At 41.2% G+C, this 119,004-nt stretch overlaps 2 protein-coding genes across 5 annotated transcripts; both read right to left on the bottom strand.

Annotated features, from left to right (window-relative positions):
- Nucleotides 1-20,495: 20,495 nt before the first annotated feature.
- mks1 (MKS transition zone complex subunit 1) lies at nt 20,496-75,774 on the bottom strand. Of its 2 annotated transcripts, XM_063031219.1 has the most exons (18): nt 75,413-75,773; nt 73,841-73,968; nt 70,990-71,054; nt 69,228-69,383; nt 67,833-67,930; nt 66,558-66,686; nt 66,364-66,468; nt 56,725-56,833; nt 52,992-53,048; nt 49,952-49,994; nt 46,988-47,050; nt 42,734-42,804; nt 39,871-39,940; nt 36,238-36,342; nt 32,368-32,501; nt 23,295-23,377; nt 22,445-22,542; nt 20,496-21,646 (listed from the first exon to the last, which is right to left on the bottom strand). In XM_063031219.1, the coding sequence occupies exons 1-18, from the start codon at nt 75,490-75,492 to the stop codon at nt 21,543-21,545; spliced, it is 1,698 nt and encodes a 565-aa protein (XP_062887289.1). In that variant the 5' UTR covers nt 75,493-75,773; the 3' UTR covers nt 20,496-21,542. The 2 variants fall into 2 exon arrangements, with proteins under 2 accessions (XP_062887289.1, XP_062887290.1); XM_063031220.1 differs by lacking the exon at nt 23,295-23,377 and having other exon boundaries at nt 75,413-75,774.
- A 1,571-nt stretch (nt 75,775-77,345) lies between these two features.
- LOC134336760 (B-cell CLL/lymphoma 7 protein family member B-like) lies at nt 77,346-116,149 on the bottom strand. Of its 3 annotated transcripts, none has more exons than XM_063031205.1 (8): nt 115,967-116,149; nt 93,943-94,018; nt 93,563-93,592; nt 88,034-88,148; nt 84,762-84,932; nt 82,765-82,844; nt 81,102-81,212; nt 77,346-80,981 (listed from the first exon to the last, which is right to left on the bottom strand). In XM_063031205.1, the coding sequence occupies exons 1-7, from the start codon at nt 116,056-116,058 to the stop codon at nt 81,114-81,116; spliced, it is 663 nt and encodes a 220-aa protein (XP_062887275.1). In that variant the 5' UTR covers nt 116,059-116,149; the 3' UTR covers nt 77,346-80,981; nt 81,102-81,113. The 3 variants fall into 3 exon arrangements, with proteins under 3 accessions (XP_062887275.1, XP_062887276.1, XP_062887277.1); XM_063031206.1 differs by having other exon boundaries at nt 82,765-82,823; XM_063031207.1 differs by lacking the exon at nt 93,563-93,592.
- Nucleotides 116,150-119,004: the final 2,855 nt, after the last annotated feature.

Raw genomic sequence — 119,004 nt, 5'->3', positions numbered from 1 at the left:
TTAAAATTTCCTCATGACATACAGTAAAATTAAAATATTTTTCAAATTGTGGTTAAATATGAGAGAATGCAAGAACTGTCCCAAATTTTACAATAACTGGAGCTGTGTCTGGTGGAGTAGATCCTTCACAGATCCACTGTTCAATGAAAAAGCAACTGGAATAAACTAAATATGATAAGGGAATATTGTGTGTTGCAAAGCTCAACATTATAGTATTAATACAATGAAAAGAGTATAATCCAGGCATACAGACATTCACTAGGCTATCATAGGAAATATGGGTGTCAGATCTCTATTTTTGTAAGTTTGGGAAAATAATTCACTAGCCCTTGTACTGTATGTTGAGTTTGCAATTGGACAAACTTCAGTGAAAAAGCAGAATCATAATGTTTGCAGCATAGGAGTTCATTCACCCATTGGCTTCACACTGGTTTATCACAGAAATAATTCAGTTCACAACCTCTTCTTAACGCTGATTATTCTTTCCTTTCAGATATCTGTTCAGCTTCCTTTGAAGATTACAATAAAATCACTACTACTACCATAAAAATTCATAATGCAAAATATGGTTTCTAAGTCACTCTTGATTCTTTTGCAATTTACCTTCATAATACATCTACTATTTCTCGACCCTTCTGTTAATGAAACTAGTTTCTCTTTATACCATTTAAAATTTTAAATAGCGCTGTCAGATCTTCTCACGTCCTTCTGTTTCAAGGACAACCCCAGCATTTCTAGTCTGTCCACATAACTGAAGTTTCTCATACCTGGAATAATTTTGGTAAACTTTCTCCAAAACATTCACATCTTTCCTAACATGCAGCACTTGGAACTGAATACAATACTCTAATTATGGCCAAACAAGTGTTTTAAAGAGACTGTAATGATCTCTTTGCCTTTGTGTTCCATGGCTATTTATAAACACAGGAAACTATCATTTTTAATTTCTTTTTCAACCTGGCCTCCCTCTTTCAATAAACCATGTACGTACTCTCCCAGCTGACTGTCTTTGGATTCCTTTTAGAATGTGCCTCTTCTCACCTGATATTACCTATTCCCATTCTTCCTACCAGAATCTAGCACTTCACTTTTCTCACATTAATTTCCATCTGTCACCCTCCCCACCTCCCTTATTCTGCCAGCCTGTCTGTATTTCCTGGAAGTTTACTTCTATTTATCTCACAGTTCCCCGTCTCATCAAGATTTGCATCATCTGTGGATTTGACAGTTGTAGCTTGCATGCTCAAGTCTAAGTCATTAGTCAGTATCCTAGAATCAACCCCTGCCAAGAATAACTGACCACATTTTAGCAAAGAACGTCCATTGATATCTTTAATACAATCCACTATATGCTTCCTTACAGTCTAAAATATTACTCCCCACTATACTTTTTCATGTTGCTATTATTGTACAAATCAAATGCAGCAAGCACTTATTTTAGTGAGAGAACTTCAAATGGAAAGAACGTATTTTTTATTTTTAAGGAGTTTCTTTATTTTATTAAGTTTACATTTCACTTATGCAATGATAAGATAGCTGTGCAATTTATCTTATTACAATCATTCTGCAAACCTATATATTCAATATTGCAATACCTGCAAGCAAAATATAAGAAGATACCTGAATTGTATTTTTATAAAAGAACTTTTTCTCATGATGAACTGGTGTGAAGAGATAAGTTTTAAAGGAAAAAGTTCCTTTACCAAAAATATTCAGATTCTAAGTTAACAATGCATGCATCTTTGGTACAGATAGGTCTCTACTTTTACTGATTTATGCTTCAATTTATATTTTACTTTTTCAACTCACAAAATATTGAAATAACTTCTGATACCTTAAAGTGTTATGAAAATGAAAAAATCTAAATTAAATTCAATGAAATATTGCTGAAAAATAAACATTAAAATCAAAAAGGATTTAGTAAAAAAAGATCACATTTGGTCATACTTCTGCACTGAGAGCGTTTACAAGTAGTTAACACCATCAGCATTGCTGGAATCCTACTGGAAATATCCATACGCAAGTATAATTTGAGACAAAAAGCACACATGGGATTCATTTTCAAGATCTTTCAATTACAGAGTGCCCACAGAAGTTAAGAGCAATGGCCTTCATCTTGCCTAATTAGTGATGAGCCAAAACTATCTGACCGCATTCTTGCAAAGAATGCTCATTGACATCCTTAATCCAATATCTGAGCCAGCGTCTCATGCAGCCTGGTTCTTCATTCCAATCAGGCATCTATCTTGGAAAAACATGTCGTAAATTATGTTTCCATGAATACAATCATAGTGAATTATCACTTTATTTATTATCCCACTGTAATCAGAACACTTAAATGGCGGGCTGGAGATAAAGTCTCTACAAAGGAGGTGAAAGGTGCTCCTTCCCTCCACTAGCCTGCAAGTCACCCTCGGGCAAGAGGTAGCACCTGCTTAGCCCCCGATCAGGGTCATGTGAAGCCATGGGGACAGGTGGTGGATGGTTGTATGAGCAGCTGGTGCATATCACTGATTTATGCTTCAAATTATATTTTAGTCACCTCTGAAGAATATTGATGATGACTGGAGTCACCCGTCTCATCAAGATACTGCCTAGAAGAAGGCAATGGTAAACCACTTCTGTAGGAAATTTGCCAAGAACAATCACGGTCATGAAACCATGTTTGCCTACATCATACGACATGGCACATAATGACGATGATGATGAATCAGAACATTATCAGTAATAAGTCCTGCAGATCTAACAATAAGCCATCTTAAGCTTCCTTTAAATCCTTACCTTGTCTTGTTGCATTAGACATGGAGTCGATTTCCTAATGTACACTGATGATTTTCAAATCGATCTCTCTTTTATCCCTTGTGATACTTCTTTTGGCTTACAATAACAAAACACATCCTATTGCCGTTGTTAGGTGAGCCGCACATGTTTACAACAAGATTTTGTATTGTCTGTAACCAATATCTACTGCTTCCACAATAACATTTATATAGATGCCACAACTTGGCCATGTACTGGCTTCATTAGTATAACAAACATTATAAGAAAATTCCCAAATAAAATTTGATCCATACCACTAAGGAAGTACTGGAACAGAAAATTTTAATGGGAGGATACTGGTATGAAGAGTTTTAGGGAAAGCAATTTAAAACTCAAATTTGGTGAAGAAAGGTTTTTAGAGAGTTTACTAACTTAATAATTATGGCCCTCATCATCCATCTCGAGGGACCATTAATACTGTAGAGTAGCGGTTAGTTGTAAGATCAGAGTTCGATTCCCACCGCTGTGAGGAATTTGTATGTTCTCCCCGTGACCATCTGGGTTTCCTCGGGGTGTGCCGGTTTCCTCCCTCATTCCGAAAGACATAGTATTAGGGTTAATGAGCTGTAGGAGTACTATGTTGGTGTCAGAAACATGACAACACTTGTGGGCTCGCTGATTTGATTTGACACGGTGACATATTTCACAGTATGTTTCGATGTACTGTACCAGCGACAAGTAAAGCTCATCTTTTTTTTATTCATCTTCTTGCCAGCTACCAGAAGAAAAGTCCCATCAGTCCCATTACCCCTCTCCTTTGCAGCCCTGCAGCGCATTTGCGCAAAGTCGAAGGAGGCTGGTGACATGCAAGGCAGGGTCTTGAACAAAAGGACGATGATTTTAAATCTGAATTGTTCTGGCTCAGGAAGAATGGGCGATGACTGAAGGGGATGAAGTAAGTCACAGTATTGAAATCCATGTTTTGGATGAGCTTAAGTTTACAGAGATCTTTATTTTGTTACAAGCTTAATACCCAGCAGAAGCTGCAGCCCTTACTAATGAGTGAATGCTATAAGGAAGCAACAATGGATTGCTAAACACTATTGTTAATATCCTGGGAGCTCTGCCAACAGATACCCATCTGTCTCTCTTCCCTTCCACCCCCTTTCTAGTTATTACAGTTGGTTCCAATATAATCTCCCTCCACATATTGCTATTATTGTTCCAAAACAGACATGATACTTCTTCAGTAATCTTACTGCATTAAACATATGCCCATATAGTTCTCTGCTGCTGAATTAACTTTAAATTTGTATTAGGACTACTTACATATCACATGGCATTCCTCCTCCAGGGAAATCCTGTTTAATTACATGAAGTTGTTAATCACATCTAATTTATCCTGGCAACATTTCTCATCTTTTGCACCAATCCTTTATTGCAAAGACAGAACTATTCTTTTGGTTGCATTCACAACCCACAGCTTCTACAAAGGATGGTGATTCCTTTTACATTTTCCCACTCAAATATACCCTTAACCTATAACAATTTCTTTGCTTAACTTCTTAAAAGCATCAATAAAAATAATTAAGTATTATAGAACGCTTCAGCAAATTTGACTGGAATTGTTGGATCCCTCCATTAGCATTTCAGTAACTGATAGATTGGTATATTGATTTATTATTTTCAAATGTACCAAGCTATAGTGAAAACCTCTGTTTTCATGCCATCCTTACAAATCATCCCATCACATCAGTACATCAAGGTAGCACAAGGGAACGTAGAATACTGTACACTGTTACAGTTATAGAGAAAGATCAGTGCAGGCAGATAATGAGGGGTAAAGCCATAGCAAAGTAGATTGTGAAGTCAAAAGTCCATCTAATCTTACAATGGGGCTGTTCAAGAGTCTTAAGGAGCAGAATGGAAACTGTCCTTGAGCATGCTCATACATGCTTTCAGGCTTTGGTATCTTCCAAGCATTAGAAGAGAGAGGAAACGATGTCTGGGGTGCGGCAAGAATTGTAGACAGAATCCATGGAGGGAAGGCTGATTTTCATAATGCGTCTGCAGTTTCTTGCAGCCTAAGGCAATGTTCGCTCCAATTTGTAATGACCAGTCTGTGCAAAAATCTTGTGCTATGCAGTTTTTTGCCCAGTGACAACAACATATGTGCACTGCATTTTATATATAGAGGTATTCATTTTAACAGCTAGCAAAATACTGTCAATAAGGACTTCCATCTTCTCTGGGTTTGATTGTTTTCGCTCTTGTTCATCTGCACTCTCACAAAACATACATAACAGGCCTGTAGCAGGTAATGAAGGATTTTCTTGTCCGAGCTTTTGCACGTCTTCCTTATGTGATTTGCTTGCTAAATGATGCTTTAAAAAATCAAGTTTCCAAATATCACTCCACTTCTTCCCACTTTCAAATTCTCCAGCAACTTTTGCATCGCAACAATACATGTAGGTAACACCAGTTTCTGTATTTAAATAAATATTTCTCACAGCTGCACATTCCTGTCCTCATGAGCTTTCAGTGTAGCACTTTCTACTGTTTTATTAGGGAATTCCACTTTAAATGAACTAGCAGTTCTTTTGCGCCCCACGCCCTTTGCTTCTTTGGAATTCAACAGAGTGAATCAATAATTTCTTCAATAAAAACTGTATAAATAAGCCAGTTCTAAAATCTGCAGATAAATCATCACAAACTGCAAGCCGTCAGCACTGTCCGCATCAGAAACCGGAAATGGAAATGTGATTGTGTACGATCATGAAATATACTTAACAAGCCAACGAGGTAGAGGGTGACAAACTGTTGTGTGCAGTTTAAATTCCTTTCTGCACTAGTAGCAAAAGATGTGTGTGCGCGCATACACACACCCCTCAGAGGGAACGTTGGTAATGGGCAGAGTAGTTTCAATATCAAGCCCTGATATAGCTGGGTAGAATGTGCTTCTATAAAAATTTACGAAGTTCAGTGCAAACATGCCACATTTCTTTAGCCTCCTGAAGTAGTAGAGACACTGATGCACTTTCTTGGCCACGTTCTTCATGTGGTTGAACAAGGACTAGACTATTGAATATGCTCAATCTTAGGAACTTGAATCACCCATCCCTTTTATTCAATATTGGTAAAAGGTTATTTCATTTAATAAACTTGTCTTGCTGCCTTTGATTCAGAATCAGAGTTTAAACATCAGGGTTTTAATTTAAATGGCAGCCTGTGATGTGGAACAATGTACAACAAACTGATTTTGAGGAAGCAGGGCTTCTAACTAACCAGAGCCCTCTCTAACCGACCATGAAATGAATAGCTATTATACCCTGCAGATTTATATTGGTTATTTTCAACCAGTTTATGCACACAAAAGAAGTCAAGTGTTTTTAAAATTGCATTCAGCAGCAGGAAGACTGATGGTTAAGTACATACTTTTCAGCTGTATAATGCTAACAAGAACAAAAACAGATGGACCACCCAGCATTGAAGTAAACCATTCTTACATGATCAAAATCTTGAAAGTTCCCTATTCACTCACAATTCAGAAAGACTATTATCACTGGCATGTGGCCAAGTGGTTAAGGCATCGGTCTAGTGATCTGAAGGTCGCTAGTTCGAGTCTCAGCTGAGGCAGCGTGTTGTGTCCTTGAGCAAGGCACTTAACCACACATTGCTCTGCGATGGCACTGGTGCCAAGCTGTATCGGCCCTAGTGCCCTTCCCTTTGACAACATCGGTGGCGTGGAGAGGGGAGACCTGCAGCATGGGCAACTGCCGGTCTTCCATACGACCTTGCCCAGGCCTGTGCCCTGGAAACCTTCCAAGGCACAAATCCATGGTCTCATGAGACTAACGGATGCCTATAAAAAAAAATGCTTCAAAAGTTTCTTGAGAGTAACTGGGGATGGAACCTGGAATTTGTAATTGATCTGTTTGGAAGTAAACTGGTTGGATTTTACAGATCATTATTCAGATAGACTTATTTTCAAATTAATTTCAATTTCAATTTACTTAATTAACAATTTAAAATTCCACAGTTTCTGTGATATGATTTGAACTCATATCTAGCTTTTGATTTCCTTGCATTTGATTGAACACCAACGTTTTGGAATAGAGGTCTGTCTAGCTACTTCACGGAGACATCATCTTAGATTGTGGGACTTGAACACACAAGTTTTTGAACCCAGAACTATTATCAAGCTAAGTATTTCACAAAAATATCAGTGTTTGCTGATCATATGGGAACAAAATATAGTTCCTATGTAGTTAATATTGGACAGCTGAACAATTAAGTATTTTATAACACACACAAAAAATGCTGGTAATCGCAGCAGGCCAGGCAGCATCTATAGAAAGAGGTACAGTCAGACCTGATGAAGGGTCTCGGCCCGAAACGTCGACTGTACATCTTCCTGTAGATGCTGCCTGGCCTGCTGCGTTCACCAGCGTATTTTGTGTGTGTTGCTTGAAATTCCAGCATCTGCAGATTTCCTCGTGTTTAAGTATTTTGTAGTTTATTTTTGTTCTGTATAAAATAGCAAAAGCTAATAGGGCAAAAGCTCAAAATAAACACATTTATTATGCTGAAAGTGCTACTGGGGCTTTAGATTCCCTATCAACTTAATTGTTGATTTAAATTGCTGATCATTTTCATCAATATGGGGACTGCAATCTGAGCTGGAAGAACAAGAGGGGCAGATGGAAGATCAAGAGGAGTAGCTACGGAAAAGGAAGAAACAGCTACACAAGAGGAAGGAGCAGCTTAAGTTTCAGGAAGAAATTGCCACGTATATAGCTAAAGTTAATGTGCTAAGGGCTTCAAGGATAGTGAGAGCTTAAAGTGATCCAGGACAGTCCTATAGTGTGAGTTTCTATATTGGAAAGGCACAAAGGAAAACAAATACACCCAATATCAATATTGATTCATTTATTCCTCGTGTTTGGGATGCATGAACAAGATCTGCAAGAGGTAGTTCAGGTTGTTTACTCTTTGCACTAATGAAGCACTCTGAACCTAGGTCATATCCACAGCTCAAAGAACACATGGGGACGTTCAGTTACACCATGGAAACTCTCTTGTTTCAGATGATGGAGGTCAAAACAGTATTATTGATATTATGAAGAAGCAAAATAAAATAACAACCTTATTTGAAAAAAACAACACATTTCATTTTGCCTAAAAACAAGATTCAAATCTTCAATGGTGATCCATTGCAGTATTATGCATTCATGAAGGCTTTTGAAAATATTATTGAAGGCAAGACTAACTGCCTCTATTTCCTTGAACAGTACACACTAAGGGTTGCCCTAGAAAACATGTCAGAAGTTGTCAGCATGTCAATCTTAAGAAAGGATATGTCAAGGCTAGGGCTTTACAACAGGAACACTTCGGTAATAAACAGAAAATGGCATTCACCCACATGTAAAAGGCTCTTTCTTGGGTACCTATCAAATCTGAAGATGTGAAAGCTCTTCAAGACCACTGTCTTTACCTTAGAGGCTGTTGCAGTGCCATGAAGAACAGTACATGTGCGAGCTGGATATGCCTGCCAGCATGTCGATTGCCGTAAAGAAATTGTCCTATATGCTTAAGGATAAATGGAGAATGGTGGCCTGTAAACTGCAAGAAAGGCACAACCAGAAAACTGGTTTTGCTGACATAGTTGATTTTATTGAAAGGCAAGCAAAGATTGCTACAGGCACGGCATTTAGGAATATACAGGATGCTACATCACTGGCAATTAGCAAAGGTGTGAACAAAATTAAGTCACAACTCCATTCCAAGGATAAAAGAAGCAGCTTTGCCACTACTGTGGCCACGGTGAGAAGTAAAGCTAAAACTGAAACTGGAACTAATAGAAGGGAAATAGTCTTGTTAGCCCAAGGGTTGGTTTGTTCTTCCAGGATGAACGCACATCAGATTTGCGCCCTCAGCTGGAGAAAATGGCTCTTGCTGAGAAGATTGACTTCCTAAAGGAAAATGGTGACTGCTTTGGCTGTTTCTGTACAGGACATATCAACAAGGGTTGCAGGTATTGTTTTTCATGCAAGGTATGCGGTGGCAGCATCCCAGCATACTTCATATTCACTCTAATGAAAAAAGTGAAGAATCAAAACAAGCTGTGAAGGAATTAGACAAAGCAGAGAGCAGTGCCCTGGTATCCAATGGCCTTACATGAGCTGGCGATCATGATTGTAAACTTCACATAATTCCAATACAAGTGACGTCTAAGAAGGGTAACAAGACAGCAGTTACTTATGCTTTCCTAGATCAAAGGAGTACAGCAGTTCTCTACACATTGGGCCTCATGAACAAGCTCAACCTCAAGGGAAAAAGGACATGCATGGGTTAAGGTAGAGGGTTAAAGAAGGTAGTGTGTAGCTACATTGTTTCAGGATTGGAATTGACTGGCTTAGATGGTGAAAACTAATGTGAACTACCTAACGTCTATACACAGGACAGTATGCCTGTTCACAGAGAGAACATTCCATGTCAGAGAGATCTCCAGGGATGGTCTCAACTCAGATACATTCATTTACCAGGGACTGATTCGGAAATTGAGCTGCTGACAAGGATGACTGTGTGTAAAGCATTGGAGCCATTGCAAGTGATTCATGGTGAAAATAATGGATTTTATGCAATTAAAACGATGTTGAGTTGGACTGTGAATGGGCCACTGAAAGGAGACGATGGTGATGGGAGAGACTGTGCACAGCCTGAGCTGACAGATAAGAGGATCTCAGTTTTGAACTTGGATGGGCTTTGGCAGCAGCAGTTCAAGGCAGACTTACCAGAATGTAGTCAAGATGAACAACCTGCTTTGTCAAGAGAGGACCACAAGTTCATGGAACTGGTTATGAATTCTGTAAAACTGGAGGATGGCCATTACCAGATTAGTTTGCCTTTGAGAAAGAAGGTTAACATGCCAAATAACAGGAAGATTGCAGAACACCATGCTCTAAATCAAAGGAAGAGGTTTAAGAGGGATTTGTCATTTCATACTGACTACAAAGCTTTCATGAAGGATGTCATCTCCAAAGCTTATGCTAAAAGAGTGTCAGCAGAGGATCTGGAATGCAGTGATGGGAAAGTCTGGTATATTCCACTTCACGGTGCTTATCACCCCAGAAAAGGGAAACCATGTTGTGTTTGTCTGCAGAGCGATTTTCAGGGAATCTCACTCAATGCTCATCTCTTATAGGCACCGAATCTTACCAGCTCACTGATTAGAGTCATAACCAGATTCAACAAAGAACTAGCAGTGATCACAGCAGATATTGAATCAATGTTTCATCAGGTTAAAGTACCAGCAGAAGATGCAGACCTATTCAGATTGCTCCGGTGACTTGATGACCTCAGCCAAGATATGGCGGACTTTGAATGGTGGTACATCTCTTTGGAGCAACTTTTATCACTGAGTTGTGCCAGCTTCACTCTTAGGAAATGTACAGAAGACAATGAAGAACAGTTCACCTGCGAGACAGTGGATAAGGTTTTGTATTGCTTCTCTGTTGATGACTGCCTTGTGTCAGTGTCCTCTGAGGAAGAAGAGGTGTCTCTCTATCCTGACCCCGTATCCATTTACGATAAAGGCAGCTTTTGACTCACAAAGTGGAGAATCAACAGACATTGTGTGCTAGCTGTGATATCAGAAGAGATGAAGGATTTGGATCAAGACATTTATCTTTTTAATGGATAGAGTACTGGGTGTGCAATGGTGCATTTGGTCTGATACTTTCAAGTTTAAGATCACGTTCCAAGATAGACCACTTACCAGAAGGGGGATCCTCTCTACAGTTAGTTCCATCTATGGTCCTTTAGGAATCTTGGGTCTGGTGAGGCTGTCTGCTTGACTATATCAGTTGCTCATGAGTGGACAAATTGGCTGGAAGAATTCAAGATTGGTAGATGTATGAAACCCTGGATTTTGGAGAAGTTACTGCTGCACAGTTACACCACTTTACAGATGCAGACAAAAATGGCTATGGATCGGTGACCTACAGTGGCATGCAAAGGTTTGGGCACCCCAGTCAAAATTTCTGTTACTGTGAATAGCTAAGCGAGTAAAGGATGACCCGATTTTCAAAAGGCATGAGGTTAAAGATGACACATTTCTTTAATATTTTAAGCAAAATTACTTTTTTTTATTTCCATCTTTTACAGTTTCAAAATAACAAAAAAGGAAAAGGACCCAAAGCAGAAGTTTGAGCACCCTGCATGGTCAGTACTTAGTAACACCCCCTTTGACAAGTATCACAGCTTGTAAACGCTTTTTCTAGCCAGCTAAGAGTCTTTCAATTCTTGTTTGGGGGATTTTCGCCCATTCTTCCTTGCAAAAGGCTTCTAGTTCTGTGAGATTCTTGGGCCGTCTTGCATGCACTGCTCTTTTGAGGTCTATCCACAGATTTTCAATGATATTTAGGTCGGGGGACTGTGAGGGCCAAGGCAAAACCTTCACACCTTGAGGTAGTCCATTGTAGATTTTGAGGTGTGTTTAGGATCATTATCCTGTTGTAGAAGCCATCCTCTTTTTGTCTTCAGCATTTTTTTTTTAACAGACGGTGTGATGTTTGCTTCCAGAACTTGCTGGTATTTAATTGAATTCATTCTTCCCTCTACCAGTGAAATATTCCCTGTGCCACTGGCTGCAACACAAGCCCAAAGCATGATCGATCCACCCCCATGCTTAACAGTTGGAAAGGCGTTCTTTTCATGAAATTCTGCACTCTTTTTTCTCCAAACATACCTTAGCTCATTGCAGCCAAAAAGTTCTATTTTAACTTCAACAGTCCATAGGATGTGTTTCCAAAATGCATCAGGCTTGTTTAGATATTCCTTTGCATATTTCTGACACTGAATTTTGTAGTGAGGACGCAGGAAAGGTTTTCTTCTGATGACTCTTCCATGAAGGTCATATTTGTGCAAGTGTCGCTGCACAGTAGAACAGTGCACCACCACGCCAGAGTCTGCTAAATCTTCCTGAAGGTCTTTTGCAGTCAAACGGAGGTTTTGATTTGCCTTTCCAGCAATCCTACGAGCAGTTCCGTCGGAAAGTTTTCTTGGTCTTCCAGACCTCAACTTGATCTCCACCGTTCCTGTTAACTGACATTTCTTAGTTACATTACGAACTGAGGAAACAGCTACCTGAAAATGCTTTGCTATCTTCCTATAGCCTTATTCTGCTTTGTGGGCATCAATTATTTTAATTTTCAGAGTGCTAGGCAGCTGCTTAGAGGAGCCCATGGCAGCTGATTGTTGGGACAAGTTTTGAGCAGTCAGGATATTTATAAAGCTTTGAAATTTGCATAACCTGGCTTTTCCTAACGATGATTGTGAACAAGCCATAGCCCTAACAAGCTAATTAGGGTCTGAGACCTTGGTAAAAGTTATCTGAGAGCTCAAATCTTTTGGGGTGCGCACATTTTTGCATGGTGCTCCTTTCCTTTTTTCCCCACTCTAAAACTGTACAAAACAAAAATAATACACTAATCTTGCTTAAAATATTGAAAAAATGTTTCATCTTTAACTTTATGACTTTTGGAGATCAGTTTATCTTCTACTCGCTTAACTATTCACAGTAACAGAAATTTTGACCAGGGTGCTCAAACTTTTGCATGCCACTGTACCTGTTGTTGCACAATACATACTCTCAGGTGCACAGTGCTTTTATCATGGGGAAATCTAGGATAGTTCCTTTGAAGTCAGTTTCCATCTCTCGTATAGAGCTCTCCACTGCCTTATGGACACATTGTGGAGGAAGGAGATGCATTTACAACTTAATGACTCAGTTTTTTTTGACTAATAGTACTTCTGTGCTGAAGTATATCAAGAATGAAATGACCACATTCCAAACCTTTGTTGCAGACAGAGTTTCAGAAATTCTTTAAGCTCTCACAGGCATTGCAATGGAGATATGTAAACACTTCAAGCAATCTGGCAGATGTGGCTTCTGGAGGGTTGAAGATGAAAGCATTCCTTGAGAATGAGACATTGGTGTCAGGGCCTCAATATCTTCTTCAGCCTGAAAGGAAATGGCCTGTGAGTCCCGATTGTTCTGGAAAACTCCCGCTTGATGATCTGGAAGTCAAGAGAAATATTATAATGCCATGCAGATTGAAGAGGAGGTGGATGCGGTAATGTAGGATCCATCACTTCTTGTCTTGGACCTGTTTGAGAAAGACAGTGAACCGGATTCTTAGATTTAAGAACCTAGTCGTTTCTTCTTCAGAAGAGGAAGCAATTGAACATCACTCTTGCTCAGTCTGGCTTGGCCTTGGATGAAGAACAAGGGAATTCTTTTGAGAGAGAGAGAGAGATTGAGAAAGCCAAAGGTCAAAGATCATCTCTCAGTGCGAGAGCTCAGAAATGCTGAAAATGAGATCACTGGGTTTTGCCAAAGAAAGAGATTTCCAGATGAATTCTCACATCATAGAGGACCAAGGAAGAGATTGATTAGGTCTGTGCAAAAGGTCCTCGGTTCCACCATGAAGGCAAAGGATCTTGACAAAGAGGGTTTCCACACAGGCTTTTGCGAAGTAGAAGGCTATATCAATGGTCATCCAATTACGAAGGCATCCTCTGATCCCAATGATTGGAAGCACTAACACCCAACAATCTGTTGCTTCTGAAGACCTCACCATACTTACCACCAGGAGAGTTCCAAAAAGAAGACATTTATACTCGTCATAAACGTAAGCAGATCCAATGCACAAACTTGTTTTGGAAACAGTGGGTCTAGGAGTACTTACTACAGTTACAGGAAAGTCAGAAGCAGTCAGATATAAAACGTAATTTCCTTCCAGGAGACATTGTGCTTATAGTTGATGACATAACACCTTGCAACTCATGGGAAGAGTCATTCAAGTCTTTCCAGACAGAAGGGGATTTGTGTGGCAACATCAGGACCAAGACCAGCTGAGCATACAGGCCTATAACTATGATCTGTCTTCAGCAGGAGACAGGGGTTTTAGGAGCTACAGCTCTAGAAGCTTCATGATTGTGACTTAATGTGAGTGGTGTAAAAGATGACCCTGTACTGGGCTAAGTGCTGGTAATCTCTGGCCTAGATGACTGTTGCACGATTTGACTTGAAGGGACATTTTGCATAAATGTTAAAATGGTTATCCTTGAAGATTTCATGTGTCCTATTTTTGTAGTATGCTGTTGTAATTATTTTAGTGCATTTATTAGGGGCTGGGATGTAGGAGCCATGTATCTGCTTTCTGTCTGTCTGTGTTGTATTTTGTGTTCTGTGTTTTTATTATTGGTAATTTGTAATGTGGGTTGGGGCGTGGTACAAGCATATGAGTACAGCTGCATATTCATGCTTTATCTTAGTTTTAGTTAGAGGCAGCTAACATGGATGATTTTTTTTGTTGACTGTTAATTACTCTTATTTTGCTTATTCTTTATTTTGCTAATCATGATTATACTAATTTCTAATATCACTTTAAGATCATTCGTCTTTGCTGGTTTTGTAATAAAGGATTGATCATACTTTTTTAAAACTTGGAACTCAGTTATTTGGGAGCGCATCATACAGTGTCGAGTCCGATGTTCAGTCTCTGAGCAGTTTTGGTTTGTTTTCAAGTAAACCACTGACCTCTGGTTTTCAAATGCCATCTCATGCTGGAAATTCATTTTTTTTAACCAGAAGTTCACAAATGGGGCAATCCTCACAGACATGTCAACCCAATTTTGGATTGCATGCAAGTTTTGATGAGCTATAAATGTAGACTTCTATATAAGCAAATTCTTTTATGAACATAGTTGTGAAATCGTTTCCAAGCTTGAACCACAAAGAATTAAAATGTTACGACACAGCTTCAATCTTCCAATAAGTAATTGAATAGAAGGCCCACATTTAAAAACATGGTTATTAAATTGCAAATCATCACTGTTGCCCCCATCTTGATCAACAAATGTAAAACGAGAAACCTGACAGATTTGGTTTATGGTGGGATACAGTACAGAACTCTCATGGAATTTATTCAGAAAATACTAAACACGGATTTTTTTCATCCTGATGCACAGGCATGTGATGTGGCTTCACGCTAAGTAAAATCACCATGTGGGTTGATTTCTAGGAACACAACCCCACTAAAATATGGAGTTTACTTGTGTGGGAGTTGTGGTAAGGCAAGGTTTAAAGCCTTAAACACACCTATTGAAATGAGAATGATCCTATGCTCTATTAAAAAAGGGAAAAATGTTGAACACATAAGATTTATGCAGAGAAGAATTAAACATTTTAAATTTATTTTACTTTACTGGAAAAATTAAAAATCAAAATAAATCTAAAGATGCAAAGAAAGGAAGGAGAAAGCAAGAGTAAATGAGGGATAACGTACAACACAGGAGACTGTTAATGGAACAAATAAAGAAAAACAGATCTATAGGAAATGCAATCACTACAAAATCATTTAAAATCATTGAACCTGTGGAATTTGGAAGGTAAACTCTAAATTGACCTACTTCGAAATGCTGTCAAAGGCTGAGGACAGGAGAGCACAATGTTTGTGTGATGGAGATTTACAGCGAAGGCAACCAGGTCTGTTGAAGGTGTTTGGCAACGCACTCACGTATATTTTAGCTTTTATAGATATGTAAAAAGGAAAAGACTGGTAAAGACAAATGTAGGTCCCCTACAGACAGAAACAGGTGAATTGATTATGGGGAGCAAGGACATGGCAGACCAATTGAATAATTACTTTGGTTCTGTCTTCACTAAGGAGGACATAAATAATCTTCCAGAAATAGTAGGGGACAGAGGGTCCAGTGAGATGGAGGAACCGAGCGAAATACATGTTAGTAGGGAAGTGGTGTTAGGTAAATTGAAGGGATTGAAGGCAGATAAATCCCCAGGGCCAGATGGTCTGCATCCTAGAGGCTTAAGGAAGTAGACCAAGAAATAGTGGATGCATTAGTGATAATTTTTCAAAACTCGTTAGATTCTGGACTAGTTCCTGAGGATTGGAGGGTGGCTAATGTAACCCCACTTTTTAAAAAAGGAGGGAGAGAAACCGGGGAATTATAGACCGGTTAGCCTAACGTCGGTGGTGGGGAAACTGCTGGAGTCAGTTATCAAAGATGTGATAACAGCACATTTGGAAAGCGGTGAAATCATCGGACAAAGTCAGCATGCATTTGTGAAAGGAAAATCATGTCTGACGAATCTCATAGAATTTTTTGAGGATGTAACCAATAGAGTGGATAGGGGAGAACCAGTGGATGTGGTATATTTGGATTTTCAAAAGGCTTTTGACAAGGTCCCACACAGGAGATTAGTGTGCAAACTTAAAGCACACTGTATTGGGGGTAAGGTATTGATGTGGATGGAGAATTGGTTAGCAGACAGGAAGCAAAGAGTGGGAATAAACGGGACCTTTTCAGAATGGCAGGCGGTGACTAGTGGGGTACCGCAAGGCTCAGTGCTGGGACCCCAGTTGTTTACAATATATATTAATGACTTGGATGAGGGAATTAAATGCAGCATCTCCAAGTTTGCGGATGACACGAAGCTGGGTGGCAGTGTTAGCTGTGAGGAGGATGCTAAGAGGATGCAGAATGACTTGGATAGGTTGAGTGAGTGGGCAAATTCATGGCAGATGCAATTTAATGTGGATAAATGTGAAGTTATCCACTTTGGTGGCAAAAATAGGAAAACAGATTATTATCTGAATGGTGGCCGATTAGGAAAAGGGGAGGTGCAACGAGACCTGGGTGTCATTGTACACCAGTCATTGAAAGTGGGCATGCAGGTACAGCAGGCGGTGAAAAAGGCGAATGGTATGCTGGCATTTATAGCGAGAGGATTCGAGTACAGGAGCAGGGAGGTACTACTGCAGTTGTACAAGGCCTTGGTGAGACCACACCTGGAGTATTGTGTGCAGTTTTGGTCCCCTAATCTGAGGAAAGACATCCTTGCCATAGAGGGAGTACAAAGGAGGTTCACCAGATTGATTCCTGGGATGGCAGGACTTTCATATGAAGAAAGACTGGATGAACTGGGCTTGTACTCGTTGGAATTTAGAAGATTGAGGGGGGATCTGATTGAAACGTATAAAATCCTAAAGGGATTGGACAGGCTAGATGCAGGAAGATTGTTCCCGATGTTGGGGAAGTCCAGAACAAGGGGTCACAGTTTGAGGATAAAGGGGAAGCCTTTTAGGACCGAGATTAGGAAAAACTTCTTCACACAGAGAGTGGTGAATCTGTGGAATTCTCTGCCACAGGAAACAGTTGAGGCCAGTTCATTGGCTATATTTAAGAGGGAGTTAGATATGGCCCTTGTGGCTACGGGGATCAGGGGGTATGGAGGGAAGGCTGGGGCGGGGTTCTGAGTTGGATGATCAGCCATGATAATAAATGGCGGTGCAGGCTCGAAGGGCTGAATGGCCTACTCCTGCACCTATTTTCTATGTTTCTATATTGCCTGTACCATTTCCAATTAGGAGGAAACAATTGCGAGCAATCATAATGAACACGTTGAAATAAATGTTTTACTATTTCACCTAGAAAATATGATTTGACCCAAATATTGAAGATTAGGGATAGTCAGCATTGCTTTGAGGGGCAGATCGTGCCTCAGGAGCCAGATTGAATTCCTCGAGAAAGTGACAAAACACAGGTTGAGTAGTGGATGTGGTGTACATGGATTTTAGTTGGGTGTTTGACAAGGTTTCCCATGGTAAGCTCATTCAGAAAGTCAGGAGGCATGGGATCCAGAGAAACTTGGCTATATGAATTCATAATTGGCTTGTCCATTGAAGGCAAAGGTGGTATTGATGGAGCATATTTTGCCTGGAACTCTGTGACCAGTGGTGTTCAACAGGGATCTGTTCTGGGAGCTCTGCTCTTTGAGATTTTGTTTTATAAGTGACTTGGATGAGGAACTGGAACTGTAGGTTAGTAAGTTTTTGAATGACACGATGGTTGGTGGTGATTGGTAATAGGTTACAAAGGGACATTGATATTATGCAGAACTGGCTGAGAAGTGGCAGATGGAGTTCAAACCAGAAAATTGTGAATTTGGAAGATTGAACCTGAATGCAATGTACAGAGTTAAGGGCACGATTCTTTGCAGTGTGGAGGAACAGATGGATCTTGGGGTCTGTGATCAGATCCCTCAAAGTTGCTGCACAAGTTGATAGCTGTTAAGGCATATGGTATGTTGGCCTTCATTAGTCGGGGGATTGAGTTCTAAACTGTAATGTTGCAGCTCTAAAAGACTCTGGTTACACCACACTTGAAGTATTGTGTTCAGTCTAGTCCCCTCATTAAAGGAAGGCTGTGAACACTTTAGAGAGGGTGCCTGGATTAGAGAGCGTATCTTATGACAGAAGGTTGAGTGATCTAAGGATTTTCTGTTAGGAGCGAAGGAGGATGAGAGGAGGTGACTTTGATATAGGTGTATAACATGGCAAGAAGCATGCACAGAGTGGACAGCCAGTGATTTTTTCCCAGGGCGGAAATGGCTAATACAAGAGACCCCCTAAGTATGTGAGTTGGCGAGTCAGGAGCTCAGGGTCTTGTCATCTGTTAGTCCTGGGGGGTCAATACTGAAGATTGAAGCCTGAAGTTTGATCTGTAATCGGGAAGTCGAAGCTCAAAGTCAGAAGGCAAATTGGATGCATATTGTCTGTGAGTCCACTGGAGGCTGGAGGCCCAGAAGCATTTTCTGGGATCGGATACGCGTGTGTGTGTGTGTGTGTGTGTGTGTGTGTGTGTGTGTGTGTGTGTGTGTGTGTGTGTGTGTGTGTGTGTGTGTGTGTGTGTGTATATTTTGCTGTGTTCTACATTGTTCTGCTGAGCACTGTGGACGTGCTACATTGGCATTGGAATGTGTAGCAACACTCGCAGGCTGCCCCAGGACATCCTTAGATTGTGTTAGTTGTTAATGCAAATGATGCATTCATTGTCTATTTCAAAGTACATGTGATAAATAAATGAATCTGAATCCGAGTCTGAGAAGGCATAATTTTAAGGTGATTAGAGGGTCGATATCAAGGGCAGGTTTTCTTACACAGTGAGTGATTGGTTTTAGACTGCTACCTGGGGTAGTGGTAGAAGGTACATTAGGGGGATTTAAGAGACCCTTTGATAGACACATGGATGAAGTAAAATGCAGGGCTGTGTGGGAGAGAAGGATTAGACTGATCTTGGAGTAGGTTAAAAGTTCAGCATCATGGGTCAAAGGGCCCTTACGGTGCTGTACTATACTATGTTTTATGTAAATAAAGGACAGGTGTAATATCTCTGCTTGCATGGTAAGGTGACATGGAGTAGAAAGAGAGTTTCTTGGTGATTGAGGAGTGGACGTGGATAGCAGAGAGAGAGGAGTCTCTTCAGAATGCTGAAAAGGAATGAGGAAAATTAATGGTCATGTCGCATCAGTGATCCCAAATCTGACAGAGAATGAGCCATTAGATGTAGCTAATGAGATAAAAAGTGAAAACAATGGATGCTATTTGTTAAGATGGCACTTTTAAATTGCAAATACATTAGGTAAAGTCAAGATGGTTCAATAAAAGGACTGGTGTGTGCTCCCTTGTCTTATTCTTTCTGAAGTCCACAATCAGTTCTTTGGTCTTAATGACGTTGAGTGCAAGCTTGTTGCTGTGACACCACTCAACTAGCTGATATATCTCGCTCCTGTATGCCCTCTCGTCACCATCTGAAATTCTGCTAACAATAGTCGTGTCGTCAGCAAATTTAGAGATGGCAGTTGAGTGTGCCTGGCCACACAGTCGTGGGTGTAGAGAGAACAGAGCAGTGGACTAAGCACACAGCCTTGAAGTGTGCCAGTGTTGATCGTCAGTGAGGTGGAGATGTTATTTCTGATCTGCACAGATCGTGGAATTCTGGTTAGGAAGTCGAGGATCCTCTTGCAGACGGAGGTACAGAGGCCCAGGTTTTGGAGCTTTTCAATCAGAACTGTATGAATGATTGTGTTAAATGCTGAGCTGTAGTCAATAAACAGGACCCTGACACAGGTATTTGTATTGTCCAGGTGATCCAAGGCCATGTGATAAGCCAATGAGATCGCATCTGCTGTAAATCTATTGTAGCAAAAGGCAAATTACAGAGGATCCAGGTCCTTGCTGAGACAGGAGTTTGAAATTTGAAGAAAAACAGAAATTCCTATAAATTCTCAGCAAGACAGACAATTTTTGTAATGGGGAAAAAGAAGCTCTCTTTTAGGTGAAGAACTTTTCATCAGAATTAAAGTGCTCATTTTGTTCTGTTTCTCACTGATGGTGCCTGACCCACTGCACATTCCCAGATTGCACAATAATTTGTTTTTGTTTCTTGGTCCTCATCACCTTTCAGCTCAGTCATTATAAGATTTCTTCATTGTCAATAAGATGAAGGAACCCCTTCATCATCCAGCTTGGGTACATATTTACAGAAAAAGTTGGCGATCATAGATTATTGCAGTTTTACACAGCTTCAAACGAGTGACTGCTTTTCAAAACCTATAACAACTTAAACTGATGTTAGTTGCTTATTCCTCTCACCTACACTTTCTAACGTAATAGTGTTTGTCTTTAGTACCTGTAATACAGTCTTATACATCTGCAAAACTGTACTAGAAAAGCAATAATTGCTGGGTCATTCAGTATTTTATAGTTCAAAGTGCCGTCTCCAACCCCAAATCTCATGAAAATCTATAAAGCAATCAGATTAAGAGGTAAAATCACCAAAACAGTGTGAATATATCAAATTCTATTTTATTTAAAAGAGAGATTTATGCTGGTGTTTTTCAGATTACATTTCTGATTTAGTGCATTTTCTCTTGAAAACTACAAATCAGTTACTCTGTGGAGAGTCAGAAAGTCCAAGGTACCTTTTGGCAAATTAAATACTTGAGAGGTTTTCAGCAAACAGAAAATAATGATATCTTATGTTGAATATTTCAAGTTTCATTGTACTGTTTACATTTGTCAGTTGCTAACTATATAGCCAACAATTGAGTGTTCCAGCTTCAAATTACATTTGAAAGCAATTCCTCCATGAGTTTCTGAGCCATGATTTCTCAAGGCAGTTCATATGTCAGAAAAAAGTCCCGTACAATCATTGTGACTCCTTGCAATCTAAGTGAATGTAAGGCAAGCACTGAACCCGAATGGAAAACCTTTCGCAAATTATCCTCCCCATCAAATGATTTTTGCCGGGATCAACTGCCAATTTTTTCCCAACTTTCCATCCTTCAGGTGTGAACCTGGATGGTAAACAGTGATAGAAGGTAAAACCAATTCAAATGTGTAATGCCTATAAACAGTGTTCTTGGGCCAGCAATCAGGAGTGAAAAACCGGTGGTTGTGAATCACTCAAACTTTATTTTCCTCCCACTTGCTTTTATCATTTGTCATGCTTTTGAGATCATCTTGTCTAGCAATGACTTGAAATCAAACTCAATACTTTCAGCTCTGTCTTCTACAGGATGTTTTTCCATTCAAAGCTATACACAAAGTATCTTCTTCAGTGGATATTTTACCATGTTGCCTGGGATTAATGAAGATACTGCAGATTGGCATAATCATGTTTGTATATGCTTTGTCATTACTTACCACAGCTCATACATATGACCCTTCATGGTTAAGCTGTTGGCCAGTTGAGAACTATTGACAGTTTCTCAATAGCGTTGCCTGCATCAGCTTTAACTGGAAACAAACCAAACTACTGCATGATCCACCTTTAAATAACATGGAAAGCAGTTCCTCCACTTCAGTTTTAGAGTCATGGTGCCTCAAGCCAGTGCAGCCAATATTGATCTGTTACGCTCTTGGGTCAGACTCTGGAACCGCGGACGTACGCAGCAGGTCCTTTGGAAGGTTCTCTCGTGCTTCATGCATACGGTGCTGAGCTTGTCCAAACGCCGCTGAGCAGAGGAGAGACAAAACAAGCTCTTAAAAAAACTGTAAGAGACTTCCATCCATCCAACTAGGGGAGCAATAGTAATGAGCCCATGTGGCCTGTGGAACTACCACAACATACCGTACCTCCGCTTCAAGGAAGTATTGCAGTTGTCACACCAACCTTCCTGAAGACTTACAAATATTGTCAATTTAGTGCAAATGAATGAAGCTTACGCTGCAAGTGACTGACTACAACACAAAAGTTTGGGATGACCAAATTATGTTCAGTGAGGAATTTCAATCTAAATCCAGCCAGAATTTAACCTTAATCCTTAGGACAGAGCAGACAGTTATCAATACATCTGTCCTGGCTGGGTTCAGAAGGCTTGATGCTTTTTATTGTGAGAAAACAACTAACAAACAGCAAGCATAGAAAATAGGACAGTATGGTACTGGACAAGCCATTCAGCTCATCATGGGCCCATTTTTACGCCACTTTATATTAAATGTCTGCTTCCTTCCATTCCCTTCATATTCACGTTCAAACTGTTTGGTTCCATAACTACCCCCAGCACCTAAGCCTCTCTGTGTAAAAAAATTGGCCCTTACAGTGCCTTTAAACTTCCCTCCTCTAACTTTATAAGTACGTCATCTAGTGTTTGACATTTTAGGCACAGAATGGTCTCACAATCTAAAGATAATGAAGAAACTAACAGAAATCACAACAATAATACTTTTTAGCAATGTACAAGGCAGTTTGATAAAACAGTTTGATGAACTCCAGCCTAACCAATGTGCAGTACAAATTAACCACTACCTACCCAGTACAGAATGGAATGTAGCCTGGTGAGTAAGTCTTCCCATGCGGTCCAGAACATTCTGTGATCTTTTTTTTGCCATGGTTGAATCCAGAAAAGTCCTACCAAAACACCACAGCATTAATTTCAACTCAAAAACAAACTGTCATGTTTAGTATCATCTGCCTTAATAGACTACCTCCAGTGGCGACACAAGAGCCTGCAGATGTTAGAATCTGCAGCAACGCACAAAAAAGCTGGGGGAACTCAATAGGTTAGGCAGCACAAATGCAGAGAAATGGACAGTCACCATTTTGGGTCAAGACCCTTCAACTGAGTTGATTACCGCGACCAATTAACCTCCCAACCACGCGGTGTGCAAACTCCCTACATACAATACCAAAGGTCAGGCTTGAACCTGGGTTTCTTACAGTGGCTCCACTAGTCTTGCCACTGTGCTGCCCAAATACATGGCTCAGTTTCACAAAGGAACAACTAGGAAATTTTAAACATAAATTTTTGTTGGAGTAAAAACCTCAGTTCCAATTTGGTCTCAATTTTATACAGTTAATTTATATACACTAGACGCCAGCACCAATCCCACACTTATTACCACGTCCCACCACCATCTCCAAACAACTACTGCCTCCAACACACTCACCTCCTCAACAATTATACTCTACTGGAATAACGACTCTGATCACTCACAGGGGCTGGTAAGCGGTCACCTAAGGTCACAGGCTCTGCACTTAGATCAGCAATTTCCAAGGTCATTCCTGATCTGGTGACAAGGAATATCACCTCCCCTTCCACAAGCATCACTTACCTAGTTTAGCATTGCTAAGTCATTGACTTCACCACCTTGTTTACACACCTGCACTGCTGCATGCAATGAAACTTGAAGGTTACTGTTCCTGTCGTTTTTGTTCTGAAACCAAATCGACTCAGTCTCTCTCCCTGAATGCAAAGGAAATAAGTTAGTTGCTTTACCTATTCTTTGGTCATAAGCTATATTCTGCTACCATACAATCAGATTAATCCATCATATTCTCCATCATTTAGGTATAACTTTAGTTCACAATCTATTCTCTTGCTTTCCTCTCTTAAGCAAAATTTATACAGTTCTTTTTGAACAAAACAAAAAGCAAAACACTTCAAAGGTGAACAAACAACAAAAAAGGGATTAAGCCAAAGAAATGTGTCACAAGATCAGTGGCAGAGGATTGCACAAATTGAAGGTTAAATAAATGGACAGTACATGGATAGAGAGGAGGAGAATATGAAGGGAGTTAAAGTGCAGATGAGAATTATAAAATTAGAGAATAGAGATAAAACTAAGGGACTCGAGGTGATGTCGATGAGCATTAGGCTGGAAGTTTCAGCTGAAGCTTTAGATAAGGTGGTAGAGAACAGATGAATTGGAACCATGATTGTTGGCCAGGACAACGTTGAGATGATCAAGTCTGGAAACTAAAATATAATGGATTTATAACAAAGATCTACGTAGGAATGGAAACAGGCACCAGGCAGAACTTGCTGCCAAAAATAAGCCACTCAAGCTCAGATTTGATTACGTACCAGCAATGAAGTTAGTCTTTCTGGATATGCCAGTACAATTTGGTCCACATCATCTCCTAGATGAGAAACAGTGCGACCCTTCACAACACACTGTTGACAGGTGGAGTGGTCAGAACAAGTCTCCACCCTGAACAAAACAGCTAAAAAAAACCTGCTAGTCAGTGAAGCCATGCTCCTATGCCCCAATATTCAGCAGAAAATCAAAACCTTGAAAAATTAAACAAATAAAGTATTTTGAAAACCTGTATCACATTGATGGTTTTAATTAATTAAAATGTTAAAGTAAACTCAACTTAAATAAATTAGAAATTACCTCTTTCTTACCCTCCTTTCCCCCAGCTATTCCTGTGAAGGATCTTGCTGTTACTGCACTAGTGACAGGCAGATTCCGCCGCTAATTGATGAGGAATTGCAGCTAGTTGACACTCTGCCACAGGACTTAAGAGTCCAACAGCTGACCTTGGCCAGCAAATTCAAGACTTCTGCATTTGTACAGGAATCTTCTGGCATTTGTGGTGGGTGTGTAATGCCCAATGTTATATAGCTTTAACAGGTTATCCTTATAATGGAGAGAGTACAGAGATCAGCTCATAATTAAATACACTTTTCAGATAGAAAAGCAATGGATCCAGCCTGAGACAGCGAACAGGAGCAGATACTGAGTTTGTGGCAAACATGAACTGAATAATTTCAATTTTTCAATTATTTTAACAAAGGGAATGGTAGCCTCAACTATTCCCAGCTTAATTTCAGGCAATTGGTGAAGAAATATATGTGCAGTGGTCAAGAGAAGGGTCACAGTTATTAGAAGAGAGATAAGGTGGCTTTAAAGTGCAGCAACTTCAGGAGGTTGATTTGTGAAGGGATAGCAACAACGACGAATCAGAAAATAAAGAGTAACTGAAGAGGAGCGGTCAATGTGTGAATGGCTCAGGATAAGAGTGGAGCTTTGAGGCTTTGGCTCGAGAGGCTTCGGTGAGCAGAGGCTAAGGACGAGCCTGGTCCCAGTGAGGCAAGGCCGGGTATGTTACTTTAATTAATTTAATTAACTTAGGAGTAGGTAATGAAGGCAGCAGTTAGGGCAGTCGAATGCTCCGTATGCAGTATGTGGGAAGTCTGGGACAGCACAATTGTCCCTGATGACTACACCCGTAAAAGGGGCATCCAGCTGCAGCTCCTGACAAACCAAGTTAGGGAACTGGAACTGGAGCTGGGTGAACTTCAGATCATTCGTGAGGCAGAGGCAGAAATCAACAGGAGTTTCAGGGAGATAGTCACCCCTAAAAGTCAGGAGGCAGGAAGCTGAGTGACTGTCAGGAGAGCGAAGGGGAGTAGACAGAATGAGCAGAGCACCCCTGTGGCCGCTCCCATCAATAATAAGTATACCGTTTTGGATACCGTTGGTGGGGACGACCTCCCAGGGCCAAGTTGTAGTGGTCACACCTCTGGCACCGAGACTGGACTGGGGTTCCGTTGTTTCAGACATGACAAAGGGGAAGGGATGAAAGGGGGAGGAGTGGCACTACTAGTCAGGGAGAATAGAATATCACAGCTGTGTGTACACAGGACAGCCCAGAGGGCTTGTCTACAGAGGCCATATGGGTGGAGCTGAGGAACAGGAAAGGTGTGACCACACTAATAGGGCTGTATTATAGACCGCCCAATAGTCAGAGAGAATTGGAGGAGCAAATCCGTAGAGAGATAGCAGACCGATGTAAGAAACAGAAAGTTGTAATAGTAGGGGATTTTAACTTTCCACATATTGACTGGGACTCCCACACTGTGAAAGGGTTAGATGGCATGGAGGTGACAGAAGTATGTGTAGGCGAACATTTTGGGTCCAGTGACCATAATGTCATTAGTTTCAAGCTAATTATGGATAAGGACAGGTCTGGTGTTCGAGTTAAGGTTCTAAATTGGAGAACGGCCAATTTTGAGGAAATGAGAAAGGATCTAGGAAGAGTGGATTGAGATAAGTTGTTTTCTGGCAAGAATGTGTTCAGTGTGTGGAAAGCATTCAAAGGTGAAATTTTGAGAGTACAGAGTTTGCATGTTCCTGCCAGGATTAAAGGCAAAGTTAACAGGCATAGGGAACCTTGGTTTTCAAGGGATATTGGCGATCTGGTTAACAAAAAGAGAGAGGTGTATAGCAGGTATTGGCAACAAGGAACAAATGAGGTACTTGAAGAGTATAGAAAATGTAAGAGAATACTGAAGAAGGATATCAGGAAAGCAAAAAGGAGACATGAGGTTGCTTTGGCAGATAATGTGAAGGTAAACCCAAAGGTTTCTGCAAGTATATTAAGAGTAAAAGGGTAGTAAGGGACAAAATTGGTCCCCTAGAGGATCAAAGTGGTTGTCTATGTGTGGAGACTCACGAGATGGGGGAGATCTTAAACAATTTTTTTTGCATCAGTATTTACTCAGGAAACTGGCATAGCATATATGGAAGGAAGGGAAACGAGCAGCAGTGTCATGGAACATATAGAGATTAAAGAGGAGGAGGTGGTTGCTGCCTTACAGTGAATAAAGGCAGATAAATCCCCCGGGCCTGACATGATATTTCATAGGACCTTGAGCGAGACTAGTGTAGAAATTGCAGGGGCCCTGGCAGAAATCTTTAAGATGTCCTTAGGCACGGGTATGGTGCCAGAGGATTGGAGGGTAGCTCATGTTGTTCCGTTGTTTAAAAAAGGCTCCAAAAGTAAACCAGGTAACTACAGGCTGGTGAGCCCGACATCAGTAGTAGGTAAATTATTGGAAGGTGTTCTGAGAGATCGGATATACAAATATTTGGACAGCCAAGGGCTGATTAAGGATAGTCAGCATGGCTTTGTGCGTGGTAGATCATGTTTAACAAATCTTGTAGAATTTTTCGAGGAGATTACCAAGAAAGTAGACAAAGGAAAGGCTGTGTATGTTGTCTACATGGACTTTAGTAAGGCCTTTGACAAGGTCCCACATGGGAGGTTATTTCAGAAGGTTCAGACACTAGGTATCCATGAAGAGGTTGTAAACTGGATTCGAAATTGGCTGTGTGGGAGAAGCCACAGTGGTAGCGGATGATTGCTTCTCAGATTGGAGGCCTGTGACTAGCGGTGTGCCTCAAGGATCTGTGCTGGGACCATTGTTGTTTGTTGTCTATATCAATGATCTAGATAATAATGTGGTAAATTGGATCAGCAAGTTTGCTGATAACAGTAAGATTGGAAGCATTGTGGACAGCAAGGAAGGCTTTCAAAGCTTGCAGAGGGATCTGGACCAACTGGAGGGATGGGTCAGAAAGTGGCAGATGGAATTTAATGCAGACAAGTCTGAGGTGTGGCATTTTGGAAGGACAAATCAAGGTAGGATATACACAGTAAGTGGTAGGGCACTGAGGAGTGCGGAGAAACAAAGAGATCTGAGAGTCCAGATACATAATTCCCTGAAAGTGGCGTCACAGGTAGACAGGGTTGTAAAGAAGGCTTTTGGCATCCTGGCATTCATAAATCAAAGTATTGAGTGTAGGAGTTGGGATGTTATGGGGAGGTTGTATAAGACATTGATGAGGCCAAATTTGGAGTATTGTGTACAGTTCTGGTCACCTAACTATAGGAAGGATACCAGTAAGATTGAAAGAGTGCAGAGAAGATTTACTAGGATGTTGCTGGGTCTTCAGGAGTTGAGTTACAGGGAAAGATTGAACAGGTTAGGACGTTATTCCTTGGAGCGTAGAAGAATGAGGGGAGATTTGATAGAGGTTTACAAAATTATGAGGGGTATAGACAGAGTAAATGTGAATAAGCTCTTTCCACTTAGATTAGGAGAGATAAGTATGAGAGGACATGGCTTTAGGGTGAAAGGGGAAAGGTTTAGGGGGAACTTCTTCACTCAGAGTGGTGGGAGTGTGGAACGAGCTACCATCTGACATGGTAAATGTGGGCTCACTCTTAAATTTTAAGAATGAATTGAATAGGTACATGGATGAGATAGGTCTGGAGGGTTACGGACTGGATGCAGGTCAATGGGACTAGTAGAATAATGTTTTGGCACAGACTAGAAGGGCTGAATGACCTGTTTTCTGTGCTGTAGTGTTCTATGGTTCTATGGAACAGGGTGAAATGTTTGAAAGCGATATTGATCAGATGTTGAAAGAATACATTTGCAAATTCTACTTCTTCAGCTGTTTGGATAGGTGGAACATATAGCTAGGTAGAATCACAGCTATATTATTGCTACCTGAAAATCAATTTTTTAGTCAATGTGAATGTAAACACTCATAGTAAGCTACCTCAACTTTGCTAGTCACATACGTACTCTCTTCCCTCTCTACACCAACACTTGCTTCATATCCCTCTGTTACTTTGTCTATTAGTGTGTGAAGGGAGAAATTCATTATCCTAGGTGCTTGTAAAAGTTTATCTCAAGATGCAAGGAAGGATCGCTAACCCTGAGAAATGCTATTTGAAAATTTAGCTCCACACACTTGACATAGTTAGTGTGGAATACACAACATCAATATTCGGGTATAAGGTCTAGCATACTTTTTTCCTCAGGATAATTTCCCCATTGTCCCCTCCACAACAAACTCAAATGTCCTACACCATTTAAAATGGCCTGGCAAATCCACTCTGCTTGATATTGGCAGCAGCCACAATCCTGCTAGAAGCCAGATCCCTACAACAGTGAGTATATGCTGATCAGTTTAAATAAGGTTGTACTATGTGCATGTCATCGATAGCTAGGTTGTTGATACAGAACAGCACCAGCCCAATACAACAACCAATCACAATTTCTTCTCTGCTTAACTCATTTTCTAGACAACATGCTACAGTCTTGGCCAATTTACAACCCAGGATGACATGTATCCAAAATACAGAATAGAAATGCCAGACATAATCTGCCAAAGAATGAACCACGTTAAAGTTTTACAATCCTGCAAAATCCAGCCATTAATGACAGTGGACAATTAAAGAGAGATTTAAGTTTGCACACAAAAAACCAAGTAGTTACAGCCATCTTCAGTTTAGGATCTGACAATCCTAGCCTCATCCTGCTGACATCACTGAAGCCAGCTAATTGATTATCTCCACTCAATGCTCAGAAATTGCTAGCTACACTGAATACAGCAAACTCTGACAACTAAGTGGTGCTGACAACTGGTACTCTAGAACTAGTCATGACTCTATGGTATCATTCCAGTATAGCTACATTGCTGGCATCTATTGAACACTGCCTTAACCAATAAGTCCTCAGTAGACAACAGGAATTCTGCAGATGCTGGAAATTCAAGCAACACACATAAAAGTTGCTGGTGAACGCAGCAGGCCAGGCAGCATCTCTAGGAAGAGGTGCAGTCCACGTTTCAGGCCGAGACCCTTCGTCAGGACTAACTGATGGAAGAGTGAGTAAGGGATTTGAAAGTTGGAGGGGGAGGGGGAGATCCAAAATGATAGGAGAAGACAGGAGGGGGAGGGATGGAGCCAAGAGCTGGACAGGTGATAGGCAAAAGGGATAAGAGAGGATCATGGGACAGGAGGTCCGGGAAGAAAGACGGGGGGGGGGGTCCCAGAGGATGGGCAAGGGGTATATTCAGAAGGACAGAGGGAGAAAAAGGAGAGTGAGAGAAAGAATGTGTGTATAAAAATAAGTAACAGATGGGGTACGAGGGGGAGGTGGGGCATTAGCGGAAGTTAGAGAAGTCAATGTTCATGCCATCAGGTTGGAGGCTACCCAGACGGAATATAAGGTATTGTTCCTCCAACCTGAGTGTGATTTCATCTTCACAGTAGAGGAGGCCGTGGATAGACATGTCAGAATGGGAATGGGATGTGGAATTAAAATGTGTGGCCACTGGGAGATCCTGCTTTCTCTGGCGGACAGAGCGTAGATGTTCAGCAAAGCGGTCTCCCAGTCTGCGTCGGGTCTCGCCAATATATAAAAGGCCAGATCCGGAGCACTGGACGCAGTACATCACCCCAGCCGACACACAGGTGAAGTGTTGCCTCACCTGGAAGGACTGTTTGGGGCCCTGAATGGTGGTAAGGGAGGAAGTGTAAGGGCATGTGTAGCACTTGTTCCGCTTACACGGATAAGTGCCAGGAGGGAGATCAGTGGGGAGGGATGCAGAATCAAGGTCAAAGCAAGTTTAATGCTGCAGTACACACACAACGTCGGCACATACACTCATTCAGAGGCCATGTTCCCAGTCATCTGCAAGGCAATCCATGTCCTCATCCAGCAAGAACTCAGCAATATTCAGGCAGGGCTGAATAGTGCAGAGAAATAATAAGCAACACTACTCTCAACACTGGGTCAACAATGACACCCAACAGAATTTCAATGATTTGGGGGTTCACCTTTCACAAGAAACTTAACTGGAGATCACATTAATGTTATAATGTGCATTACGCAGCATACTCCTCATCTGCTGATCCTCCAGTCCTTCAATTAGCTACAATTGCATTCAGTGAATAATAAAATGCTCTCCATCTTCTTGCACACATTCAGCTCCAATAAACCCAAGAAACACATGACTTAATAGGCACTCGATCTTGAAGACTTACACTCAACTGCCTCTGGTGCATCATGGCTGTAATGCTTGCATCTGCAAACCAATATCTTGTCAAAGTTTTTTTGAACAACATCTGTGGAACATTCTCCTCTATTGTTATCACACAAAAGGAAACGCAGGGTTGCCCTGGAGATGATGGAGAGGAAATTTACAAAGAAACTATATAGATTGAGGCCCCATGTGCCACCTAGGCACTAAGGGTTCAGACGACGACGACGCTGTATAGATTGGAAAATTAAGCTATGTGGTATGATTTGATAAGCTAGGCCTGTTTACTGAGGCTGAGTGGACATGAGTGCAAAATGATAATGAACCTAGAAAGAATAAATAGGAAGAAAAAAACTTCCCTTAAGCAGAGTTTTCAAAAACCAGGGCCATAGACCTTCAGCGTACTTGTACCGTATGTGTACCTGCCTATAGTATACGGACCTGGTACAGGAAGCAGGATTAAACTTCTCTCCTTCCTTTCTAGTCCTGACAAAGGGTCTCAGCTCAAAGCATCAACTGTTTGCTCCTTTCCATAAGATGCTGCCTGGCCCACTGAGCTCCTCCAGCATTGTGTGAGTGTTGCTTAGGCTGGGTTGTTGTTCATCCACTGGACAGATATAATAGGCTGGAAGGGTCCCCTGTGTCATAAAATTACAATGATGTGTATGCATTCATCACCTTCTGTAAAGTTCTCCTCCAAGTCTAATCATTGTGATTACCTTCAATATGTAGCTATTTATGCTGACAGTGGCAGCCTTTCACAAGCCTAATTAAACAAAGGCATTAAATGTTGGCCTGCCAGTGAGATAAATATCATTGGTACATTTCTGGCATTTTTAAAAAAAAATCACAGAATCTCTCTCCAAATATCTTACGTTTTATGAAAAAGTAGATACACCCTGTATTCCTCTTTTCCTTGTCCTTTTCAACTCTCTACTTTTTATATATCACGTTTTCCTGCTGACACAGAATCACAGATTTGTGTCCATCAAATCAGTGCTCTCTCTTTAAAAAAAAATCTGAATTTCCACTTCATATTGCTCAAGTTCTTGTTCTAAACTTTCACAATTTCAGTTCCCTTTCCAAAGCAGAGTTAAATTTTCATCAACACTTTCAAGAAGAACATTCCAAATCATATTTGTTATATAAAACAGTTCTTCCTGCATCACTCTGCGATCTTTGGGGCCTGACTCCTACACTAATCGGAACAACTTCTATGTCTAAATCCATCAAAATATTTTGTGCACCTCTATGAAATCTCATGGGTCATTGATAATTGGCACAGACTCAGTGGGCCACAGGATCCATTTCCATATTGAACTCACCAAGTCTCTCAACTTCTCAATTACAAGTAGAACATTCCCTGAATCTCTAGGCTATTCTTTGATCAAAGATTTTCTGGAACAAAATCCTTCATTCCTAAACTATGCATTTCTCCCTGCTGCTACTCATTGTTTCTCATTTCCTCTCACCAAGTTCTACTCCTAAAGTCCTAATGTCTTTTTGTGATTTTCAACCTCCCCTCCACTGTTCTGTTGACTGTTTTCAACCAGAGGGCTGTGCAGACTGTTTTTTGGCAGGAAAATGAACAGCAGAAGCCAAAATAAGGGTAATTCATGCTGAGTTCAGATGTGAACTGCAAAGCAACTGAAAATAAAATAATCAGAATGGACATGACAGAGACAGAATCTGAGAACCATTTGCTAGAAGGGGAATAGATGACTAAATTGACAATTGTGTACTGATTGAATCAGGAGACAGTTGTAATTCTGGTATCCTAATGCCCTGAGGAATTCATATTCCCTCTAATAATTTTCATAACTACCTTAAATGTGCTTGGAATACGGACATAAGTCATATCTTCAAGCTCAAGTGCACCACCAATAAAGAATCTTCGCAGTTCTGCAGATGTTCCAGGCAAGACTGGCCTCCAAGTCTGGCATATCTTTGTATAACTACCTGTCAACAAAAATGTTATACCTTATATTATACATTAGACCTACACAAAAACTTAGCCAGGAAGCAAGTAGTTTAGTTACTAACATGGAATCTGGTTTCAATTGTGGAACAGAAAAATACAATGATAGGATCCGAGCTCAATGAGGCAAGAGAATCAGAATCAGGTTTAATATCAGTGGCATACAGTACTGTCCAAAATCTTAGGTACATACTGTATATATAGCTAGGGTGTCTAAGACTTTTGCACAGAATTGTATTTATCTACATAGAGCAGAGAGTGAGTTTGTAAACCTGACGGGAGCAACAGATATTGGGAATGGTGAGGGTGGAGCACTGCAGAAGGGGTGTGGGCCAGGTGGCAGAGGAGAGCCAGGGGGTGGCATGGGTGCACACACACCCAGAGTTGAGACACCAAGCAAGGTCACTTGATTCCAAACAATTCGTTATTGATCATTACAGAATGCCTCTCTGGTGCTTCCCTCTGCCTTCCCCTTTTCCCAGCCATGATCCCCCCTCCCCCTTTCCCACAAAGAAACCGATATCAGAAATAGGGTTATCATCACTCACGTCATGAAATTTATTCTTTTGTGGCAGCAGTACAGTGCATGGGGTGTCAGGGAGGGGTAGCACCTCTGGTGGGGGACAATGTTGTCTCCTCTTCAGGGCGGTTAGTCCACCTTTGGTCCCCACCTGGCACTCAGCTCTCACCTGTGGCTCTCCGTAGCTGTTTGCATGCGACAGTGGCCACACCCCGGGCAATGGCTTCGACAAGCTGGCTAAACCAGGTGAGGGTAGCCGACGGGTCTCAAACCCTTGGTGAGATAGGGAGTTGTCTATCCCAGCATGTGAGGACAGACTCCGGTGGATTGAGCGGACGAGACCAATGGAAGGTCCAACGGTCAAGAAGGCGGTCTCTGCAAGTGTCGTGGAACGTGTGGAGCAGGACAAGACACAGAAGACGTCCTGGTCATCCAGTGTGCCTAGTCCCATCTCCAGCCGTCTAGACTCTGTCTTGCCACTGGATCCAGATGGGAATTGGGAAGAGAGAGTGAGGCTGACGCTGCGCAACTCTCCCTCACTTAAGTCCAAATCACGTGCTAGTCTCGACACCATCATAATGGTGTCGAGGTCCTCATCGACGTCAGTGATGAACAAGCACAGTGCAATATATAAAATTACTACAGAACTGTGCAAAATCCTAAGGCACCCTAGCTATATGCACCTAAGACTTTTCCACAGTACTTTATATATTGAAATTTGTTGTGAATGTGGATTTTAGCTGTTGTACTGGATGATTCTCTTTGGAGCTACTCACCACTTTCCAGCGCCATCTTCAAAGTTCAAAGTAAATTTAACATCGAAGTGCATATATGCCACCATACATTTTCTTGCAGGCATTTACAGTAACTACAAAAAGTACTGTCTTGGCCTCTACAGGAGCAGTTCATTTTGTATCAACATCACTCCCTGTATGTAAGCTGTGTTTTTATATCTTGTCCTGCGTGGGTTAATTCGGATTTCAACTTGAAGCACATGGTGAGGAAAGACATCTGTCTCCATCCTCTCCTTACTTGCCCCTGAAACAGCATTATCTGAGATTCTTAAAGCTTTCTTAATATTGGTTACATTCAGTAGATATATTCTGTAAGAAGTATTGTTTATCGTCTGTCACTATTAAGCTATTGTGCACTATGAGTCCACTCTAATCCACACAGCACAGATATGGGATGTTGCATGTGTATATTACCTTGGTTAACACCGATCATAAGAATAATCAATAGTATTAGTCTATTCAGGTGTGTGGCGATTCTGTATTGAACTTAATACATATTTTACTTAAATTTCAGCAGTTTCAAGTTCTCATTAAAAACCCTGATGAAAGCTTCTAGCTCAGGTGATTTTTGACAAGGTGTTTAACTCCCTGCCTAGCTTTGGGCAGTAGAATCAATGAAAGACTACAGCCACAAGATGGACAAACAACCAATGTGCAAAAGACAACAAATTGCAAGTTTAAAAAAAAGGAAGAAAATAAATAAATAAACAAACAATAAATATTGAGAACATGAGATGAAACGTCCTTGAAAGTAAGTCCATAGGCTGTGGGAACAGTTCAGTGATGGGGCAAGTGAAGTTATCCTCTCTGGTTCAAAAGCCTGATGGTTGAGGGGTAATAACTATTCCTGAATCTGGTGGTGTGGGTCCTGAAGAAGTGACATGAAGTCCAAAGTAAAACACCATGCAAGTGCTCTAACCAACAGTACGAGGTTTAAATCCAAAGCATTCTGATTTGTTTTCATATAATGACAGACCAGTGGCATAAAATGATGTTGGCCAGTCTCTATCCAATTCACCAACAATATCAAACTCAAAGCTCAGGAGCATTAATTGATAACCTTTTCTCTTTAATCACTAAGACCACAATCACACTAATGCAGTAAAACATACTTATACTCAGCATTATAAGAGTGTAAGTCTGTACCGAGATGCGCTGACTCATTCTTAGAGTGCTAAATGCAGACACAAAAAAGAAAGAAAATCATTTGCCAATTAAAAAAATTGTTGCACAAAATAAAGCATAATTTTGAATATTTTCCTAACTATTGCCTGAACCATACTGAGGTATGGAGGACCATGAACCTCGTGCAGGTAAATGGGACTAGACACAAAGCCAGGAAGGCATGGACTGGATAGGTCGAATAGCCCGTTCCTGTGCTGTAGTATTCTATGACTGAATTGTACATTATGATTGCAAGATTGTTTGAGTTTATTATCACATTGTTGCTATAACTATGATGGGTAATGCCGAGTTTGAAACAACAGTTTTTAAGCATATTAAGATCATGTTCTGAATTGTATTGTTGTAGGGAATCACAGAACGTGGACGCAAGCGACTCTATGAATTTAAGAGTTGGAAACATAGTACTTCCTAACAGAATGCCTCTGCTAAATTTCTGGCAGGCAAACAGCAGTATTATTATCATATAGGTGGGGATGATAATAGTGAAGTGCAGAGTCATGAGGACAGCAATAATATGAATCAGCAAGATTCAATTTACAGTGTGGCAATCCCATCTAGAACAAAAAAGAAAGACCTTTAATCACATTGCTAATGGATTATATGCAAATTGTTACAGTACAGGCTCACATTGTAGATGACTATGTAAGCCCTATAACAGGAAATACTGAGTATATATGGAATTGGAAGACTCTGGCAGTCAGTCTATTTGAGGAGGAGCTCACAGGTGAATAAAAACAGTAAATGCTTCTAATGAAACAACGGATAAAATGCTCGGGGTATTCAGCAGCAGTAAAGTCGGCAAGTGGCCAAGTGGTTAAGGCGTTCGTCTAGTGATTTGAAGGTCGCTAGTTCCAGCCTTGGCTGAGGCAGCGTGTTGTGTCCTTGAGCAAGGCACTTAACCACACATTGCTCTGCGACAACACCAGTGCCAAGCTGTATGGGTTCTAATGCCCTTCCCTTGGACAACATCCGTGGTGTGGAGAGGGGAGACTTGAAGCATGGGCATCTGCTGGTCTTCCATACAACCTTGCCCAGGCCTGCGCCCTGGAAACCTTCCAAGGCACAAATCCATGGTCTCATGAGACTAACGGATGCCTATTAAAGTCGGCAAATGTTAATGCTTTGGTATTAATCCTTTATCAGTGTAGTTGTCTCAGTTTTGTTATTAGTTGGGTACTGTAAAAGTTTTTAATTCTTTTTTGATGAGTTTTTTTTTACCTGGACTGTCAGGAATGTTGATGTAACCATAGCCCTCAATACGGTACCTCTGCCAGAAGTCACGAGAATACACCCCAAAATAAATCATAGGCCAGTGCAGCAAACCTGAAAAGAGAATAAGACGTTGAACAGTTCTTAGTGTCACTGGCATAACATTGATGAGAAATGGATGGCTTTTTTCACAACGGACCAGGAAGCACTGAAATGCAGAAGATCCTTGCCCAAGGGATTGAGGAGCTTGGAGATGTATGTAATTAAAAAAAAAGAAAAAGAACAATATGCCCCCCTTTTTGCTGGTATTATGAATTGGAAGATCAAAGAGACATAGCATCAGGCCAAGAATAAGGTGGTCACCAATGGCACTGCTCCAAATCAATAAATGTTTATCAATTAATTAATCAATCAATTAACAGTTACATAAGGTTAATTCTGAGCACTATTTTACATTAAGTAACCTTACAAAAAGGAATACTAGTAAAAAGGAAAATACAAACTCAGGATTGATATGAAGAAGAAACTGCAATAAAATGACAAAATGTCAAAGAATAATGCACAAATGCTGGAAATCTGAAATATTAAGCAGAGAATCTGTAAATATTCAGTAAGTCTGGCAGTATCTGTGGATATCCGAATATTAAAAACTATGTAGATTGTCAGCTGCTTGGTTTAAATGTATTTGGAATGGTTTCCAGACGACAACTAGCTGACAAAAAAATCCACAATTTAGAACCAAAAGATTACTTTTAACGTGAGTTCTCTGCCCACAAAATTTAATATAACTGATGACTTTTTCCTATTCTTTAATGTTCCATGAAATTTAAATCTAAATCAATAGATTTAACGTTATATTTCTAACAGGAAACAAACTATTTAATTATCCAATGTGTCAGTATTTTGTTAGGACATCTTGCTATCTACTTATATAAAAGTAACACTGTCTACATGAATATTGATCTGCCTTTGGCAATAACTCAAATTCAATTTGCATAGAATTCATGGGAGTAGTAACAGTGCATAGATATATGTTCCTCTCAGCAACTTTTTCCACCATCCTTATTGTCAGGGTTTAAAAGAATAGGCTCGGTAAAAAAAAATTACCAGGCAGTACCAATAGAAGCCCAAGGTAATTCCTCTCCTATTTTCCTATCTGGCCCACTATCATTCCAGACAATGCTGATCCCTGCTTGCCTGAAAGCACACAGAGCAGAAAACACAAATGAACTGAAAATACAGAAAATCAATTACAGATAATACTGTAAATCAATTCAAAGTACAGTTAAAATCTACAACCAATGTTCATGGCTGTCTGTTCCCTATCCTGATCTTAATAATGCTCAAGTGAGGGTGAGATGAAACCCGTTAATCCACGAAAAGCTCCTTTGAAAGAATAATTCTGATAATCACCTCAGGATGCAAAGTCCACAAATTAACTCCCTGGGGATTGTGAGAGAACAACATGCACTGCACTCTCACAGATACAAGTAGTAACCTAAAGCTTCTGTAACTGTCTATAAAGGTTGGTGGCATTAAGGATAGTGTAGAAGGTTTTCATAGGGTACAATGGAATATTGACAGGATGCAGAGCTGGACTGACAAGTGACAGGTGGAACTCATTCTAAAACAGTGTGAAGTGATATATACTGGAAAGTTGAACTTGAAGGCAGAATGCAAGGCTAATGGCAGGTTTCTCAGCAGTGCAGATGAACAGATAGATGTTGGTGAGCAAGTCCATAGATCGCTCAAATTTCCTGTGAAAGATGATAGGCTGATTAAGGCAGTGTATGGTGTGTTGGCCTTCATTAGTCAGGGGATTAAATAATGTTGCAGTTCTATAAAACTCCGGTCAGACCACACCTGAAGCATTGTGTTCATTATAGGAAGCATGTGAAAGCTTTAAAGAGGGTGCAGAGAAGATTTACCAGGATGCTGCCTGGATTAAAGAATATATCTTATGAGGAAAGGTTGAGTGAACTAAGGGTTTTCAAAGCAGGATGAGAGGAGACTTTATAGAGGTGTATAAGATGATAAGAGGCATAGAGTGGACAGCCAGCACCTTTTTTCCTAGAGTGGCAATGGCTAATATGAGATGACATAATTTTAAGGTGATTGAAGGAAAGTATAGGGATGATGTCGAAGGTAAGGTTTTTACACAGAGAGTGGTAAGTGCACGGGGTGCATTCCTGGGGTGAATTGAATTGACTTTTTCCATCGAGATGCAACACTGAGTGTCACAGGAAGTCATTCCTGCCTGTGGCTATCAAACTTTACAACTCCTCCCTTGGAGGGTCAGACACCCTGAGCCAATAGGCTGGCCCTGGACTTATTTCCATTTGGCATAATTTACATATTATTATTTAATTATTTACAGTTTTATATTGCTATATTTATACTCTATTCTTGGTTGGTGCAACTGTAACGAAACCCAATTTCCCTCGGGATCAATGAAGTATGTCTATCTACCTATTTACTTACATCCTTCACATACATGAGGAGTGAAAATCTTTACGTTATGTCTCCATTCAAATGTGCAATGTGCAATTACAGTAATTTATAATACATATTATGTACAACAGGATAGTCAATATATGACATAGAAATACAGTTGTGTCAGCATGAATTAATCAGTCTGATGGCCTGGTGGAAGAAGCTGTCCTGGAGCTTGTTGATTCTGGCTTTTATGCTGCGGTACCATTTCCCGGATGGTAGCAGCTGGAATAGTTTGTGGTTGGGGTGACTCAGGTCTCCAATGATCTTTTGGGCCCTTTTTGCACACCTGTCTTTGTAAATGTCCTGAATAGTGGGAAGTTCACATCTACAGATGCGTTGGGCTGTCTGCACCACTCTCTGTAGAGTCCTGTGATTGAGGGAAGTACAGTTCCCATACCAGGCAGTGATACAGACAGTCGGGATGCTCTCAGTTGTGCCCCTACATAAAGTTCTTAGAATTTGGGGGGCCATACCAAACTTCTTCAACTGTCCAAGATCCTCAGTGATGTTTATGCCGAGGAACTTAAAGCTGTTCACCTTCTCAACCCCAGATCCATTGATGTCTATAGGGGTTAGCCTGTCTCCATTCCTCCCGTAGTACACAATCAGCTCCTTTGTTTTTGCAACGTTGAGGGAGAAGTTATTTTCTTCACACTACTGTGTCAGGGTGATGACTTCCTTTCTGTAGGCTGCCTCATTATTATTTGAGATTAGGCCTATCAGTGTGGTGTCGTCAGCAGATTGGAGCTGTGGGTGGCAACACAGTCATGGGTATACAGAGAGTAAAGGGAGGTCTTAGTACATAGCCCTGAGGGGCACCTGTGTTAAGGGTCTGAGGGGCAGAGGTGAGGGAGCCCACTCTTACCACCTGCTGGCAATCTGACAGGAAGTCCAGGATGGTGGTAAAGGCAGATATTTTAGGCACATGGATGAAAGAAAAATGGAGGGTTATGCAGGATGGAAGGATTAGATCGATCTTGGAGTGGTTTAAAAGGTCGGCACAACATTGTAGGCCAAAGGGTCTGCACTGTGCTGTACTGTTCTATGAATAGTGAAGATTGGCTTGCTACAATTCTTAAAAATATATGAAAACCTTTAAAATCAACATGTAGAAGAGGATACTGTTGCTTCCAAAGGGATACTCACCCTCAGGCTGATCTTCGCTTCTTATAGACATTTCAAAGTTGAATGGATAAGAAAAGTAGGCAACATTCTCCTATTTGAAATAATAACAGCAATTACAACAGGGCAAAATACTAAGCACCAATACTTAAAGTTTAAGACAATTTTTTGTTTCTGGCTTAGAATCCCAAGAATATTTTGAAAATTTAGCAATCACTGGTGACCCAGTTAATATAACATGATTCCTGATAGCACTATTGATCCTTCAGTCTGATACCCATAGAATCCCTATCTACCCTTCAAAAGGACACTTGATTGGCATGTTATTTCTGACCCGGGAACTTGGAGGAAACTCCTCTAACTCCTCTCTGCTGGTGCTCTCTCAGCAAAGACCACTACCCTGGTGTGGGGGTTCGTAATGGGATGGGCTAGGGTGATAAATGTGGTGACTGACAGCATCTGTCCCATACGTTGACTTATCTCCCAAATCCCGCAATCTCAGTTGGAGGAGATGGAAGCTGCCATCTCCGCTTCTCTGTTCGGCTGCACAATTTTTCTCAGCATGTGGTAACAAGCTTTATGGTGGTCGTTGGCCTTGGAGCAAGGAGAGGGGAAAAACAGCAACATCCATTATGAGAGAAGCTGGAGGATACAGGCTGTAAGTTCCTATAGTGGAAACCTGGCATCAACCCCAACCCTCCACTGGTACTCCCACAGCAAAAAGATCTGTCTGCACTGGTGTGGAGAACCTGCCTATGGAGCATGTATCTACAGCCAGTCCCCAGTAGTAGCTGCACTCAACATGTTGGTCAGTGTGCAGCTTGGAAGTAGGTACAGAGGAGATGTCAGGGTAAGTTGTTTTTTTTAATATACACAGAGTGGTGAGGGCATGGAATGGGCTGCTTGGCAATGGTGGTGGAGGCGGATACGAAAGGGTCTTTTAAGAGACTCCTAGCTAGGCACATGGAGCTTAGAAAAATAGAGGGCTATGGGTAACCCTAGGTAATTTCTAAGTAAGTACATGTTCAGTACAGCTTTGTGGGCCGAAAGCCCTGTATTGTGTTGTAGGTTTTCTATGTTTCTATACTGCTCACACCAACTTCCTCAACACCACTGAAGCACTGGTGCTGGACAGGGATTCAATGTCAGGTTCCTGGCACCACACAGCTGTGGCTTTAAAGAGTTTACACTAGAGCCCTAAAATACAGTACTGTCAGTAATACATGCACCTTTTAGTGCTGTTGCCATTAACACTCCTGATCCCAGAAATCCACTCTGTGAACTGTACCTGTTAAAGTACAACAGAGTTTTATTACAATTTTGTTCCTTTTCTAATTTTCCTATTTATTTTCATAAATCAATTTCCAGATCAGGCATTTAAGTTGTTAGCTTTGCTCAGTCGAGAGCTTGTGAATTCAAATACTACTCGAATGACTTAAGTGCAGAATCTAGTGTGATATTCCAAGAACATCTTTCTGATGAGATAGCAAACCACATCTATGCTGTATAATAGGTAATACTGTATTTGTTAAAAACAAACCTCAATTATATCATTGAAACAGATTATATGCTAATAATACTGTTTGCTAAAACACCTGGGTGTTAAACTTCCACTTCACAGCATCTCATTAGCAAATTTTGTTTCAAGCTACCTCTGGTCGAGATGGCGCCTGCATATAATGCTCCTTTGGTCAACATCTTCTGGATAGATCATTAAGTCATCCTTTTCCCTTCTTTTATGTATTTTACGTTTGCTTCTTGTCTTGGCTGTGATTCTGGAACTGTTGGAACCCGTGTTTTGCTGTTTGGAGATCGTTTGGATGCTTCAGTACTCCGCAAGCTTCAAGAGGATTCTGGGAGGCAGAGGCAGTGTGAGCAAACCTTGTGGCGAAAAGGCTGCAAGATGGCGTGCGAGCTGATGTTTGATCCTATTTCGCTGATTAAAGTGACAAGGGCGAATGAAACATCAAGCCGAGTGCTGAAGTTTGGAGTTCGTATGGATGTTTCAGCGCTCTGCAGTCTCTGAGGTTCACGCATGCTGCCTCCCAGAATCCTCACATAGTGGGCAGGCTGTTATACGACGTTTGGCTCCATTTCACCGATTAAAGCTTCCACTGTTCGCCGATTAAAGTGATAACGGAGATTGAAGCATGGAAGCGTATGCAGAGGGTGAGCATCGGCTGCCTGTCTTTTGATAGGTTGCTCTGTACTGGAGAGGACAGAGCCTGCTGCTGTGCACGGGCCCGTAGAGTATTCTCCAGGACTTCGGATTATAGAGTCCATTTTTCAGTCTTATAGCTTTTATATTCTGTGTTTTTTCACCCAATCTTCTCTTTTTTTTTGTGTGGGGAGGGGAATTTTGTGGTTGATGTGCCTGATCTGTTTTGTTTGTTTTTTTTTGTACAGGAGGGATTTGGGGGTCGATGTGCTTGATTCATTTTGCTTGTTTCTGTGTGGGGAGGGGAATTTGGGTTTGAGGTGCCCGATTCATTTTGCTTAGTTTTTGTAGGGGCGGAAGGATTTAGGGGTTGATGTGCCTGATTCGTTTGGTCGTTTTTTTTGTGCAGGAGAAAGGATTTGGGGGTTGATGTGCCTGTTCTGTTTTGGGTTTTTTTTGTGGGGAGGGGAGGTGGAATTTGGGGGTTGATGATTGTGCTGCCTTTCTTTCCTTCTTTCATGGTTTCATGGCTACCTGGAGAACTGAAGAATTGCAGAGCTGTACATTTTGATAATAAATGAACTCTGATTGTACAGTCAATGGAGAACAAGACTGATGACTTAAGGGCAAGATTGCCGTATCAGAAAGAAATGAGGAATTGCTAAATTCTCTGTTTCATGGAGATGTGGCTCACTCTGGACATGCTGGTAACATTGGTAAGACCCTTACCAGGTCATCAACCTTAGTAGCACAAGTCTGTGTCACTCCTGACAACTGCTGGCTTGGAGGACAGGTCCAATCTAGGCATTAACAAATGAAGATGTTATTTAGACTCTGCAAGCACTATGTATCTGTGGTGATATTAGACCTCAAGCTCAATGACATGTCACAAAAAATGGCAAACAGTTCAACAATTCAGAGATTTTGTCGTTATTTCCATTAGGAAACTCACCCACTCATTCACTTCAATAGCAACTCATACAAAATGCTGAAGGAACTCAGCTGATGTATGGTCTCAGTCTGAAATGTTGACCTTTCACTTCCCCCACAGATGCTACCTGACCTGCTGAGTTGCTCCAACATTGTAGCATCTCTAGTCTCTCGTGTCTCCATTCATTTCAATATTTTGCTTTAATGAAAAAAGTGTAAAGCAGACCAAACCATTAAAGCATCTATAGCTAAGCATGTTATACCACGTATATATAAAGCATTCAATTCAGCTACCTTATACTCCCTCGCAGTCCAAGGTCTTTCCCAGGAAAGTGCTAGGAACATTTTTGTTAGTTAATTAAAGCACACGCTTCAGGTTTATAATTATAGTTTAAGCACACAAAGTTTTAAACAAAACAAGTCACAGGTCTTCTTTGTGTTGAGAAGTCATTGCTGGAAACTATGCTGTAAACCATTTCAACAGAACTGCAACAAGTTGATGAGTGGTCTGTGATTGTTGCTCATGTTATGCTCAGACACATCGTTCACTTACCTGTAGCTCATAATTTCTTCCCCTACTCTGAAATTTCAGCACCCTGTACTCGCATATGCTTCCTGTCTCCATGGAAATAGTTCATCTTGCCTCCAAATACATTCCAGACCTAACACCCTAATGGGAAACTATTTCAATATTTTAAAATATAAGTTTATTTTGATCCAAATAATGTATTATGTTTTTTCTAATTAAACTTCAATGGCTTATTTTGGTGTTGGAGAAAAGTCCGTCATTTACAAGCAAATTAACCACCCTAGCAACCATCTTCTAAACAATCAATCCTAGTTCATTTGTGGATTTCAGCCAAAAGATCACAAGTTTGTTCCATTCCAAGATATAAGGCCAAGCTCAGTACACATTGTTGTATTACACGCACCAATTTTCAGCTAAGATGTTAACAGAGGCCCATTTCAAAGTTACGAGGGTCCCATGGCACCATTTGAATAAGAGAAGTTTATTTCTGTTCAGTGCAGCAAATATAGTTTGTCATTTATTTCACTTCTCAGTGAACAATGCCACAGGACACAATAGACTCAAAAGTTCAAAGCAAATTTATTTTTGATGCACATGGCAGAGCTTAGGAGGACAATGGCGCCTAACGGCGACTCCTTTGTTTGCATCTTTGGAAACAGCTCTATTTCCACCTTTAATATCTTTATTTTTCCCTTTCAGGGTTCTTTTGAAGACCCTGAATGGAGTTACACGCAGATTTTGTTTCTTTGAGGGAATGGGACCCGTTCTCGGGGTTCCACGACTAGCCGTTATTCAGCATGCCAAGGGTTTGGCCTGAGAGTCTTGATCGTGTTCGGAAGCCTAAGATCTTGAGGCTCTGGAGACGGATGGATCGAGGGTCAGTGTCTTGGCAGGAGGCTCGTGTCATCGGGGAGGCCTGAAAATCTTTCACTGTGGGCCCAAAGACCCGAGGTCTATGCAATCCTTGGACACAGAACTCGAAAAAAGCAGCGAAATGGACTTTTAACATCGTAAACCAGCGGGTTGTTGTTATGTCTCCTGCTTGCTGTGAAAATGGGGGACACGTCCCTCTCCCTTGCCAGGGAGAGAGAGAACCTGTGGTTTGTTGAATGTTCGATGAGAAGCGTTTGGGGTAACTTTGGTCTGTGTCTTTGCTATTGCTTAGCACACGCTTGGGCTCGGTGATGGTACCGATGCACCTTTTTTTTTGCTGGTGGGGTGAGGGGGGTTCGTTGCTTGCTGCCACTTACACACAGGAGGGTGGAACTGGGGGGATCTTGGGGTTGTCACGTTTAACTGTCATTCATTCTTCGGGGTACTTCTATTTTTTGTGGATGCTTGCAAAGAAAAAGCATTTCAAGATGTATATTGTATACATTTCTCTGACATTAAATTCCACCTTTGAACATACTGTATATGTCACTATAAATTACCCAGAGAGTCATTTTCTTAAAGGCGATTCACAGTTAATACAAAGAAACACATTAGAATCAATGAAAAACTGAACACAAGACAGACAAAAAAAAAACAATATGCAGAAGACTACAAACTGCAAATCCAAAAAGAAAAATAGTAGGGAATAAATAAACAACGAATATTATGATTATTATGAATATTATGTCCTGACGAAGGGTCTTGGCCTGAAACGTCGACTGCACCTCTTCCTAGAGATGCTGCCTGGCCTGCTGCGTTCACCAGCAACTTTGATGTGTGTTGGTTGAACGAATATTATGAGATGAAGAGTCCTTGAAAGTGGGTCCATAGGTTGCGGGAACATGTCAGTGTTAGGTCGAGTGAAGTTGTCCCATCTGGTTCAACAGCCTGATGGTTGAGGGGTTATAACTGTTCCTGAACCTGGTGGTGTTGGTCCTGAAGCTCCTGTACCTTCCTCCTGATGGCAGTGGTGAGAAGAGAGCATGGACTGGATAGAGGGGGTCCTCGATAACGGATTCTGCTTTCTTGCAACAGTGCTTTTTGTAGATGTGCTTAATGGTGGGAAAGGCTCTACCCGTGATGGACTGGGCTGTATCCACTACTTTTTATGGGCCTTTCTGTTCAAGGGCATTATTATTTCCATTCCAAGCCGTGATGTAACCACACATCTATAGAAGTTTGCCACAGTTTTAGATGACATGCCAAACTGTTGCAAACATTTAAGAAAGTATCCATGCTTTCTTTGTAATAGCATCTACGTGCTTGACCCAGGACAGATCCTCTGAAATGTTAACACAGAGGAATCTAAAGTTGCTGACCCTTTTCATTTCTGATCACCTGATGAGGTCTGGCTCATGGACCTCTAGTTTCCTCTTGCTGTAGTCAATAATCAGCTCCTTGCTGAGATTGAGTGAGAGGTTGATGTAGTGGCACCATTCAACCAAATTTTCAGCCTCTCTCCTATATGCTGATTTGTCCCCACCTTTGATTCAGCCAACAACAATGCTGTTGTCAGCAAACTTAAATATATAACAATAAACATGACTTTGACTACAGATGCTAAAATCTGGAGTAACAATCAAGATACAAGAGGAGATCAGCGTGTCTGGACTCCCAAAGAAGAGCTCTGACCCAAAACGTCAACAGTCAATTTCCGTCCACAGATGCTGCCTAACCTGAATTCTACCAGCATCTTGTTTGTTATGACACAGGATATCTGCTAATAGGAATAAAAAGGTCAACCAAGTCTGCAGAGAAATAAATCAAGGTGGTCCCTCTTGTAAAATCTGAAATTCTGCAAAACGTAATTATTCTGTAAATGGTAACGTGTTAGAATGTCAATTCTGAGGCAAACAAATTATGATGAGATTATTCAGACTTCGATGGAAATCAAAACGATTGATGCAGCCATGAAAGAAATAGATTGCAAATGAACTATTTTTCTAAACCTTGCCACTCGATTGCTTTTCTGAGCTGCTCATACACTTCTGTACCAGGATCAGGGAGGTGGGTAAAAGATATTGCAGCACTGTGGGGGTAATTTTCAGAATTAGATCATTATCACTGACAGACATCGTGAAATTTGTTGTTTAGTGGCAGCAGTACAGTGCATTACATAAAAATTTGCTGCAAGTCACAATTGAAAATAAATAAAGAAAGAAAGAAAGAAAGTGAAAGAGAAATAATGAGGTCGTGTGCATGGGTTCATGGGCCATTCAGAAATCTGACGGCAGAGCAGAAGAAGCTGTTAGCATCTGTACGGGTCTTCAAGCTCCCATACCTCCTCCTTGGTGGAAGTAATGAGAAGAGGGCATGTCCCTGATGGTGAAGATCTTTAATGACGGATGCCACATTTTTGATGGGAATCTCCCTTTACTCATACTAGTGTATCAGTATGGAAGTGGTGACCTGTGAAAACTCCACTCATGTTGCTGCTGAGAAGCAATGTGTCAGGCATTGCACCCTAAGATGAAAGGTGTGAGGAAAAGAGGAGGATATATAAACAGAAAGACACAATACATAATATAGTAGAAAGTACAGATATATTCATTAACACATGTTCACAAACAAAAATCAAGTGGAATACTCACTCTCTGGAAGTTCAAGGAAGAATTGCACATAAAGGTTGTCATATTCAAACCCATGAGCTGACACTGAAAACAAGAACAGCATCAGTTCAAACACATTATTAGGCTAATCTCTGGAAACAGACCAGATAACTCAAGGACTGTATTCAGATACGCTAAATTTACACACAGGGCAAAGTTCATCCATAAATGTACTTTTTCTAGGTTCCATACACCAATCTCCCAGACATTTCCCAACCCTGATATTCGGAGCAGTGAAACCAGTGGCCATCTCCTGCTATCAAAGTCAGACCTCAACATTCTCATCAAAGTGGAGCAGCATAAGTGAAATTTGAAATTCAGCTTAATGCATGACAATGTAGGCAGACCAGAGTTTGTGGCTGTTTAGTCTGCTCACAGACGTGCAAGCATCTTTTTAGAAATGACAGTCTGCCTTGTAATTATCACTCTTCTCCTAAGATAAACAGGCAGAGAAACTTAATAAGAGGAAATGCATCCCATAATAAAATAAGATTTGAGGAGCATTCAAAGTAATCAAACTTGCGGAATATGTGGAAAAACACCTAGCCTAGTCATAAAACAAAGATTGTGATCATTAATGTTGACCAACTATCTGACTACAGCTCAAGAAAACTGTTGTTGGATTTGTTAAATCCACAAAACATGGAGAAATATTAATTTTCACTTGTATCTGAACTGTAACAGTCAATGCTTTCTATAGTAAAGGAAAAGGGTACAAAAAAAAGCTATCCATCCATTCCGACTTGGCTTAGAACTTGCATGTGTATTCAAATCACAGCCTATTTTGACAATCCTGTTGCATATGGAGAAACGTGAACAGTCCTCTAATCCCTCAGATCTGATCCCCAAGATAACAGTTTACAAAATTGTAATAGATTTAACAACAACTACTCTTCGTGCATGGTATTAGTGCATTTTAGTTAGTTAGTTACTGCCTGTTACACCACTGGCAGCATTAGTGCATTTTTGCAGACTAATTATTATGTTTTACCAATTTAAAGCAAGGAAATCAGTTTTTCTATTCTGATCCATTACATGGCATACAAACATTATCTGGCATTCTGACACAGATATTGGAGTATACTTTGCAAGTTTGCAGACGAGTTAGGAGTCTATGGCAAAGACGGTAGGTGGGAAAAGCACTCCATGGACCTTGATATGATGGAGTGAAGTGGGGGGGGAGGAGGGACAGTCAGAACTGCTTTTGGTAAATGTTAAGGTAAATAATGTAATACACTTCGGTTTGCAAAAACAAGTTTGATGAAAAAGCAACTGATCTCAATATTACTGTTCATAATTCCCTTTGTGTTCATGTCCAGTGCTGGAAATGATATCCAAATCATCGTGTTTACCATCACAATTATTCAGTACAAAGCAAAACCTAGAGAATTGTCTTCTTTAACCCATTAATTGGTTTTACTTGGTGCCTTGTTTTGGTCTCCCTGTCAGGTAGATGAAATGGAAACACTGGACGCAGGTCAAATGAAGATCCCAAGAATAATTCCCAACCTTAACTTTTTCAGAGAAAGTATGAATAGAAAAGGAAACAGTTAGAAACTTGTCATTTTTATTTTAAAATATTGAAGATCTAGTTTATGCTCATGAGTAGATTATTTCAATTAGGTTCAAAGAGATAGAAGTTGAACATTCTAGTTAAGCAAGAGCAGTAATGGCTAAAAGTTTAGACATTTTTCCCTTCCTCCATGGCCAGGAAGCCTATGTTATATCAGTGAGACCTGATGCAGATTAGGGGACTGTTTTGTCAAGCACTTACTCTCTGTCCACCTCAAAAGGATCTCCCAGGGGACCACCAATTTCAATTCAGCACCTATTCTATGTCTGTCCATGGCCTCCTCAACCACCATGATGAGGCCAACATCAGATTGGAGGAACAATAGCTCATATTCCAACTGGGTAGCCTCCAGCCTGATGGAATGAACATCGATTTCCCCAACTTCCAGTACACTCTCCCCCTTCCTCCTCCTCTCTTTTGCTGTTCTCCATTATGGCTATCCCCTCAGCCCTTCTCTTCTGCTCACCTGCCCATCACCTCCCTCTGGTTCCTTACCTCCTTTCCTTTTTTCCATGCTTCACTGTCCTCTCCGATCAGGTTCTTCTTCACCCCTTTATATCTTCCACATATCCCCTCCCTCACCCACCCACCTTTCCCTTTATCTAGTCTCATCTATCAGCTGTCTTCTTCTTCTTCTTCTTCTTCATTCTGCCCCCCTTCCTTTCCAGACCAGATGAATAGTCATAGTCACACTTTATTGATCCCAGGAGGAAATTGGTTGAAAGGGTCAACCAAAGGGTCAATGAAGGGTCTCAGCCTGCAACATCGACTGTTTATTCTCCTGCAAAGATGCTCAAAATTCCCAGCATCCAACATTTACAGAATGTCAAAAGTTTCTATGGTGCAAGCAGCACCTCATCTATGGTACAAGTTTCTGCTTACAGCAGAGTGCAGATTCACTTACCATTCAAATAGAATTAGTCCAGCTCCAAACCTGAAACCAGGAAGTGGCCACATAGGAGGAATAACATCACGGAAATAATGGTCGAGCTAATCTTTCGGACTCCAGGGTATTTTCAGACTTGCTTTTCCCTAAGCTCATACATTTTTAAAAAATATATTTTCCTGTCTCTTCTATTTGATCATGTGGCTGCAGACATTAGTTATAAAATGCACTGCTCAGCGCATGATGGCATATGGGACACACTTCATGGATCAACTGAACTTCTTTCCTTTATCTTACACAGATTTGCAGCCTATGGATCACCCAAGCAACCTTCTAGTTCACACAGCTTATTAAAGAATACAGTGATATATTTATACAGAGTGATCTTGGTCTCTTTCTTGTGAGGCTTGTGGTCATGAACTTATCTAGATTTAAGCTAGTGAGAACATAAAGATTATAAATCAAATCTAATACAGATCCAACTTACCAACTTCACCATTCACAAACACCTGAAGAAAACCCATAGGAGGCTGCAAATTAAGGATGAAATCTGTTTAAAATACTGAAAATCCTATAGCACATTGTGACAGCACATGAGGCCACTGCCTATGGCTGTGATCGTCACGTTATCCATAGGGGGTTGATCACATTAAAGTGATTAATAAATACAGATCATTCTTATTAGAAATGGAGACAGAGATGAAGGCAGGTCTCAGTACCCATGACTTGTAAAGAAGACTGACGAGTGATCTCACTTTATTTAAAAATGCTAAAGGTTTAATAGACTAGGTAATATTCTAATAGGGTGGTGGGGTGGAGATGTCTCTACCAAAGGAGGTACAAGGCTCCGCTAGCCTGCAGGTTACCCTTGGGCAAGGTGTAGCACCTATTTAGCCCCCCAGTCAGGGTCACGTGAAACCATGGGAGCAGGTGGTGGATGGTCCAATGAGCAGCTGTGCATATCACGTCCTGGTTATATAATCAACCATTGCCCAATAGTGATTGAGTAAATTCAACAGGGTGAATAGTCTACTCATGTCCGATTAAAATCAACAATGGCAGTGTCGTTTGGTCTTGGAAGTTGAACGAATTTGAACTCTATTTCATTACTATTGCAATGAAATTACAATTTCTATTTTCTTCCTCCATCTCCAATACTTTGCACAATCTTCTCCAGAAAGGCCTCTTTCTCCTTTATGTATGTACGGACAAGAGCAAAAATGCACCCTGCTCAAGACCATTCTGATATCAGTCACGAGATGCACACAGAAAAGCACTTCTGGATCAATGTCTGTTCTCAAACAGAAGCTAAAGGCAAGGGTATGAGGCACAGTACACAGAAACTTATTTGCCACAAGATGGCACTGTAGACAGTGTTTCAATTCCCCAACACAAGCTTTCAGTCAGGAAACTAGTCTGATCAATTCAAAGCAAACCATCACAGGAGCAGGTGAATAAAAAAAAAGGATAAAAGGAGATTTAGCAAAAGTACTCAAATAGAAGATCATTGAAGAAAAAAAATATCAATGGCAGATAACTCAAGGATCTAGACTTAATCAGGTTTACATATGTGTATGGTTGAATGACAATAAATTTGAACTGAATCAGCGGAAACAAAAAAAATTCTGATAGGATCATGAAAATGATTCAATAATAACTATTAAGAGAAGTTAGATAATCAATTAAAATGGGAGTATTGAAAAATTTGGGGATGGAATATTGGATAAAACCAGCAGAGGGCCTCTATACATTAATAACAACTTGATCTTGATGTAGATTAAATAGAAATTTATTCGTGGTTTTTGTTGGTTGGTATATGAACTACAGTATTCCAGAAAGTAAAGACAACTTCAACATGGGGAATCACAATGTCCACTGAAAAGCAGATTCAGGGACACCAGGAAATGTCATTACCCCAAGATGTGCTGAGGTGGCCACGTTTAGCTGGAACAGGAGCTATAAGCAGAGCCATGGAGAGACTAAACTCAAACTGACTCCTCCTAGCCGTGACTGCCATTCAGTGACTACAGCTGAAAAAAAAACTCAATTTAATATAGTTTAAATAAAGTTCAACTATCTAGTGAGCTTTCTGATGTTGCAATCCTTTTCATCCTGCTTTAGGTGGAATGGAAAAGTGATTTGGGAAGCTCAGTAAGGATTAATGCTATTTTGCAAATGCCATAACCAAAGGATGAGAAGTAGTTACAAAGGGAAATGACTTCACCTACTAAAGAGAACAGCAGCATGGACTGGCCCAACACTGGAGCATCTGGACAATTTAAAAGGCAATTACATTAGACTATTGTTTGTCTATAACTCTGCCTTCAATACTATAATTCTAAGTAGACACATCTCCATACTCCAAACGTAGGACTCTACACCTCCCTTTACAACGGGATCCTCAACATGATTATTTTCAACACTACCACCCTACAGACCTGCATCTTCAGCCCCTTACTCTACTCCCTATAAGCTCACAAATGCGTGAGCATATTCTGCTCTAACTCCATCTACAAGCTTGCAGATGATACCACCGTAGTGAGTCGTATCTCAAATAATGATGTACAGGAAGGAAGCACAGAGCCAAGTGACATGGTGTCCTGACAACAATCTTTTCCTTAATGTCAGCAAAAATTAAGAACTGGTTATTGACTTCAGGAAGGACAAACTACTTTTTACATCAACAGTGCTGAGGTCTAGAGAGCTTCAAGTTCCCAGGAGTGAATATCATCAACAGCCTGTCCTAGTCGAACCACACTGATGCCAGAGCCAAGGAAGCTCACCACCACCTCTACCTCCTCAGGAGGCTAACGAAATTTGACATGTCCCTTTGACACTCAACAAATTTTACCGATGCATTATAGAAATAATTCTATCTGGATGCAATGTGGCTTGGTATGGCAACTGCTCTGCCATGACAAGAAACTGCAGAGACTGTTGTGCACAGCTCAGCACATCACAGAAACTTCTCATGGCCTCAGTAAAGCAGCCAGCGTAATCAAAGATCTCACCCACCCTGGACATTCACTCTTCTCCCCACTCCCATCGGGCACAAGATACATGAAAGCACACTCCACTGGGCTTGAGGGCAGCTTCTACTCCTGTTGAATGCTTCTATAGTATGACTGACTTCACAATCTACCTCGTTGTGACTTTGCACCTTCTGTGTACCTCCACTGCACCTTCTCTGTACTGTAACACTTCACTTTGCAATGTTATAGTTTTACTTTGTATTTCAATGAACCACTGTAATGCACTGAACTGTATGGATGGTATGTGAGACAAGTTTTTCACTGTACCCTGGTACATGTGACAATAATAATAAACCAAAGGAAAGCAAAATGCCATCAACTCCAACCTCAAGTGATGATATCATTATCGAGTCCAATGGTCAGCTTGGTGCTGCCTGCAAAGAATGGGAATTCTTTTCAACACATATTGGTTGGATTCAGGCAACTTGAACATGTATCTTCAAATAATATTGTTCCTTTTTAATAAAGTCTAAACAGGATAAAATATATACTTACAGTTTCAAATTCATCTCCAACCAAAGTACTGAGATATTCTTTGTGTCTGTTGTACAGCTATCATAAAGAGAGAGAAAAAATATCAGGTTATGCAAATTTAAAGACAATACATGCATAACATCATACATTCCCATTGCATAACCAACACAGTATCAATTAGAGCACTGTATATAAACAATACTTTAAGTGCAGTTAAGAGTAATTTTATCGTGCACCAGATGAGGAAAGCGACAGGTAACCGGACTTGGGTAAATGGCAAGAACCTTTTCTCCTTACCTACATGAATGTTGTCCTATTTCACCCATTTAGCTGCACTGCCACAAACGAATTTGCAGCTTTTTATTGACAAACCACATCATCATCAGGCTTTATTTTATCATTATTCTCTTCCAGGAAAGAAAGGGTTCAATAGGGATCAGCCCATGATTGAATGGCGGAGCAGACCCAATGGGCCGAATGGCGCACTTCTGCTCCTATATCTTATGGTCTACTGCCTCTTACTATTATGGATGCTTCTGCAAAGCTCATAGTATTTAATAATATGGGCGTGAAGAAGGAAAAGTAGAGAAAGGGAGCAAGACCAATATATTTTTGGCACCTTAGTCACCTGCTACATACCCACATGTATAGAGACAACGAAAGCCTATCACCAAACACAAACTGCGCTGAAGATTCACGTCAATAACAGTAATATCTATCAGTAGAGGCAAGTGCAGGAGCTACTTCAAACTCTTACAACACAGGTCCTTTCTAGTCAGCAGCAGGGAATCCTGCATGTCAATCAACCTGCAAGGAAGTATTCCATCACGAAGTCACAAATTCTCTTTAAGAGTCCTGTCAATTCCCATATGACCCTTTGGAAAACACACAGAAGACACTTATAATGAACTATCCAAAACCTTCATCAATGCTTGAGATTAAACAGTCTGAGGTGTTGACTCGAAGTGCTCTTCAGAAAAGACTGGCAGTTTGGTAGGACAGAGGAGAGTGGGGAGTCAGGGACTTCAACACTGACAAGTCCATTCAACAACTGTTGAGCAGTCACAGAATCTGCCCCAGTGTTAGTGATTATGACTTGCTATTTAATATTGTACAGCTGAACAACAGTTCAACCCAGTTTGTAATCATTATTGCGACATTATTACCAATCCATTAAATGTTCTGGTGATACCTTATTTGGATCAACTAGGACAGAGAATGATGACCAAACTCAAAACTGAATTAAACTGAGTCTCAGTTAAAATGTAGAATCCTTTTTATTTGTAAATATGGCAGTAAGTACAAGTAAAGAAAAACTATAAACACTAATGAGCTTAAGACATTATTTTAGGACCTAGAACCAAAGATAGCAGGAAAACTCCCTAGTCTTATTTATAACTATGTAATCTTTCTCATATACTCATCATCACACCTGAAAGCAACAGTCCTACCTACCTATCTATTAATTAATTAATTACACGCCGGCGCAGACCCACCGTTGCTCTCAGCAGGAATTTTTTTTTCACAACTGAAACTACATGGCACTTTAATAAAACATTATATAATAAGAAAACTCCAGCTGCGTGGCAACAAAGGCTCTGTGTGCAGAAGCACTTCAGTTACTGCTCAGCCGCACACCCACGCAGCTTAGAGGGAACAGCATCTGAAAGATAATGCTGCCGTCCTTCACCACAAAACTAGAGTGTCTTCTACCTGCAAAGGGATGGGGGTGGTGGAGAAAAAAAATGTATAATGCAACTATTGGACTCAAAAGAGAAGCAATGAGAATAGACTTGTTAGAGCAAAATGCCTTTTGCTGAGTACTGCTGTCTGCCACGTTCCCAGCTACAGGAGTTCATGTTCAGGGAGACACTGGCGCTTGGTGCAGCCACCACAAAGGCTCTGTGAGAAAGGACCACAATCAAAAGTCCCACAGATAGAGCTGAGAGTTGTCAACTATGATGGAGGAAGAAATACAATTACATGAAAAGGAAGATGTTTACAAAGGAGACACAAGAGTCTGCTGATGCTGGAACCTTGAGCAAAAAGAACAAACTGCTGGAAGAACTTCCGCCTGGTTGCAGGGCCTTGTTCTGAAATAATGAACACCTCTTTGTCTCAACAGATGCTGTTCAACCTACAAACTTCCTCCAGGTGTTTTGAAAGCACTGGTATAGTAGATGTTGGCATCAGAACAGTTACAACAAAGCCAGAGAAACTGAGAAAGGAAAGGCATGGTGGAAGTTGCTGTGAGAATCTGTAAGCTTCAAATGGAATTGATTGCTAAACTATCCACAGACAAAGTTTGAAAAAGGTAAGGGAAGAATTAGACATAGGCAAGACGAAAGCCAGCAGGATGAAAGTCAGCACAAAAGTGATGAAACTTTTGACAGTGCTCCAGGTAGATGTGCTCAGTGGTGGGATGGGCTTTACCCGTGATGGACTGGACAGTAGGATTTTCCATTCAAGTGCATTGGTGTTTCTGTACCAAGCTGTGATGCAACAAAACAATATAGTCTCTACCACGCATCTACAGAAGTTTGTGAAAGTTTCAGATGCCATGCTAAATCTTCGGTATCTAAGGTACTGCCGTGCTTCCTTCATAATTGCACTTAAGTGCTAGGCTCAGGACAGATCCACTGAATTACTAACACCAAGGAATTTAAAGTTACTGACCCTTGCCACCTCTGATCCCCAATGAGGACTGCCTCAGGGACCTCCAGTTTCCTCCTCCTGAAATGAATTATCAGCTCCTTGGTCTTGATGACATTGAGGGAGAGGTTGTTGTGGCACCACTCAGTTTGATTTTCAATCTCCCTCCTATGTACTGATTTGTCACCATCTTTGATTCAGCCTATGGCAGTGGTGTTGACAGCAAACTTAAATATGGCATTGGAACTGTGTTAAGCCACAGAATCATAAGTGTAAAGTGAGTAGAGCAGGGGACTAAGATTCAGCCTTGTGATACAGCTGTGTTGACAGATTGTGGAGATGTTGTTGCTAATCTGAACTGACTGAGTCTACAGGTGAGAAAAATCGAGGATCCAATTACAGAAGGAGGTATTGAGGCCAAGGTCTCGAAGCTTATTGATTAGTTTTGAGGGGATAAAAATATTGAATGCCAAGCTGTAGTCGATAAAGAGCATCCTGATATATACATCTTTGCTGTCCATATGTTCCAGGGTTGAGTGAAGAGAGTATGAAATGGCATCTGCCATGGATCAGTCGTGCTAGTAGGCAAACTGGAGCAGTTCCAAGTCATTACTCAGGCAGGAGTTGATGTGCTTCATCACCAACCTCTCAAAACACTTCATCACAGTGTACATACGCGCTACTGGATAATGGTACTTGACGCATGACGTTCTTCTTAGACACCAGTACACTTGAAACCTGCTTGAAGTAGGTGGGTAACTCGACTTAGAGCAGGAAAGGGAACAGATAATGGGAATTTAGCCAGTGCTACTGATTTTCTCGGACAGGTCTGGATCTGGATTGTGCCATTGTTGTTTGCTGTGGATACTTTAACTTAAAGCACACAAGAAAGTCAGATCATGAGAGTAAGATAAATAAGGAGGCTGAAGCTATGGTTCACAGCAATGCTTCTCTGCTGACCTGCTCAGCCACATCTTAAATCTTTTGTGCTGTCTAGAAACATCTTCAACTATATCTTAGAATCCCCATCCAAACATCACTTGTGTAAAAGGTTGGGAGAGGAAAACAAGAATCAACAGTATTAAAAACAGATTACTCTTACATCTTTGAGAAGGTTTTTCTCCCTGTTCTGCTCTTCAGGTTGGGCATCAGCAGATACATTTTGAATGGTGTATAACCACAGATCCCTCTTCTCTCCCTCTGTCTCAATCCTACTCACAGCAAGCATGTAGAAAAACAGAATTAAGCAATGAAAAGTTATGGATCTCAGCTATACAAGATATTGCAGATACTCTATCAGCTCTTCAAAAGAATTTTCAGATAAACATGCAAACTTAGTGTGCCGTGGATTGCAAAAATCTGACAAAAATGCCAAATTATTTTATTCAACTGGAAATAGATAGCATAGCATCTGAAAGAGAAATCCCACTTCACCATATATAAACAGATTCTTGCTTTCATTGAATACATAATCGCACTACCAGATTATGATAGCCGACACGCTAATTTAGGATTTATTAATCATAAGACCATAAGATATAGGAGCAGAAGTATGCCATTTGGCCAATTGAGTCTGCTCCGGCATTCAATCACGGACTAATCCAATTCTTCCAGTCATCCCCACTCCCCTGCCTTCTCCCCATACCCTTTGATGCCTTGGCTAATCAAGAACCCATCTATCCCTGCCTTAAATACACCCAATGACTTGGCCTCCACAGCCACTCATGGCAACAAATTCCACGGATTTACCACCTTCTGATTAAAGTAATTTCTCCACATCTCTGTTCTAAATGGACGTCCTTCAATCCTGAAGTCGTGCCCTCTTGTCCTAGACTCCCCTATCATTGGAAATAACGTTGTCGTATCTAAACTGTTCAGGTCTTTTAACATTTGGAATGTTTCTATGAGATCACCCCTCATTCTCCTGAACTCCAGGGAATACAGCCCAAGAGCTGCCAGATGTTCCTCATACAGTAACCCTTTCATTCCTAGAATCATTGTCATGAATCTTCTCTGAACCCTCTCCAATGTCAGTATATCCTTTCTAAAGTAAGGAGCCCAAAACTGCAAACAATACTCCACGCGTGGTCTCACGAGTGCCTTATAGAGCCTCAACATCACATCCCTGCTCTTACATTCTATACCTCTAGAAATGAATGCCAACATTGCATTCGCCTTCTTTACCACCAATTCAACCTGGAGGTTAACGTTTAGGGTATCCGGCACAAGGACTCCCAAGTTCCTTTGCACCTCTGCATTTTGAATTCTCACCCCATCTAAATAATAGTCTGCCCGTTTATTTCTTTATTTCTTCCACCAAAGTGCATGACCATACACTTTCCAACATTGTATTTCATTTGCCACTTCTTTGCCCATTCCCCTAAACTATCTAAGTCTCTCTGCAGGCTCTGTTTCCTCAACACTACCCGCTCCTCCACCTATCTTTGAATCATCAGCAAATTTAGCCACAAATCCATTAATCCCATAGGCCAAAAAAGCAGTGGTCCCAACATCAACCCCTGTGGAACTCCACTGGTAACCGGCAGCCAGCCAGAATAAGATCCCTTTATTCCCACTCATTGTTTTCTGCCGATCAGCCAATGCTCCACCCATGCTAGTAACACCACTGTAATTCCATGTGCTCGGATCTTACTAAGTAGCTTCATGTGCAGCAGCTTGTCAAAAGCCTTTTGAAAATCCAAGTACACCACATCTACTACATCTCCTTTGTCTACCCTGCTTGTAATTTCCTCAAAAAAATTGCAGTAGGTTAGTCAGGCAGGATTTTCCTTTCAGGAAACCATGCTGGCTTTGGCCTATCTTGTCACATGCCTCCAGGAATTCCGTAATCTCATCCCTAACAATCGACTCCAACAAATTCTCGACCACTGATATCAGGCGAACAGGTCTATAGTTTCCTTTCTGCTGCCTCCCACCCTTCTTAAACAGCAGAGTAACATTTGCAATTTTCCAGCCATCCAGTATAATGCCAGAACCTATTGATTCTTGAAAGATCATTGTTAATGCCTCCGCAATCTCTCCAGCTACTTCCTTCAGAACCCGAGGGTGCATTCCATCAGGTCCAGGAGATTTATCCACCCTCAGACCATTACGCTTCCTGAGCACCTTCTCAGGCATAATTTTCACTGCACATACTTCACTTCCCTGACACTCTTGAATGTCCAGTATACTGCAGATGTCTTCCACTATGAAGACTGATGCAAAATATGCATTCAGTTCCTCTGCCATCTCTGCGGCTCTCATTACAATATCTCCAGCTTCATCTTCTACTGGTCCTATATCTACCATCAACTCTCTTTAACATTTCATAGACTTAAAAAAGCTTTCAGTACCTTGATTTTAGTCGCCAGCTTTCTTTCATAATTCATCTTTTCCTTCCTAATGACCTTCTTAGTTTCCTTCTGCAAGTTTTTAAAAAGCTTCCCAATCCTCTATCTTCCCTCTAGCTTTGGCTTCCTTGTATGCCCTCTCTTTTGTTTTACTTTGGCTCTGACTTCACTTGTCAGCCACAGTAGTATCCTTCTTCCATTCAAAAATTTCTTCTTATTTGGAATATACCTGTCTTGCACTTCCCTCATTTTTCGCAGAAACTCCAGACATTGCTGCTCTGCTGTCCTTCCTGCTGGTGTCCCTTTCCAGTCAACCTTGGCCAGTTCCCCTCTCATGCCATTGTAATTTCCTTTATTCCACTGAAATATCGACACATTGGAATTTAGTTTCCGCTTCTCAAATTTTAAAGTGAACTCGATCAAATTGTGATCACTGTTCCCCAAGGGTTCCTTAACCTTATGCTCTCTTATCACCTCCGGATCGTTGCACAACACCCAATCCAGCACAGCTGAACCCCTAGTGGGCTCAACAACAAGCCATCCCTTAGACATTCTACAAATTCTCTCTCTTGAGGTCCAGTACTGGCCTGGTTTTCCCAATCCACTCGCATGTTAAAATCCCCAACGATTATCATGACATTGCCCTTCTGACACGCCTTTTCTACCTCCTGTTGTAATTTGTAATCCACATCCTAGCTGCTTTTTGGAGGCCTGTATACAACTGCCATTCTCGGCCAGTCTCAGTCAAGGCAGCATGTTGTGTCTTTGAGCAAGGCACTTAATCACACACTGTTTCAGTCCACCCAGCTGAAAAGGGGCACTGGCAAACGTTGGGGGTTAACCTCGCAATAGACTGGCGTCCTATCCGGGGGGGGGGGGGGGCTCTCGTACTCTCACTCGCTTCACACCACAGAAACCAGCATAAGCACCGGCCTGATGGGCCACAAGGCTCAGGACAGACTTTTATACAACTGCCATTAGGGTCCTTTTACCCTTACCATTTCTTAACTCAACCATAGAGACCTTCCGATCTTATGTCGTCCCTTTTTAATGATTTAACATTATTTCTTATACACAGGGCCACACCACCCCCTCGGTCTACTAACCCATCTTTCCGATACACCGTATATCCTTGGGCATTCAACTCCCAATGGCAACCATCCTTTAGCCAAGTTTCAGAAATAGCCACAACATCATACTTTCCAAAACTGTAGCTGAATTTCAAGATTGTCCATTTTATTATGCTGTGTGCATTCAAATACAACACCTCCAGTCCAGTATTTGTTGCTTTCTGTTTTAACTGCACCATGCCTCTATTGCCCTATAACTCATCCTACTGGCTGTCATTATGCCTCATTTCCTGCCTGTCCTTTCTATCATCTCTATTACATGCTATCTTTGATTTATTTCTGTATTCCCCTTCCTCAGCCCTATCACTCCAGTTCCCATCCCCCTGCCAAATTAGTTTAAACCCTCCCTAACAGCTCTATTAAACCTGCCTGCTAGGATATTGGACCCCCTTTGGATTCAGGTGTAACCCGTCCTTTTTGCACAGGTCATACCTCCCCCAGAAGATGCCCCAATGATCCAGGAACCCGAAGCCCTGCCCCCAACACCAGTCTCTCAGCCATGCATTAATATGTCTGATCATGCTATTCTTGCGCTCTTTAGCACGTGGCACAGGCAGCAATCCCGAGATTACTACCCTGGAAGTCCTGATTTTCAGCTTCCTACCCAACTCTCTGTATTCTCTCTTCAGGACCCCTTCCTTTTTCTACCTATGTCATTGGTACCAACGGGTACCAAGACTTCTAGCTGTTCACCCTCTCCCTTCAGAATACTCTGCACCTGATCCGAGACATCCCATACCCTGGCACCTGGGAGGCAACACACCATGTGGGTATCTCCATCAAGCTGACAGAACCTCCTGTCTGTTCCCCTCACTATGGAATCCCATATGACTGCCGCATTCCTCATCTTCTTCTCTCCCTTCTGCATCACAGAACCAGGCTCAGTGCCAGAGACCCGATCGCCGTGGCCGTCCTCTGTCAGGTCACCCTCCTCAACAGCATCCAAAATGAGATAACAATCACTGAGGGTGATGGCCACAGGGGTGCTCTCCACTACCTGAGCTCTTCCCATCCCTTCCCTGACAGTCACCCACTTATCTAACTCCTGCAGACTAACTCCTTATAGCTCCTATCTATCTCCTGCTCACTTTCCCTAATCAGTTAAATAAGTGTACTGTGCAGTGCAAAAAGCAGTCTCTTCCAAACAGGAGCAATCAGATGACTGTGAAGATCAATGAAACTAAATGCACAGAGTCATTGAAAAGTACAGCATAGAAACAGGCCCTTTGGCCCATCTAGTCTGTGCTGAACCATTTAAACTGCCTAGATCGATCACCTGTACCTAAACCATACCCTTCATTCCCCTGCCATCCATGTACCTGTCCAAACTTCTCTTTTAAGCTGAAATCGAGCTGGTATGCCCAACTTTTACTGACAGCACATTCCAAATTCTCACAACCTTCTGAATCGAGCTTCCTCTCATGTTCCCCTTAAAATTTTCACCTTTCACCTTTAACCCATGATCTCTAGCTGTAGTCTCACCAACGTCAGTGGAAAAAGCCTGCTTGCATTTACCCTATCTTTCATCAACTTTCCTGGTAAGTTCCTTAAAAAACTAAGATTGATTAGATACAACTTATCATGCACAAAGCCATGCTGACTATCTCTCATTATCCAAATACTTATATTTGCAGTCCCTGAGAATACCTTCCAATAACCTTCTCACTACTTATGTTAGGCTTACCAGCCTATAATTTCCTGGTTTATTTTTACAGCCTTTCTTAAAAAGCAGAACAAGAGCTAGCTTCCAACCCTCTGGTTCCTCAAATGTCACTAACTTTGATTTAAATGTTTTTGCTAGGGCCCCTGCAAATTCTGCATGCCTCCTACAGGGTGTGAGGGAATACCTTTCGGGACCTGGGGATTTATCCACCCTAATTTGCCTCAAGACAAAAAAAACACCTCTACCTCTGCAATCTGTATGCGGTCCTTGACCTCACTGCTGCTTTTCTTCACTTCTACAGACTCTGTATCCATCTCCCGAGTAAATAAAGATACAAAAAAAATCCATTTAAGATCTTCCCCATTTCTTTTGGCTCCATGCATAGATTACCATTCTGATCTTCCAGAGGACCAATTTTGTCCCTTGCAATCCTTGTGCTCTTAACATATCTGTAAAATCTCTGAGGATTCGCCTTCACTTTGCCTGCTAGATGAGCCTTGTGCCTTCTTTTAGCCTTCCAGATTTCTTTCTTCAGTGTTCTCTTGTATTTCATATACTCCATAAAGTACCTATTTGACCCTACCTGCCTATACCTACTATAAACCATTTTTTTTCTGAACTGGGACCTCAATATCTCTTGAAAACCAATGTTTCCTCAACCTCTCATCTTAATACCTTTTATTCCGACAGGCACATACAATTTTTGTACTCCCAAAATTTCACTCTTAAAAGGCCTCCCTCTTACCAAGTACACCTTTACCAGAAAACAGCTTGTCCCAATCCATACTTGCCGGATCCTTTCTGATACCATCAAAATTGGCCTTTCTCCAATTTAGAATCTCAACTTGTGGACCAGTTACACACTGTCTCGTTGGGACTTCTATGTATTGATTAAGGAAACTTTCCTGAACACTTTTGACAAACTCTATTCCATCTAGTCCTTCTACACTATATGAGTCCCAGTCAATATGTGGAAAATTTAAATAATCTACTATAAGTATCTTCTGTTTCTTGCAACAGTCTGCGTTTTGTTCCTCTAAGTCCCATGGACTGCTGGATGGTCTATAATATAGGCACTTTACAGTGCTAACAAATCCCTTATCACAGCTAGCTCTTCTCCCCAGTTCCCTTCTGAGTCACAGAGTAACAGACCCATACTCAGCACCAGAAACCAGACCACCATGATTTTCCTCTGCTAGGTCATTTCTTCCCCCCTTCATTACCCCCCCCCCCCGCAAACAGCATCCGAAGTGGTATACCTGTTGTTGAGGTGGGTGGCCACAGGGGTACTCTGCACTGGCTGTTTAACGCTCTCCCTTTCTTGACTGTCACCCAGTCTCTTGTATCCTGCACCTTGGGTGTAACTACCTCTCTTTATGTCCTGTCTATCACCCTTTTATTCTGCTTTTTGCAGGTGGGGGGGGAGGTCGATGATCGGGGTGCCGTTCTTTTTTGTACGGGCTGGGGGAGGGTTGATGTTTCTCTTTTAATGACTTTTCATATTTTTTCTATGTTTCATAGCAATCTGGAGAAACACAAACTTCAGAGCTGTCCTCTATATGGATACGTGCTTTGATAATAAATGAACCTTTGAACTTCTTTGAATATCCTCAGCCTCCCGAATGATCCGGAGTTCATCCATTTCCAGCTCCATCTCCTTAACGCAGTGTTAGAACCTAAAACTGGAAGCACTTCCTGTAGGTGAAGTCGTCAGGGACACTGGAGGTCTTGCTGCCTTCCCACATCTCACAAGGGAAGCATTCAACTATCCTGTCAGAAATCTCTACTGTTCTAACTGTGCAAATATTTTTTAAAAAAGAGTTAAATAATATACCTAGAGCTAAATGACAGTGTTTTGGGGCTGCAAATCTAATATCCATTCTACAGGGCCAGCAAAAACAAGCCTATGAATTCTCTCAGTAAAGAAAATTTCTTTATTCTTTTATCTGTGTGCTCCTTCCTAAAAGTACAAAGGAAGGATCTCCAAAAGTGCTATATCAATGAGAGATATGCTCTTGTATTCCTGTTACTAGTTTTTCAAACAACAGGAAGAGTTGCTCACTGCATACAAACTGCTCCACACATATTATAAGTCTGCAATTATCACTGGGAAATCAGATAGGAAGTGAGAAATGATAACTTAACAGCTGCGTGTACAATGAAATGGGCCGGCCTCAGTATAGAATTTAATACCTTACTAGTATTCCATATTCTGAATTGTTTAATAAATGGTTCCATTATCTGTAGCAGCCATGAATATAGCGGGACTCCATCACCAATGAATCCAGTTAAAAGAGATTCCTCAAGGTAACTGAGCCACTTCTCAAGGACATCCAACCAATTCTTAGACTGTCTCTTTCAGATGCTGAATGATATGCATATTTGTAGTGTAAATCTTGAGGTAAGATTTTTACCTCTAGAGATCATTTCTTAACATTGAAAGACTATGAGTTGTGGAGGAGGAAAATTAACCAGGTACAAAAAGTGGTGCCAAAAAGTTTGTGAACCTTGTAGAATTCTGACTATTCCTGCACAAATATGACCTAAAATGGGATCAGATCTTCACACAAGTCCTAAAACTAGATAAAGAGAACCCAATTAAACAAATAACTCACTTGCTCATTTATTTATTGAGAAAAATGATGCAATATTTCATGTATTTGTAGGAAAAAGTATGTGAACCTCTGGGGTAATGCCTTCTACAAAAGCTATTTGGAGTTAGATGTTCCAATCCATGAGACGAAATTGGAGGTGTGGGTGATAGAGGGATCAGAAGTGGAGAGAGTCAGCAGTTTCAAGCTCCTGGGTGTTAAGATCTCTGAGGATCTAACCTGGTCCCAATATATCGATGCAGTTATAAAGAAGGCAAGACAGCGGCTGTACTTCATTAGGAGTCTGAAGAGATTTGGTTTGTCAACAAATGCACTCAAAAACTTCTAAAGATGTACCGTGGAAAGCATTCTGCCAGGCTGGTATGGCGGGGTGGGGGGGGGGGGCTACTGCAGAGGGTTGTAATTTTAAATCGGTTCCATCTTGGGTACTAGCCTACAAAATACCCAGGACATCTTCAAGGAGCGGTGTCTCAGAAAGACAGCGTCCATTACCATTACTAAGGACTTCCAGCACCCAGGGCGTGTGCTTTTCTCACTGTTACCTTCAGGTAGAAGGCACACACTCAGCGATTCAGGAACAGCTTCTTCCCCCCTGCCATCTGATTCCCAAATGGACATTGAACCCTTGGGCACTACCTCACCTTATTAATATATATTATTTCTGTTTTTTGCACAATTTTTAATCTGTTCAGTATACGTATACAGTAATTTATTTTTTATTATTTTATTTTGTGTTTTTTCTTTCTTCTATATTATGTATTGCATTGAACTGCTGCTGCTAAGTGAACAAATTTCGTGACACATGTCGGTGATAATAAACCTGGTTTTGATTCTGATTGTAGAGGTGCCCTGCCCTATAAAAAAGACACACAGTCAGCTTACTGACAGAGCCTGCTCTTCTCAAGAAAGATCTGTTTGTGTGCACCATGTCTCGATCAAAACAACTTTCAGAGGACCTTAGAAGAAGAACTGTAGAGATGCAGCAAGATGGAAAAGGCTACAAAAGCATTCCTAAAGACTAGAGTGTTCATCTGTCCACAGTAAGAGAAAGTGCCTACAAATGGAGGAAACTCAATACTGTTGCTACTCTCCCTAAGAGTGGGCATCCTGCAAAGATCACACCAAGAGCACAATGTGCAATGCTGAAGGAGGTGAAAAAGAACACAAGGGTAACAGCAAAAGACCTGCAGAGATCTTTAGAACCTGCTAAAGTCTCTGTTCATGAGTCCACTATAAGAAAAATACTGAACAGGAATGGTGTTCATGGAAGGACACCATGGAGGAAACCACTGCTCTCTAAAACAAAAACAGTGCTACACATCTCAAGTTTGCAAAAGACCACCTGGATGTTCAACAAGGCTTCTGGGACAATGTTCAAATGAACAAGCATAATGTCTTTTGTGTTATTTATTTAATTGGGTTCTTTTTTAAAAACTAGTTTTAGGACGTGTGAAGATCTGATCAAATTATAGGTCATATTTATGCAGCAACAGAAAATTCTACAGAATTCACAAACTTTCTAGCACCGTGGTATGCTATTAAGAGAGAATGAACAGGTACAAAATGCAATACGATAGACTAATGAAATATTAGTCTATTTGCAAAAGGCTGCAATAGCAAAGGGAAACAATTACACTTCCTTTGCAAAGAATCTTGCTAGAACTCACCCAGACTTCTGGGTTTAGTTTTAGGCATCGGAATCCATTAGCCGTGTAAGTGGTGCAACACAGATTCACAAGACAAAGGGATAGATTCGGAGGACAGGTTCCACATGGCTTGTAAGCCCATGTGTTTAGAAAGTTCTCATGATTCAAACCTATTACAAAATAGAATTCATTAAGATAGAAACTGAGAATGGCATACAGAACAGAAGTATGTCCTGGACATGGAATTTACCTACAGAAACATGTTGAAAATGTGATGGTAAGAAAGATGAATATTGATGACTGGTAGCAGTACACACACTAATCTGAGCACAGTACTTGCCTGTAGGCTGCTTTAGAATCATTGAAGTCTGGTTTAACGGAGAGAACTCCATTGCCGTCCATCTTAATGGTACACAATATATACTCATGCTCACGGTGTCCCAGCCTGAACACATAGAACATAATAAATAACTGAAATAGCAATTAATTTTACCAACTGTAATTTAAAATGGGTTTCTGAGATGAAAGACCCACTTTCCATAAGGCCCCAGATCTCCCACGATGTACATGGTTTGCACTGGAGTATTCAGAACATGATTGCTTCTCACAAACTCTTCAGTCGGCTCCCAGGTTATGATCCGAGATCTTGGAATCTTCCCTTCCCTGCAGAGTTAACATGAAGGTAGATTTGTATGACAATATTGGCCTGCACTGAGTTAGTTATCTCATTACAAGGAGCGGGGGAATGGTTACATTAGGATTCAGTGTCACTTGCATGCAAATCATAAACTGACTTACTGGTCCTCTCCAGGAAGCAAGGTGATAAAATGGGTTATAAACAGATCTCTAGGACTCAGTTCAAAAGTGAAGTTAAGGTCTGAACTATCTTTAGGAGGAAATGGATTGAAACATTTCCATTTCAACCTTTCAAGTAATATGCATCACAAATTTAAACAACGATTTTTATGTTTTAGGATAGGAACTGTGGCATTGTGATGGAATGAGATGGTGAAATGGGGAGGAATAGATTAGGAAAATGAATCCTCTAGATTGGGGTTGAGGATGTCATTTGTGCAAAGTAAAGGAGCTTCATCCCAAGACTAATGACTTCAGGCTAAATCAAGTGCTTCTTGCAAGTGCAGTATTTCCACTGTAAAAACATAATGGAGCCCAGATCAGGCTGCTGTGTCTTAGTCCCAGCCTGGATCAATATGCTCCTATCACAAAGGGGAAACGATTGTAAAGAATAAAATCAGCAGCATTTTTAGAGGAAGAATATGCCAACATAGAAATGGAAGCATGAGCAGGCCAGTCATCCTTCATGCCCACTCCACCAATTAGTCATTTAGCTCAATGTCTCTTTCCCTTGTTTCTTTAATATCTAAAAATCTACCAATTTCTGTGGATGAATATAATTAAAAACGGAGTCTCCACAGCCCTCATAAGCAAATTCCAAAAATTCACTCTGTAAGATCTTTTTTCAATTGTGGTTGTGAATACTGACCCTGCATTCTAAGACTGTGACCCGAGATTCTAAGACTTCCCAGTCAGGAGGAAAATATCAACTCCACATCTGCTCTGTCAAGCTGATTCAAAATTTTACATTTTGGGTCTGAGATCACTTCTCATTCTTCACAATTCAAACACAGCTGGGATGCTCAGCAATAACATATGCACAAAGAAAGATTCAACACAATTTTTGAAAAATATTGCACAATATATAAAGCCAAGGCAAGTCACACCACATTTTATGGAATATCAAATAAACTTTAATAACAGAAAGATCCAATGTGTCTCCCACTCACTTACATAATTCTGCGCTCCTGCCTCCTGCGTCGAACATGTGACATTCTCTCTGTCAGGTAGGATGGAGTCTCCATTGCTGATGTAGTCATCATCTTACAGTGCTGTGATAAGGGCACATTTAATCAAAACTGCACATTATTTGGCAATCAGTTAATTTTAGCCTTCTGTTCAGAGAAGTCTGTTTTTACCCAGAGCCGTTACATATTATGGGAAATGCACTGAGGCTTTTATTTAAAATACAGGGTTACAACATTTAAAACTATGTTACATTTATGGCAAACTAAATTAAATACACCAGTTGTGGTTGCCCTCTATAAAAATGATTAAAATGCACTGGAGAATGTGCAAAAAGACATGGATTAATAAAAGATCTTTGACTAATACCAGAATTGAGAAATTTTCAATAAAGACCAAGTAGGTTGGGGATATTTTCCACCCAAAAGACTGAAGCACTAACACATGTTACAGGGTTTCACAGATTGATGCAGATAATCTGCAGGTGAGAGCAGAAGCAAATCTTAAAGATTTGGTCACTATGAACTCAAATGGAAATTCAGGAGAAACTTCTTTACCCAGAGAGGAGGAGAGGAAAACCTGAACTTAAGCTCTTCAGGGTCCAAGCCAACATCTTTCTTACAACAGCAATTACAATAATAGCTTAATCAATTCAATTTTTTTTGATCATCTTGGATGAAAGATAAACAGCAATTTGGTTACATCCCTAAAATCCATTTGTTATTTACCATGGACATTCCCCAAATTTCCACGTCACTTCTGGCCTTCAGCTTCCGCTGCTCTCACCATTTACTGCTTCCCTATAGGAACACGGGCCTCCCAGGCAAGTTGTACTTTATGCCTGTATGTTCTTCTAATCAGACACTTTCATGTCAGTAAAGAGGCTCTTCATCAGAACTTTTACTATCTGTCCTCCCACCTGCTTCTCTCTACTATTTACCGGCAATATTTTTCTTCCCTTCTTTCTTAAGTATTTCACACAGTAATAGATATACATGTTGCTGGGCAAAAGTGCAGGGAGGGAGAGGCGGAGGAAAACCTAACTGTGGCATTTATAGGAATGAATGTATATACATACATTGGACACTGAATTTAACACTATGGGAGCTCAATCTTATGCACGGATGTCCATAAACAGATGTTCTTAACCTGAGGATAGACGGTACAGGTTGACCCTCACTAATCCGACTACCTGTAATCCAGTTCCTTCAATAATCCAGGCACTGATTTTGCTTAATGTGATCCTTCTGTAATTCGGCATTTTCACTAATCCGGCACTCCTCAGGTCCCAATAGTGCCAGATTAGTGAAGGTCAACCTGTATTATGTTAAAATAAGTTTATTTCTCTCAAGTCTAAGAAAAGGGAGCAATTAGAATCGGTACCTCTTCGGTGCTGGTATAGCGGTCAAAGTCAGTGTAAGTAAAGATTCTGTGATTCTTTCTCTCTCCAGTTTCCTCCAAGCGCAGGATCTCATTTTGGTATTGATGGTCCAGCGGACTCTGGCAGGCATAGTCATTCTTGAATAGGTCAATTTCAAACTAAAATTGAAAACAGTACTTTAGGTTTACTTCCGATCTTCTAACCTTGTCCAGCTAAGGACCGACATGCTGCTTTTTGATCATAATGAATTTGGAAATTATGAGGGATGGAACAGAGAGGGTAGACATGTGCAGGTGGTGAAGGAATTGTAGCAAACTTTACAGCCATTAATTAAGATGCTGAGAAAATCCCATTTCTATTCAGTATCAATGGGGTGGTTACAAAACCAGCTTCACACAGGAAAGGTCATTAGTCTCATCTTCCAAACTTAATGTCCTGCTAAGAGTAGACCATCTTTTCACTGGCAGCTATAACAGGAGAATCTAAGTTGCAGACCCAGTATCACACATAAAACATAAAAATTTACAGCACATTAGCAGTCCTTTGGCCCACAATGTTGTGCCGACCATGTAACTACTCTAGAGACTGCCCAGAATTTCCCTACCGCATAGCTATCTGTTGTTCTAAGCTCCATATACCTATCTAAGAGGTTCTTAAAAATCCCTATTGTATCCACTTCCATCACTGCTGCCGGCAGTACATTCCATGCAACCACCACTCTGTGTGAAAAAATTTTCCCTGACATCCACTCGGCATCTATTTCCAAACACCTTAAAACTATGCCCCATCATGTTAGCCACTTCAGCCCTGCGAAAAAGCCTCTGGCTATTCACACGATCAATGCCCCTCATCATCTTATACACCTCTATCAGGTCACCTCTCATCCTCCATCGCTCCAAGGAGAAAAGGCCAACTGCACTCAACCTATTCTCATAAGGTACACCCTCCAATCCAGGCAACATCCTTGTAAATCTCCTCTGCACTCTCTATAGTATCCACATCCTTCCTGTAGTGAGGTGACCAGAACTGAACACAGTACTCCAAGTGGCTGACCAAGGTCTTATACAGCTGTAACATTACCTCACGGTTCTTGAACTCAATCCCACGGTTGATGAATGCCAACACATCATAGGCGTTCTTAACAACACTGTCAATCTGCGCAGCGGCTTTGAGTGTCCTAATGACACGGACCCCAAGATGTCTCAGATCCTCCACACTGCCAAGAGTCTTACCGTTAATATTACATTCCGTGTTCAAATTAGACCTACCACAATGAACCACTTCATACTTATCTGTGTTGAAGTCCATCTGCCACTTCTCAGCTTATCGATGTCCCACTGTAAACCCTGACAGCCCTCCACACTATCCACGACACCCCCAACCTTTGTGTCATCAGCAAATTTACTAACCCATCCCTCCACTTCCTCATCCAGGTCATTTATAAAAATCACAAAGAGGAGAGATCCGAGAACAGATCCCTGCAGAACACCACTGGTCACCGACCATGTGCTCATTTAATCCAGACAAAAGACTTTAATATGATCAGGTATATGATCAACAAAAAAAAACTTGATCATATTGAAGTCTTTTGATTGAGCTGCTCCTAATATGAAAGCTCTAGTTATTTGTTTCTAAAAATTGCATTGTATGGCACAAGTGTAAACTTAAGTATTTTGCATTTAATGCCTCAAATATATTCTTTCCTTAAAAAGGAGCTTCAGAAATTAGTCACTGTAGTTCACAGTAGTTTTAAAGATAAATCACCTGGCTGAATAGCTTCTCTTGCCAACCAACTACAACTTCTTCTCGGTCATCAGTCCGATAACCATCTGCAAAATTGGGAAGAATTTGCAATTAGTGATGGAGTTGCTCAAGGCAAATAAATAAATATTTTTGCATGGGTGTGTGTTGAATGAAGGACAACAAATACACTTTTCAGATGAGCAGCAATTTTCTATAAAGAGTTTAAAATTCTTTCTAGCTTTTTTAAAAATTGTATACTTGCCGCTTATATTGGAGAAACAAATTTGCCATCTTCTCTGCACCATAGATCCACTCAATATTACAGCATCTAATAATCTGAAATTTTCATCCCACCGTCATTCAGGCCCAAACATTCCAATGAAAGTTTTTTGACACAATATGTAGATAAGCCTACAAGAGGAGAGGCTGTATTGGGAAATGAACCTGGTCGGGTGTCAGGTCTCTCAGTGGGAGAGCATTTTGGAGATAGTGATCACAATTCTATCTCCTTTACCATTGCATTGGAGAGGGATAGGAACAGACAAGTTAGAAAAGCGTTTAATTGGAGTAAGGGGAAATATGAGGCTATCAGGCAAGAACTTGGAAGCACAAATTGGGAACATATGTTCTCAGGGAAATGGACGGAAGAAATGTGGCAAATGTTCAGGGGATATTTGCATGGGGTTCTGCATAGGTATGTTCCAATGAGACAGGGAAAGGATGGTAGGGTACAGGAACCATGGTGTACAAAGGCTGTTGTAAATCTAGTCAAGAAGAAAAGAAGAGCTTACGAAAGGTTCAAAGAAAACTAGGTAATGACAGAGATCTAGAAGATTATAAGGCTAGCAGGAAGGAGCTTAAGAAAGAAATTAGGAGAGCCGGAAGGGGCCATGAGAAGGCCTTGGCAGACAAGATTAAGGAAAACCCCAAGGTATTCTACAAGTATGTGAAGAGCAAGAGGATAAGACGTGAGAGAATAGGACCAATCAAGTGTGACAGTGGAAAAGTGTATGGAACTGGAGGAGATAGCAGAGGTACTTAATGAGTACTTTGCTTCAGTATTCACTACGGAAAAGGATTTTGGTGATTGTAGGGATGACTTACAGCAGATTGAAAAGCTTGAACATGTAGACATTAAGAAAGAGGATGTGCTGGAGCTTTTGGAAAGCATCAAGTTGGATAAGTCACCGGGGCCGGATGAGATGTACCCCAGGCTACTGTGGGAAACGAGGGAGGAGATTGCTGAGCCTCTGGCGATGATCTTTTCATCATCAATGGGGACAGGAGAGGTTCCAGAGGATTGGAGGGCTGCGGATGTTGTTCCCTTATTCAAGAAAGGCAGTAGGGATAGCCCAGGAAATTATAGACCAGTGAATCTTACTTCAGTGGTTGGTAAGTTGATGGAGGAGATCCTGAGAGGCAGGATTTATGAACATTTGGAGAGGCATAAGATGATTAGGAATAGTCAGCATGGCTTTGTCAAAGGCAGGTCATGCCTTACGAGCCTGATTGAATTTTTTGAGGATGTGACTAAACACATAAAAGGTGGAACATACATCAAAGTTGCTGGTGAACGCAGCAGGCCAAGCAGCATCTATAGGAAGAGGTGCAGTCGACGTTTCAGGCCGAGACCCTTCGTCAGGACTAACTGAAGGAAGAGTGAGTAAGGGATAAAAGGTGGTTCATTTTGGTAGGTCAAATATGATGACTGAATATAGCATTAATGATAAGACTCTTGACACTGTGGAGGATCAGAGGGATCTTGAGGTCCGAGTACACAGGACACTCAGAGCTGCTGTGCAGGTTGACTCTGTGGTTAAGAAAGCATACGGTGCATTGGCCTTCATCAATCATGGGATTGAGCGTAGGAGCCGAGAGGTAATGTTGCAGCTATATAGGACCCTGGTCAGACCCACTTGGAGTACTGTGTTCAGTTCTGGTCGCCTCACTATAGGAAGAATGTGGAAACCATAGAAAGGGTGCAGAGGAGATTTACAAGGATGTTGCCTGGATTGGGGAGCATGCCTTATGAGAATAGGTTGAGTGAACTCGGCCTTTTCTCCTTGGAGCGACGGAGGATGAGAGATGACCTGATAGAGGTGTATAAGATGATGAGAGGCATTGATCGTGTGGATAGTCAGTGGCTTTTTCCCAGGGCTGAAATGGCTAGCACGAGAAGGCACAGTTTTAAGGTGCTTGAAAGTAGGTACAGAGGAGGTGTCAGAGGTAAGTTTTTTTTTAATGCAGAGAGTGGTGAGTGCATGGAATGGGCTGCTGGCGACGGTAGTGGAGGGGGATACAATAGGGTCTTCTAAGAGACTCCTGGACAGGTACATGAAGCTCAGAAACGTAGAGGGCTATGGGTAACCCTAAGTAATTTCTAAGGTAAGGACATGTTCAGCACAGCTTTGTGGGCCGAAGGGCCTGTATTGTGCTCTAGGTTTTCTATGTTTCTATGAAAAGCAACAGACTCCAGGAATGCCATCTAACATTTGCATTAAAAACATTACAGCTTTTAAAAATTAACTTCCGTTGCTCCTGCTACACTCATTTACACATTCAGTACACTACGTTTCACTTGCTTACTTGCCCTATTATCCTGCCTTGTACCTCATTCCTTTCTTTATTTAATCCCTCTTGTATTCCACTTGCCGTACTTTTTTCTCCTGCACATTCACCTTTCTCAAATACTGATAAAGGATCATCTTCCCATACGGTAACAGTGATGTTTCTATCTCCCCAGAGATTCTGCATAACCAGCAATTTCCAACATTTTAAAAAAAATTATTTCACGCTGGATAAAGTAGCCTCTTATTTGAAAGTCACTTGTTGAAGCTCATTTTAGGGCAGAACCTATCAGGCTGCAACTTACCAGTGACGCCTCCTGAAGTCATGGTGTCGAATGTAGCCATTTCGATGGCATCTTGCTTGGAGATAGAAGCAGGTTGAAAAACATGTTGAGTGAGGAGTGTTGTTGGGGTGACCCGCTGAAGCCATATACTTTTTAGAAGTAAAATAAAAATACATTTAAATGCCTCCCTTCATAAAGCTCATGATCTTTAAATTAATTCTAATTGATTACATAAATCAACCCTATTCATGCATTTTGTACCATCCCAATCTATCAACTGGCAGGATAGAACTCCAGAGTCCTTTGGAATACTGTATCATTCTACTCTCCACTGTCCATCCAATGTATCTGTATAAATTTAAATGTCAAATGGCCAATTTCCCTTTGTTTTCTGTCACTCCTACCTATATCTTATGCAAGACTAAACCTGCCTCCTTTGTGCTGATGCATCAAAGCAATTTCTCAGATTTGCCATTCTTGCACAGGGTGAGACACAGTAAGGTTTTTGGCTTTGTTCACAAGATGAAGATTTGTTTCTTTGTAAGTTATGATGCAGTTACTAAAGATAGAGCAATTCTAATAGAAGCTTTTCCAACCATGATCAGTCACTGTACCCCATCTGCCCCCACACCCCTCCTGTAACCCAATGCCTCCCCTACCAAACCTTTCACAGTTGACTCAGGAAATAAAATAAAAACACATAGACTTAGATCATTTAAACCCAAGAAATATGGGCCCACATTCTGCACTTCAGACGATTCTAGAATTAAGAACATAGAACACTGTGAGCCATTCCTTCCCAATAACCAGAACCTCCAGCGTGTCTTCCACTGTCCTTCCAACATGGGTTCCACCCATGTTGGAAGGCTGCGTACCCACTTTCATTCCCTCTCAGTCCCCTCTGCTCTGACCCTACCGTTCTCTCACAGAACAACATATTCTCTTTTCATTCCACTAAGGCCCAATTTAATGGATCACTCGCCACTGTTTCCAGCACCTCCACTGAGATGCCATCTAGGTTTCCACTGCCAAGGAGAACAGCACGACTTCAGATTATATAGGAATGTTTTGGATTCCATAAACCGAAACAAAAATCAGTAAATGGCAGAGACAACAGAGATGACGCAGAATTTGTGGTAACAGACTAAACTCTTACGGAAAATGTTTTTATTTTAGGTCTGCTCCTATGATGAAAGGGGCTGGATCAAACTGCCAGCTATTCTGCAATTCCGTGGAGCTCTGGGCTTTCACTCTTCCACATTTAGAGTAGAAGAATGGATGACCCGTAATCAGATGTGGGCACATTTGACCTAACCTGCCTCTGGATGCACCACTGAACCTAGGGATAGTTTGTAATTTACTGTGCTGAGGGGATAGACTTTGCACTTGGTACCTACCTTTACTCCAGCCAGACCTGCTACAGCTGGCGCTACCTTGTTCATTTGAAAGACTTTTTATTGAAGTATGCAACCGTGTTAATCCCACTCCCCGCCCCCACCCCCAACCCCGCGTTGATCCCATTTCCCTTCTCCCGCACAACTGCTGTATTGCACCGCTGCTTCCCCCAAACGGTTCTTTTTCCCGCATTCTCACCGGATACGGAGGTTTTGAACGGGATCCTGAGTCCGGTAAATGGCTGCCGCCCCTCCCTCGCTGCTATCGTCGGCCGCCATTGAATTTGGTCCCGCCCCGCCGTCCCGTTACCGGGGTAACGGAAGGCGGGATCCGACTCGGCGCCTTGCAGCGAATCCCATGGGAATGGAGCCAGCCTCCGCTTAAACCTGGAGTGCCCCTAGCGGCGCCCGCTGTCAGCGCGTCTCCGGGCTCCGGGAGATGGTCTGTCTGGAGATTCCGCCCAGGACGGACCCCTTTGGCAGCAGGACTCTCCCACGACTTCCTCGTATCAGCGGCCCGATTGTGAAGCGAAACAAAGTATACTGTAAACATTTTCAATTTCAAACTTCCATGAGCTCTAGCCATTTTATTTATGGTTACAGTTCAGGGCCTTTTGCCACCACCCAAAAAAACTTTTGCTTTGAATGAAAGAGGCCGACGACTGCTCACGTCAACAGGATTGAAAATAACTTTCAATGAAAATGCTGACTTTGAAAAGTAATTTTAAAAAAAAAGTATACCTTCAAGGAGGCTATTCCTAACCTCCAGAAAATTAAACAGTATAACAGTGCTCAGTCCTCAACATGAAATTAATCCAAACAAATAAAAACACCTGTCCTCACTCAACTGATGAGTCAGGATGAGCAAAACTCAAAATTATCAAGGGCACAGCATGCATTTATAGAGCCACAGCACAGAAGCAGGCCTTTCAGCCCATCCAGTCCATGCCAAAATGCCCACTAGTTCCATCTACCTGCACCCAGACCAAATCCCTCCAGATCCCTCTCATCCATGTAACCATCCTTTCTGATGCAGTATTACAGTTGACTAAATGTAAGCATACATAACTGCAGTGCTCTGAACCTTTATACCTGCCCCAAGAATTTAAAATTCATTAAGAATGGCCAAGTAGCACACCATTACTAATGAAACCAGCCAAGTTATTGTTGACAGATAGGTTCTGCAAGTGAATAATGCAAGGAACAGTGATTTCCATCAATATATATGTGACTGACCATCACCACATGAAACAAAGACAGAGTTCACCAGAGATATCCCCCGTTGTACTGAATGTGGCAAGAACAGATTTGGCAGCTCAAAAGAGAGATGATGTGGGCGACTAGGCAAGGACTTGTATTCTATCACAATTTGCAAGTTGGAATACAAGCTTAACTCGCCATCCATCATCACAATCAAGCCTGGGGAAAACTTAGACATATCCAATGTATGTTTAACTGTCACAATCCTTCAATCAATGCACATCAAAGCTCTGCATTCCTGATATTTATTGGGAATATTGGACAAATGAAGTCAATAGGAAGACAAGTGTCCTCGTCCTCAATGACAACCATCCTCAGTGCTGGGCCCAGTTTACAAGTGCCAAAAGTATCCGTGAAACATTTAGAAATATCTTCAGCCAGAAATAGAATGGCTAATCCATTTTGACTTTCTCACCTGATTGACGTAAAAGACAGTCTTCCACCTTTTCAATTCACTCCATATAACCTTAATATCAGAAGGGATAGAAGAGCAATTAAGAATGCATAATAGACAAGGCTTTACCATCAACACCTAGGAAAATGGAAGTGTTTTGAAACATTGCCACAATCTTCAGTATTATCTTCAGTATTAATTATAATCTTCACAACAATTAGCTGTAAACCTATAAATAAGAAGTTCCTGTGGAATACAAATTGCCACTTCGCAAGTTCAAATACCTCTATCGTTTGTTTTGTAGCTAGCTGTTGTTTGTTCCACAACTCTCTTGATCATTATTCTATTATATTTAAAATGGCAGTACATTATATTAACCTTGTCTATGCCTTCTGACAGTTGGAGGAGGGAAAACAGGGAAGAGGTGCTGCAAATTTGCCACAGTATAAAAAGACAACCTTTTAAAAATTCATTCCACTTTATTTTCACAAGCATTTTGAATAACAATCCTCTAAATAATTGAGTTTTACAATTTGAAAGGCAACACTTAACCTTTGAGATACAAAATATTTTTTGACATTACTGCTTGCATGTTTCATCACTGAGGCAAATACCAGTGATTTTCACTGTTTGCTTCTGTGTATTTTCATGAACAGAAGGCAGATTTTACAATCATTAACATAGTAAAGCCAACAAGAGAGGATCAGCACCCATTCTGCAGTGCCCCTGTAAATAATCAGAATTGAAATTTCATGGTGCTTACCCCAAAACCCAAAGTATGAAAATGGTAATATATTAATATGTAAAAAAATGTGCATATCTGCTTGTACCAATCACCAAGGTTGGTGCTCAGCTTTTCAAAAATTTAAAGAATTAAAAAAAATGAAAACGTTATCTTAAACCAAACAAATGATATCTAGTGTTCAGGTTTTGGGTTGCACAATATAATCAATGCCGTCATTTGTTGAGTGTTCCTCAAGTCATATGTGTGAAGTTCTGCATGCCAAGAGTGCAGCCAAAATGTTCTGATCCACCCAAGAGACATTACACACCCTTCAAATCATACTTCTTTGGAATGTCACACAGCAGAAATGGGATAACTTATTAAAAAGTGTCTTTATTGAATGGTGAAACTTAGTAGGCACTAAACATGAGAAATAATATTTGTATTAAAGCTAACGAAGATCTTTTAAATGAATGCCTTTTAAAAAAAGACTATTTAAACAATTAATGTTTACAGAGTCATGAATTAATCAACAACAATGCATGTGTATAGACTTTAAACAACCTTTACTGTTCCACTGCTCTAATAATGATCAAGGATTTGTACACACACATAAAATTCCTTATTTAGATGTTGTCAGATATTAGTTAAAAGAAATTGCTGAGTTACAAATTGAGAAATTTGTGTCACCAAACAATGAATCATTCATTATGCTCTCTGAAAAACATCAACTGTTGCCCTTCAAATATTTTTATGATCAAGTCTGAATGCTCTGAAATACTGGATTCTGCTCCATTGCATAACATTCTATGCATTTCAGCAAATTAAGTGGAATTACAAAGAAAGAAACTCAACATACAAATTGATTAGTCTATTTAATCTTATATTCAAAAATATATCTATGCATTTTCATCAGAAAATTCAAAATATGAACATTTTTCACATTGTCCTGGCTACACTACCATGAAAAATAAGTAAGGTGTTCATACTGTAACTAGAAGATCTCTCATCTTCATAGATTCTGAAAGATAACCACTTGGTTAAAAGATCTGCTATTTTGAGCAGTAAGTAATATTGAAACTGCACTGGGGCGAACACCAAAAAAAATTAAAAGATCCATATTTTTCATATTAAATATTTAATACTTTAAGTTGAGATGGCATAATTAACTAATGAAGCACACTGTGAACACAAACTTAAAAAAATGGGAAGAAAGAAATAAGAAGCAAAGGCAGGTGAAACATCATCACAAAGCTATGCAAATGTGAAATAAAATACAAGGACAAGATACTGAAGCAGACAATAAAGACCTTAAAAACAAAACAGATGGGCTTCTGGCAATTAAGTGATTTTAACATTCAATCAGTCAAAAAGAAAATGATAATCTCACCTGATTTTATTTTTAATTGAGCAGAAATGGAAATGAACTATTATTCACTTTTCTCAAAGTGATAAATTGTACCCGAGTTGAGTGACAATGTGAGAATCTTTGCGGATGGGTTGAGCAATCAAAATAGAGACTCTGATGCAAAACAAATGGTTTAAAATATAATGAGTACAACAATTCAGAATTAAAATACTGCTACCTGGGTTAGATGAAAGTACCAGATACAGGGCTTGATGCAGAAAATGACAGGAGAAATACCATGAGGGCATGCATTTTTATGTAGTTTCCCAACCGCATTGTTTTGACAAGACCACGACCCAAAGAAGAAGCCTCTATTAGAAAGGCCAGGGATTTGGGAAATCATGATTATGGTATTAAAATAGGCAATACAAAGATGTTATCATGAACATCAGGATGGTCATTGATCTGAAATGTTAACTCTATCTCTCTTCGCAGGACTGCATGACTTGCCAAGTATTTTCTGCATTTCTTGTTTTTAAAAATAACTTTCTTACCCTCATGTTATAAGAATCAATAACTACATAGAAAATCATCTCATGAAGAACTCATAATGAGGTTGAATAAAGTATGAAGTCTTATTTTGCAATTTTCTTGATTCCAGACATCGACTCTCCAGGGATCTGTGATAGGATCAAGAATTCAAATATTCCTCTGCTACACATTCAAGTAATCATCCTACATTTATGAACTTGATGTGCTTCAGCAAAATACTCATGCACTGGCCATACCCCAGCTAATAATGGATAAATAATGAATTTTAAAAATACTTAAACGCCAAGATATGATTACCAGCATAATATACTGTAATCACGGCTATGTCCATGAAATCTCCATAGTTACTAGGTTGCTCATTTTTCCTAAACTGATTGATATAAAACTGAACTAGGATTTAATCTAATTTTGTTTCCATTAGGAACTGTTCTATTTTAAATAAAATCAGCTTCAGAAGCCAGCTCACAAATTGATTCAGGTATTATATTATCTATATTGATGAGGAAGGTTGGGAGATTAAAGATTCCAATATTTTTGTACCAACTCTTTAATTGGTCAACGCTGGCTATGCAAGCCCAGGTGGATCAGTATCAACACATTGGTCAAATTTGGAGAGACTGAATTGCCAACCCAATCCTGTTAAACTATCCACATATATGCACAGTTATCAGCAAGAACTCTAGCTGGTATGCCATACATTATCTGACCCAAATGTACACGTAGCAATAAATGTTGAGAAGAACAAGTAGAAAAGATTAAATTCTCCTTTCATGACAATAAACTAAAATCACCTGTAGGGTCTCTCCAAAGGAAATGTAAGTCCAGCTTAATGGGTACTTAAAATTAGTTCAGAATCATTGAAACTAATCCAAAAGGGTACCCACACCAACTTAAAAGATTTTAAAATGCATTTTCCATCATATAAATTCAGCAAAATCATGAGCCACTGGAATACATTTTTAAAAAATCAATAACAAATTCAATAGCATTTATTTTTGAAACTGCTGCTGTCGTATTTCCTTGAATGCAGATGCAAAAGTCCAATTTTATACCATGGGTAAAATGAGGATGAAGACCACATTTTAATTTATAGTTAACAATCGATCGCACAAATCCATCTTCAGTCATCTCACTTAAACAATGGCAAAGATTTAGAGGCACTTCAGTATCAAGGCACTTCCATATTGATGCTGAGACTCCAGAAAAGCAGCCCCCAAACAGAGAGAGGGATCTTCAATCCATCTTTATGTACTGTACCAGTCTGCAGCTGGTTCCCAGTGAGGGTCAATACAGAGGCCCATCCTTTCTTCCAGTGGGTACTCTTGTCCATGGAAAAGGCTGAGCTGGACCCATTAAAGAGGCGAACAGGACACTTCCTTTATATTAGTGCTACTTTTGACACTATCAATATAAAAGTCTCTTCAACAAGGAAGGCCCAATGGAGCCACAGACCACACCCATTCCTGCTGCATAACAAAAGATACATCACCCTGCAATACAGAAACATTTTAAATTCAGACACATAAATCACAAGCATCACAATTCATCAAAAGTAGAAAATAAATATCACATTCTTTTAAGTCAGTCAGTGATGGCAAGTCAGCAGGTACCATGATTCTGGGTTAGCTCTCAGTTACTGGCTGAGTCACAACATTCTGTCCTGTGCAAACCCTCTTCAGTGGTGGTGCCCCTGAATACTCATCATCCTCCTCTTCCACAACCTAGTATCAAGCACAGAAGATGGAGAAAATTCAACAAGAACTTTTGGAAAGCCTGTCTTAAATTAATTAACAATATTTGGATTTAAATCACAATTCATATTAAAATACAAATAGAATTAACATTTCATCCATAAGCAGCCTCCAACACTCTACCTCTCCATCATCTGGAAGTTACTGGCTCAACCTTCAATTTAAATGATTTTTAAAAATATTAAAACATAACCATATTTTAGCCTTCCTGCATAATTAAAATTGAAAACAACAATTGTAATGAAAAATTGAAAAGCAGCAGACTCTGGAAATCTAAAATGAACACAGAAAGTTCTGGAAACACACTTCGCAAGATAGCATCTGCAGTACGTTTCTAATCTTGGATTCATCAGACATATTCTCATACCATCTCAGCATTTTGAAGGGATTGTTCTTCAAAACTAAATTTGATTTCTGCCTTTCTAATTCCAATGGGGGTTGTAGAACTGAAACTTCCCCTGAGTGGCATAACTGATGATTGATGGTGCTTGGGATATTGTCCTGGAGAACAAGCACACAGCAGTTCTTCATCTCCCGCAGCCACAGAGGAAGGCAATCCAGCTTGTCTTCCAGGGAGCGAACACTGGAGAGCAGCACCACCAATGGAACAGCCAGCCCCCAACCCAGCTTGCTCACCACTCTCTGCTTTCTCCCAAACTGCCTTTGCGCCTCCTCCCTTGAGTGGCTGTAACAGGCAACGCTGCAACATGAGAGCCTGTTCCACACAGCAACCGAGTCCACGCACCCCCTCCGCTTTCAGTCTCACCAATGAACTAATGAACCGGACGTGCAATATTTTGTATTACCAACGTCCACCAGGGTCTTGTGATCATATAAAAAAAAAATTAAAGACAAACATTTGAACCTTTTGTTAGACCCGGAAAGGCCACTGCAACCAAGCACACTGCCATCTTGCAGGGAAAAAAAAAATTATTCTAGGCACAGTACGTACAGGAAAGTCAATGTTTGTTTTTCAGCAGAAGCTGTAGCCAGTTAACTCTGCCTTCCCAAGATGAGGTCAACATTAGCTCCAACTATCCCAGGTGAAGAATGAAGCCAAACATATCTCTGCTCTGAGGCTCGTTATCATCCAGCCATGCCCAAGGAAGTAACTTTGAAGTTAACCATTTTAAAATTACCCTAAAATTTGCTGCTTCTATTAATCAGTGAAAGTATTAATGTTAGCCAAAGCTCTCAGAACAAGTTATATAGGAAATATAATTTCATTGACAAATTCTGTCAATACTTATGTTCCATCCAATTGGGCTTACTAAAACAGGGATAAGCAAGCATAAAGACTGAAGCCCTGCCTTCATTCAATAGTCTGTATTTCTCTAGAGTTCTGTGTATCTTGGCCTTTAATGTGTCCAACTCGAGTCAAATAACCTATCAGACAACTTTCAATCAAAGGTTCAAAATGGAATCTGGTACTCAATTTAAACAAGTATTTTATTTTAAATTAAAAATTGAACATAGAAGCTCAGTCTTCCCTGAATGTGTCCACAGTGTCTTCCTGGCTTACCTGAGGCTGCAATGGAACCAGTTCTTCCTTTGTGAGCATTGGGGGATCATCTCCTACTTCTGAGGAAGGAAGGGAAGGTTCTGTGAGAGAGAATTAAGAAATTATAACTGCTTTAAGCACACTGTCTGCTTGCTGCAGAGCAGAAGTAAATAGTTGAGCCATTAATAGAAGCACGGGAACAGTGCAAGTCTTGATCAACATAACTTGGAAATTAAAACTGCCAATGGCCTTCAAAACAGCATTACACAAAACATTTAAAAACTACTAAAAACTTAAATATTTTAATAAATGGAAGCCTTGCTTAGCTTGAAAATTACCATTATCTTTGTTTGGACAGAATTTGCCAGTTTCAACCGAAGGAATAGATAGAAAGAAGGAAGGATAATCAGCCAAGGCTCTCATCACTAATTGCTAACCAGTAATTAATTCACCATGGAATAACTCAAAACACAGCCTATGCCAGATTAGCTGATCTTCATTGGAACAGAACAAATAACACGTATTCAGAGTGACTGTTAAGATGTTCCTCTCATGGAGACCTGCTTCATTGACGGAAGTTGTACTCCATTGAAAGATAGTATTTTCCAGTGGAAATTAAAACTGCAAACTGTGAAAGAGCTGTAGTTTTAAAATAAGCTCTACAACAATTACCTACATGGAAAATTTGAGAACAATTATTACTCTCTTCTACTAAAATATCAACACCAAATAGAGAATAGTTCCATACACCAAATATGCCCAGCACCTCTCCCAAGAAATCACTACATGGACTCTTAGCTCCAGACATTGTTTAAATGTGAGGAACAGCAAACTACCCACCATTAATGGTACTACACCAGTGCACAAGTGTTTCTCAGGCGAACTATAAGATAACAGACAACGTAATATGAAGCTAAAATGACAAGGCTCTAGTTTGTATGGCACTATGTAACACCTTGCATTGCAGAAGAGGATCACTTGAAATCAGGAGGACAAAGAGTAGGAGACGTATCTGGCATGTAAGGTTATGGAAAGTCCCAAGACATTCTATAGATATACAAGAATAAATAGAGACCTAGGGAGAGAATAGGTCTCCATGGAAAAAAGTAAGGACACTCATGTCTCAGGCTGCAGGAGATGCATGGATACTTAATGAATATTTCTCTCAATGTTTTCTGAGGAGAAAATTACAGCTGTGCAAGAGATAAGGGAACAAGCAGAGATGTTCTGGAGAATATTCATTTTACCAAGGAGGAGGTATTTACTGACATGCAGCACATTAAGGTGGATGAATACTCCAGGGCCAGAAGGATTACATCTTGGAAGGCTTGAAAAGAAACTGCAGAGGACCTTACAGAGATACTTGCTACATCCTTGACAATTGGTGAAGTTCCCAAAGACTCAGGTGGCTACCATTCCTTAGCAATGACAGGCTTAGAAACTGAGGTTCGTTAGCCTGACATCAATGGTGGAGAAGTTACTGGAGGGTATTTTGAGAGACAGGACCTACCAGCATTTAAATAGACAGAGCCTTATTATGAGGAGTCAGAATGGCTTTGCATATGGGAAATTATGTTTGACCATTCTTATAGAGTTCTTTGAAGAGGTAATCAAAAGGATAGATGAGGGTAGGATAGTAGATATTATCTACTAAAGCAAGGTCTCCAAATTAGAATTAAGACTGAACTACACATGATTTCACATTTTAGGCAACCATTGTTACAAACAGCTTGTAAGATAAAAGAAAACTCATTTGTGCCACATGGGTACAGGATTAAATGGTCACCATAGTATTAAGTGACCTACATTTGTTTCTGGCATGGCACTTTTAAACCTTCTTGGAGCCCCTTTCTTGTACATATCTTATATCTACCTAGCTTTTTGACACCATGGCATGATCAATAATGTGGTTGTATAAAGTCTAACATCAAAATGCATCATACAATTTTTAATCAGGCAACTGTCATAGGCTCCTTTCAGACTTATCAGACAAGAACAATTCTTAAAGCTCTTCATACCTTCCATGATTTCCTGCCCAAGCATGGGAGGCTGAGAGTCGTCTGCTTTGAAGTCAGAAAGAAGAGTTGGGCTGACAGGCTCACTTTGCTCTGGGCTGGGGCTCGAGTTTGTACTGCTGTCCACTTTTACCGGGTAAGCATCTGACAGAGAACTCTGATTACTTGTCTCATCTGAAAAAGTAGGAAAAGACATAAAATCAAGTAAATATGATCAGAGGCAGCAAAACAACCCAAAAATACCACATTTCCCTATTAGCGTCATCAACAAATATTTTTATCCTTCCCCAGCTTCTCTCCCTGCTCCATGGAAGCATTAACATCTGTTGTATACGAGTCCAATGTGCTCTACTGATGGCAATGACCACTTAGCATACAAACTTAAATGGCATGTGCCTGCAATTTAATTTATAAGGTATAAACTATTCTCTTTAAGCCGAACTATTTCTCCTTCCATAGTCCAGAAGCTGAAATTTCAGATTAGGTATTGAAGGTACGTTGGGAATTAAACTTGGGACCCGTTGGATTGCTCTGCTAGGTTGAATCTTGTTGATCTTTTTCAAGATGATGCCGATAAATGGTGACTCTTTGAGTGCAGTTCCAATGGGAATCTAATATTCCCATTTCGGACTACTACAGGAGAAATTCACAATCACAGTCGTGGGTACTTCGGTACCCATTGTTTTAAGAAGTTTAAAAAAATTCAGTCAATCCTCAAAATGGGTGGATCCCAGTCAGCAGACTCAAGTCGCTTGTACAATTCCCTTTCAGAAAACAGAAGCATGAATGCCAAGACTGTATGCAGATACGATTGGAACACAGAGGCTTTAGACTACGCCTCACTCTCCCCACATTCCACCCCCCCGCCCCCACCACCACCACCACCACCAACTCCCACTTGACTATCTTGCTGGCAAATGTAGTTTCTGGAAAATAAAACTGAAGGTGTCAGAGCAAGATTGCAATACCAGAGGGACTGCTCTGCACTTTGCTTCATGGAAACATGGCTCAAGCCTGCTATTTCAGATGCACCACTGCAGCCCGAGGGCTTCATCATCAACTGCAAAGACAGGACAGTTGAGTCTATCAAAGATAGAGGAGGCGGAGTATACTTCATGATTCATGATTCGCTCATCATGGTGCACAGACATGGTGATTCTGTCTCAATCCTGCTCACCTGACCTGGAACAGATAGTGGTCAAATGTCGTCCATTTTATCTGTAAGGGAGTTCTCCAGCATCATCCTGATAGCGGTGTACATTCCGCCACTAGCCAACATCAGGCAGGCACTGGAGGAGTTGAGCACCATGTTAGCAGTCACAAAACAGTGCTCCCTGATGCCGTCCCTATCACTGTAGGGAGTTTTCCAGGCCAGCTTGAAGAAGTTTGAACAACCACCACCAACTTATCACCTGTAGAACCAGAGGAGCCAACATATTGTTCGGGAGTGCCCAGTAGCCATCGGGCTCCTGGACAGGTTCATCTCAGCACTGAAGGCACTTCACTGCTGTAGATTCTCTTCTGGGGACTCTGCAGTTCATGCTCCTGGTGTTTTTTGTTTACTTCTGTTTTACTATTTGAGCAATTTGATCACAGCATTTCAGCGTGAACTAACTCTGTAGCTGTGGCCTTTGGCATATTGCTGAGGACTCACTTTTGGGACTCTGTGGAAAATGTTATTGGTTTACTTTTTATTGTTTGCACGATTTGGTTTTTTTTGCATATTCGGCATTTGATGGTCTTGTGTGGGGTTTTTCTTTGAATGGGTTCAATTGTGTTTCTTTGTTTTGTGGCTGCTTGCAAGAAAAGACTAATCTCAAGGTTGTATACTTACTTTAATAAATGCACTTTGAACCTTAATAGAAAATTGGACCTGCAGACAATCATTTTACTCTGTAATCAGGACCTAGTACAGTACCTAATTAAGTCTTCCTGCAGCAGACTTTCTGTTATCCAAGTGTGGTTTTACTGGTAATCTCATCAACCGAGAATGTACAAGCCCGACCAAATTCACGTTCAGGAAGATCAGCTTTGACTGGCCTCTTGGAGCGGACCAGTTTTTAAATAAAATCGCCCATTATTTCAAACACCAACACCATGTGATCTTTCAGTTTGTTCCTACAACAAGGAACCCATGTACACTACACTACTTTTTTTGCTTTTTTGCATGACTTAATGTTATTCTTATATGCATTTCTTATTGTAATTTACAGTTTGTTATTATGTATTGCACTCTATTGCTGCCCCAAAACAAGTTTCACAACATATACCAGTGATATTAAACTGGATTCTGATTCTGTTTTTATCCAACCGGACTAAGGGAGGAGTCCACTACAGGGACTCATTTCTGGAGATGCTTTCACAAACATGGATCACCGTGTAGGCAGCTCAGAGGATGTGACACAGACAACCTTGATTTTCGAAATCATTTTTCTCAAAAGTTGTTGGGAAGGGATAGATAATGGAAATAAGAATAGCACACATGACTCTGGTCAACTGTAGATGACAAAACATCAATTTTATCCCTCCACGTGGCCAAATACAACAGTCCACTTTCACTTTATTTCCACTATCTAAATAGGAGCAAAATAATATACCTTTGGGTTTAATCCAAGGTCAACATCACTGAATTGATTTACTGAGTTTCAAAATATTGCAATTTAATTATAAGTGAATAATAAAGATCATTGCACCAGTTGATTCACAGGTCAGACAGCCTACATTTCTATTTACATAAATAATACATTTCCCAAGCTCTTCTATCATGTTCAAGTTCAATCATTTGTAGAGTGTTGACTTAGGGCTTCCTGTGTAATTTGGTGCTGCCCTACAGAAGGGCTGTAACAATGTAGTTACTATGAATGTGGGATAAGGGCACAAAAATTCCTCAAACACATGGCTACTTGTTTTACAGTTCTCCACCAATCAGCACTAACTATATAAAAGTTGAAGTGACAGACTTAAAAACAAATACGTCTTGTATTCAAACTTCGAACTAATATCGGAGGAAAAACTTGCATGAACTATCTTAGCTGGTGTAATGGTATCTTCACCTGAAAGAAACCCAAAATCAAATCCCAAGTCTAGCCCCACACTCATTCTCAAATCCCCCAGAAATAATTCTGCACGAATTACTATATATATAAAAAATCTGCAACCAATACTAAATCTAAACTTTCAAGTATTATCAATATCCCAAGTAAAGGCAAATAAAACAGATTACCTTCAGATGATACTCAGAGCATCACATCAAAGGAGTTTGAGCATACACTTACCATTTAGCTCCAGGAGAACAGGAGAAGAACTGTTGTCAGACACAGGCAGCAATGGGAAAGCTTTATCCCCCTTTGCACCTTTTGATTCAAGACTGCTCTTCGATTTTGACTTCTCCTAAATAAAACAAAAGAATGTGCAAAGAAGAATAGTACTGCAAAGAACTTTATCATTCCTCTCATCTTTTTCGCATTCAAGTCAAAGTAATTTCACCAGAAAGTTAGTGAGAAATGATTGTTGGACTTTTTTTTAATGCACTCAGTGAAAATAATGTGCCTTTAAGGTTAATAAAAAAAAACTCCTGACTAAAATAATTGAATTGTTTTAATCCATTCATCATCCACAATTCCACGTCTCTGACTTTGATCTGGAGCACAAGTATCATCATATCCGAAGTATGTTTGCTAATGTGTATTAACTGACTCCACTTTGGGCTATCAACTCTCCCTCCACTCAGATAAAATGTAATAAAGACAAAACAATTTGTGCAAAAAGTTAAACAACAGGAATTCTGCAGATGCTGGAAATTCAAGCAACATACATCAAAGTTGCTGGTGAACGCAGCAGGCCAAGCAGCATCTATAGGAAGAGGTACAGTCGACGTTTCAGGCCTAGACCCTTCGTCAGGACTAACTGAAGGAAGAGTGAGTAAGGGATTTGAAAGCTGGAGGGGGAGGGGGAGATGCAAAATGATAGGAGAAGACAGGAGGGGGAGGGATGGAGCCAAGAGCTGGACAGGTGATAGGCAAAAGGGGATACGAGAGGATCATGGGACAGGAGGTCCGGGAAGAAAGACGGGGGGGGGGTGACCCAGAGGATGGGCAAGAGGTATATTCAGAGGGACAGAGGGAGAAAAAGGAGAGTGAGAGAAAGAATGTGTGCATAAAAATGAACAGATGGGGTACGAGGGGGAGGTGGGGCCTTAGCGGAAGTTAGAGAAGTCGATGTTCATGCCATCAGGTTGGAGGCTACCCAGACGGAATATAAGGTGTTGTTCCTCCAACCTGAGTGTGGCTTCATCTTTACAGTAGAGGAGGCCGTGGATAGACATGTCAGAATGGGAATGGGATGTGGAATTAAAATGTGTGGCCATGGGAGATCCTGCTTTCTCTGGCGGACAGAGCGTAGATGTTCAGCAAAGCGGTCTCCCAGTCTGCGTCGGGTCTCACCAATATATAAAAGGCCACATCGGGAGCACCGGACGCAGTATATCACCCCAGTCGACTCACAGGTGAAGTGATGCCTCACCTGGAAGGACTGTTTGGGGCCCTGAATGGTGGTAAGGGAGGAAGTGTAAGGGCAGTTGTTTTCTGGACTTGCTTTAAATAAGGAACAGTTGAGATAAATTCTGTAGTTCCTTCTCAATTAAAAAAAAACTGCAAGCAAGTCACACAATTAAGTGGCTATACACAGATGGAGTAGATGATCTACTGACAGAAGAGAAAGACCAGCCTAATACTGCAGTGGACCACTACTTGTAATTTCCTATAATTGATATTCAAGAACAGCTGAGGAGAAGAGCGTCTTAACTGTACAGGGCAAAAAATAAGGAACAAATTATTGGGGACTCATTAGGAATAGGCAGGCTTTTTTTGTCACTGCAACAGTTTAGCCTTACTAATAATACCCATGTCAGGGAGATATCATTAAGCAACTGCAGAACATTCTGAGCATTCAGATTTTGTGTGATACAAAATACACAAGTCGTAAGAAAAGATTTTTGAATGCTGTGAAAAACATTACCAAGAACCTAAAAGATAGCAATCTTTGGATTACCAGGAGTATCACACCCAAAACTATCGGAATAGTGTACACAAATACATGCTTGGAGATTGGAAGACATATCTCAGGGACATGATATGAGAGTTTGCACTTGAACAGTCTTCTAATATCCTCACATGGAGCTTGTTGGTACTCTTGGCAGGTTTAATCTGGCAAGGTATAAAGAATTAGGATGTGGAACAAGAAAGGATGGATGGTGGGGGTACTTGATGATGGATGCTGCTTTCCTGCAACAACGTTCCATGTAGATGTGCTCAATGGTGGGAGAGCTTTACCTGTGAGGAAGGGCTGTGTCCACTACTTTTTGTGGGATTTTCCATTCAAGGGCATTGGTGTTCCCATACTAGACTGTGATGCCACCAGTCAATATACTCCCCACTACACATCTATAAAAGTTTGTCCAATTTGTAGATGTCATGCCGAATTTTCACAAATTCTTAACTAGAGGTGCTGCCATGTCTTCTTCGTAATTGCACTTATGTGCTGGACCCAGGACAGGCCCTCTGAAATGATAACACTGAGGAATTCAAAGTTGCTGACCCTCTCCACCTCTGACCCCCAATGCGGTCTGCCTCATGGACCTCCAGTTTCCTCCTTCTGAAGTCAATAATCAACTCCTTGATCTTGCTGACACTGAGTAAGAGGTTGTTGTTGTGGAACCACTCAACCAGGGTTTCAATCTCCCTCTTATATGCTAACCATTAAATCAACACCTTTTGAACTACTTCATCTGTAGGTATGTACATATTTGGATTCAAACTCAATAGACAATAGGTGCAGTAGGCCATTCAGCCCTTCGAGCCAGCACCATCATTCACTGTGATCATGGCTGATCATCCACAGTCAGTACCCTTTTCCTGCCTTTTCCCCATATTCCTTCACTCCGCTATCTTTAAGAGCTCTATCTAACTATTTTTTGAAAGAGTCCAGAGAATTGGCCTCCACTGCCTTCTGAGGCAGAGCATTCCACAGAACCACAACCCTCTGTGTGAAAAAGTTTTTCCTTAACTCCATTCTCAATTGCCTACCCCTTATTCTTAAACTGTGGCCTCTGGTTCTGGACTCCCCCAGTGTATTTCTATAAAGTCACTGCTGCCCATATTTATATTATTTGCTCATGTATGAGGGTAAACAACCTTCTTCCACTTTGTACTTTCTTTAAACATCATTCTTTGCTGGTTCCTAAAGACTGCTTTAGATGGTGCAATACTGAGGTGATGATTCAGATTGTGCAGGTTAATTCAAGAACTGAATGGTTAAAGAGAAGTAACTATTCTTCAACCTTGAAGTGTGGCTCTGGTGGAGTGCATCTCTGCTTATACCCTGCCATGCCCTTTAATCTATTTCTTTCTCCCACCACCATAACTGCCTTTATTTAAGTTTAGGATATGGATTTCATAGATAACTTTCTCAATCACAACTTGAATTTAAAAGGGGAAGCACATGGATGAGAAAAATTTTAGAGAATTTGCAATGTAAAAACTAAAGAGTTTGGCTATCAGAGATGTCAACTGCCTCAATGTCAACAAAACCAAGTAACAGAAAATGAGAACTTTCTTAAATGTTTTCCAAAAGATTTTTCTTCTAATCAGTATACTCCTTTCAGCTCCTGCTGGACCTGATTCACAAAATGAAAATGGTCAAGTAGAACAATGGTCAGTGGGTGTACATTTTGGACTGAGTCCCAGAAGATAATGTTCAGAAAATGACAATGGAGTTGAGAATGATAAAATAGAACTCCAGATCAAATGGAGTTAAAACATTGCAAACAAAATAGTAATTGAACTGTAATTAAAGCAGAAGTGGTTTGGATACAGTCTGAAGTTACTTCTCCCTTGGAAACTAAAATCAGTGATCCTTCGATGATGAAAGTGATTGAAGTAAGATGAAGCAGAAAATCAGGGCAGGGGATAGATGTCGGGTTTGACAATACAAATGAGAATCATGCTAAGTATCGAAAACACAAGAGAGGAAAAGAGACAGATCAAGTTTAGGTTGAATGCAGCCAACATAAAAAGAATGTAATTGTCTTCCATCAGCATGCAAGTAATGAATAAACTGAAAGGGTGGGCAGTATTAAGGATCAAAATGGAGGCAGAGGACAAGACTGAGATACTAAGTACCATGCATATGTCTTTACAAGAAAGAAGATAGTACCCTGACCACAGTAAAAGAGGTCATAGCTGCATAGCCTAACAATTGATAAAGATTTACGACAAGGGCTGAAAAACAATAAATGCTGAAAAATATTTGGGAAGTCAGGCAACATCTGCAAAAAGTTAATGTTGCAATTCAATGGTCTTTCCTCCAAACCATTAAAAAATTAGAATCGAAACATATTTTAAATGCTGCAGAGGAGGTTTGGTGGAGGAGAACAAGGTGAAAGTTTGGAAATGCTATTTATGTTCGCAGTTAAATCATCAAGTTCATTCTTGGTTGCTGAAAGGAGCAAGTGAAAACTGCTAGAATTTCCACATATCCTTAGATGCAAGATGATTCCAGAATAATGGAAATTTGAAAATAACCAATTCTTCATGCCAGTCAGGTTAATCTGTGGTGGGAAAGCTTTCAAAACTGATAATCTGGGAAAGAAAATTAATAGGCACTTGATAAGTATGTTTTAATGGAAGATGACATGGATTTATTAAAACAAAGTTCAACTTTGATAAGGTGACGGTCTATCTACACTCAGAGGCCACTTTATTGGGTACAGGAGTGGAACCCAGTGTGATCTTCTGCTGCTATAGTCCTTCTACTTCAGGGTTCGACATGTTCTATGTTCGGAGATGCTCTTCTGCACACCTCCGTTGTAACTGTCATCTTCCCGTCAGCTTGAACCAATCTGGCCATTCTCTTCTGACCTCTCTCATTAACAAAGCATTTTTGCCCATAGGACTACTACTCACTAGATTTTTTTTTCGTTTTGCGCTCCATTCTCAGTTATCTCTGGAGGCTTTTGTGTGTGAAAATCCCAGGAGATCAAGGGTTTCTAAAATACTCCAACCACTCTACCTAGCACCAACAATAATTTGACAATCAAAGTTACTTAGATCACATTTTTCCCCATACTGATATTTGGTTTTTACAACACCTGAACCATTTGACCATGTCTGTATGCTTTTATGCACTGAGTTGCTGTCACATGATTAGCTGATTAGATATTTGCATTAATGAGATGTACAGCTATACCTAATAAAATGGCCAGTGAGTGTATATGGACGGTAAAAAACACCCTTTAAAGTGCCACATAATAGGCTTGTTGCCAAGGCTAAAGCCTATAGTACAAGAGCAGTGAACAGGGAAAGAAAACAGTCATTGTGAATTGGTGTTTCCCAAACTGTAGGGACCCCAGTAGTTGATGTATCTCTGATACATGTTAAAATCAGCATTTCAAAACCTACTAATGGCAAAAAAAAATTGCATTCACAGTGAAGGAAATAGATTACATTTCAAGAGGACAGGACAGACTGGTGTAATGGAATTTAGACTTGGAGTCATACTTTATAACAGCAACATTCTTGTGCCAAGAATGAGGAAGGAGCCACTCAAACTAGTGAGATTCTACTCCTACAAATTTATACATTAAGAACAGTTACTGGGCAGCAATCATAATGAAGCTTTACAAAAAAATTACTATTCACACCCACAAGGAAAACAGTTGCAGTATAACTGAAGTAATCTCAGCTAACATCAGTCAAAATAGTTCACAGAGTCATAAATTTACAGGCATTGGATCCACACCAACTTACCAACTGAGTCATTCGAGGAGCTCGTATGTCCTTCAGAAAAGAAAAAGGAAAAAATAGGAATCAAGGATGGTGGTAACTGTAGAGCAAATGCTTCTTTAATAACTAACTTTGAGGAGTTATTAAACTCAACAGCATGAGGAAAAAACAAAGGCAAAGTTGGAGATGGACAGCATCAGAGAAACTCTCATCTATACCATGTTTTGTGCTTATTTTACTGAAAATACACACCATAGCACATTATACAAGTGTGGATAGTAATTTTGATCCAATCCAACAGGAAATTAATCAAGAAACTCCTTACCATGAGGTCTTTATATTTCAATTTTTGCAACAATCAAAATTTATAAGATATAAATAAATATCTCTTCATATCTACCTACCTCTTTGGGGTCAGTCACAGGTACCCATTTAAATATCCGCAGCGATGTGTCACCCACTGTCACCCACTTCTTCTCCCTGTGGAAATTCAAAGTAAATGAGCTCAATTTATAAAGGGTGCAGGACTCCTAAAAGTTTAAACAAGGTTCCAATCAGCAAGAAGTTCCAAATAGCATTCAGCAGCTGTAGAAAGTCAACCCAAGAAACCATACAAAATAATGTCAACATATCAAAATTCCCAATAGAAACTTCTAATACAAAACTACCAAATCTGCTACATTTAAAAAAAAGCATCAAATGACTATATCAAAAAATGAAAGGTAAAACAAAATTCCAGTCATTTGATACTGATATTATAATTACTTAAGGAAGCTTAAACAGTAACCAATAGTTGTCAATGTCTGGATTCTAAAATATTCCACATACATCTTTAGCATGATTTATAATCTAGCAGTCATATGTTTCAATGCATACTGATTGTTGCAACACCAAATGAGTTATCTTTCAAATAAAACATTTACCTATGCTTACCACATCACCCATATTTGAAAGAGCAGAAATATTACCCTTAATGTATCATCTCATCAGTCAGGAGTAAGAAGGCAACTAAGAAAGTGACAGATGCCATTATCAGGCCATAAGACATACTGAAGACTCCCATTTTCAAAGTGTCCTACCAGAGCCTCAACAATAGTAACATCTTGTGGAACTGGTTCTACATATATATCAGATTCATACAAAAGGACTTATGTTCCAAATATGATGAAAGAACCAGTAAAACTGACAAAAACAATTATCAGGAACAATCAGGGTAAAATGATGCAGCAAAATACAGGTGTAACCCTCAGGTTTGGCTAACGGCTTACTCTAGGGTAAGACAGCCTCCGGCCCAACCAAACTTAAGAAATATTGTTTGGGTGGATGTTGCACGAGGTGTTCCCATTACAAATCAGTACCACGAAATAACAAACAGTACACAATATGCAATTAAAACGAATGAGCTTTATAAATCTTAATCTGACTATAGGGTTAGGAAAGAAACAAAAAAAGGGTCCATTCTCATGAAACAGTCTATTTCGTAACATTGGAGCTCACAGTTTTCCCGTCGGTCTGTTCTCCCTTGATTTTCTCCCTGGGCGTTGACTCCCGACCCCATTCCAAGTCCACTCCGTCCTGTAGTCTACGACTTCCCTGTTCTGGCATCTTCTCTCTCCATCTTCCGCAGAACAAAAGCCTGCGAATCCCTTCTCTCAGCCCCACAAGAAAGAAACAACATGCCTCTCATTGGACGGCACACATTGCAAAGCCCCCGTTATCTCTAGTCATAACCCAAACATTGCTGCTACATTAGCAGTGAAACATTACAGAGAGGCCATTACATTAGCAGTGAAATCTTACAGCGCATTACACTCTTCCCCCCACCAAATGTAGCCATGTCCTCATGACATTGAGATAATTCGCCACTGACCAGATAGTACCGATGCCCGGGTCATCTCGCTGAGCAGCTACCACTTCCCCAGAACTCAATTCTGGCAGCTAGTTTGTCTCCAGAGCAGTCAGGTTACAGTAAACTTGGGGAATGGCGTCATCAGAAGCTCCCAATTGATCCACCACTTGATCCTGCCCCTCCTTTCCCTCTGGCTTCACAGTGATGGCAAACTAACACATGCCCTTCACCCCGGGGCAGGAACGCTCTCCCACTCCTCATCCCTGTCCAGTCCTTCATGCGCCCATTGGGACAAAGCATCAGCATCAATGTTCCTGCTTCCCGGCCGGTACTTCAGGCTGAAATCATAGGCAGACAACGCTGCTAACCACCGATGGTCTGTGGCAGCCAGTTTCGCCGAGGTCAGGATATAAGTTAGAGGGTTGTTGTCCATCCTCACCTCAAACTTGGCCCCATAGAGGGAGTCACTCAACTTATCCACCACCACACATTTCAACACCAGAAATTCCAACTTGTGCATAGGATAGTTTTTCCTCTGAGGGCGACAGACTCCAGCTGACAAACGCAACGGGCCTCAACCCGGAGCCCTGATCTTGATACAGGACACCCCCTAAACCCTCTCAGCTGGCATCCATGTGCAGTACATACGGTAATCGGGGGTCCGCAGAAGTCAGCACCGGTGCTGAGGTCAGCAGCTCCTTCAGCGACTGAATGGCCTGTTTTGCATCCCACCTCGGTCCAAAGGGCTCGATGGGCTAAGATACTCTCCACCTCCATCCTTATTTCCCCCTCCCTTTCTTCCCCAAGGGAAGGTAACCACACAGAAGCTGATTCAACGGGTGACTCACTTTCATGTAGCCCATCACGAACCTCCAATTGTAACCACAGAACCCAAGGAATGAGCGCAGAGCGCTCACAGTCTGGTGTCTTGGCCAAGTGGTCACTGCCTCTATCTTAGCCAGATTTCTAGCTACTCCATCCCATGAGACTAAGTGCCCAACGTAGCTAACAGAGATTTTGCAGAACTGGCACTTCTAAAGGGAAAGTTTTAACCCTTTAGCTTTCAGGCGGCCCTGCACCTTCAGTAGCCTCGCTTCATGTTCTTTCAAGGCGGACCCAAACACTATGAGATCATCCAGATACACCAATACCTGAAGCAAGTTCATCTCCCCCACCGTCTTCTCCATGTTGAAGAGGCTCCCGATAAGCCCTGGGGCATCCTTTCAAACTGGAAGATCCCAGGGGACATATAAATGCTGTCTTCTCTTTGTCGGCCTCACTCATGGGGAACTGGTAATATCCACTCAAGTCCAGCACACTAAACTACTTCGCACCACTCAAGACAGATCAGTGCGTCTTCGATCCTCAGGACCATATACTGGTCAGGGATGGTGCATCTGTTCAGAGTCCTATAATCCACGCACATCTGTACCTTCCCATTCTTCTTTCGGGCCGCCTCTATTGGGGATGCATAGGGGCTTCGGGATTCAGTGATGATCCCAGCGTCCTTCAACTTATACATATGCCTTATACCACTGCAGGGTCCAGTCGCTGTGACCTTTCTCTGAACGGGCTATCCTCGGTCTCCTGGATAGTGTGACATATGCTCTTGGAACAACCCCCATCAAACCAGTTGGTGGAAAAGACACCTTCCAGCTTCAACATCTTCTCTACCAACCTCCTCTTCCAACCCACAGGAACTGGGAAGTCCCTGAAGTTGAATGACTCAGTGGTCAACATTCTCCCTTTTTCCAATAATTTCTACCTGGCTTGTCTCACAGGGACACAAGACGTTACCATCACCGGGAACAGATGTGCCAGGGGCAATCACTGCCATCCTGCTCGCCTGTACAACCTAGAGCTTCTGCAGTTCGGGCCTCACCAGTTCCCTCGTGGTCTTCCGAAGCGTCCACTAAGAGGGCCTCACTCTCAGGCACTCTGGGAAATTTGGGGGTCCCCATCACTCTGGCTACTTTCCCGAGCCATACTACCACTGGCTTCGACTGAGTGAACCACACAGTTCCTCATCTAAATTCAGTATCCGGTCCAATACAGCCATGCACTTCCTCAGAAGCAGCTCGAAACACCAGGTGCATGAACAATGTCCCCAGAAAGCTCTCGCCAGCTTCTCCTTGCAGGCCCTCATGAGCCTCTTCACAAGAGGGGTGTTGGTCTCCACCAGAATTGAAACACCACCCTTCTCAACAGGGCCAATGTATCAAGGGCCTCAGATACTCCCACATCGGCCTCCAAGAACTCCAGCTTCACTGACAAATAACCGTCATATGGATAATCACCAGCACTAAGCCCCCATGTCTCTAGTGCCCCGAATGGTGTCGATGGTAAATGCTTCAGATACCGGTTGTAAAACGAACAGTACAGCAATGTGACCTGTGACCCAGTGTCGAGTATGGCTTCAGCATAAATACTCTCTATATGTAGTGACACACTGGAGCATGGTCCCACTAAGCCTTCAGGAATAGGGCCTTTCGCTTTCGGGGGTTCCTTGGTATATTGCTGGGAACATGTTCCCCCAAAGACACCAGGCCATTCCCTCACTGTGTCTTCTCTAAGTTTTTCCAGCGACTCTCTCTGCTTATGTATCTGGGGACTCACTTTCCTTCTCGCGTTACACTGGCTGCTAGCAGCCCTCTGCATTGTTCGTCACCTTTGGGGATCCGTGTGTCCATCAGCTCCATCATATGGGGGGGGTGGGGGTGGGAATCACACCCGCTAATAACAGCCGAGACATTTCAGTTCTCAACTCTGCCACAATCTCCTCTACCGCTCCCCGGGGTAGGCTATCTGTGGTCACTTTACCACAGGGGACCACTACCGAGGGCCGTACCCTGCTGATGGAGTCCTCCGCCCCTCCGACACATCCTCCTCCCGTACCTCTCTGATCAGCTCAACTAAAGGGGGGGGGGGGGACGTCTTATGAGACTGTCGGAGACCCCAGGCAATCAGGTCGTAGGACTGGGCGCCCTAGGCTACCCGGTCCATTCTTAACTGATCCACCTCAGCCGCCTGACTGAACCCTCTGCGCTGCAAGCAATTTAGCGGCCTCTCTAGACAAAAGATGTAGGCAGAAAGCTTCTCCCCCTTCTCCTGACGCATGTTCTGAAACCCCGCCATGAGCTCCATTGGGCTTACTGTCAGGCCAAAGAGCTTTCCAGTGCTCACAGGTAATCGCTGACGGTTGCTAGGGGATACTGCAGCCTGACAGTTCTCACAATGTCAGCAGCCCGCCCACTCAAACTCTCAACCAATCTCTGTCACTTTATGTTGTCAGAGCACTGCCACTCATCAAACCACAGAGCTCTGCTCCGCCCAAGTCTCATACTCCTCCTCCCCTTTAGGGGTGGGCATCATTCCAGAGAATAAGCAGAGCCTTCCATAGCAGGGACTGTAAATCTGGGCATTTTTCCATTTATTCGCCAGAGAGATAAGGGCGGATATTAACTCAGAATTCTCACTCTTCCCTGGGGGGACATGGACTAATTAGACATTCCAAATATGATCACTCCTTCTCACTCCTCAGAAACGATAGAACCCCATCTTTGAAATCTCCGCCCCCCCCAGCTACGGGAAACTCGACTCCGCCACGTCAGCGCTGTGTGCGCCATTTTATCAAACCTCCACCCACAAACGCAACTTTAACAGCACTTAGCAGGTGAATTAACAATTCATCCAGAGTACGAATATCTGGTTCAATGCTCAGGGTTATCACACATCATCCAATGAAATCAATCCCAGAACGATACCCCCACAGTTGTAACCCTTAGGCTCAGCTAGTGGCTTACTCTAGGGAAAGACAGCCTTTGGCCCGGCCAAACTTAAGAAATCTTGTTTGGGTTGATGCTGTGTGAGGTGTTCCCGTGACATATCAGTACCACGAAATAACAAACAGTACACAATATGCAATTAAACAACTGAGCTTTATAATTCTTAATTTGATTGTAGGGTTAGTAAAGAAACAAAAAAAAAGGGGCCATTCTCATGAAACAATCTATTTTGCAATGTTGGAGCTCACAGTTTTCCCATTGGTTCATTCTCCCTCAATTTTCTCCCCGGGCGTCGAATCCCAACCCCATTCCAAGTCCACTCCATCCTGTTGTCTATAACTTCCCCGTTCTGGCATCTTCTCTCTCCATCTTCGACCGAACAAAAGCCCACGAATGCCTTCTCTCAGTCTCACAAGAAAGAAACAACATGCCTCTCATTGGATGGCACACATTCCAAAGCCCCCGTTATCTCTAGTCATAACCCAAACATTGCTGCTACATTAGCAGTGAAATATTACAGAGGCCAATACATTAGCAGCAAAACCTTACAGTGCGTTACACAGGGAAATCCTGGAGGAAAACCTGATGCAGTCTGCAAGAGAACTGTGACTTGGAAGAAGATTTGTTTTCCAAGACAATGACCCTACGCATAATGCCAAAGATACACAGGAATTGCTTAAAAACAACAAAGTTAATGTCCTGGAGTCAGAGTCCAGACCCCAATCCAATTGAGAATTTGTGAATGGATTTGAAAAAGGCTGTTCACTCACAATCCTCATGCAATCTGACAGAGCTTGAGCAGTTTTATAAAGAAGAATGGGATAAAAATTGCAATGTCCAGATGTGCAAAGCTGATAGAGACCTATCCACATAGACTCAAGGCTGTAACTGTTGCCAAAGGCTCATTTACTAAATACTGACTTGGAGGGGATGAGTAATTATAGAACATGGAATAGTACAGCACAGTACAGGCCCTTCGGCCCACAATGTTGTGCCGATCCTTAAGCCCTGCCTCCCATATCCCCCCCCACCTTAAATTCCTCCAAATACCTGTCTAGTAGTCTCTTAAATTTCACTAGTGTATCTGCCTCCACCACTGACTCAGGCAGTGCATTCCAGGCACCAACCACTTTCTGAGTAAAAAACCTTCCTCTAATATCCCCCTTGATTTCCCACCCCTTACCTTAAAGCCACGTCCTCTTGTATTGAGCAATGGTGCCCTGGGGAAGAGGCGCTGGCTGTCCACTCTCTCTATTCCTCTTAATATCTTGTATACCTCTATCATATCTCCTCTCATCCTCCTTCTCTCCAAAGAGTACAGCACTAGCTCTCTTAATCTCTGATCATAATGCATACTCTCTAAAATATGCAGCATGCTGGTAAATCTCCTCTGTACCCTTTCCAAAGCTTCCACATCCTTCCTATAGTGAGGCGACCAGAACTGGACACAGTACTCCAAGTGTGGCCTAACTACAGTTTTATAGAGCTGCATCATTACTTTGCGACTCTTAAACACTATCCCTCGACTTATGAAAGCTAACAGCCCATAAGCTTTCCTAACTACCCCATATACCTGTGAGGCAACTTTCAGGGATCTGTGGACATGTACCCCAGATCCCTCTGCTGCTCCACACTACCAAGTAACCTACCATTTACTTTGTACTCTGCCCTGGAGTTTGTCCTTCTAAAGTGTACCACCTCACACTTCTCCGGATTGAACTCCATCTGCCACTTCTCAGTCCACTTCTGCATCCTATCAATGTCTCTCGACAATCTTCAACAATCCTCGACACTATCCACAACACCATCAACCTTTGTGTCATCTGCAAACTTGCCAACCCACCCTTCTACCCCCACATCCAGGTCATTAATGAAAATCACGAAAAGTAGAGGTCCCAGAACCAATCCTTGTGGGACACCACTAGTCATAACCCTCCAATCCGAATGTACTCCCTCCAACACGACTCTCTGCCTTCTGCAGGCAAACCAATTCTGAATCCACCTGGCCAAATTTCCCTGGATCCCATGCTCTCTGACTTTCTGAATAAGCCTACCGTATGGAACCTTGTCAAAATGCCTTACTAAAATCCATGTAGATCACATCCACTGCACCACGTTCATTTATATGCCTGGTCATCTCCTTAAAGAACTCTATCAGGCTTGTTAGACATGATCTGCCCTTCACAAAGCCATGCTGACTGTCCCTGATCAGACCATGTTTCTCTAAATGCCCACAGAACCTTTCTCTAAGAACCTTTTCCAACAGATTTCCCACCACAGACGCAAGGCTCACTGGTCACAACATTCGCCTCCCTCCAATCCTCTGGTACCATTCCCGTGGACAACGAGGACATAAAGATCCTAGCCACAGGCTCAGCAATCTCTTCCCTCACCTCATGGAGCAGCCTGGGGAATATTCCATCAGGCCCTGGGGACTTATCCATCCTAATGTATTTTAACAACTCCAACACCTCCTTTCCCTTAACATCAACATGCTCCAGAACATCAACCTCACTCATATTGTCCTCACCGTCATCAAGTTCCTTCTCATTGGTGAATACCAAAGAGAAGTATTCATTGAGGGCCTCGCTCACTTCCGCAGCCTCCAGGCACATCTTCCCACCTTTATTTCTAATTGGTCCTACCTTCACTCCTGTCATCCTTTTGTTCTTCACATAATTGAAGAATGCCTTGGGGTTTTCATTTACCCTACTCGCCAAGGTCTTCTCATGCCCCCTACTTGCTCTCCTCAGCCCCTCCTTAAGCTCCTTTCTTGCTACCCTATATTCCTCAATAGAGCCATCTGATCCTTGCTTCCTAAACCTCATGTATGCTGCCTTCTTCCACCTGACTAGGTTTTCCACCTCACTTGTCACCATGGTTCCTTCACCCTACCATTCTTTATCTTCCTCACCGAGACAAATTTATCCCTAACATTCTGCAAGACGTCCCTAAACATCAACCACATGTCTATAGTACATTTCCCTATAAAAACATCACCCCAATTCACACCTGCAAGTTCTAACCTTTTGCCTGATAATTTGCCCTTTCCCAATTAAAAATTTTCCTGTCCTCTCTGATTCTATCCTTTTCCATAATAATGCTAAAGGCCAGGGAGCGGTGGTCACTGTCTCCCCGATGCTCACCCACTGAGAGATCTGTGACCTGACCCGGTTCGTTACCTAATACTAGATTTAGTATGGCATTATGTTATCAAATATTATATAATAATTGATTACATAATCAATTATTTGTTTAATAACTGTAATAAATTTAGATCAACTTGTAGAAATTTGTTTTCACTTCAACATGAAAGACCTCTTCTGTTGATCTGTGTAAAAAGAAAGCCAAATTAAATCCACTGTGATTCAATGTTGTAAAACAATAAAACATATACTTCCAAGGGTGGGGGGGGGGGTGAATACTTTTTATAGGCACTATAGATGACCCCACTCATGTCTTATCCTGGGAGGTCCCTATATCTGCATCTAATGTTCATGTCAAAGCCATTAAATCTTTCATGTGTTTACTATAAATGCTACCTTTTGCTTGAGTTCGGAGGGTACCATTCCAGTAGAGCAATTTTTTATGTAATTATACAACGTGCATCAGAAAAATATTATGGTTCAGCCAGGTTCTTGTCAAGAAAGAAGAAACGGTCTAAGTTGATGGAATAATATGTACTTTATGTGGTTATATCCCTTTCCATGTAATTGGTCAGGATCTTGTTATTTGGGTTATGTCTTTCCTGCTATGAGACATACATGGACTTTATCATTACATCCCTAGTCTCAAAGTAAACAGGACATTTCAGAAGGAGTTAGTCTTTTTTCAATTTTATCCCCGTTTTATGGTGTTGCAAGAAGTATAAGGAAGATTAAAAATGTTGCTGCAGCTTTAAAAAGAGCAAGCAATGACACTGCTGGCACCCTGGGTAAAGTAACAACAGAGTAGTCACTATGCACAAGATGGTTCTTCAAAGTTGTATGGCATTAGATCTTCTCTTAGCAGTTAGGGATTGGGCGGAGGGAGGGGGAGAACATGTGCAGTTATAGGCATGAAGTGGTGTACTTACATATCTGAAATGTCTGAAGACATAACTGATTTGGCTGATCATATTCGTAAAGAAACAATTAAAATACATCAATCTGATTAATAGGATTTCTTTGATTGGATTCAATTAAGTCTACAAAGCTGGGGTTACTCCAATGTTCTGAGTCATATTTGTTCTGACAAGCCTGATCATAACTTGCATCTTTTTTACTTGTATAAACACAATCATTAAGAGAGTAGTTCAAACCCATGCAAGGATGCCTACTTACAAAACCAATCTACCTATCAATGACATAATCCTATGAATACCCTTTAATATTTTTGTAACTTCATCTTCCCCTTTGCTACTAGGCTCTTGCTCCTCACTATCGCCCCTTCATCATTCATTTGTTGATTTTTTTTAAAGCGCTTAGTAAGTATAGCCATAAGCAACAAGTTTTGTGTCTCATTCTTTACTTCCGAAGAACCTTAGATCAAAAACATCAAGATCCAACAGTAGGGCATGCACAGTGAATGACAGGGCACCAAGTGTTGTGAAACAGAGGGACCTGGGAGTACAAGTGCATTGAAATCAGCCACACAACGAGAAAGGTATTTAGCTTGCTGACCTTCAGTCAGGGCACAGAGTTGTGCTGCAGTAGGGATATTGTGCTGCGGTTGCACAAGTCACTGGTGAGGCTGTTCTTGGAGTATTGTATACTGTTTTGGTCATCATGCTACAGCAAATACATTGGAAAGGGTGAAGTAGTGATTTACAAGGATGCTGCCTGGACAGAGGATCTGAATTACAGGGAGAGTTTGGCCATTCCGAGCATTTATTCCTTAGAACAAAGCAGAGTGAAGGACAACCTCAGAAATTTACAACAGCATGAGGGTTATGAATAATATTGTCTCCCAAGTTTTTAAAGTCCAAAACTAAAGGGCACAGATACAAGATAGGAAAGAAGAGAGGTTTTAAGATGACCGGAAAGGCAGTTTCTTCACACTGAACCTGGAATGAGCTGCCTGGAATGAGCTGCCAGAGGAAATGGCCAGAGCGGGTAAAATTGCAACATTAAAGAGGCAGTTAAATAGGTATGTGAGCCAAATGCAAGCAACTGGGGCTAGCAGGGAGGTCGGCATCACTAGTTGGGCCAAAGGGCCTTTTTCCATGCTGTATAACTCTGACTTTAAAAACAAGCCAGGGACCTACATTTCCATTATGCAAGAACACCAAAAAGAATCCAATACCAGCAAACTGGTCTGTTAGAAACCATTTTCCCACTGACAACACTGCTTACTGATTAGAATTGGAAATTGGTTTCTTATTGTCACTATGAAAGCACAGTGAGAAGCTCATCCTGCATACTGTTCATAACGATCAAATCATTACACAGTGCACTGAGGTAGAACAAGGTAAATCAATAACAGAATGCAAAATATAACAGCTACAATGCAGTGCAAGGAAGCAATAAAGTGCAAGATCATAAGGTAGATTGTGAGGTAAAGAGTCCATCTTTTAGTACAAGAAATCTGTTCAAGAGTCTGATGACAGCAGAATAGAAGCTATCCTTGAGCCTAGTGATACATGCTTTCAGGCTTTTGTAACTTCAGCCCAGTGGGAGAGGGGAGAACAGAGAATGTCTGGAGTGGGGTCTTTGATTATGCTGGCTGCTTTACTAGGGCAACGAGAAGTATAGCCAAATTTCTTATTCGTTTTGTTTTAGAAATAATCAGCTCAGTCTTTATTCCATGAAATGCAGAATACTGAGACATGACCTTATAGAGGTGTATAAAATCATGAGAGGCATAGAAAAGTTGAATTCAAATAGTCTTCTCCCCCCTCCCCCACCCCCAAATTGGGAATCAAGATCTAAAGGACACATGTTTAAAATGAGAAGGGAAATAATTAATAGAATGATGAAGGGGGGGGGCAACCTTTTTTTAAAAAAAATATACAGAAAAGGCAGTGTGTCTATGGAATAGACTGCCAGAAGAAGCAGCTGAATTCCACATCTCAGAGAACTTTCACAAAATTTATTAGAATCTTACACTCAACAGCTTGTAGCATGTATGTCATGGCTGTGACATTGCTTGCTGGTCAATGGCTTTCAAAACTATCCTCTAGGATTGGTACAAAAGATAGAGACGCAAATAAAGAAGCAGGATTGACAGAATACCTCAATGCCATATGCCTAAAGCTGTGCATAAGATGAGAAACTCAGATTTCTCCAATTCAAATAGCAAGCTTGGCCACTTTACCAACACCGGAAAAAAAAAGAATCCCTACCACTTAGCACAGAGTCAATGAAAATCCATCTCCATTCAGAATAAAAAATGTTGAAGGACAATAAGTTATGAATGGGGTGACCAGTGAATGTTACCACAAACTCTAGAATTGTCATGGGCAACTAAATCCTTCCTTCCTCATAAATAGTGAAGAAGGAAGACATTGTACTCGATGTCCTGATTTTAAAAATAAGTTATCACACCAGATGGTACCTATCTGAATTTCAGAAAACATGTTTTGTTTCTCAAGCATTTCGCCATAATCCACCCATGGAAAAATGCTGAAGGAAAGAAAGAAACACCATGTTGCAACCTACTTTGCCTCGCTCCCAGCATCAAAAAAGCCTCCTAACAATAAAGCAAATTAAGGCTAAAATCAAAGAGTGGGAATAAACAGAACCTTTTCTGGTTGACTGCCAGTGACTAGTAGTGTTCCACAGAGTTCTGTGTTGGGACCTCTTCTTTTTACATTATATGTCAAGGACTTGGATGATAGAATTAAGGGCTTTGCAGCCAAGTTTGCAAACGATATGAAGATAGGTGGAAGGGCAGGTAGTTTTGAGGAAGTAGAAAGGCTCAGAAGGACTTAGATTAGAAGAATGAGCAAAGAAGTGGCAGATGAAATACAGTGTGGAAAAATGTATGGTCATGCACTTTGGTGGAAGGAATAAAAGCACGGACTGCTTTTTAAATGGAGAGAAAATTCAAAAGCCTGAGGTGCAAAGGGACTTGGGAATCCTTGTGCAGGATTCCCTGAAGGTTAGTTTACATTTGCCTTCCTCACCACAGACTCAACCTGCAGTTTTAGCTTTCATTTCAAGAGGGCTACAATATAAAAACAAGGATGTAATGTTGAGTGTTTGTAAAGCATAGGTGAGGCCTCACTTGAAATATTATTAAGAGTTTTAGTCCCCTTATCTAAGAAAGGATGTGTTGACATTGGAGAGGGTTCAAGGAGGTTCAAGAAAACGACTCCAGGATTGAAAGGCTCGTCATATGTGGAGCATTTGATGGCTCTGGCTTCTACTCACAGGAATTCAGAAAAGTGAATGGTGACTTCATTGAAACCTATCAAATGTTGAAAAGCCTTGATAGAGTGGATGCAACGAGTATGTTTCCTATGGTGGGGGAGTCTGAGACCAGAGGTCACAACCTCAAATGGAGGGGCATCCTTTTAGAATGGCGATGTAGAAAAATTTTAGCCAGAGGGTGGAGAATCTGTGTAATTCATTGCCACAGGTGGCTTTGGAAGCCAAGTCATTGGGAATAATTAAGGGTGAGGTTGATAGATTCTTGATTAGTCAGGGCATGAAGGGATAGGGGAGAAGGCATGAGATTGGGGCTGAGAGGAAAATGGATCAGCCATGATGAAATGGTGGAACAGACTCAACAGGCCAAATGGCCTAATTCTGTTTCTATATCTTATGGTCTTGTGTTTGGTGGTCTGTATGGATAGCTATCACACCAAAAGAGAGCTGAATGTACAGTTAGGAACAAGGAGGGAGAGAAATTGCTGGAAGTTAGAGAAATCAATATTCCTTCCATCAGGTTGGAGGCTACACAGGCAATACATGAGGTGTTACTCCTAAAAACCTGAGATTGCCGTCATCATGGCAGTAGAAGCCACAGACAGACATATCAGCATGGGAATGGGAAGTCAAAATGAAATTGGTAGCCACCAGGAAATTCTGCCCAGTGGCAACCTGGGTTAGAGGCATGTCTGCGTGTACGTGTTTAAGGGTGTGACAGTGAGGTTGGGAAAAGAGTTGTTTTGCTGTTGTCATCTTGTTTTGTTCTTGTATTGTTCTGCTGAACATTGTAGTCATACTACATTTGTTAAAGTTGAATCTGAATAAAACCCGGGAGACCAGCTTCTTATAGTTACATCAGTTTATTGTGCACCCTCCTGCAGGAGTTTGAGACCCAGTTGTCAGAGGGAAGGCACGTAAGTACTGCCACCACCCAACAAGTGGGCCCACTTAGTCAGGTTACAGCCGTATATTTATACATATATTACTGTTGCAAGATGTTATTAGAACTGGTACTCCCACCAAGTCTGTTGGAGCAAAAAGATAAGACAGTCCACTAAATCAAGGTTTTAATTACAGATGGACGTACTGTCCAGTCCTTATCAGCTATTCCCTTTGCTAGGCACTGACTTAATTACAGACGGATATTTATTCCTGTCCTTGTCGATGAGTCCTCCCCCCCCCCACTCAAACGAAGGTACAATGTTATCAAACTCTCAAGGGAGAACTAGTATAATCCAGTTTTTTTAGCTAACTGCTGAAGACAGAGTTTACTTCCATAGAACACTACAGCACAGAAAAGCTTCAGTTCAAGAATTCTTATTCAGTCCCAATTAATTCTTTTAGCCAGAGGTTACATAGGTTCAAAAGGATTTTTTAATATCCTCAATTCCTCACATTGGTGTATGGCAACACTTACAGGCTGCTCCTTCAACATCCTTCGGTGTGTTGGTTGTTAACGTAAATTACATTTCACTGTTTTGATATACGTGATCAATAAATCTGAATTGGCCTTTTGTGAGAAACAGAACAAAGATGCTTGACAAAGCAGTCCCCAATCTCTGTCAAGTTGAATTTATATTTGTACATTTTTCTGCTATCATGCCATCCCAAAAATGTTTGAATTGTTATATCATAATACATAGCTATCAAAGATCTTAGAAGCATCTCAAGAACTTCAGTTGTGCCCTTGGGGCACCACAGTCAGGATGCTCAGCTACAACAGCAATCAAAGCATCACAAACTCAAATACCTACCAGGGTTTGCACTCTGCATTACACATAGCTCAATATTTTAACAAAACACAAGTGAAAGAGTAAGACCATATTGGATATATCAGGAAGGTTAGAAGAGGGGTCCTTTAATTAATCTAAGTAAAATGACCATAAGACATAGGAGCAGAATTAGGCCATTCAACCTATTCATATATGCTTCACGTATATAAATAAAATAGAAAGGTGGCTAAGGGGATGGCTTCTTGCATTTTGTTTAACCACTTTTCGAAAAGGAACACCGTATTTCATTAGCTTCTGATCATGTGCCTCAAGATCTTATGCAACCTGCAAAGATTTCCATAAGTACTTAACCATCTGAGATGCATCAGTATGCTATGGGCCCTCTTTTCCACATCAAAAACTAAAATACAAGTATTGGCATTATTCCAGAGTGCATTACATGGGCAGACTGCAGAATAAGAGAGTCACGCAAGGAACCTCTAATGAGACTGACTACAATGGCTGGGACCTAAGTATCACAAGATAAAATCATTCTTCAAAGCTTTCTTTTCTAACACCCAAGTTTGCCACCCTAATTATAAACAGTACTAAATCTATTTGCTTATGAAAGTATTTTTCCTTTTAAATTTTAAGTCATGCTCGTAATTCAAGCCCCATTTCTTGCCACCAACCTCAGCTCAAATACCTTGGGTTTAATGAGTGTGGAAAATGCAGAAAAAGAATTGGTGAGCAAGGATGAAATTTAATATTTATACAATGTCTGAAATTGTACATTTGAAATTTCCACTGAGATTCTTTACTTGGGCAACTGCCCACAGTGAACAGTGTAAATATACAAAGAGACGAATAACAGTAAAGCTGAAGGAGATGTTTCAAAAGGAATTTTCTAAATTTTCATAAAAAAAGGTGGCCAGTGAAATTGCAAATAAAAAGAAAAAATAATTAATTTGTTGAATTAAGTTTATTGTTCCAGTATTTATAATAGAAAATAGTATTCCAGTTAACGTGGGAAAAATATAAAGGATACTAATTCAGCAGGGTTAAATCACGAAACAAGGATGAAGAAAACAATGGCAACTGGGGCCACAGAACCAGATGGTTCCCTTCACAGAACTTTCAACAGAAGGAAAGAACAATACAGTTACTAACTGTAATTTTCCAAAGTTCTCTCAAATCAAGAGCCATTTGGCCTATCGAGTCTGCTCCACGATTCCATCACGGCTGATTTATTATCCTCCTCAACCTCATTTTCCTGACTTCTCCCTGTGACCTTTGACACACTTCAGGGTCTTTTTACCCTTACAGTTCCTTAGCTCTATCTGCAATGATTATCACCTTCTGACACCATTTCAATAATTTGATTTCATTTTTACGAACAGAGCAACACCAACCCTCCACCTTCCTACCTGTCCTTTTAATACAATGTGTTTCCTTGGACATTATCTCCCAGTTGTAATTTTCTTTCAACCTACATCATGTCACTCTGTAACTGTGCTACAAGTTCATCTAACTTATTCTGTATACTACACGCATTCAAATACAAGACCTTCAGCCCTGTATTCAACTTTCGGAATTGATTAGAGAACTCCAGGTAAAAGAACCCCAAGGTGAAAGTGATCATAATATGATCAAATTCACACTGAAATTTGAGAAGGAGAAGTTAAAGTCAGAGTATCAGTATTACAGTGGAGCAAAGGGAATTACAGAGGCATGCGAAAGGAGTTTTTCCAGAATTAATTGGAAAAGAACACTGGCAGGGATGATAGCACAGCAGTAATAGCTGGAATTTTTGGAAACAATTCGAAAGGCACAGGATATATACCTCCCAAAGAGGAAGAAATATTCTAAAGGCAAGATTTCACAGTAAAATAAAGCAAAAATTAGTGGAAAGCTAGAGGATTGGGAAGCTTTATTACAAATCAACAGAAGGCAACTACAAAAGACATAAAGCAGGTAAAGATGAAATACAAAAGTAAACTAGCCAATAATATTAAAGAGGATACCAGAAGTTTCTTCAGATACATAAAGTGTAAAAGACAGGCAAGAGTGGATATCGGACCACTGGAAATGGCGGACCAACTGAATGAGTACTTTGCATCAATTTTCACTGTGAAAGACACTAGCAGTATGGTGGAAATTCCAGGAGTCAAGAAGTGTCTGAAGTTATATTTTCTTGGGAAATAAAGGTCTGAAGGTAAACCAGCTAGTGTACACCCCAGGGTTCTGAAAGAGTTGGCTGAAGAAATTGTGGAGGCATTAGTAATGATCTTTCAAGAATTACCAGATTCTGGAATGGTTCTGGATTACTGGAAAACTGCAAATGTCAATCCACTCTTCAAGAAGGGAAAGAGGGAGAAGAAAGGAAACCATAGGCCAGTTAGTCTGACCTCAGTGATTGGAAAAATGTTGGAGTTAATTTTCAAGGATGAGGTCTCAGGGTACTTGGAGGCACATGATAAAGTAGGGAAATTCTTGCCTGACAAATCTATTGCAATTCTTTGAAGAAATAACAAGCAGGATAGACAAAGGACACTCAGTTCATGTTGTGTAGTTGGATTTTTTGGAAGGTCATTGACAAGGTGCCACACATGCGGTTGCTTCACAAGCTATGAGCCCATGGTATTACAGGAAAGCCTTTAGCATAATTAAAGTAGTGGCTGATTGGCAGGAAGCAAAGAGTAGGTGTAAAAGGAGCCTTTTCTGACTGCTTGCTGGTGACTAGTAGTCTTCCACATGGGTTTGTGTTCAGACTGATTCTTTGTGCGCTATACATCTTTGATTTGGATGATGGAATTGATGGCTTTGTTGCAAACTTGCAGATAATGTGAAGATAGGTGGAGGGGCAGGTAGTTTTGAGGAGGTAGAGAGGCTACAGAAGGACTTCCAACAGATTAGGAGAATGAGCAAAGTGGCCGATGAAAAACAGTGTTGGGAAGTGCATGGTCTTGTACTTTGGTTAAAGAAATGAAAGGGTTGACTATTTTCTAAATGAAGAGAAAATACAAAAACTGAGGTGCAAAGGGACCTGGGAGTCCTTATGCAGGATTCCTAAAAGTTACTTTGTAGATTCAGTCTGTGGTGATGAAGGCAAATAAAATGTTAGCATCATTTCAAGAGGACTAGAATAAAAAGCCAGCATATAATGTTGAGTCTTTATAAAGCACTGGTGAGGCTTCACTTGAAGTATTGTGAGCAGTTTTGGGCCCCTTATCTAAGGAAGAATGTGCTGAAACTGGAGCAGGTTCAAAGGAGGTTCACAAAAATGATTCCAAGGTTTAATGGCTTGTCATATGAAGAGGGTTTGATGGCTCTGGGCCTGTATTCACTGGAATTCTGAAGAATGAGGGGTGATCTAACTGAAACCCAACAAATGGTGAAAGGCCTTGATAGAGTGGATGTCAGGAGGATGTTTCCTATGGTGGGAGAGTCTAAGACCAGAGGACACAGCCTCAGAATAGAGAGGTGTCCTTTTAGAACGGAGATGATGAGGAATTTCTTTAGCCAGAGTGTGGTGAATCTGCAGAATTCTTTGCCACAGGCAACTGTGGAGGCCAAGTCTTTATGTTAATTTAAGGCAGAGGTCGAGAGATTCTTGATTGATCAGAATATGAAGGGATACGGGGAGAAGGCAGGAGATTGGGGCTGAGAGGAAATTTGGATTAGCCATGATGAAATGGCAGAGCAGACTCGATGGGCTAAACAGCCTAATACTGCCCCTACATCCTGTGGTCTTACGAAGCAAGAACCTATCAACGTCTGCTTTAAATATCCTAATGAATTGGTCTCCACAGTTATTTGTGGTAAGGAATTCCAAAGATGCACCACACTCTGGATAGAGAAATTCCTCCTGATCTCTGTCCTACAGAGATGTCCTTCTATTCTGAGGCTGTGACCTCTGGCCCTAGACTTCCCCACTCTAAGAAGATAAGACGATGGCACATTCAATTGCAGTGGCTTCTACGGGATCAACCAAAGGTGATGGTCCTTTTTACTTTTTTTTTACCATCGCAAGAATGCTGTACATTAAGAACTTGAGGTACTGCAGATCTACCTCATTGGCAAATAGCTCGTTGGCGGAGAAACCGAAGGATCTGGACTTGGTGCAAATCATGCTGCTGCCTGCGGCAGAGGTATCAGACGAGTTGGTGTACGAAGGAGGTGTGCAGTCTAGCAGCGAGTGATTGGCTTGATCACTTCTCTTGTGATTGCAAGACCCTGTTAAGACATTGTTAACATGGAATGCTGCAAGTCCGAGTCACTAATTTATTAGCAGCTGGTGGGGGAGCTGTGTGGTCTGGGCTGTAGCAAGGACTAGGCCTCAAGCCACAGTGTTGCCTATTTACAGCCGTCCAGGACAGAGGCGTCAAAGTCAGTGCACTCCACCGGAGGCAGTATGGCACAGCATCCAAGCAGGATTCAGTGCTGCCCCCAGTGTTTGCTCAGTAGAAGACAAGCTATATTGTGTTCAACTGCAGACTCCTGCATCATTCATGGACTCAGGGTCTTGGACTATGTTTTTATGTTTGACTGTACTGTACTAGTATCTTTTATGTGCTTGCTGTCTGATATGTGCCTTGTGCTGTGTGACTGTTGGTACTGTGTTTTGCACCCTGACCCTGTGTAAAGCTGTTTCGTTTGGCTATATTCACAGATATTCATGTGTGGTTGAATGACAATTAAAGCTGAACTTGAAATATAGAATATATCCTCTCTGCATCCACTCTGTCTATGCCTTTCACCATTCAAAAGGTTTCAGTGAGATTCCCCCTCATTCATCTAAACTCTGAGTAGAGGTCCAGAGCTATCAAACACTCCTTTACGTTAACCTTTTCATTCCTGGGATCATTCTCGTGGACATCCTCTGTACCCTCTCCAATGCCAGCACATCCTTTCTGGATAATGAGCCCAAAACTGCTCACAATATGCCAAGTATGGTCTGACCAATGCCTTATATAAGTCTCAGCATTACATCCTTGCTTTTATATTCTGGTCCTCTTGAAATAAATGCGAAACTTGCAATTGCCTTCCTTACCACCTGTCCCTCACCTATCTTCATATCACCTATAAACTTGGCCACAAAACCCATGAATTTTGACATACAACATGAAAAGAAGCAACTCCAACAGTGATCCCTGCAGAACACCACTAGTCACCAGAGGCCAACTAGAAAAGCTCCCTTTGTCGCTACTATTTGCCTCCTGCCAGTCAGCCATTCTTCTATCCATGCTAGTATTGCTGCAGTAATACCATGGGTTCTCATCTTGTTTAGTAGCCTCATGTGCAGCACTTTGTCAAATACCTTCGGAAAATCCAAATACACAACATCCACTGACTCTCCTATGTCTGTCTCAAAGAATTCCAACAGATTAGTCAGCCAGGTTTTACCCTTAAGGAAACCATGCTGACTTCATCCTATTTTATCATGTGCCTCCAAGTACCCCAAAAGGTCATCTTTAATAATAGACTCCAACATCTTCCCAACCACTGAAGTCAGACAAACTAGCCTATAATTTCCTGTCTTTTGCCTCCCTCCCTTTTTAAAGAGTGGAGTGACATTTGCAATTTTCCACTCCTCGGGAACTATTCTAGAATCTAGTGATTCTTGAAAGATCACTACTAATACCTCTGCAATCTCTTCAGCTACCTCTATCAGAACCTTGGGGTGCAGATCCCTGGAGGATCAGAAGAATCTTGGGGTCCGAGTCCATAGGACACTCAAAGCTGCTGTGTAGGTTGACTATGTGGTTAAGAAGGCATATGGTGTATTTATCTTAATCAACCGTGGGACTGAGTTTAAGAGCTGAGAGGTAATATTACAGCTATATAGGACCCCAGTCAGACCCACTTGGAGTACTGTGCTCAGTTCTGGTCACCTCCTACAGGAAGGATGTGGAAACTATAGAAAAGGTGCAGAGGAGATTTACAGGGATGTTACATGGATTGGGGAGCATACCTTATGAAAATAGGTTTAGTGAATTTGGCCTTTTCTCCTTGGAGCAATGGAGAATGAGAGGTGATCTGATTGAGGTGCATAAGATGATGAGAGGCATTGATCGTGTGGAAAAACAAAGGCTTTTTCCCAGGTCTGAAATGGCTAACATGAGAGGGCACAGTTTTAAGGTACTTGTAAGTAGGTACAGAGGAGATGTCAGGGGTAAGTTGTTGTTGTTTTACACAGAGAGTGGTGAGTGCATGGAATGAGCTGCCAGAGCCAGTGGTGGAGGCGGATACAATAAGGTATTTTAAGAGTCTCTTGGATAGGTACATGGAGCTTAGAAAAATAGAGGGTTATGGGTAACCCTGAGTAATTTCTAAGGCAAGTATATGTTCGGTACAGCATAGCGGGCCGAAGGGCCTGTATTGTGTTGTACATTTTCTATGTTTTTATGTTTAGATCATCTGGTTCATGTGACATATCCGTCTTCCAACCTTTCAGTTCCCCAAGCACCTTCTCTTTAGTAAGGGCAACTACACATACTTCTATCCCTCTCTCAAACTTATGGCATAATGGTATCTTCAATCAGCAGTCCAATACCCACTCTTCTAATAGCTGAAAAAACTTTTGGTATCCTCTTTTATATTATTGCGTAGTTTACCTTCATTTTTTGTTAGTTGCCTTGTTTTTTTTTACAAAGCTTCCCAATCCACTAACTTCCCACAAATGTTTGCTTTATTATATGTCCTCTTTTGCTTTTATGCTGTCTGACTTCCCTTGTTAGGCATAGTTGCCTCATAGTCCCTTTCAAATATTTCTTCTTTGGGATGTATCTATACTGCACCTTCCAAAATGCTCCAGCAAACTCCAGCCTTGCTGTTCTACGGTCATCCTGCCAGTGTCCATTCTACTCAACTTTGGCCAGCTTCTCTCTCATGCCTCTATAATTCCTTTTACTCCACTATAACACTAATACATCATCTGATCTTAGCTTCTCAGAGAGATGCAACTTCACCTCAACAGAGGTTAAATTCTAAAGCATGGTCTGATTAGAGTTGGCCATTCAAGAATGAAGTTGGAAAACTATTCCACACAGTGAAGATGGCTCAAGTTGAAACTCTCTTATGTAGCAATGGTGCTAGTTAACCGATTAAGATACCCAAAAGTTTCAGACTTACATGGGGAACAATTATAAAAACAGAAAATGCTGGAAACACTCAATGAATACAGTTTACCTGCTCATTATAATAGAAAATGCTTGAATACTTTCCAATTTTCAGTATGTATATATTTTTTAAAGATTAATTTATTGGGAAAAGAGGTGTGCGTTGCCTTCAGGTAACGATGGGACAGGCTCAAGAAGCCCAATCTCTCTCCTATGCATGGTCACGAAGATCATTTCTATAGAATGAAGGCTGCATGGTAAAACGACTGCCAGCGGTCTGAAGGAGAATTCAGGCCTGTGTGAAGGGGCTGCTCACTGCGACCGACTCCACGGCGAAAGTCCGTGTGTCGGGACGCTGCCCGATAAATCAAACCCTCCCCCCTCACCGCGCCCCCGCCGAGCTGCAGCAAGTCCCACCTCCCTGATCTTTTTTGTCGGCACAGAGACGCGGTTACCACGGAACCTGCAACGCAATTCCCCTTCTTATTGGCCAGATCAAACGTCAGCCACATATATCCGACACGTCACATCCGGTGTCACTTTCCCTTGCTCCCGCCCATGCCCATCTCTTGCCTGAATGAGAAAAGTATTTATCGGAAACCTGCTCACCATTTTCGGACTTTCTCTATCGCGGCCATGACCTTTTTGATGTCATCTTTGGCTCGGCTGCGAGTCTCCGCTCTGACCGACCGGCCCGACATCTTTTCATCCGTTATCTTCTTCGTAAAAAAACTTTATTCGGGTTCCCGACAAGCGCGGTCCAATCCCACCCACGGCACAGCCATGCGCATGCGCCCGGCAACAGCCTGACGCAGATCGGGCACGTGGATGGCGGACGTCATCACGACCTTCCCGCAAGGTTATTTAAATATTATAATCATTGAAGGGCTTGAATCCTGGATTTATCCTTATACAATAACCGGTTTATAGGGCCTGTATTACATGGCTAATATGTACTTTGCACAAATAGAGAAATAGGTGATAATTAGAAAGTGGAGGCATTCAGAAAGTGATGGAAAACTTGGTCCGAAACTTTTTCTTTAACTCTTACCATCTTCCTGAAACTTGTTAATATACGCTAGAAAATGTGATTATGAGTATTTAAGAAATAACATCTCTGTCCAATAAATGATACACCTTAAGATAATTATCCAATTATTTTAACCTGTTTATTATAACTACCGCATAAAAATTTGCATTAGTTGCAAGTTGTAAACCAATCACAAACAAGAGAAAATCTGCAGATGCTGGAAGTCCAAGCAACACACACAAAATGTCGGAGGAACTCAGCAAGCCAGGCAGCATCTATGGAAAAGTGTACAGTCATGGCCCGAAACGTGGACTGTACGTACTCTTTTCCGTAGGATGCTGCCTGGCCTGCTGAGTTCCTCAGTATTTTGTATGTGTTACATGGATGGTTCTTTCAAAACAAAATCGTGGTTAATATTGTGTTTGGATTTCAAAGTGAAATATTTCTTAATGTAAAAGAAAAGAAGTTTGATGCTTCAATGGCCAGGTGATTGACCATAATCATTTTTGAAAAACATGCCATTATAACTTGAAAAAAATTACCATAGTGGGCTCCGAGGTGACTGATGAACTACGCGGGACCCTCAGAATACCATAGATGGGGCAGAAGGTGGTACAGTAGTGCATCATTTAGCACTACTTTTTAATAACTCCTGTGATCTTAGATGCTAACTATGTGGAGTTTGCATGTTCTCCCGGTAACCAAGTGGAGAAGGTAGGGGAATGGGGATGACTGGAAGAATTGGATCAGCCCATGATTGAATGGCTGAGCAGACTCGATGGGCTGAATGGCCTACTTGCGCTCCTATATCTTATGGTCTTATGGAATTCCTCACACATCTGAAATACCTGCTTTAGTTTAGTTAGCTATTGTAGTGCTGCACAATAGCTTTGCAGTGCCAGTGATCACTGATGGGGGTTGGATTCCCGCTGCTGCCTGTAAGGAGTTTGTACCTTCCTCCAGGTGCTGCGGTTTCCTGCCATATTCCAAAGATGAGTCGGTATGGGTTAGTGAGTTGTGGGCACGCCATGTTGGTGCCAGAAGTGCCTGAGGCTGCCCCCAGCTCAATCCTCAGTGATTCAATTTGATGCAAATGACGCATTCCATTGCATGTTTCGATGTACATATGACAAAAAAAACTAATCTGTTTCTTTATTCTAAATTATCCCTTAGTGCAGATTAATGGCAAAAATAATTTATGGGGAGTTGATGGACATGTGAGAGAATGAGATGTAGGAATATCAGAAAAGGAGGTAATGGGGCAGTTGCCCTGGGAAACAGCATGGATTGCTAGGCGTGAGAGGTTTGATGGGGGAGTGGAACGCTAGGAATTGGTGACGTACAAATTGGATGTCAAAGGACTCCAAGTCTCTTCAAGGCAAGATATACTTAGTCAGCCACTCAAACAACCCAACCATTCCTAGTCAATGAGAGAGAGACCTGGGCATTGGACACTTCTAACCTTCTACAATTGGCACCTATAGAGAGATTCTTGCTTCTCCACAATAAAACACCAAGGATGAATTGATGAGAAAACAAGGAGTTTGATTATTTTAATCTCAGGTCCATCCTAGACTGGAATTTATCAGCTTTCAAGTTGAAAACTACAAAAGCATCTGAAAGCCAAAACCCCAATAAAAATCCAGATGACGGTTGTATAAGCGCAAAATGATAACCAACACTTACCTGGATTTCTTAGCACTGTGAAAATTGTTTAAGGCTCAAGAGCCTTAATGTCCTCTCTGGTGAATGGAGGAGAGCTTTTCCATAATGGGACAGCAGTGAAAAAATACATCAAAGATCTTCACGACTGAGACTCAGTCTTTAATGCAAGTGTCCTAGCCCTCAACCCAGATCATACTGCAGTCTTCAGATTCAGATCAGATCATATTCATTTATTTATCACGCACATCAAAATGTACAGTGAAATGTGTCATTTGCGCTAACAACCGTCACAACCTCAGCGTGTGCTGGGGGCAGCCTGCAAGTGTTGCGACAAACTCTGGCGCCAACGTAACATTCAATGCTCAGCAGAGCACAACAGAACAGAAAATTACAAGCAACAAAGCAACAACAGCAAAAAAAAACCTTTCTTCCCTCCCACACCTCCCCCACACCCACACACACAGATTGTTCTCCAACCCCAGGAAAGACCTCTGGGCCTCCAGTCTCCAAGCTTTGGCTTTGACTTCCAGGCTTCCGATCGATATCCAGACTAGCCAATGATGGGACTCTGAACACCAGGCTTGCCGACTCACTGCCCTCATGCTACCAGCTCAAGTGGACATCTGATCCCAGGACCCACCAACCTGGGACAGCCTGAGATCCATGGATGTCCTTCGTCATTCATCCACATTGTTGGCTTTCAAGTATGGAGCAGAAGCCTGGACTCCAGATGTCTATCAGTCAGGGTCCAGAGAAGCTTCACGAGAACAGTCCCGGGAATGAAATGGTTAATGTATGAGGAGTGTTTGATGGCTCTGGCCCTGTATTCACTGGTGTTTAGAAGAATAAGGGGAGGATCCCGCTGAAACCTATTGGAAAGGCCTAGAGTAGACGTAGAATAGATGATTCGATAGTGGGGTAGTCTAGGATCAGAGGGCACAGCTTCAGAATA

Source organism: Mobula hypostoma, chromosome 23, assembly GCF_963921235.1.
Source record: "Mobula hypostoma chromosome 23, sMobHyp1.1, whole genome shotgun sequence".
NCBI lineage: Eukaryota > Metazoa > Chordata > Chondrichthyes > Myliobatiformes > Myliobatidae > Mobula > Mobula hypostoma.
This window is presented reverse-complemented; position numbering and strand designations above follow the sequence as displayed.

Bases quoted from the DNA above. Each gene is read 5' to 3' on its own strand.
- LOC134336760 (XM_063031205.1), bottom strand. From the start codon at position 116,058: ATGTCGGGCCGGTCGGTCAGAGCGGAGACTCGCAGCCGAGCCAAAGAT. The intron at 93,593-93,942 runs GTAGGTAGATAT...TCTTTTCTGAAG, and splicing joins CTGTGACTGACCCCAAAGAG to GACATACGAGCTCCTCGAAT. The intron at 88,149-93,562 runs GTAAGTTGGTGT...TGTTTTATTTAG, and splicing joins CTCCTCGAATGACTCAGTTG to GAGAAGTCAAAATCGAAGAG.
- mks1 (XM_063031219.1), bottom strand. From the start codon at position 75,492: ATGGCGGCCGACGATAGCAGCGAGGGAGGGGCGGCAGCCATTTACCGG. The intron at 67,931-69,227 runs GTACCGATTCTA...CCCTTATCACAG, and splicing joins GCTATACCAGCACCGAAGAG to CACTGTAAGATGATGACTAC. The intron at 66,469-66,557 runs GTGGGTCTTTCA...CTATGTGTTCAG, and splicing joins GATCTGGGGCCTTATGGAAA to GCTGGGACACCGTGAGCATG.